Consider the following 119,145-nt stretch of genomic DNA (forward strand, 5'->3'; position numbering starts at 1 on the left):
GGGTTATTTGAAAGGTTATGCAAAAAATATCTGAATGGAAAAAAAAAAAGAAGAAGCACTTTTACACTAGAAATCATACGGACATAAGAGGCACTTCATGTTGCAGAGGCAGAATTAAATCTCTAACTGCTGTAATTAGCCACCCACCTTTAATAATTTTGTATAATTCCACCTATCTCACCATAGGGATCAATAGATAAATAAATAGATAATCCTCTATGAGATGATCAATGCTTGATCATATTCTTGCACACCTCAAATTTATTGTCTGGAAACACAGACACCAACCCCCTCCGTACCCACTCCTGAGCTCATTGCGCCACCAAGTGCACAAAGCAGGTAGTTACAACAAGTGAATAAACTTTAAAACAAACAAAAAACAAAAAAAAACTTAACAGTGCACCAATAATGATGTAGGTCTTCAGTTAAGTTAAGAAACGCCGATATTTGTTGAATTGCTACAATTAATGGAGGGTAACTGAGAGTTAGACAAAAGAGTGCGACTTAGTATTCAGGCGGTGGGCTACCTGGGTTACCTATTAAGTCCACACTCCGTTTCCGTGAGGGTGCGTCGGCAGCACCGCTACTGGGTTGGAACCACGCAGTTGTAGCCGTTAGTGCCTGCTCGCCGCGGATCGCCCAAAATCTGGAAATCGGGTATATGTCTAACGCATATTTTATTACTGTCGTAGTAAGCGTGATTCTTACTTTATGCTAGTTAATGACCTGGTGGTGATGGCCCTGCCAATTTTTTTTTTATATATATATATATACAGGAAATAGTTGTAAGTTGGTTGCATCAACTAAATTTATTTCAATGGTTTTATTGGGTTTTTTTTTTCTATTTATTTATTTATTTATTTTTACATCATTTAAACGTACGTCTTTATTCCCCCCCCCTGTTGATTTACATTCAATTTTCTACAGCCTGTAGTCGGTCGGTCTGCTGGAAATCCCTTTGAACTGCGCCAACCCCTGTAAACTTTTTGATCACTTATCGTGAGTTATCGTGAGCTAACGTTGTTTGCATACTGTTTGCATATATGTTTTGTTTTTGTTTTTTGTTTTTTCTCTTAAAACTCCTGTAACCAGTTTGCATACTAACAGGCACCCACGAGGCTCGCCGTGTACTGCTGTGGACTGGAGGGCTGGCTTTGCTGAGAAATAGAAACTTTGAGCTTTGCCAGTCACCGGCTTAGGCTTGTGCGTGTGAACCCAGCGCCCAGTTTCTGTCACGGAACCAAGGACGAGGTAAGAAACTGTCCGGTTATTAGCCCTAAACAGGACAAGTGATGTTGAGCTTGTAGTGAGCTTATACTACCGTTGTGTTCATTAGTTTTTTTTTGTTGGTTTTTTTTCATAGTAATTTACCAGATAATTGGACCGGTGAAAACAAAACTGAACAAACCAAAAAAAAAAAAAAAACAACAACCAACAACTCACAACTTAAAGAAGCTGAGCAAGCTGCTGTTTTTCCTACTTGTGTCCCGACACGGAACACGTATCATACTCTTAAGAATAAGTTATATGTGGAGGTTATATTAAAAGCTTTTCACCATAGGAATAAGTGTGAATAATAATTTTGTCTGACCTGCAAATTCACGTAATACAACATTTACTTTACGAACCAGAAGCCCCTTCAATTAATGCAAAAAGCTGATGACTTAGTGTGGGAAGAAACGAGATGGAAAATGCAAGATAAAGGAAACACCACTTTGTGAGGGTTTTACTTTAAAACGCTTTGAACTTGGCTCTAACCTTAGCTAACCTAGCTGAAGCTCTGCGTGGGTGATTGCGTGACTATGGTGTAATAAAATAACAAAAGCGAGAAACTCCACGGGGGCTTAAACTGCAGTTAGAAAAATATATATTTATAAAAATTATATATAAAATGCAGTGTTTGAACAGTTGTATTTGAAAGGTAACTCACCGCTGCACTTGACAGAGGAAGCCCAACATAACGGTTACTTTGGCTAAGGCTAACGTTTACTCGAAGATAGCTGTGCATAGTTTCCTGCGAAAATTCAAACACAATGAAAGGAGGAAACTGTGATTGAAGACACAAACTCAACGGGCATTTTTTGTTCAACTAAAAGGCATTTTAAGGTGTAGACTTAAATATACTAGATGGCCAAAAGTAAAGGACAGTGGGGGGCAATAAATCCCTCTATCCAGCTGAAGTTAATTTTATATCTTGGTATCAACTTAAATTGGGAAATAGAAAAGTCTTTTTCCAACTCAGTCGAGAAATTTGCTAATGGATGAAATATCCATACAAGAAAGTATGTCACTGACCAGTCCATCGAGTCAAATGCCAGACAGATCAAAATACCTCATCACTTTGGTGCAGCAATAATGTAAAAATTCAGTATTGCCATAAGATGGCACTGCTCAGAGATCTGCAGTATTACCCTCATTGGCCTTGTACACAGGAAGAAAATAACGGGATACTATGCAAAAGCTACGGCGGTAAAAACGGTAAGTAAAAACCTCATACAGTAGACAAATTTATTCTGCGGGGCTTTGCTCCCATTCGGCCACCAGACCATCAGTGAGGTTGGCGTCCCCCCGTCGCAGCTGAGGAGGTTCAGCCTGCCAGAGACAATGATGGTGCACTTCCACGCCGCTGTCATTGAGCCCATGCTCATCCTCCTTCCTCCATCACTGTTGGGTACGCTGCCGCCACTGCCATCCTAACCGGGACCTGTACGCCTCCGGGAATCCGAGGCGAGCAGGGAAGGTTGTGGCCGGCCCCTCTCAACCCAGACGCAAACTTTTTGAGGCACTCTGCTCTCCAGCAGGAGGCGGCAGGTCCATCAGGACCAAAACCTCCTGCCACAGGAACAGTTTTTTTCCTGAATGCAGGTGGCCTCATCAACAAGGCCAGAGCCCCCTACTGACACTGACTCTCAGGCCCCACCCCCCATAGACACTATGGGGCTTGAAGTTACTATATGGGCCACCGTTACATTAACATAAGGTCTACACCATCTGACTCAGTGCGTTACATTAACGCACATCTTTTAAAATAACACATTGTACATATTTTTGCAATTATAATACTTTCTCATACTTTATTGTAAAATTTTCTATTTTGTATTTATGCTCCCTGACTCGCAGCACTTGCATTATATTTCCTTACATTTCTACTTCCTATGTTCATTTTTATGCACCAAAACACCAAAGCAAATTCCACGTATGTGGAAACCCACTTGGTGATAGACCTGATTCTGATGTTAGGCAATAAAGCCTGGCTCACAGTCAACCTTTTCGAAATGGGTTGGTTGCCAAAATAAATGAATTGCAACACAAATTCTGACTACTGTTAATGTTCATGGGGAATGTGTGTAGGGGTGCTGCCAGTCCATCACTAGGATATCTTCAGTACTGGCACATTCACAACCACTCTGCTTTCAGTTTTTTTTCTTTAATATGACTGCTCAGAGAGAGGTAGTCATGAACATAGGTTAGGTCCTTGTCGTAACTTATATGAACCAGAAAACACCCTCAAATACATGTTATAGTAGCAACACTTTGACGGTATGGCTTCAAACCAGTCTGTGACCTTCTTCCTCCTGTGTATAGAGAAATGACCCACTGTCCCCCTTCCCAGTTTCTTCATTTCTGTCCTGTATCCTCCAGGCATGGCCGTCTACCAGCAGCCATCTCAAGTGGTGATGCAGAGCTCCAGGAGCCCTGGGACATGGAGCACTGGCCTCTGCGATTGCTGCTCTGATATGGGCACCTGTAAGTCTACCTAACTAACCCCACTTCCCTTGTAAAATCAGACCTGGATGGTTTTAACACGACGGGTTTACTGTCTCCACGTGGACAGTAAACCAGCCTGCTTATGTATGTGTGAAAGTGATGAGGCACCTCTTAAAATTCAGTTGAAAAACACGAATGTCAGTGTCACTCGATTGGCCGCAGTATTCTGGGAAATATCAGTAGCAAATTTCTGTGACTTTCAAGACAAGATTCATTACAATTGTCCTCCAAAAGGACCTCCAAGTGTAAGATGTGTCTCAACACTTAATAAAGTTAAAGGTAATACGGTATATTCTTTTTTTCTCTTCTCTTCTGCCCTGAAGGTTGCTGCGGTCTCTGGTGTTTCCCCTGCATGCAGTGTCAGACGGCCAATATCCACGGCTGGTGCTGCTGCATTCCAATCCTGGACGCCTGCTGCTGTGTGGTGTCCTGCTTACTCCGTTCCTCCGTTAGAGAGCGCTACGGCATCCCCGTAAGGCTGGATTGGGGAGGGAGGGGGTCATCCATGGGGGGGGGGGCTTGGAGTGTCAGCTAGGATTGGGTAAAAAAATCCTTTTTCCCATCAATAATTGTGCCTTTTTTTCAGTGAATATGTATATATTGCCACATGTTATCTTTAAGATGTGGTTATAAATGATGCAAGAGGGCTGCAAGATGTGTCAAAAGTCTACACTGCCGAAATCGAGTTATTACAAAAACGACAGACTACCTTGCTGTAAATCTCACAATTGCACCTACACAATGGATAGACTTAAAAAAGGAGTTTGAGCAGTTTGTGTTGTTCTTCTTGAGTTATGATTTCTGGTTACGAGAGGTGGAAGCTACGAAAGCCGACTTACCAGTATGCAGATTCAACTTTATATAGTTTTTGGCCTAACCGATACACCGTTTCTTGTTTCACAATATTTTAACTGGGATTGTTCACAATTTAAGCAGTTTTATTTAAAAAAAACACTGTTGCTTATTTGTGGAATAAGCAGAAGTTCAGGATCAGAGCATACATTTCGAGAAGTGCTTTGTGCGATATTGGCATTTATATTTCTGATGTAATTAAATCATGAAGAATTGAATCCCTTTAAAATTTGGACTATCTGAAATGACATCGAAATGGGAGATCAGTGTCATTATTCAGCCCCAGTGTCAGCAAAAAAAAAAAAATTCACTCACCTCTATCCACCATTTCTGCAATTAGAGGTGTCTGAGAGAATATTTTTTTTCTTTTATAATTTAGGTGAATTGACCGTTGACGTGTGAAGTGGGTTTGATTTCCGTGTTACTTCAGAAATCAAACTTGTGTTTTTATTCTTAGAAACATGAAAAGTGTTGAAATTTAATATCTGTAGTTCAGTCATAAAAAACAACTTTACCTACAAGTGAGGAAGTTCCTTTATAGGACATCCAGTAAAAGCTGCAGTTGCGGTTCCCTTTAGACCACTATTAAGTATAATTTTTAAACATTGGAGTGCAGCTGTGAGACTGTGGCGGAATCCTTCTCCTATTGTTCGGGGATTCAGAATTTTACTATTTTACGTAGAAAGGGTACCTGTAGGTGAGGTACCACAACCCTTACATATGGCGACGTGCCCTTTTAGAGATTTCAGGGGTAGACAGGCAAACACTTGAGATTTGAAACATCCTTACACAACAGACAGGCCTTGAAGATGTGTATATTTAACGCAATAGCTATCCTGTTTTGCAAGTGGTTTTCCTTCATATAGATGCCTGTTCTCAGTGACCTAGCGGTTTGCATCGTGTGGCTGTTAGTTGTACAATCTGGTACCGTGTCGAGGGATCATTCCATTGTCACTCCATTACAGCGGACATTGTTGTCTCAGTTTAGTTCACACAGCCAAATATCTTTCAATATCTTTTCCAGGTCTTCCCTGTACAACCTGTAAGTCCTGAGCAAGCATAAATTGCATATCTGCAACACAGTAAATGATAAAGGAGATGCAACATGTCCTCAGTTTTCTTCACCAAAACACTGCACAGTGGTGACTGTAAGGGCAGAGGCAAGAACATCCTGGACAAGTCGACAGTATTGTTTTGGTTCCACACGCCGAGGTTACTAGAATTCATACTGAGGGGTGGGGCGTGAATGCAGACTGCATGGTGCAGGACCCACATCCTGATCACATACATAAGACCCACAAGTACGTGTACATTTCAAGAAGTGGATGTGCTGTCGACATGTTTCAGGGCCTACAAATGTAGAAAAGTTCCCAGCAACCCCAGGTTCTTTGTAGTCAGACACTGGAAAAGATCTACAGCTGCTACAACTGCTTAATGAGAGCAACCAACACGATCAAGGACTCACCTCTGTTGCTTCAAATTGATTCTTCTGTTCAAATTAGGGTTAGGATTGTGGTAAATTGCGTAGATATATGAAGGTTAATTAAAATTTGGTTTTGTTTCTCAACCTAAAAAATAAAATGGAAATGGAAAAATTGAAATTTTCTAAAACTGCCATGCTGTGGTAGTTTTAACCACACCTTGCCAAACCCACACAGCTCTGTGGAAGAGGTCTCAGTCCTGGTCTGACTAAGCTATGAAGCACTCTGCAATGGCTAGTTTCAGCAGGCGTTGCTTTTATTGTATTCTCTTTAAGTTGGCCGAAAGATGAATGTAGTTTGGTTCAGCCATGGGGGTCACCAGAGCAGTGGACACATATGTGTAAAAGACAGTATATGATAAGGTGAACTCTCAGTGTGTCTATAGTTCCCCTAGGGTGAGGTGAACTTCCGCAGAGATGCAACAGTTCCTCAATTTTCTTTTCACCACTGTACAGTGGCTCACAATCACACGGGAGTATTTGGAGACTTTTAGGCAAATTAGAATCATTTTGAGAATGCCACAGTGGAGACATAAGTCATTAAGGATGTATCAATTGACGTGAGAAACATTAGTGAGTTTTGACGAGTTTTTAAAAAATTATTTCATACCAAGAGATAAACTTTTCCAAGGCTTCTGAGAAAAACCTGACAGGCTTTTAGTTACTATATGGGCTTAACGATTTAGAAATGTACTCAGGATCATCACCGTGTGATAGGTAACAACTAAAATTACCATTCCCTGAGGTTTGTTTGAAATCAGATCGGTGTCCTTCAAAAGATTTTCCATCTTGAACAGACACATTCAGTTTTATTATTGGGAGCAGTATTTGCAGAGTGTGATGTATTTTCATCGTATCACCGATTTAGTATGGGCCAATGTCATTTTTTTAGATGTAGGAGCTAAATTTAAAAAATCCGCATTTTACTTACTATAGGCTTGGTAAATATTTTTAGCAAATAAGCCTCTGAACCACACAGTTTTGAGACTGTATGTTTCTGCGCCATCATTCGTTTCACATACTGCTGGGTTCATCCCTTCTCCCTGTCTCTCTTCTTCCATATCTTCGTCCGGCAGGGCTCGTGCTGTGACGACTGCTGCAAGTTTTTTTGGTGTTACATGTGCGCCTGGTGCCAGATGAACCGAGAGCTGAAGATCAGGCGCAACCTGTCGGTCACCACCTCAGTGGTCACCACACAGGTCGTCCATGGATAGGATGAAACCAGCTTGGTTGTGGGTTCTAATGTTGAGATATTCTATGAAGCCATGTTATGCTCTTGTTTGGCCTTGCATTCACTCTGCCTATTAAAACAAGCTGTTTCAGGTAACAAGCTCGCTCCTATCGCAGTCTGCTTCCTCGCCTGCGAGGACAGTGACCAATAATATATGTCCAGCCTTATTAAACTGTGAAGTTTCTTTAAGGACACGAGAACACATCACAACATCTTTGCCACAACAAAATCCCATTATTCAGCACAACAGCTAAAGCCGCTCTTTTTTTACTCAGTCCTAATCGCAAACATTATCCCCCTTTATTTTTTTTCACCTTTCTCACTTCAGCTTTTATTCATGATGTTGAAAATGTTTTTGCTGTATGGAAATTAAAAAGTTCAACTGCAACTCTTTGTTCAGTGAATCATCAGTGTTTGCTGCATTCACACCGCTGGACAGATAAGAAAACTGTTTTGCAACTCTGTTTGCATACTGTTTTACATGTCCAACATGTTGACTCTATGACTGCACAAAATCACGATTAACAGGTTAACTCTCAGTGTTTGAGAGAATCTGACTCAGAAGAATTTTAATGATAATTTTTATCAACTGCAAAGAAAAAAAAATATTTGTCAACGATTGTGTATAGTATTTATACACTCACCAGCACTTTATTTGGAATACCATACTAATACTGGGTAGGGCCTCCTCTTGCCCTCAAAATGGCCTCACGTCTTCATGGGATGGATTCCACAAGATGTTGGAAACATTTCAAGACAGTTGTGCATGAAAATCCCAGGAGACCAGCGGTTTCAGAAATACTCAAACCAACCCCTCTGGCACCAAAAATCGTGGTTGTGTTCCCAATAAAATGCTCTGTGAGTGTACATTGCTGCTAATGAAGTGGGATGATTTGTAGGTGATTAAATGATTCAATTAATGAATTAATTTTGGCTCAAACATAGTAAAAAGGTAAATGCAGCGAGGGCAATGACAGAGTTAAAGAATAATGATTTGTTTAAAACTTTAAAACCCACGTGGAAAAAGACTGAAATCATTTTTTTAGATTCAAAATTGCTTTTATAAAGGTGTGGTGTAGTGGTGTCTAATTCAAATCAGTCATAGCATGAAACAAGAGCTGACAGAGAGGTTGACCTCCATCAACATCAGCCACAGCTTGGACAGAGATGCAAAAACGCAAACGATACAGGGCCTTACAGCAGTTGTGCTGTTAGCTCTATTCCTGCAGAGGGCAGTGTCGGACTAATAAATACAGTCCCTCAGTCCATTCTCTTGAATCGAATAATAAACTAGTGCCACTTTTTCCTGAGAAAATCATTGGTTAACTGGTTAATGTAACTGATACTGGATCAAATGTACTAAGCAGGCCTGCTACTAATTTGATTTCCACATATTTCTACTGTATAATATATACTATATAGTATATTATTCTATATAGTATATAGTATAATATACTATATACAATTTGAATAGCACTATCTGTTAATATTATTAAAGATTATTTACAAATTAATTCTGACAACAACATTTTGATAAGCTTTACCTCTTACATGTTTATCATTGGATATATGTACAATTTTAGAACTTTTAAACTGGTAATGGCTTGTAAATTATACAGGCTGATCATAATACAGCCTTGTATAGTCATGTAGCACCTAGTTAAAGTTGACACACTCATCATTTCTGTGATTGATAAAGGAACATTCATTAGTGGAGATTAGATTTAGTCCGCAGCCTGTGTGTTGAAACGAACACATTTAAAGGAAGTGAAGTGCAACTGAGTCTCAATTGGATTAAATGTGCCCGTTCTTGTAGGTTTTAGTGGGTTTCAGACAGGAAGCTGCGTTTCCCTCTTCTGCGCATCCTTAGCAGAAAGAGGAAGTTTTTCAGTCATCAGCTGTGTGTGTGCGCTCGCCTGCCGCAGGCTCCAGAGCTCAGCCTGCGCTGAGAGGGGAAGACCTCCGCGCTCTGATGGACGTCTACAGGGAGGCCATGCGTTATCTGGAGTCACAACGTGTGCCAGGTGAGGGACGGAGACATTGTGTTCTGTTACGTGAGGAGAAGGTTCATTTATACAGCATTTTATGTTGCCTTTGGGGAAAACACAACACATTAAAATCCAAGATTAGATAACCCTAAATAAAACAGAAAGTATCCAATCTGAAAAGTGTTGTCATTTGTAAAAATGCACTACATTTTTTTTTATTCTGTCATTTACACTATTTGAAGAGTAAAAGCCAGCTTAGTAGAAGAGCAGGTACCTTTTTTTATTTGCACCCACAACAATGTGTGCGCATTTCAAGGGGGAAACAAGACAACTTGTTTGGAACTTATTTTTTATCACTCCCGCATATCACCACATAGTATGTATTGTGTGTCATTTGTAGTGGAAGCAGAGACTGAAGTCTTGGAGGAGGATGTGTTCCAGGAGGAGGCCGTGTCCTGTTTTCTCTCCCCTTTCCAAGCAGAGAGCATAGACTTCCCCGAGACCCCTGTGAGTTCACATTTCATCCACATCAAACGTGTCCCGCATCGCTCGGTCGACTCTCTGTAGTTCCTCTTAATCTCCAGTGGCCAGTTCAGTCTTTCAGTGGTTTCGTTTTCATGATGCCAGTAGGAAAACTGAGAGGGATCTGAGGCCACATAGGGCATACATGTGGTCTCAGATGCAAGTAAAGATGCATCCATAACCTTTAGGTTCTGTAAAATAGCTATTGCAGGCCCTCCATTTATGCCTTATAGTTTATGCCACCTATTGGCTATTCATGTACCTATATTTTATTAAATTTTGAAGAATAACATAAAGTAAAAAAAAAAAAAAAGTAGAACTACATATGCCCCACTGTCTGAAAAAAGAAATAAATGTAACCCTTGTTTATCACTGACATTGGCTTTGCTTCCTTGCTGGGCTCCCATAGACCACTGCTGGATGTGTAAAAATGACAATAATAATAATAATTGCCTTAAGATATTGTTTTTCTTTTCTTCTGACCTTATTAAACTCCAATATATAGAAAAGCCTTGAAGTGGTAACCTTTCCCTTTGCCACAAACTGGGCTTGCATGTTTGATGAAGGTCAAAACATGCAATATAGCCAATTCATAAACAAACAGAAGCAATGTGTCATTTCCAGTTGCAGATGCAGTCTGAAAGTTGTCAGTTAAATATCATATTTATAATCTATGATAAATGAAAGTCATGAAGCATCAAGCTGATTCCTTTTTTTTTTGCGCTTTTAAAGAGGTTTATCTGATTAAAATTAATCTTTAACACATCTCGGACAGAGTTTATTGGCTCAAAAATGAAAACTTTTTAAAATATATTTAACCGTGTGAACCGTTCCACTTGTCTTTGATTTCTAAAATTTTGATTCACCCGAAAGTCTTACTGTCGCGATGACTTTGGCCATTTCTGATGTCAACCGTTGCACCACATGGAGTGTCACTGACTGAATGAAATGTGATGATACCGATCTGGAGTCTGACTTTAATGAGCCTCGACACTTTTGTCGTTTAACGTCTGATTCAGACGTTCCACAGCCCGGAGGAAATGTTGGAGAGGAAGCTTGTGGTTCTGAAAGGCATCCTGGAGAGTGAGGAGGTTTATCTCAGAGAGCTGGAGGCACTGCTGATGGTAATATTAACACAGACGCACACACGAAAAATAATTTCCAATTTCTCATTTTCTACACCACAAAATGAGCACAAACTCTATTCTTATCCCTCAGTTTCAAACTTTGCAGCTGAGGTGTTAAAATTTGTTATTCTCTCAGCATAAACATATTGCCAAAGCAGAAAAACCCTGTTGGTACAGTTATCATCCCTGCCTACAGGAGAATCACCAAGAAGCTCTTCAAAGTTTTTTTTTTTTTTTTTTTTTTTTTACTTTACATGAACACACAGGAGGTCACTTTAATGTTTTTGTGTGTTTTTACTGTATCTGAGTTGGAGCAGTAGTCATACAAGATTATGTGCTCACATTCATTGGTCAACTTACTCGTTTGACCACAAATGGATTGTTCTCTTTTAGAAATGATGTTCCCCTTTTTCTCTCAAAGGATTGAAATCACTCTCGTGTCTTCAGTTAATATGAAGCAACTGCATATTGAAGGCACAATGAATGAACATCATACAGCTAGCAGCTTGTTTGCTTAGTTTAACGTAACGACTGTAAACAAGGGGAAACAGCTTGCCTGGCTCAGTTCAAACCTAACTTAATCCAGGTACGGGTACCCTTTACAGCTCACTTATCAACACTTTATACTTCATTTGTTTAATTCGTACAAAAAAATATTAGTGTAAAAACGACCGTTCGCCATTTTATGTGGGATTATATGAGTCTTTGCTGGTTGCCTGGCAACTGGTCAAGGCCAAGAAACAGGCTGGTTTGTAGCTAACACAAACTAATGCTAACGCCCCAGAAAACCACAACCTGCTATTTTTTGTTTTACACTTTTTTCTTTTATGGATTAAAGAAAACAATATATATTACGTTAATTAATGATCCAGACTTGTCTCTAGTCCTTGTTACCTTTATCATTAGCATTTCAGTTGCTAGTTAAGCAGAACAGTGTTTTTTAGATTTAGGTTGACTTGTGATGAGAGTAGCAATAAACTCTAACAGCAGGAAGGGAAGTTTCTTGGCCAATTTCTTCTTTTTCCTGTACTATTAATAGCAATAGCAAACCCCTGTTTCCTCATTTCTAAATCATGATGTGACTGTTTCCACTTTAAAAAACATGGATGTGAGAAATTACTCAGAAAGATGACGTTTGCTGGGTTTCATTTGTGCTATTGTAGTATATCAGTGAGCCATTGTATGGTTGTTTTTCATGAAAACGTGCTGTATGGTTGTTTTTATTTAGGCGAGTGCAGCTTGGCAATGTAAACTATGCGCTCGATTCAGTATGTTCACACATTCTTCCGTTTCTCACCACGCCACAGCCTCTTTCTCTTTATTATTTTTTCTCTGTCTTCTGCACAGCAGCGTGTTCTTGTCACTTTCACTGTTGGCCTTCAACCTCTTTGCAGGTGCAGCTCAGTTGTTTTTTATTTTTGTCTCTAGCCCATGAAGGCTCTGTGGGCCTCAGCCGGGACCTCCCAGCCAGTTCTGTCCTGTCGACAGGTCCAGACTGTTTTCTACCAGGTGCCCGAGCTCAGAGACATGCACCAGAGCTTCTACTCTGGCCTGAAGGCCCGGCTGAGCGCTCACTGCCAGACAGATCGTAGCCCAGTTGAGGGAAGAGAGATGAGCCTCACAGAATGTGAGCTGATGGTGGGGGACTTGTTTCTAAAAATGGTGAGTTTTCTATCGTTTTACTGCTTGTATCCTGTGTCACTAAGAGAAAATCGGCTGCAGGAGGCAGGGTTTTTTTTATTTATTTATTTTTATAAAAGGCTGCGTTGACCCCCCTGTACCCTACCTGGTCAGTGTCGAATTGCAGACAGACACAGTTAGAAAGAAGTTGGCGAAAATAGTGGATCATTTAGTAGCTACAGAGCCATATAATTTCCTCAGGAGCTGGTGGAGACCAAATCAACACTAAAAGGAGAGTGAATGTTGGACTTCCACTCACCAGGTGGACACAAACACGACTTCAGATAAATGCTAGCATCGCTACCATGTTCACCACAACAACTTCAGTGGCTACAAAATCAATGAATGCTGCTTTAATATCCACTTCCCCCTTTTATATTCACTTAAGCAGCTTTAAGATTGGAAAAATCATTTCATTCCACACTCTCTGACAGTATCATATACAGTATATTCTGTATGAGCCTGTTCCAGCTCTTCATTGAAGCTTCAAGATGAAATGAAAATAAATACATCAAATTTTTCTTTCTCATTTTCCCTGCATTGCAAAGCTTCCCTCCTTTTTCTTTGTTACACTTTTATGAATAAAATCTTGTTTGTGTTTCATTTTATTTATACTTTATAGTTATGTTTTTTTGTTTTTAAATATTCATATCTCATACTCTACTGAATCGATTTTGTTTGTTTTGCACAACTGTTTTTGGTTTTGTGTAAAAAAGATTTCATAAGTGCACGTATATTGTTGCAGATTGTAGATTGGTTGCAGCGGGGGAGGCATAGGTGTGAGCACTGAAATTAAGGATGGCTACAAAGTGGAGCCATGCCAAAAAGCCAGCATGCAGAATGCAGTGCAGCCGTCGTTATGTTATTTGTTCCACCTGCTATGAGTGATCATTATGATCCCCCATGATCAGAGGGAATGACCATGCTGCTCCTTTAGGACACACCTGGTTTCTGGGCCGCGCCCTAATGTGAACCTATAAAACACCTATGCTTAGGTAGCGCTCTTGATAGTTCGCCTTCTGAATTAGCGTGGCAGTGTGTGTCAAAGCCATGCTCAGGCCGACACTGAGAGTTGGCCGATTAACACCTGTTAAACTCAGCAAGCACTAGAAAAAGAACTTGTCAGGGCGGTTAGATGGCAAAGGCGGTGCTGGAGGTGCCAAACAGCTAGGGGAAGTAAATAAATTAAGACTTGATGCAATGCAAAACAACTTTCATGCAAGATTGTGGCGAGAGAAGCACCCTCATTGTTGTCAATCTGAGCCCACAGTTAGTTTATGGTTTGAACAGGACTGTAGGCATGATTTTAAAAAAAATACGGACATCATGGGAACAAATTCCACTAAAGCAGCCTAATTCCACTAAGAAGTGCTTGATGAGGCACCAAAACAGTGTAATTTATTCTTCAGATTCATTTAACTTTTCAGGTTTCTCTTAACCAAGTTATATTTATTCTCCCATGATGGTATAAAAATGTTTAAAATAATTCACCACACAGGAACATAAATTTAGTGGAGAAATATTAAAACCCTTTATCTTTTTGCTCAAAAATAGTCAACATTTAAAGATATTTACTCTGAAGAATCAGAATCGGCGACCGCTTGTCTGTAACTGAAGAGTGTGTAAACTCATTAGTACAAGACAGTCCTCCAGATTAACACAAACACTGAGGACATGATCTCTTGTGTCTACAATGATTGTTATCAACCTGGGTCTGAACCATTGAGTTCTACTAACCTGGAGTGTTCATGGAGCCAGACACACTTTGTGGGTTGTTTTTGAAGCATGTAACTTATCCTTTTATATGAGGGTGAAGAAGTAGAGATAAGGGTTTATTGTATGAAAGCACTGAATTACATCCGTCCACAATGTGTCTTGTAATCCCGTACACCATCTCATGAAATTTGAATCTCACACTTCTATTCTGTAAAACCGATTTGGGAAAAACGTTGTGACAATACACAAACATATAAACACAAAGTTAAGAATGATCTCACTCGTGCTTGAAGACTTCCTGTTCTCACGGCATTGTTGCAGTACAACTCTTACGTTATGACTTGTGGCATACACAGTGTGGTCTATTATGTAACTTTGGCTATATCATGTCCATATTTTGATGATCAATGTTTTGATGAGTCTGAAAAGAGGTCTAAGCAGTACAATAAGTGAAAACACCTGGATTTTAAATTCATTTGCTTCATGCTTGCTCACTGTCACTTGCTGGGATGCTTTATACCTATAACGTCATCTATTATTTTGCAGGTGAACCAGATTGGCCTATACAGGGGTTTCATTGAAAACTATGAGGAAGCCGTTGAAGTCGTTCGCAAGTGCACACAGTCAGACCCTCGCTTCCGAACTCTGGCCGAGGTGCTAACAACTTTACTTCCAGAAAAACTGAATGAATACATGAGTACTCAAGTTCAAGTTGTATCAGGGTTGTCCTTAACCAGCCTCACGTTGCCTCCCTCTTTTTCAGAGCATGATGTCTAACAACGGTGCAGACAAAGCTCGTACCAAATACACATTTGAAGGTACAAACTACTAATTTATTGTTTTTATAGAATTTGACTTGTTGGCTGCTAGTGTCTGATTGTTGTCTGTCCCTTTACAGCTCTACTGTACAAGCCTTTGGACAGAGTGACCAAGACCACACTAGTGCTGCATGTGAGAAAACCCTGGATAATTAGTTTAATTAACTCTTCTTAGTTTCACAATTGATATTTCATTTCAAATCCTGAAACTGCAACTTCACTTTCATACTGCTACTATTATCCTCTGATGGTCATCTTTCTTTTGCATCTTGAATCAGCAGTTTGAGGAGTAAATGATTTATTGAATTATAATACAACTACTTCTCCTAGAGTAGGATCTTCTGCTATTTCTGACAAAGCAACCTTTCTGTGATCCTGTAGGACCTCCTGAAGACGACACCAATGGAGCATGGCGATTACATAGCCTTACAGGAGGCTCTGAGATTGTCTCGCAGCTTCCTGTCTGGTGTCAATGAGAGTTCACGGTGCAAACGAGAGGTCACGCTCAGCCATGGCATGGTGAGGCTTGTCTGTTCAATATCTGGCCAAGATGAACATGGAAACATGTTTAATTGCATGTTTACAGGTAGACTTTGCCTCACATACCCATTGTACAGTAAGTGAAGCATCAAAATGCAACCCAAAACATAATGTACCTGTGTGTGTGTGTGTGTGTGCGTGTGCGTGTGTGTGTGTGTGTGTGTGTGTGTGTGTGTGTGTGTGTGTGTGTGTGTGTGTGTGTGTGTGTGTTTGTGTGCGTGCGCGCATGCACGCGTGTGTGTATGTCTACCCCAGAGACGTCAGCTGATGCGTGATGGCTTTGTGGTGGATGTGAGTGATGGGGAGCGCAGCCTACGTCACATCTTCCTTTATACCGACCTCCTGCTGTGCACCAGATTCAAACATGCAACCAAGGGGTGGGTATAGCAACAGCGAACACCAGGCCTTGTGAGAAATGTGGTGGAAATGTGGTTTACATAAATCTAGTGGTAACAATACTGCATGTATGTATGTCACCTTTGTTCTCAGCTCGTTGACATAAAAAGGTGCCATAGCCCAGTGGTTCCCAACCAGGGTGCACTTCTGCACGAAAGGTAGTTAGCTAGCAAACAGGTTTAAACAGCTAAAAGTAGTGGATAATGGTTGAAATAGCTAAAAGCAGTAAAAGTAATCAAACAGTTCAACTAGTTAGCTAAAAGTAATGGATACCCTAAATCTTTAGCTAAATTGCCTAATGGATAAATAGTTAAAATACACAGCTAAAAGTAATTGAAAAAAGGTGAAAGCTAAAACCAGGCAAAACTTATTACTAAATAGCAAAATGAATGGATCAACAGTTGAAATAACTAGCTAAAAGTGGTGGATAAAAAGTTGGTTTAATAGCTTCTGCCACTTAGCGGCAGTAGTTTATACAGTACATAAACTTGACCTTAACGCTGACAGTTAAATTGTATGAAACCACTTTTGTAACAATATCCAGTTTTAAAATAACCAATGTTAAATGACATTTATTTTAAAATCAATTCAAATGAGCACATTTGTAACTTGACCATTGTTGGTGGATGACTAGAGTTCACTGTGACAGGGCTCTGGGGGTAAATCCGACAAAAGAAGGTGGGAACCACAGTCATAGTCAGTTATTTAATAATAACATCATGATAAAATAATACTTGAAGCACATTTAAAGGGCCTCATTAACAGAAGTTATGTTGCTATGGGATACATCTTTGATGAAATGTGTGTGTGTGTTTATGTGTATGTTTCTTCCAGGAAGCAGGATCAGTACAGGTTCTGCTGGTATCTGCCTCTCGCTGGCCTCAAACTATGCTGGGTGGCAGATCAGGAACGATCATCTGACGCACAGCTGCGCTTAGACGCCATAAGAACCAAGATGTACCTCCTCCGACAGCAGCTAGAGCAACAAGCAGTACGTTTATGTGAAAGATACAGAAGGAGGAGTGTGACCAATCCTTTTAAAAAACGAATGAAATATATAAAAATGTGTTTGTGTGTGAAGAAGGGATCCAGAGGCATGATCTTGGCAGCTCGCAGCAGGAAGAAACTAGAGCAAATGGAGCTGATGCTGCTCATACATTCCCCTGTATATAGACTGGAGCTGCACAGCCCCAGTGGCAAGGTACACACACAAACACACATCCTAACATTTTCAGTACTATTAATAATAGCTTCTAAAATATAAGAGCAATCTGTTGTGTCTCACTACAGAGTCACGCTCTCCTCCTCTCCTCCTTATATGAACTTGAAGAATGGAGAAGAGCCATTCATAAACTCACCAAAGATAGTAAGTTCATATTACGGTGAAGCCTTTGACCAATCTGAAGGCCATTAATAGAATTATCAGATATACTAGAATTGCTAGATTATTGAAAAAAAAGTCTACTATTTTTGTAGCTCTCCTCTTTTCAGTCAGATGTCTGTCATGAAGGCTGGTTAAAATAAACATAAGATTATAAATGTAACACAATTTTATTGCTTTCTGTCAATTTTTTTTTTTTAGTCTGTTTACCACGTTTTAAAGACAACTGAATTCGCTAAAATACAGTCACCTGTGTAGGAACATTTTGTGGGCTAGGGTTCAGCGCCACTGAGGTTTCAACACTACGCTGGTTTCCGAGTAGCGTATGATAGCTGAGTGGGATACAAGTAGAGTAGCTATGACTAAGTCAACAGTCTGCATGGGTGAGAAACTTGACATGTCTTACTGAAACAAAACACCTTTGAAGGTCATATTCTAACTTTAATTTCGGACAGTTTTTGAAGGACAGAGCCTTTTCTTGATCTGCCTGCTTCTGATACACATAGGATTTGGAGTTGAAAACATTAGTGGATTAATTGAGTAGTTGACTGGCAACCATTTTGATAATCGATGAGAGTAATTTTTCACGCAAAAATGTAAAATATTCTCAGGTTCAAGCTTCTCAGATGTGAGGATTTGCAGCTTTTCTTTGTCTGATGTGACGGCGTATATTTGGCTTTGGACTGTTTGAACAAAACAAGTGATTTGATGGCATCACCTGGAGCTTTAGGGTATTGTAGTGACTTACATAGGATTTGTCAGTGTAAAACCATTTTGTTGGTCTAATAGGTTTAAAAATTAATGTAAAATATTGAAAATGTGTTTGTGGATTATAGTTTCTGCAAATGAATATTAGCTAGGATTTGCCATGATGTTAAAAACTGCAAACTAAAGGTATAATTTCCTTTTTTTTCCTGTAAAGCGCAACTATAACAACAGCTCAAAACATATAATTTCATTCAAAACTGGAACAATGAAAGCTTAAGACTTTGAATTTTCAGGGTCTCAGACCCTCAGCAGTCAAGGTTTATCTCACCCAGCATTAATTAACAAGCCTCTTGACGAGAATTAAGCTGACTGGTGCCTATTCTTGCCACGTGTTGTTTGTCAGACATTGAAACTGTCCCTCCAGACCTGCTCACTCTCACCAGTGCATGTGTGAAACTGAGAATGACCCAGCAGCCACCACTACAAAGCACCAACGCTGGTAAAACCAACATTTCGCTTTATCTACCTCCTACGTCTTTTCCTCCTTACCACATAATCACATCCAGTATCTGAAATAAAATCCACTGTCTGTGAGGGCTTTTAACTTTTGATCTCTTCAGGCGGCCCAAAAAAACCTTTTCGACACTTTCTATTTCTTTCTCGTCTTACTAAGTTTCACATTAGTTCAGGACGATTAAATCCAGTGAGCTTCAGGGTATTTTTGTCTCTGTCTCTCACCAGTAGAGGACAAGGATTCATTGTGTGGGACTCTGAGTGTGGCGATTCACTCTGCCTGTGGCCTGCAGCAACCAACCTGTATGTTTTTAGTATTTAGTATTTTCAGATTGCGCTAAAAAAATTTAATTTAGAAAAATCAGTGATAGAAATATAAATTTGCCTCCAACTAGAGGGAAAAAATGGTTGGTAGGCTCTTGGGTGAGTAGGTCAGTGATAAGGTCATGTAATTTTTGGTGCTCTTTCTTTCAGCTGTTTATGTGTGTGTTGAAGTGGATGGCTATGAGTTTTATGATAAACAGGCCCAGACACACTCTTCAGTCCACAGCCTCAACCCACACTGGGACCAGGTGAGACTTTTAAACAAAATTTTTCATTGTACTTTGGTCTGAAAACCTAAACAGAACAAAGTTATATATATCATAACCTATTATATTTTAACCTAATATATCATATATTAGGTTAATATGGTGGCTGCCCGTCTTATGGTCCTGTAGATCTGATACAGTTTGACACAATTGTTAGATGATTTGTCAGGCAGTCCATGTCGCTGAATAACATCTCCATGTCTAGACAGCATCCGACATGATGTCTGGGCTCAGTTGAACATACAGGAGATTAAAAAGTCTGCAGCGTGCCCATGCTTTAAACATGATCAGTGGCAGTAAAAACTACTCTAAATCCCACTGGTAGCCAGGAAGGCTGAAAGGCTTACAATAAGGCATGAATTCTCTTGTCACAGCTTTGGGACACTGAAGTGTTCAGTGTCACTGTGCATGACCTCTTCTTTATTTCAAACAGGAGCTGTCTTTCCAGGTGGACAAGGCTCAGAACCTGAGGGTGCTCTGTGTGAGTCAGTCTGACAGACAGGATGATACAGTCCTGGGAAAAACGAATTTAAAGGTATGGATATACTTAAGAAATTAAGCTTAAGCTAAAATTTTCGTCCTGACTATGCGCTGAATCCTAGCTCTGCTTAGTGTTTTAGTTTCTTTAAGCTTGGTGTTTTGGTTTTATGGGCAACATCTTTTCTGTTTTGGATCATTCTCGCTCTTCCCATCAGCGCCATTTACAGGCGCTGATGGGGGGGGGGGGGGGGCTTTGATTTCTGGGCTGCCTGCTCAGCACCAGACAAAGTTAGTGACTAGCATTTTGTAGCTAAAAGTTTAAGATAATTCCTTCAGGAATTGGTAGAGACCAAAAACAGAGCTTAAAGGAGAATGAATGTTGAACTAGTGGAATAAATCAGGTTGCCCGAAACATCACTCCAAATAAATGCTAATATTATTTTGTATCTGCTGGATGTGTATATAAGCAATTGTTTCTGAAAGTGTTAGCCTTAACAGCTTTATAAGGTCATATGTCCATGTTGTGTTTTCAGCTTTTTCTGCGTGTGTGTAGTGTGTATGGCCTATATAAAAGCAGAGGGGTTTGGAAAAACAGCCCTAGACCATTTATCTCCCCTTGGTTCACATCTAAACTATTTATATTTAGATCCATGATACAAACCTCAACATTTGGCTTCTGTAAAAGCCCGCTTTTGTGTTGATTTGTACATATTTTGGTTCATCAGCTGGAATCTAAATCCCTCAATAAGCGATGGAGGAGAGAGACTCTACAGCTTGGCCAAGTGGAGCTGACTCTGTCCCTTAAGTACAGTCCCCACCCACTTGACCTGCCCAGCCCTGCAGCACAGCAACAGCGTGTCTTCTGTGTCCCAATTGAAACTGTGGCTCAGTAAGTTCCTGCCAGTCTTTTTAACACAATGTGAGTCTAAAATACTTGAAACTGAAAGATGCAGTTCAGTCTAGAGTTTTATTTGCCTTTGACAAGAATGAAGTCTTACATAAAATGAATCAACCCAATGTATTAAATATCTGAGGAGGGGTTTTTTTTCTTCATACTTTCAATTCTCTGTCAGACAGCAGGGAGTGCTGGTCCCCCATGTGGTGCGATGCTGCGTGGAGGAGGTGGAGAGGAGAGGCATGGGTGAGATAGGAATCTACAGGATTTCAGGAAACACCAGAGAAATCAACATGCTCAAGGCCGCGTTCAACAGCAGTAAGAAAACACAGCAAAACATCAGCTTTCTGTTGGCATGTGCTGTTATGTTTCAAGAGTGTAAATCAGACAGGCCAGTTGTTGTTTCAGACTCTCCAACTGCTTTAAACAGCAGGTGTTTGTCATAGAAATGCCAGACATCAGGGCCCAAACATGGGAGACTTTTATTTTCACTTCATGCTTGGATTCGTGACAGGAGGTGAGGCTTTGTCCGCAGGTCTCATAATGGGCTTCCAGTGAAATACACTGACAATCAGGCTTCCAGCGACAGTTCTCCCTCAGTTTCACATGATCATACCACTGCCCTTCTCTGTCAACGAAAATTTGAAAGTTTATAGAACACCACGAAGAGGCTTTGGACATTAGGTGCTAAAGGTCCAAAATTTTGCATTCAAATTCATGCTGAGGCGCCAACTGCATTGGTCCAGAGTAAAATATACCATGAAATTTCAAGTCCACTACACGATGAAATTTGTCACCTTTGGCAATCAGTTATGTCAAAGTTTAAAGTTTATTTATTTGTCCAGTACATTGGTTTATGAAAAAAATACCTGGAAAACTAACGACATTCCCATCAGCCTCAGCTGTGCTTTGTTTTTATTGCTCATAAGCAAATGTTACCATGGTAACATGGTAGCATTGACACTGTGAGCATGCTAGCACGCTGATGTTAGCGTTTAGCTCAAAGCGCCACTGTGCAACCTCACTGAGCCGCTAACGTGGCTGTGGGCTCTGAGTCTCATTGTTCAATGCTTCTGGTTGTTTTTTGGTGGTCCTGAGTAACCTCACTGACAAAGACCACAGTGACTTTGAAGTTTCTACCAACTCCAAAAACACAAGATCAAGATAGTTCAAAAAGCTCAACAGAGTCAGTTCTTATGAAGGACCGTTTATAGTTCCTTAAGGCACATTAGGCTTCACGTTGGATTTTTATGCATCCAAAACACATCACTGCTGTAAAACGACTCTGACTCACAGGCTGTCAGCTACATGTTCAGCAGTGTGACAGGGAAGGAAGCGTGTAACAAAAGAAGATATAGTAATACTGATCACGGTCATCATCGCTTGTCCCGTTCAGGTCTGCGTGAGGCGGTAACCAGGCTGAGGAGCGCAGAGGTGAATGCCGTCTCTGGCGTTCTCAAACTGTACATCAGAGAGCTGCCTGAACCCCTCCTACCCACAGAGCTGTTTCAGAGTTTGGCCAGGACGCTGGGTAAGAGGAACGCATCAACAACACACGGCAAACCATATTTGTCATGTGTTTTTGGCATCCTTTTAGTGAAGTTGGTGAAGTTTTCAAATGTTGTTTTCTTATGTTTAGAAGCCATTTGCTACCAGTTACGGTACTAAAAACACCCGGAGTTAAAAACAGTCATGGACAGATAACCCATCAAAGTTTACACACACACACACACACACACACACACACACACACACACACACACACACACACACACACACACACACACAGACACTTGTTTGACATAAAATTTAACAGTACAGACAGTAGGATATTGACCTGTACCAACTCTAAATGAACCTTAAAGGCCCCTAAGCAAAGTGAATTCATCTACATGTGAACTGTTTCCCCTTTTAGACATCCAGGACATTGACTCGCGGCTCGTCTCCATGCTGTCCCTGCTACAGTCCTGTCCTGACGCCAACCGCCACACCTTCCTCTATCTCCTGCGCCACCTCCAACGGTCTGAATCCGACAATGTGTCACCAAATAATCACTCCTGAATTGAATCATTGTTTCATCTTAAAATTATGGGGTAGATTTAGTTTTTGGTCAAATTCAACCAGATGTCAACAGTAAAAACAGTAGATTCTAGCACCAGTCCCCCTGAATTTGTGTGTCTTCATTGGGAGGTAAATTAGAGAGATGTTTGCCTACGTATCATTATGTTGCTGAGATGCTGTTATGTTGCTGCTGATAACTGGAGTCTGCAGTGTTGCTTCCAGTTTCTCGCACCTCACATTTCTTCCGATCCATTTTTCTCCAGAGTCTCTGAGAGGCAAGACATCAACAAGATGTCTCTGATGAACCTGGCCACGGTGTTTGGTCCGAGCCTTTTACGCCCCCCTGTGGCTGGACTGGGACACGACGGCCCTGCTTTGGATATCTCCCAGGAAGTGGTGTTGCAGGTGGGCGTGAAGCCGTGAAAAGTGCTGCTGAATACTGAGACAAAATTATTAATGTTTGGTCTTGCATAATTTTTTTGTTTTTGGCATAGATCAGGACAAACCAGATTTTAGAAAAAAACCAGGTCATATCCAGAGAATGTTGACTAGACACTGATTTTATTTTATCAGTTTGTATTTTATTTATTCACATAACTGTTCTGTGATTCTTATTTTCTAACATGAAGATTTAAAGGGTGTTTTTTGAAGTCTTCTCCACAAAGCCAGGAATAAAAGAATGGTGGGAAATACTGAATCCTTTTTTGTTGACCTAAAAGTAGTCCATTTAAAAAAAAAAAAAAAAAAAAATATATATATATATATATATATATATATATAAATGTGTGTGTGTGTGTGTGTGTGTGTATATATATATTATATATATTCAATATTCAATAATAAAGTCCCCCAGGTTGCTAAAACCCCCAAATTTCTATTAACCAGTTGGAGATGAATTAGATAGAGAAATAATATATTTTTTTGAAATGCCGATATTTATTTTCAAATATTTAGTAGGAAGAATTTTTTTAATCAAATTAAAAAATATGAATAAGTCTACCCTAAAATAAATCCACTAAAGAATTAGTTGAATATTAGAATTAAAAAGTAAATGTCTTAAAATGAATATATTAAGACATACTGACAAAACTTTATTTTTGATGCTATTATTATGAGATATATGGTTTTTTTTTAATAAATAAGGTATCTCAACTTAGCATGAAATCATTCATAAATTGTACACTATTTTGTATTGAAACCCACTTTACTTCACTGGAGTTTTGAATGAGAGGAGGTACTAGAAAAAGTGCGAGTGTCTATGTATCACAAGCCGGTACCTTCCAACTATGTATATTCAGCTGTAGTGTAGAGGTGAAGTGATACTTTTTTTTTTTTTTAATTTGTGTTCATGTCGTGTGTCTCTCTGTATGTTTGCGTCTCAGGTCCAGGTGGTCTTCTCCTACCTGCAGTGCAAGAATCTCCCTGAATACCAGATCTCTTTACCACATGACACAGAACCTGAAGATGAGACCACCCACATGTGAGACCACCGACAGTGTCACGGCTGACAGGAAATTTCAAAAAAAAAAAAAAAAATATGAGTAAGAACTGAAAAACAATAAAGGTATTTATTGATGGAAATATGGTCTGTGTTTTTGGATATTTTTTGTCACTTTTGGCAATTTCCAATTTTTTAAATAAATCTAGTACATTTTTATGCTACATTAATTTTCAGAGACCTGCAACCATTTCAGCTTTTAATCAGTGTTTAAATTATTAAAATCAAATTACGCCACAATAATAGGGCCATTTAGTAGCTACTATAGAGCTTTCAACCATCAGAGGGAGTTGCCCAGTTATCTTGGAATAGTAGATATTCAAATTTTGTTTTGTTTTTTTTGGACTCTTTTTGGACCTTTCAGTCATGTTGGCATAAAAGTTAAGGTTCATTATTGACCTGTAAACAGCCTTTGAGAATACAGACTTTCCACAGTGTACAGTGAATTATTATTTAAAATAACAGTTCATTTGAAGTGAATAAAACTAAAATCTAGAAACCAGTACATTTGATCAACAGAGTCTTTCTGTTTTATCTGTCTTGTTTTTAGATATATGTAATAATATATATAATGTGAAGCTGACATGCGGTTCAGGGAAAAATCCGGGACACACATGTTGTAATAAGGTCAGAGGTCACCTCCCCAAGCCTGAAATCCAATCAGTTACGGTTCAAATCCAACTAGACGGAGTTCACCACGAAGTGTACGCTCCATAAAAGTCATGCACACACATGCAGTATATCGGAAGCCAACACACACACACACACACACATACAGCCCATGTTCAACCCATCCACACCACAGATGGGAGTCTCTTTTCAACCACACCACCTGGGCAGGCCGGGCTAGTGTTACCTCCAACCTTTTACCCCAAAACCCCCCCTCAGTCTTTTGATCGCTAATCCTGGACCCCCAGTCCAGCTCTCCCAGTACTAGCAGACTGAGAAGTGTGTGTGGACGCATAACAACATCCAGAACAAGTCTCAAACTGGAAAGAAGTTGGGATCACCCTGTTGCCCTGTCGCGTCGTAAATCACCTGTCCCCCTCTGACACAGTGGCTGCCAAAATAAGGTTCCGCTTGACGACTACAAAGACAAAATGAGGTTCCCATTGCAGAGTACAAAGCTGAGGAAGGCCCGAGACGTCTTGTGACTAAAGACTGGACCAGACGACTGGTCGACACCTGGGGCTGGTGGGAAAATTTTTACAGTTGAAGTCAGATTCTGGACGTCTGACAGCACTCGTTCCATACGGTCACACTCAGACTTATCATTCTTACCGTCTCGTCAACAAAGATCATATAGTAACTTAATTTATACAGAAATTCTCTGCTACATATCGTGGCGTCACAGTGCAAATCCTTCAAGTTACGATGCTGCAGTTATGTGTCTACAAAACAAGGATTTCCTTCTACCTCTACTAAGCTTCCCAACATTTAAAAAAAAAAAGAACAATTATCAAATTTTTGATCAAACAATATTATTATTTGAGATCCATTTAATCTACAATTTAACAGAGTTTGTGATGATGAGAACACCAATATACAGTAATTGAAAATGTAGAATTTTTTTTTTTTTTAACTTAATACGGATGAATCCCACCTGGACTATGGAAGAAAGATCCACATGTACAATTGCATATGAATAATTAGGAATAATTAGGAATACTACCTGCACAAACCACACTGCTGAAATTATTTTAAACAATGCTGTATGTTATAGGTTTTTTTTTTTTTTTTTTAGTGCTGTCTTGCCACCTTTGAGCAGATAAAGAGTGACGTGACAGAAACATGGGCAAAAAGAGGGGTATGTGGAAAAGGTTAAATGTGAGGCGAGAGCCGTGCGGTGCTGTCACGCCCACTGAGCGTCAGAACAACTGATGGTGTCCGTGATTTTGCTCTTGAAAAAAGCATTACACTCCATCACCTTCAGCAATAATTCATAGGAAACCAAAAACAGCCTGTGCGCACATGCTCGTAGTACAGTATATTTGTGTTGTAGTTTTGTGTTTGTGTGTGTGTGTGTGTGTGTGTGTGTGTGTGTGTGTTTCAAGGCATTTCTGCCCGGAGCCGTTCCATGCTTGATTAGTCCTAATCGAGCTGGGAGTCAGGTTGCTGTGTCAGCGGCGTGTCTGTATGGAAGGCATGCAGGCTGCGGATCACAGGGATTGACCCACTGCCTCTCAGGTTAACAGAAGCCCCGTGTGTGTGTGTGTGTGTGTGTGTGTGTGTGTGTGTGTGCCCTGCGTGTCTGTCCTGAAAACAGTGTGGAAGTGAAACTTGCTGAACTTGGACTTCAGTTCTTGGGAGTGTGTGAAAAAGAGAGATGTACAAGCTAAAAGAGGAGAGGAAAGGGAAATTTGAAGTGTGTGTGCGCGCGCGTGTGTGAAAAGGAAATGCGAGGATAAAAATAAGAGTGCGTGTTTGTTTGCGAGAGGTCTAGTTGAACTTTGGCTCTGGCTGCAGAGCAGGAGGAGTCACCTCTCGTAAAACGTATCCTCAGCAGGTTGTAAACATAATACCACACACTCACACTCTCACACACACACACACACACACACACACACACACTGCTGCCTCCCAGGCCAGAGCAGAAGACGCTGATCCCCATTTTCCATATGCAACCAAAACGGCAGGGCCTGCCCTCGCCCGCAGCGCCTCGGTGAAGTGTGCGTTGTCAGTTAACCCGAACAAAGCCGCGGACAACGTGCTCCCCCTGCAGCAGAGAGAGCTGCGGGCTTAAGTTGTCTGTTAGTGTCTCTGTAAGTGTGTGTGTTTGGGGAGTTTTAGGATCAAACCCTCATGTCGACAGAGGCTGCACCGCGGAGACGACCACTGACAGGTGTTTCCTGCAGCAACGCAGCAGGTGCTTTGCGTTCACACACACATGCGCACACACACACACACACACACACACGCACACATTCTTACGTTACCAACACTGGACAAGTGTGATCCGCTATTTCTCATCATTTGGAAAAAACAAAAATGGAATGGAAAATTAGGTTTTTTAAATTATTTCATTTAAGTACTATTTCATAATATACTTTTTTTTTTTAAATTGTATTTTTTTCTAAAAATTGCTAAGAGTGGACTTGCGACCCTGGCCAATGTCTGCCTGTCAAAGAGGGGGCCACCATAAGCCTGCAATGGAACTGCGTGTGGTGAACACAAACTGCAAAGGGACATGAAGATTCACAAGGACGTCCTTTATGTTGCCGACACCGGCCAAATTATGTTGCTATGGATAATAGGAAATCCAATAATGTTCTTTTTTCACTCACCTCCACACCCCCACCAGGCCTTTCAACCACGTTACGTCCCTTTAGTCGCACAAATCAGTATGGCGTCTGACACCTTGTTTTGAGTTTCAAAAATTCATAATTTCATTGATTTAAAAAAAATAATTTAATCATTTGAACCTCATCATAAATGCTTTTAGAACTTCGCCTCTCAATTACTCTAATTCTCTTTATATAACAGGAGTCAGTCTTTCACTGGTTCGCCTACAGGCGATGCAGCGCCAAGACTCCTCACTGGTACTAAAAAAGGGACCATGCGTCCTCTGTACTGGTGTACTGGCCTACCTTCAGTGAAATGAACCGTTTAAAGATTAGTTTATTTGTCTTTAAAACACTGAATGAACAACTCCTCTGATCTCCTCAGAACATATTCTACATCCAGACCACTCACATCCTCCGATCAAATACTCAATTATCGGCCATATACAGCTGTGGTTGACACCTGTTGTTTGTTCACAATGTGACACTGCAGTCTGCACTTAAGCACAGCATGTTATCCATCTTTCTGTTCAGGAGAGAAAGAAATTGGAAAAACTTTTTTTCCCCCCTCAAAATGAAATGTCAAAACAAGATTAAGTTCGGGAAACCCGCTGAGCATTGGATATGACATTTTGAAAGAAGTCCTTTACATTTTGTGGAGTAAAAAAAGAAAAAAAGGCTTAGGGTTGAAAAGCAGAAATACAGGATCAGGATCAGGATCAGGTCAGGTTTATACAACCCCCTCCCCCCCCGTAAACCAGCAAATTGTTCTACACTTCAGTATAACCAAACTGAACTGAGCAAACCAGCTGCTGGCCGTAGCCTTTTAATTAATAGAGTGGTAGGATGATACTGATCAGCCACAACAATAAAACCAGTTACCGGTTTCAATGTCGGGGCTTATTGGTGTAGCTTTCTGCCATAAAACAAGTTAGTGTAATTCCAAAAATGTTGAAGTATTGCTAGAGTCTTCTCTTCTACTGTTTACCCCAATGCCAGAGTTTGACTTTATAAACAAATTTCTTCACCCCTTTCTGCCTCTTGGGCTTTTTCAGTTTCCCAGAACCAGCAGTTCTCACAGTTTCTCGTCCTCTGAGTTGGACTTGGCAGAGAGCCTTGGGGCGAGCCTGCTTTCTCTGCCTATAACCTATCAGACGTATCATGTAATCTCAGTGTTTTTCCCTCATAGCACAATTTCAAGCCCTTTATCTACTGAAGGTAGACCTCGCTCTGACAGGCTACGAGTTTTCTCTTCTCCTCGCGCTCTTTTTGGAGCGTCCCTCGAAGGTCATCTATTTCTTGGCGGAGGAACTTTTCCCGCCCAGAGTCCCCTTAGTTGCTGTTTGACACGCAGATCCTTTTCTAAATGAAGCTGCAAAGCAAAGATCATCCCTTTGCCTTACTATAGACTCCCTCTCTGCCTTCTCAGCCTTGCGCTCATCAGCGATATCACCGATGGTTGAACTACTCATTTTAAGACGCTCGACCTCTTGCACTTAAGCGTCTCTTTCCCTCTCCAAGGCCTTGATTTGACTGACAGTTGCTGACTGTTGGTTTCATATTCTCTCCCTCTCAGTGCGCCTCAGGACCTTTGGACTTTGGAGCAGTTTGGAGCGTTCATCTTTTCCTGTATGTTGCACTTTCCTGCCATTCTACCTCCTTTAGTTCTTCGCGGGGTCCGAAAACCGGGAGTCCACCATTTTATTTATCAGTTTCGAGCCGGGATTTGAAAACGTCTCGCTATCAGCAGCTAGCACCACGGTATCATAAACTGGTAGCCAGGTTTGACCCGGGGCCACAGAAGAATGCAGTAATTAGTCTTAAAACAAAACATTAGGCCAGTAAAATAATGTGAAAGATGCTATAATTACAATACTAATTATACACTGGGTTGTGAAAAACTGTAGGTCCCTCTTGCAGTCCTCAGATTGTATATAAAATTGAGATTTTGATTATCTTGTTTTCCCGACATCAGTGGATTTCCTGCTATATATACAGTCTGTTTTACCCCCCATTTTTGACATAAAACTTCTGTAGGAGAAAACAGGACATTTCGCTTTCATGTTGGTTGACGTCTATGATTTTTAATCAGTCAGTATGTGATACTTATGATGATATTTTTCCTGATCATTTTATTTTCTTTGTCAACCTTGCCTACAGGCATTTTTGGGGCCCTAAGAGGGTTGGAGAAAAAAAGGTAAAAATCACTTAAGAAAATGAATTACCCTGATAAAACAGAATCTTTTCAGTAGCGTTTTCTTCTTTCAACTTTGTTTCATAAAGTGAAAAACATGAAAGCCGCAAAAAAAACAAAAAAACAAGGACTGTATGATGGGCTATTGCATTAAGAAAAAATAAAACCGAACAAAGGGCTGTGTTATCGGGAGGCCCTGCGTGTTACTTGGCCCTGAGAAGCTGCTGGTTCCAGATCCTTGTGGACGGTTGGACCTCATTAGAGAATTAAAAACAAGCCGACACACACTACCCCCTTCTCATCACTGTACTGTATGTCGAATCGCACTGAGCGATCATCAGTCAGCAAGTCTATTTTTCTCCTTTTATTTTCAATCACAGGCTTCAGCGCAGCGGCACAGCCAATCGCTGACACGGCCGCGACCAAAACAACGTAGCTGCTCAACAAATAGGAGCGCTTCCACCTGTCTTAATACACCCCCGCCACCACCATTTCCCCTGGGCTATGACGCCATATCTCCCAAATGGAAACAGAAGCCATGACGACAGGTCGGACCGATGCTTTTTAGATCCATATCAAGGCTCATGACTGTCTATCTGAGGATTCCTGCATGGTTAGAAAATGAGGCTGAGGTTAGTTTGGTCTCTGTGTCAGCTGTCCAGCGAGGGAGCAGATTGTAGATAGTCTCCATTTCCCCAAATATTTGTGCAGAAGGATTGCAAGGTGCATGTGTGTGTGTGCAAAAGTGGCAAAAGGAGAAAAATTTCTATAAAAGAAAGATAGTTTGAGCTGTGGACATGATAATGATGCACAATTTCAGGCTCGGAGGATAAGTGAAGAAACACATGGAAAAATTTTCCAAATAAAAGGATTTTATGAATTCTACTCAAATATTAGTTTACAAATGGCCAGTGCAGTATTCAGAGTGTTTCCTAACTAAATGACAGGCTGCATTGTGATTCCTGTAACTATAAGTCAAATAACCCTAAATGAGTTTATTACAGTAAAATGTTTCTCTGGTTCTCTAAATGTTAAAGCTCTGTGTGTTGGTTGTCAGTTTAAAAGTGTTTTTATTTAGGAAATTTAATGAATGTTACTTTCTGTTTTCAATGATGACAAATAAGAAAACAAAGTCAAAGATATTGTATTGGCCTCATTTGTGGTAAAACCTTTAACAAAAAGTGGAAGAAAATTATTTATGATCACTCTCCCTGTTTTTATTTAAAAAAGGAAAAGTCACATTTCTGAATAGGCTTCGGTTACATTTGTGTGTAGTAAATATGAGGTAGAATATTTGCCCTTACGTGTATATTTTGCTATGTCACTTATGTCTTGTTGTGTGTGTTACATAGAGTCTTTTAAGAATAAATATGAATCAAACAATACTTTAAAACAAATCTTTGTGTGACAAAAATACCGCGTGGAGTTTCCGGCACTGTTTAGCCAGACTTTAATTTTCAAAAGTTTCTTTAGTAGAAAATATTAAAATCCTCATTGCTAATATTTCACATAGCGCCATTTTTTTTTTTTTTTTTTGGTGGGCCTTCAAGCCATTTAATCGTTTACCACCTGGTGCTGCCGCAGAACTCAGTGCACCATCATGAATATGCCCTCTACCCTCCAAAAATACGCAAAAGCCAACAGTGGCATGAGGAAACGTATGTGCTTCTTCACATTTTTAGATCAGCATTTGAACATCACGTCACAGGTGTGTATGTGTTTGTGTGTTGAGGGGTCACTTCTGTTCCTCCTGAAACCTTCAGGAAAAAATTAAAAAAAAAAGTCTGAGAAAGCACTTTCTCCTCTTTATAGTAGTTCTCTTTTTGCAAAATGTCCAGAAAGGTGGAGGATTAAAGGCAAAATCTCAGTCATCCTGTCTTTTTTATTTCTTTTATTTCTCCTTGTGGTTATTTTTCTTATTCAGGGCCTTGAGTGGAACACACCAGAGCAGGTGTAGTGGACGAGGGGGTCGCCCCAGTGGATTTAACCTTGCCCTCTAAGTAAGAGTGTGTGTGTGGCTCTATTAAAGTTTGAGTTTTGTCCGCTTTTACAGAGTGTGTGTTCACACTGTCAGTGTCTTTCTCAGTCAGCAGGTGAGGGGGGATGTACCCAGACTGGGATTTTGAGTGCGCACTGTGGTGGTTGTTGGGGGATTTCGGAGGGCAGCGGCCCCTCCTGTCCTGCCCCCGGAAGCCCCTGAGTTTGGGGCTCCAGTGTTCCCGCCACTGGAGGGCCAGAGTAGAGCGGTCCGCCACCAGGCGACTCTCCTCCGGGCCCCAGCCCCGCTCTCCTTCCTCTGCGCCAATCAGGAGGAAAGTCCGACCCACGTGGAGGGCGGGGCAGCCGCAGCTGAGGTCACGGTCGGGGACCCAGAGGGAGTGGGGGCCCTTGCGAACGCGGGAGGTGGACCCTGTGCGGAAGACGGTTTGGACTGAGATGGAGAACTGCCACCATGGACCTGAACGCTCCATCCCTCTCACCTGCACCTTCAGCACTGAGAAAAACAAATTTGCAAATGCACATTTTACATCGTGTTTTTGTATCATTATTAATACAACACACATCATTATTAAATCTAAACTATGATTTTTATGACAAGGTAAAATAAAATAAAAAAAACAAAAAAAACAAACATGTGACTAACCGTAGTCCTTGAGACAATAGGTCTCCAAGTTCATCCTTACTTTAACTTGAGACGGCTGGCAATATGAAACACACTCCTCCGCTAGGAGAGAGAGAGTGAAGAGAAAGGGAGGGAGGGAGAATGCATCAAATGAGAGAGTATCATTTCATAGCAAACATATCAGCACATGTCTTTTCCCCCTAATTACAATATGGCTGCTTCTATTTGTCATCACAGTATCCTGTGACTAACAGATGACCCCCGGAGTGCAGCAGGTGGGACATTCCTCAAGCTGCCACTAGGAGGGAGTGCTCAGCCACTGCACGGGGAGTTAGAGCAGCGGCTCCCAAAACAATTCTTTCAATTCAAGGTCCCCTCTGTTGAAAAATGTGGCCCACGGCGAGGCCTCGCCGAAGATTTTTGTTTTGATATATGATTCCATACAGGTGCCATAAATCTGCATGGGTGAAACGGAAACGCCTAGAGCGCGAAAAAACTCTATAACGGTAGAACAGAGAGTAATTTAAGATACGATGGAATTTAAAATGGAAAGATTATATCAGTCCGAGTTTTGCTTTCCCTCTCAAGCTGCGACCTATTGCATCACTAGAATAGTCTTTCAGCTTTCATTACAGCGGAAGCATTACTCGCTTTGACTGAAAGTAGCTCTGAATATTTTCATTTTTGAGTCTCACACATATAAGAATGTAGATTTTTACTTTAGCACCTTTCAAACTTGTAGTTACAAGGTGCTTTACAAACATATCCAAAGAGATAAACAGGCTTAAAAAAGGGCAAATAACTGCATAAGAGTGGATGGACCTAAATTTGCGTTAAAAGAAAAAATAAACAGCCAGAGTAATTATTATTATGACATGAACATGCTTAACATTAGGGGCAGGCGGTATGGATAAAATTGTCCATCAATATATATGTAATTTGTTACCATGACATCGTACATTTCCTAGAAATGTGCACATAAAATAATAGACCAGGAATTTCTGTTTCTGTTTAATCCAGTGAAGTACATGTAAATCCAATATTTCCATAACACAGTCCTGTCACTGTATAAGCACAATACAATAAGCAAATACAATTAGAGATATTAGGGTAAAAATCTCTGAGAAGAAACACATGCTCATGAGAACAGGTAGTTTCCAAGGCGACTATGAGGAAACAACCGAAGATCGCAGAAAACAATAATTACTAAATGTACTTCTTTAAAAAGGTTGAAATGAAAAGACAGTGTAATTCCTGCAGGTGAATCTACTCACCTATGCTGTATTGAGGTTGGTACACCGGGGTCGGAGCGACCTCTTGAATTCCTGCACACATACACACAGTTTCAGACAGGTGACGGGAACAGATACGGAGACAAGCGTCGGCCTTCTGTACCTAGACGGGCTGTCAGGTCGTTGCAGTTGCGTGTGTTGTGTGTTTTATGCTTGAATGCCTCTCAGTGCGTGAGGCATGTCTGTGCAGAAGGTAAGCAAGTGTCAAACTGAGCGTCTGTGTGGCCCTTGTATGGGCTAGAAACACACTCTCTGACGCTCACGTGAACCCACGTAGATACAAGCTTTACTTCTAGCAATTCAATAAGGTCAAAGCATCACTTCTTGTATGGTCTTGCCTCGAACCTTAAACAGAATCCAATAAAGTTCGCTTGACTGTGTGTGTGGGTGTGTGTGTGTGTGTGTGTGTGTGTGTGTGTGTGTGTGTGTGTGTGTGTGTGTGTGTGTGTGTGTGTCTGTGTGTGTGTCCCTGTTCGTGAACTCGTCGATGGTCTGTGCATACATTATCCAGGCCTCTTGTAAAAGTGCGTGTGTGACAGTGCGGCCATATATTACCGAGCTCACGCTCCGTCCCCCCGTTCATGTCCCGTCCTCTCTAACACAACTGGGCCAGTTGACACCCAACACCCTCACCCAGCTGACTGCCCCCCCCACTTTTAAAAGACAGGAAGTCGCTGTGTGTTTGTGGATGTACATACTGTATATGTGAGAGGTCATAAAGAGGCATTTCAGGGCACCTGTGTGAGCAGAACTGGGCATCGCTGCCTGATCAGCACTGATACCAAAACTTTACTTTTGATACCTTAATCTGACAGTGTTTTCATTTGACGAAATAGGCCAAAGATCTCAAAAATTGAATAGAAACATATGCAATTTTGCACAAACTTTGCCTAAAAATATTTGGCATAAAATGGGAAATATTATGATTTAAATCCAGAAATATCTGATCAAAGAATAAGCAAACAACACAGTGTGACTATAAATCAGAAATAAGACCATCCCCTAGATAATACTAAAAAAAAGAAATTGTTTATTTATGTTTAAAATGTGATTATTTAGATTCCACAGTTCATAGGAGTGTAATATAATGGTTTTGCAAAGTGTGTGTTTGTCCTTCTACTATTCATATTTATGTTGAAACTAATGTAATAAATTAATTTACGATCTAATCTATTTAAATATGTGATTTAAACACTGGCATGAATTCCGCCTCATTCATAAACTGAGATGACAGCTACTGAAATCTGGTAGGTTAACGTAAATGACGATAGCTTGAGCAGGAGTTCAGCGAGTTTTTTTGTCCATCGTGGTTGCATGTAGCTACTGCTTCATAGATTTATGTGGAAAAAGTAACCGAATTACCGAGATGTCGGTTCATTCGAACGAATACTTTTCATTTACAGGTAGCAGTAAGTAAATTAGTTTTGACCAAATATGCAGTTACTGTGCTTTGCCTTTGACACAAACTTGATTCTTTGAACCTCCTGAGCGGCTCAAGGTGTGGACAAAAACTTTCAGTGGGAGCTAACTTTAAGTTTAGCCCGGCTGCTGTGTGCCTTTTGGTCTGTCCTATGAGAGGAGGAGCCGTGGTGTTGGACGTGGAGGTGTTGGGAGGGGGGAAAGAGATGCTATACATAGCCTGAGATGGTCTGGCAGTAAAAACAAACAAGGTTTTCTTTCGCTCACTCCTTTCACTGGGAAAGTTATGAGCCTGGGCCCTGCGACGGGGGTGTTTTGAGCTGCACAACAGGTGTGAAGCCCGTCACCGCTGGCTCCCTATGTCACCCGATTGGGGCTTACACAGCGTTAGTGCGTGTGTAGTTGTCGGCACTTGTGCGATTAGCCGGGCGAGTGCACGTGGATTAGCGCTCATGGCTGAGGTTCGGTGCTGGTCAGGAGCAGAGATATGTGTGGCAAGAATCCACTTGATCTGACGCTCATCCCAGATCAGCTGGAGATGAGGTTTCCCTGTAGCGGTCAGCTCATGTTAACGCTGCTATGGAAACTGTCTCCAGGGATGATGAAAAGGGGACACGCTGGGAGATTGGGCCAAATTGCTCCAGACAGCAGCGGCCCCTTTTATATTGAGCTACTATGTGATAAAGGATTAGAGTTCTTGATAGGAGGTTTAATCCATTTATGCCACTAGCAAATGAAGTTGAAGGAGAAGGAGAAAAAAGAGGTCACTTTGTCATGACTGACAACAAACTATTAAAAGTCTGTGATATATTTGAGAAGGGCAGCATGCCTCAAATGCAGAGAGATATTTTTTGGATAAGTTAAGACTCATCATCCAAACTCAAACTGCTTGGATGAGGTTAGGCAAAGACTATGGTCATTGTTGAGAGAGACCAGCGTTAGGGACCTCCTCTCCAAATGTTTTTCTAAACTAAAACATTGTGCTACTTCTATCTTTGTTTCTCAGAAACAACCGCCATTATTCGCACACCCATAAGCTTGGCAAATGTAGGTCTTTCTTAAAGATTGAACAAATAACTAGTGCCAATGCCGAGTTTTCTCATAAACATTGTCTCCATACAAAGGTGTATAACTGACAGTTTGCCAGATTCTGACTGAACATCAATGCGGGGTGTAAACTTACGTATGCAGGGCCGTAGAGGGGACTTGCCCTGTTTGTATCCCGGGGCACAGCGATTGCACCTGAGGCCGGTCACCCCTTCTCGACACAGACACTGACCTGATGTCTGGTTGCACCAGCGACCTACTGCTCCCAAAGGGTGGCACTGACATGCTAGATAAGAAATCAAAAAGATTATACAAGTGTTACTTTTGTCGCATTTCTTTGTAGACTGGAGGTAAAAGTAGGCCACTTTGGGCAGTGAAACAAGCTGAAAATCCAACATTGACGTATAATCACCTTACAAAACTGACGTTGGCAAACGTGAACATGTTAGCAAACAGTTGTCTATTTCCACATCCAGTAAGGACAGAGCAACATTAGCATTTACTTTGAAGTTGTGACTCTGTCAATTTTACACCTGTTTGTCCAGTACTCAGCCTCTTTTTGACTCTTTTATGTTCTCCAAGATCTAGTTGCTAACTTGTCTGTCTGCCATTTGGTGCTGGGCAGGTAGTGTACAATGGGTTTATCAACTTTTTTTTTTTTGCTGAAAACAGCTGCCTGCTGGCAATGATGCCGGTGTGAGTGAAACAAAACAGTTCATTTGTGGGCCCTAAAACCAAAAAAATGAGCCGAAAGACATTAAAATGCTTGGTAGAGCTCAGGGGATCAGCAGATTCGGGTGATAATTCTCTCTGGGTTCGTCACTATGAGCACCTTTACCTCCCCTTACATATAGTCATTTGAGACACTGCTGTAAAAATAAAAATATTAATGCAGCTTCAAAGAAAGTCTTGCTGTTGGTTCAGACTCCAGTGAAGGTTTCCAGCACCCAATCATAGAAGGTTGCGGTTGTACAGGTTAACGTCCACGCGCCAATAGCTTTCATTTGTATGAATATGAAGTAGGCATGAAGCCGAGCAAGTTTATTTGGTTGAGTTTGTCCCGGCTTTGTGGAGGAGACCGCCCATTGGGTTGAGACGACATGGAGGCAAGCGAAAGATATTTTAAGCAAAAGTCAGATCCATCAACCAAAGAACCCAGGTTTAATCCTGCATGACAGCGAGCATTCTTCCTGGGGGAACGTCCTTGGGCAAGACACAAGACCTTTACTGGCACCAGGGAAGATATTCTTTAGCTGTCCTGATGGGTAAACAAAGACAAATCCCTCCATGAGAGTATTAAATGAATATCACATCACTGGTTTGGGTTACTGACAGCACTAATACATTAGCTTACTGAAAGACCCATCCTGTGTCTACATTCATTTCTCTTCAGTTTTTTCCCCTTCATATTGGCTGTTTTGATGCTGTATAATGATTACTGCCTGGATTCGCCGTGGTTTACACTGCAAATCTTTTTATTTACCACTACTATCAATGGATAAGACCCAGTGAGAGAAGGCAGATAGAGAAAGGAGCACACACACTTGAGCAGCTCTGTTCACACTCCAGTTATGTTTACACAAGTCCTTACAACCTGACATGGGAAAATGAGTGATTATATCACCACTGGCCTCTGAATGCTAACTCTGTGAAGTATGGCATCAATAAATTAAAGCTGAGAAGCAAGACTGTCTCTTGGTGGATATGAATTTGCAGGTTGCTATTGTTTCAAGCATAAAAAAATGATATCATATGGGGATGTTTTACTGTAGCTAATTTTTTCACCCCTGCATGTGTGTCAAGCTCAAAGAGACCCCATTAACTTTGGATATATTAGGCCCGTGGTCAGGCCTCCACATGAGCATGCCAGAGTGTCACAGTCACTTAGGACATGTGACCAGTCAAAGGTCAGGGGTCACGGCAGATGCCGACCGACGGTAACGATGGGGATACAGGTGGCCGCTCAGTGGGGTTTTTCTGTGTTTTTTTGTGTGTGTATCACTAACAGGAATAGCTGTTCACTCTCAGTGTAACCACCCCATAAACACTTCTGTGTGCTGGGACATAGACAGAATGGCCATGTAAACACACACAGAGACATGCATTCAGACTGTCAGACATAAACACTCTTTCACATCATGATTTGCTTTTCATCTTCCGGGAATGATCAGTTAGTTAAAGTTACATGTCATGCACCCATGCACAAGTACACAAACAAGAATTCACTTCACTTTTCCCCTTGACCCTGTCCCAAGCACGCATACAGTAAACACGCACACATCTAGTGACTGACGTTGGCAGGCCTTGCGGTGGTTCAGCGGCTTGCCGTGGTCGCGGGTATATCCATTCTGGCAATACTGGCAGTGGCGCCCAGCCGTGTGGTGGCGACACTTCTGACACACGCCTCCGCTGCGTCGGCCCGACTGCTGAAACACCTCCATGCTGAAGCGGCACTTGTTTGAATGGCCGTTACACTCGCAGGCTGGACAAAGGAAAGAAAAAGAAAAATCCAAAATACCAATGAATAAAAATCGGAAGACCTCACCTCCAAAATTTTGGATTACTTCATTTTAAACGTTCAAAATTTTAACACATTGAACAGGTTTTTCTGTGTCATGAATACTCATCCTTCATCCATAAAGTAACAAATGAAGTGAAAGATCAGTTATAGTTACATTCATGTCTCATTCAAATATATCAGCCAATATTAGCTTACCACAACTGGCATGGGTGTACATGGGTGCTGATAAATTACAAGATATTTGAGCATAGTTCCTCCATGACATAGCTTGTCCATCAAGGAGCACTGTCACATTAATATATAAACTGTAAAATGTCCTGCTCAGTATGTAACAGTTCTTTGGTTACAATTCGTTAATAACCAAATTTAAAGGACCTGGCCTCAAAAATCCATCAGTCAGGGTCTGGTGTTATTAACGTTAATGCTGAAAACGGTACGTCTACTTTAAACACTATTGGTTTACAGTTTGACAAAATTTAACTTGCTGGATTAAAAAAATCAGTGACTGTGTATACTGTAGCCTGTGGTCAGAATTAGGATTTTATCAATTAACCCTTTACTATATTTACCATACAATGGGTGTAGTATTTAGAAAAAGAAAAAAAAAAGAAAAACACATAAATAAAAATAAAGAATATACACACCGCACTCTAACATTTTTACTACCAACCTTGCATGTACGGTCTGCCCCCCATTTGTCTTTGGTTTTTCGTAGTTCATTGTTGTAGCGTGGCCTGTGCTGTGTTGTGTTGTATGTTTGTCGTTATTAATGAATATGGTAAATTTTACAAAAAGTGGGGGAATACTTCAGGAACTGACTGTTATGTTTTAACATATTTTCATGACTCACCGACACAGGGGTTTGGGTGTGTGGGTGTCGCTCGATGCCACGGTCTGTCAAAGTAGAAATCCTCACACATATCACAGTCTGGCCCTGCCGTGTGATGCTCACACACACATACTGCCCGGCCTGTGTCGTCACGGCGACACCTGGAGGCGTGTCCGTTGCATTTACACCTGCCTCCAACCTGCAGGTCCGAGAGGGCCAGGGGAGCTCGGACAGGAGAGGTGACGGAGGAGGGCGCAGCCACCTGCAGATTCCTGGCACTTTGTCTCATGTTGAGATTATTATTCCTCCTCTTCCTCAGTTCCCGTCCTTTGTTGCTCATGCCCCGCCCCTCCACTGTCCAACTACAGCTGCCATTGGGGCAAGGGAGCCAATGATTGTTATCCTTCTTATGGCCATGCCCTCTACCTTTTCCGCCTTTCTTTGAATAATGGAGCATGTCCGTACCAAAACTACCCCCCCCATCTTTGCTGGTCACGTTGTGTCCATCTTCCTCTTGACTGGACCCTTTATTATGGCCCTTCCTTCCTCTCTCTCCTTTGTTCCTCCCCCTTATCTCTGAGTTTTTTGTCTCCCTGTCAAAAAATGCCAGTGTATTATCTGTGTTTAACTTGTTGACCTGTTCTCCAGTGTGGCCCTTGTAGCCTGATCTCCACCTCAGAAGCCCAGTCCCTCTGTCATCTTCTCTACCATCCTGCTGTCGTGCTCCTTCCTTCTTACCTTTTACCTTGACGACTTTGGACACCTGATGGAAGATCACACGAATGTCTGTGGCCGTCACCCAGTCCTGGAGAGTGGGGCTGTGGTCAAAATCGGGAGAGGATGGTCGTCCATCCAGGGTAGAGAACGCCAGCACCATTCCGCCCCTCTGCTTTTGCAGGGGTCGGGGGTCTGAGCAGAGAGGCTCCGTCTCTTGATGCCTGGTCTGGGCCACTGTTTGGGAGGGCAGCCCAAAGTTTCCGAGGCAGTCACTGGAGTAGTGCTGCATCGGCCTCCAGGTGCGCCCGTAGTCCATTGACTTGAGGATGGAGATGGAGATGGGATCTGAAGGTTCCCCCTGGTGGCAGAACTGTAAACTTATGTAGGTGATCTCAAAGCGACGGCCCAGTGGTACGGTGAGGACCCATTCCCCGGTGTCAGTGCCTCTGTGAGAAATCCAGCAGGTGAGGTTATGAGGGTTGTGGAGGTCTGTCAAGGTGGTGATGTTGCTGTCATAATCAGGCACTGGTAGTGAGTGACTGGCATTGACCGGGACCCCATAGGCAGCGTTGATGAACTCCGACAGGCAGTGTCGCGGGCGGCCGTCTAGGTGGTAGCAGGGGTCATGAGGCGAAGTCCAGCTCAATGGGGTGTGGGAAAGGGAAGAGGAGACAAGGGATGGAGGGAGGAAAAGGAGGAGTAAAAGGAAAACAGGGAAGAGAGAGGTGGAGGGGGGAGGGGAAAAGGGTAGGAACATCATGTCATCGAGCCTGTGGAAGAAAGAAAGATGATTTTTAAGAGAAAACCATGGGAGCCAGATCATATGGGAAAAAAAAACAAACTGATTGATTTATACGACTTGCATTTAAAGCCAAAGAGGGAAATCTAAGATCAACCACCTGTGCCTTTATTGAAAACACACGATACCAGCTCACTGCATCCCTTCAACTGCATCTTATTGGCTTTCGGTAGATGCCAGTAAAGATCTCATCCTGTAAAAATGTAATCTCCGATCTTCACAGCAGTGTCAGCCACTCGTTTGAACCCATGACCTTGACAGCCTTCGAGAATATATTCGTCTTAAAACTCCCCTCAGCCCCAAAAAAGAGTGGATGAGAGGGGGTGAAGAAAGGCGCGCACCCAGCGGGTCTGTCTGAAAAGACAAAAAACATGCCCGACAGCTGGGGCTAAACCCTGAGCTGGACCACATCCATCACGTTTATGGCTCTCCTTTTCAAATCACTTTACCGTTGGTCAGTGCTGCAGGCGAGCGAGGGGGCTGAGCACTAGCGGTGTGAGTGTTATCGAACAGAAAAGAGGGTATGAGAAAATAGAAAGAAAAAAGGTCGAGGGAAGAAGAGGGCTTGGAGATTAGTGTTTGGGATGGTAAGAAATGATTTATAGATCGAAATGTGTGTTCAACTTGAGCCCCTACATGGCTACTTCCGTGGTAAAGACAAACAGGGACATGTGTATGTCCGCAGTGCGAACGAATTCCTTTCCGTGTCTTACGACTGGTGATGAGAGTAATTTATTCCTCTGTCAAGATTTGACACCCGCCAGCGCTAATTTCGAAACGACGAACACATGAATCTACTTTCTCTGGAACCACTGATTTGCCATTTTTAACAGCTCACACAAAGCCCAGAAACACATTCCCTACAAACAAATTCCCTTTTTTGACTTGTTTCTTACATAGAAAGTTCAAGACTTTCCACTTTTCCATTTTTTCGCATTCTTTTGTTTCTTTCCTTCTTAAGAGGATTTTCATTTTCTCAACTACTTTCCGTCCAAGCTTTCAAACAGCTTTCCCCCTGCTCTTCCATCTGCCTGTCCATCTATCACCTGCCCCCTTCATTCTGTTCTGGGAATATTCTTAACTGCTGTGAGATTGATGACGTCCTAACAAGCGTTTGACACTGACAGCAAAGTCAGCAGGGCTGCATAAACCAAACCCGTAGGAGAGGACGGGGCAGAGAGCCTCTCTGGCCTCGTCATCCCGCTCAATTAGCCAACGACCGAAATATGAGGCTTCCCTCAGGGACCACACAGCTCTTAGGGGCCTGCGAGGAGGCCATGGCACACCCTCTGCTGCCTCGGACAAACCGAAACAGAAGACGTGCCAAAAAGTGGATCAGCTAAACCTGGTTGAGGGTAAAAGGGAAGATTCAGGCACATCAGGCGACTCTGTTTTGTGAAGTTGCTCCAGGAAACGCTACGAGCAACGAACGCAGCGATGAGCGATCTGAATGTGACCCTGGTGCCTCGGAGCCACATTCCTGGTGTCCAGAATGCCTCGGCTGGTCATTCCTGACGTGTCGAGACATGCCCCATGGGAATCTAAATGCACTGATAAAAAGACGGACTAATAAATTGATCGGGTGATTAATTAGGTCTCTGGTTTCATTCGGTGTCGATGTCTTGACGAAGGGACGAGTGTCAAAGGAGATCATGGTTATGAAAAGTTATTAGAGGATTCAGGCAAGTAGTGGAGCGTTGAGAGTATACTAAAGAATTTAATCTGGATGGGGAATGACGAGTGAGCGTAGGCGGGGGGTGGTTCAGGGTTGGGACGGGTGAAACACACTAGGCTAGAAGAGAAAGGGGGCAGTTGTTTAACATTCCCATGACATGCACTTGCTCTTGTCTTTGTCACATTACATGACTAATTAAACATCGGCCCATTACAACCGCTTTGATAAATGGATGCTCATCCGAGAGAGGCCCCTGAGATTTTTAATGCGCCCCACTAGGCCAAATCCAGACTCTCTCTTCTTCCGAAACCAGATCATCTGTCTGGCACCTCGACTGTAACCCGCTGGATATGGTTTCAACGGTTTTTCTCCGCTGCTTTCCATAAATTCACACGGCCGGGGTGTCGGAGGGACATGTTGAAGATGAGCGGCGTTCGTTTGAGAGAAGAGAAGAAAATGCAGAAACTGCACATCAGGACTATTTTACACCACTTCTTTTGTTAATGTATATCGACTACAAATAGCACATATGCGAAAGAGGCCATCATCTCCTTTTTACTTCTCCTCAGGAAAAAAAAAAAAACCCTTAAAAAATACAAGTACGCCTCCATTTTGGAGACATTAACGTTCGGTGAAAAAGTTTTGAAATAACTTGGCAGCAGTCTCCGTCTTTTCAAAAAGCTTATACAGCCAAATAGTGGTATGATGAGATCAACAACATCTCCGGCGGGTGATCTTTAAAAGCAGCTATGCTTGGCTGGCAAGTGGCTGGAAAAATACTTGCTGACAACCTGGGGGCATGTTTACAGCATAGTCGAACAGAGGAGAGGCGAGGAGCCCGCCGCTCGTGTTCGTGCTCGAAGCCGCAGCAACAGGCTGCACTCCATATTCATTTCCCAATGTAAACCTCCTTCATTCATTCCTCATTTTGCTGACATGCAATTGAAGGGTCTGAAGTTGTAGGAGCGAAAATGTTAATGTCATCAGGAGAAAATCGGAGCTGTTTTATGATTTGGTAAAAAAAAAAAAAAAGAACCCATAAACTGTAGTGACAAGAATTTGTGCACTTTCCCTGGGAAGTTTTCATGTTCCTTCGTCTTATAACTCTGAATAGATTTAACGGTTTCTACGGTTTTTGACGCTGATAAACAGAAAAAAGCCAAAGAAAACAGATCTGTGTAAAGTATTTGCCCCCTTCGAGTCAGTATTTAGTACTGTATTTTTAAGAGTATAGTGGGGTTATTAGACGGCGGAGTGAATTTGTAGGGTAATAAGAGAGAAATAATGGTCTGTTTTAAAGATGAAGCAAAGGGACAAGATTTTCTCATATGTACATGTAGCTTTGTTGCCCTGTGGTCTCTGCGTGTTTTTTTGATGATTGCTTGGGGCTAGAAAGGGAATTCGGGGGAACTCGAGCGGGAAACGAGGACTTCGCGTTATGGAAAGGCAGCATAGAAACCTCTGGTTACTACCTGCTAACTCGCTTGGGCCTGTTCACACTTTTGAGCCGTGGGCCTGTCCGGGTGTGGAGCTGCTCTGGTGAGCAGATGAGCTGGATTTGGCCTGTCTCACACATTTTAACATTCCTCGTCATGGGCTGCAGCTCTGCCCAGCCACGAGCGGGGCAAGAAAGAGACAAATACTTTAAATCTGAATTGCCCGGCTACTTCGTGATGAGTTTCAAAAGACTAAATTGTGGTTTGCACAAATAAACACAGGGTTGCGCGGTTAATAAGAGAGTTTTATATCAGGCCAATAGTTGCTGGGAAGATTTCTCAGGGTTCTACATTGCAGCTCTGCTCCAAGACACAGATCCTTTAAATAAATATGATCAATTAAATAAGCCCCCTCTTACAGCCCACATGTTTGAAGCCTAACCAAGACACCTGTTGGCGCATGTTACTACACTGACACCTTTGTTAATTTGCAATTGTCCTCGGCCGGTCAGAAATACAACACTGGGCTCCGGGTGAGAAGAGAGAGGCTACGTATGCGGTCTGTATTCCCACACTGCATTCCTGCCTGCACGGTTGAAGCCCATGTGTGTGTTATTCCACACGGAGCAGATTCCATGAGCTCTGTTTTAGGTGTAATAATCTAATTTTAGTGGGGCAGCCCAGAAGGTGGAAGCAACAGACAGCACAAAATGGATTATCACTGCTTGTATCTTTAGCTAAACGCCTCCATCCTGTGCTGCATGTGCGGGGCCCCCCAGGGGCCAACTGCGCCTCCGAAGATACACGGAGGGTGCATCTGCCTCAGCATTGACCCTGTTCACTTACATTTTTGAATAAGAAAACACATGTCACCCACTTGATATTTAAGTTTCCTGTCAACCCCCCCCACCCCCCACCACCCTCCCCTTACAGCCTCATACAAGTTGGCAACAGGCTTTCTGTCCGGCTCCAGCTTCACATGTTGATATTGAAAAACAGATGGAAATGAAATCATTGTGATTCCACGTTGCAGTCACGCCAAAGACAACCCCAGGCATGATGGAAGTAAAAGTAAGGCCCCATGGTTGGAGCTGGGTGTCAATTAAATCCACAAGGTGTCACACAGCGGGTCGATAATGAAGAGCAGAAGGGGGAAACTAAACAAAAACACTCCGGGGCTGCGCCCTTTTATGAGCACGAAAACAAATAAAAAAAAAAAAAAGCTCCCATCAGCTCATTTATTATTGAAAACGATTATAAGAGTGTAAAAAGAAATACACAACAGCCTGTTTCAATTCACTTCTACAGCCGCTCCAGTCCATTAAAGGCCTCGACTGTAAAATTGCACTGACCAGAAATTCACGCCCCTCATGTATTCTAACTTATTAAAAGGAACAATCTGTCTGTGTGTGTGCGAAGAGAAAATACACGGTATGAAAATTTAGGAAAAACCAACAAACCACGGACGGATCAGCCTGAAACAGCCTGAAGTCACGGGCGGGTTGCGGGCCTGAGAAGAACGATCCGCTTGCCACGGTTCACCAAAGATCCATGTTTATCATGTTTAGTCTGATGACTTTGGCGGGAGCCAGCAGCGAAAGGGGGCCCGGGGCCTAATTACAGCGCGTCTGCGGAGCTAATTGCACTTGTTAAGCGGTACTGGTCTGCAGTCAATCATCTTTATCTGCCAGAAGGGAACAATAATATTTACAGTGCGCGGCTATCACAGTCTGATCAAATAACTTGACTCGGACTTTTAAAAATCCCGATAATCAGCCGCATGTGTGTTTTGCACTTAGAACAAATGATTCAAGCGAATTAAAAGCCCCCGATGTTGTCGTGTGATGTCCATATTTTACGTTTTGGTCGTCTGGTTTTTCATTTGATCCGCAACAGTAGGACATATACGATTCAAATCTGCTCACAATGATCACAATAAAGGTGGGTTTGTCCCGACGGCAACACGCAGTAACAGTCTGTGATCAGATGGTAATTGAAGTTAAAGAAATACAGTCTTCGTTTTCAGAGTAAAAATGTCAACTTTGGATTGACGTGAGTTGTAAGGAAAACACTTTATAAAACCTAAGGTCATCATTTATCTTTTTAATAAATAAGACTGTAGCAAACTTATCCTTTTGGCCTGTAGTCTAATAGGTAATAGGATATAATAGGTAACGATAAACTTCAATATCCGAAGTGTTTGTATCCAGGATTTTATAATAAAAATTATTATAATGAATAAAAAAATTAAAAGTCTGAAACACGCCTATAGGCTGAATGGTTCCGTTGAGCAGACAAACGGACAACAGACAAAAAGTCAGGATATTTCATCCGTTTGGTAAATTGCTACATTTTTTACACCAGAAAAAGGCAACGCAAGACAATGTTAAGGTTCATTTTGCAAATACATTTCTGTGACTTTCTGCTCCCGGTGACGGAGAGTACGAGGTCAGACCTGCCGTCCGTTCGCTGCCTCTCTTTACGCGCGACTTCAGCCCCGGAGCAAAAAAACTTCGCCCTCAAGTATCACCGAGTCCCCCCGCACATGGACGCACTGGCAGAGGATGAAATAAATCACGAGCGCTCACCATGTGCGTCCCAGTGATTCCCCTTCTCCTCGCGTCTTCTCCTGGTCAGTCACAGGAGCGCAGCAAAGTGTCCGGACATCCAGCTCCGGCTCGTCTGCGGAGGAGCAGAGCTGAGGACAACCCTGCCGAGAGGGGGCAACGCACCGGGTACGGGGGGGGGGGAGGGGGTCAACGGGATAAGCTGGGAGGTGTCTCTCCTTATAGTAACTGGACTGAGCCAAGAGCTCCCACCTCGAGAGGAGCCGCATCCCGCTCGGCCCACGGCGCGTCTTTGCCGAACAGGCTCCACATGGCAAATACATCCATCAAGCTCAGACGGGGACGTTGAGAAAGTGGGTTTTGCTGGGCCGATGTCCGGTTCTAAATGTTTTTACGGCGCTTTCTTTGGATAATCTACTGCCCCACTGCCCCACTTGCCTCACGTCGTCCTCACTTGTCCGTAAAACTACTGTTTTGTTCAATTGATCTTTTGTCTGTGAACAATATACAGCATGTGCCAGTGCATCTTTCCAATGGACATCACGTGACAGAATGTATTCCTCCAAAGTCAAATCAGATTTTGACTAAACAGAGAAAATGATAGAGTGATTTTTTTAATGTGAATCTGAAACACCTTCTACCACTGTATGTAGCCTAAGTATATTAAGCATTTGTACTCAAGAAATATACAAATTCAAGGCATTTGTCCTTTTTTGTGTGAGTGGGCTATTAAGTATGTTATGCTTTTTAAACAACACCGTCCCTTCACCACTGCCTTCTGGAGATATAGATTTGATTTTTTTTTTCACTCCAAGACAGTTTTCTGGCAGCTGTACTTGTCACTTTGCGGATTAAGATTTCACATACGACCCGCTTGTGAAATTGATGACTGCAGGGCCCATTTTTCTACTTTTGATACCTTTAAATGATCATCCTTATGCAGGCCTTATTCTTATTTATCCTTATAACGACGATAACTTTAAATGCACTCTACAAATTACACTGCTTTACTTTTACTTATAATGTTTTCAGTGCAGGGCTTTTATTTATAATAGAGTATTTTTTACATTGTTGTGAAGTAAAATGTAAAATAATATGATCTGAATGATGCACAGTTCCAGATTAAACTACCCAGCAAGATAAAATTACACACATTATTCATAACAATAATAATGTATCACTCTGAAAGGGACTGTTTTACATTATACATTTTGCGAAAACTCTTGTACTTGCTAGAGTATTTTTACGTGGTATTTCTGATTTTATTTAACACCCCTGAAAATTAAAAGTAATTCTCTACAACATTAGAGACAATCAAAGTCAAAGATTCCTATCAGACACGTTTGAAGGTACATAAAAATACTCTGCTTCTGCTTTGAATATTAATTTGTGTATGCTTTTTCCATTACCAAAAAAAATTCTCGACATTACATTTACCCCTTCTCCCTCGTTGAAAAGTCCAGAATTTATGAACACGTAAATAATTTTTCATTTTAAAAGTTAACTGCTGGACACAAGATGTCTCCTACACTGAAAACCCATTCGCGGTTTGTGTGTAATGGAGGCTTCAAGTTTCCACATGGCACTTGTGTAAGGGGCCTATTACTGGACCAGGACTGGCTTGCAAACTTGCAAACAAATCATGCTCACAGGCTCGAGCCATAAACTCATATTTAAAGTGAGCACAGACAAAACCTTCCTCCTTCAGATGAATTTAAAAACAGTCCTCCAGTGTCCAGCTCTGGACATACATCATTCTGCACAATGAAGGACAAACCAGGAAGGAGAAGTAACAAAGACCAAAACAGATTTTTGAGCGGATGGTGACTTTAAAGTTTGGAAACTGTCCTTAAATAGGATTGAATTAGATTTTAATTCTAAAAAAACAAAAAAAAAATCAGTTAATCTAATTAATGAGGATAGTGGTCTGGCATCACAAGAAAACAACACCGCAACTATTGTCAGATTTGGATTCAAGTGTTGCTCAATCCTAAATGGTGCAGGGGGAAAAAACTCCACTTTTCCCAGCGGAGCCCCGTTAAATTAACAACAGTGAGAAGAGCACAGACACACACGCACAAATACCAAAATCTCTCAATTCAAAAAGCCAAAGTTGTTCTAACTAGGGCAGAAAATTTTGTGTCCTTGCACGATCCATCTGCACATAATAAACTCATTGAGAAAATATGTTTTCAGGATGGATCTTAGCACTTCTTCCACCACTGGTAACACATAACAGTCACTTGTTGGTAAGATAGGTGTCGTACTTTATCTGAAAATATATCCTTTTAGTGTATTTGTTGTTATAAAAAAAAAAAATACTAAATCACTAAAATCTCCTTAAACAGGTTGATCTGCATCAGACACAAGTGGCTTTTTTTCAACTCTTTCCAAAAAAAAAAAAAAGAAATACTAGGATTTCAAGACTCAATTCAACATTTCATGCCTTGTTAGGGCATTTTTTTTTTTTTGACACTGGACAGATCCTCCACCTCAGGTTTATTACCACTGGCGGGCAAATTGAGGACACAGAGAGAAGCCAGTTGCAGTAGCCTTATCTTGTATCATCCAGGCAGAGATCTCACTCTCCAGTTTGCTCCAATTATCCCAATAGGAAAAATGGTTGAAGTTAATTGACTGGAGTGGATCGTTCTCAGATGTGAAGCAAAACTGATACAGATGGAAATATAAGAGAGAGGATCGAGGCAAAGGGTGGAGGGAGGGAGGGAGGGAGTGACGGAGGGAGAGAAGACGCTTGATTGGAGAGGAGGAAACTTTCCCAGAGAAAGCCATAAAACTGATTGATGACTTCCCCCGAGGAATGTTTCCCCAGGTGTGCTTTGTGTGTATGTGTGTGTAAGAGAGTGTGTGTGTGTGTGTGTGTGTTTCAAGTATTTACAGTGCACTTAAGAAATGCTATCCTTGGACGCAGGACAAGTGAAATAAAGTAAATTGAGGTGAAATAGCACGTTTATGCGTCAATATTGCACTTTGGCAGCATAAACACAAAGACACAAGAGATTACAGTGAGCCGATATGGAAGTGGGGGAAAACTGGCACCATTTAATGAATGATTTCAATAACACAAACGTTAATCGATAACAGAAATCCTCCCTAAAGTGATATAAGAAAATTATTAACTGCTTAATAAATCACGTCAGGTTGTCCTTGACAGGTGTGTTGCGCTGCCAACGTTTGAACCCTGCAGCAAAGAGTGTGCTGAGAGACTCAAATCATAATAAACAAAACACCACAGAGGTGCAATTATAAAAGTCAACATTAAGCCACCATGACAGAATAAGAGCAGATTTCACAATACATGGGCGTCTATTTGATGGATTAGCTGTGCTTAAACATTTAAAGTGCTACAATATGGCACCGTACTTTGGTTTAATGATCAGATTTGGGCATAAGGATGCAATATATACAAAGTATATTCATTTACATCTACAGTCTAGATTTATTTCTCATTTACAGGTGTTAAGTTACACCTCAATCTTCTCACAAAAATTTAAAAGCATCTTTTTGAACTACAGATGGATAATGTGCTATCTTGGAAAATGGTTGTAACACATTTCACTTCAATTCAATTTAATGTAATTTAATTTAATTTATTTAAGCGGGATTAACTCTGCAAAGGAAAGATTCATTGGAAAGGGAAAAAAAAATCAAAAAAGTAATAAAATCTTGCTAAATGTTGTTTTTATCTCAAGATAATACATAAAACAAAAGTTAACAGTCCATTAATCTGGAAGAATATTAATAATCTTACAAGGAGGGTCCCATTTTCATTCCATCTTCAGAGGAAAGTTTAAGAGCAAAGGGTCTACCTGAAGCATCCATGTTACGCCCTCTACTCTTCAGTCTATATATCAAGGATCTCCCACAACAGTGTAACCACATAGAATAGTAACTGTATGCCGATGACACTGCTCTATACACCTATGCAAAAACAGCTGAGCAAGCAGCTGTAAAGCCCATAACTGCTATGGAAAGGATCACACGTCTTGGTTTGAATATTAGTAACGCAAATTATATATTTTTCTCCAAGTCAATTATCAGCCCCCTAATTTTGACACTCTCATCAAGAGTGGAGAAGACGGATATTATTAAATTTAGATATACGGGTGTAATCCTGGGTCCAAATCCTAACAAAATTAACAATAACATGTCAACGTTATAAAAACAATAAAGTACTATTTAATTTACAACAAATCTGACATTGTCTCCCTGTGGATGCAGCCAGGATATTAATGCATGATGTGATCTTTCCCCATACGTCCTGTTGTGTTACAGGTTACAGGCAGACTGGAGGAACACGCATCAAACCACTCGAGTCCTTCTGCAAACAAATCTAGAAATTATGGATGAAAAGCTGATTCAGTGTCATTATTGCAGGATACTGGAGAAACAAACCTCTGAGCTTTTAGAATTTTATTTCGACCGTCCTCAGTTATGTGACTTTAGATACACTTGTTGTTCTGCCATTGGATGTATGTTTTAATTGTGATCACCCAAGAGACTGCAGATTTATGTTTAATATTGTACATGGCCCCTTACAAAAAATTTTAATAAATGAATAAACAAAGGTCCTGGAGGGAAGAACCTAACTTTGACCTGGAGGATCGCCTCTGGACACTATAAGATGGCATTAAAAACACACAAAATCGCATTTTTCATCTTCAAAAATCTACACAAAACATATTCTTGATGGTAACTGTGATGATTTGTTTTTTGTTTTAATGCAACAAGAAAGATGTCTTTTTTTTTTTTTTTTTAAATTCTTGAAAGAGCGGAGTGGATAATGATCCTGGTTGCCATGAATCCAAATGCATAGTTTTTGTTTTTCCACTTTTCCCTCATTTTGTCTCTGGCACAAGTGCTGACAGGTGCCGGATGGAGACGGGGAGCAGTCCTTTGTTGTGCACTGGAGAAAATCTCACCAATAGACTGCAAGTGAACCTGCTGCGTTCAAGGATCAATAGTCAAGAGAAAAGACCAAAGCCAAAAGTCCAGAGTTGTTTACCTTATGCTTATGATGATATCTTGTCCTTAAAGATGAACAGATGACAAATAGCTAGAAGTCCAGAAAATCATCCAGCAGATATTTATCATTGTTGGGGCTTAAGATGCAGACCAGGGATGTTTGTCACATGTAAATGCCTCTCTGCTGTATCTCTCCCCTCATTTTCTGTCACATCTTGCCAGTGTACTGTCTAATAAAGGCAAAAAGGTGCCCCCACAAATGACTTAGAAAACAAGCATTTGTCGTTATGTTATTATGGTTGAAACAGCTGTTTGGATAAATGCAGAACAGGTACTAAAGGTTACATCAGCCAAGAGCAACCACCTGTTTGTACATAACAAGAAAGCTTACTTTTCTCTCCATTGTCCACCTTTACAAAATAAGTAATACCACAAAAATCAAAGCAGTTCTTCCCATTTCATTTTTAATTTAGTCACCTGATTTTCAAAAATGTTCCAAGATCTTTTTTGTTTTACAGTTGAATGAGAAAAAAAAAAAATGGAGGGAACGCACCTTGTGCAATGAAAGGCAAACAAACCTGCTTTGTCCAACAAAATATTAAAAATAGGAGCTTCAATAAGGGAAGGAATATCACTCAGCATTAAACCCTCTCTGACCTGCCTATGTAATAGGATAAAGATGTTGTGTATGGTCTTGTAGTGGTGTCTGGTGGGAAATTTATCTTCAAAGGAAGTTGCAAAGCACAAATGAAAAAAAAAAAAACAAGGAAATGAATTAGGCTGCAGACTGGCCAGTGAGATTTCTTTCATCACCTGACACATGTGGCACAATACCGACCGACCATAGGAGCGCCCCAATAGTGGCACAATAATCAGGCAAAAATTGGATACGGATTGGATTTTAACGCCACTTGACAGCTGGTAAAACAAGACAAGAATACATTTTAAAATTCATTAACCATCAACCACAACTTGAGACAAAATGCTTAATAATTACGAATAAGTATTTTTAATTAGATTTCCAAAAATATATCTGAAAATAGGACTGTTGTTTATGGAGATACTTTTCATTGCATGTGGAAACTACCAACTCACTTTTAGTCACAGATTTAAACTGTGCAAATATTCCAGTATCCAGGGAGATGACATCTCACTGTTGGGTTAAATCAAATGTAGAAAGTGCACTGATATTTCAAATGCAGCTGTAGGCTTAGTCTGCAAATAAAACCCTTGAGCCTGCTTCCCCGTCCTCGTGCGCTTTGTAAGTAATTGTGTCACGACCCCCATTTTAGTCTGCAAATAAAAAAAGAGCAAATGAGACAACACTAAGTCTTGACTACACTCGCTGTTGCTTCAGCACCCTTTTCTTTAAATTAAACTCAATTCATTCAATATAAATCCGGTTTTCTGTTGATCCTATCACTTACAAACGGCTTCTTTTATGTATGAGGCAATGCCATTTTGTCTGTAGCTCTGTTTGCCCTCCTGTGGCTGGACTTGGCACTGCTACTGCTTCTTTCTCTTGAGCCCTGTGGCAGCCCTCACAGACATGGTCACAACCATCCACCTATAAATCTATTTGTCATGATATAATATAATATAATATAATATAATATAATATAATATAATATAATATAATATAATATAATATAATATAATATAATATAATATAATATAATATATACACATACGTATTACATTTCATGTGTTTTTTAGAATAACTCAAGCATTTGTTTTCATTAGAGGGCAGAAAGAAGAGGGATAAAACAGGAGTTGTGAGACTGATGAAACCAACCTCCCACTCATGAAAGAACAGGGCTTTTTCCCTGAGCCCTTTTTAGAAATGGGCTCTGCCTCCATGTGACACAAGAGCTACATGAGACAGTTATAGTTAGTTAATATCAAAGAGCGGATCAGGCTCTTTTTGGTGGCTATTAAATAATTGTAATTTATAGATCTGTGCTGACGGGGGAGGAGAAAAAGTTCGAGCTGAATCTGGAGGACTTTGTCCTGGACTCTCCTGGTGCAGGAAACGAGAGTTGGGGCCGTTGAGCCCGGAGTCTGTGAAACATCTGCAAAGAACACACATATCGTTATCAGATTTAACCTCTGCCCCCAGCATTTACTATATCAGTAATTTGGGTACATTATATAATAATGGGATACAGGAACTGGATGGATTTATGCTGGCGACGTGGGCCACCAAAATGTGATCAGAGGAAGTAGTTTTAGTTTGGAAAAATTAATTGGAGGAACTATTGTAGACATTAAAAGACACAGGGCTCAGAGGCCAGAGAGGCCACACAGCTGTCTACATACAGACGAAGAGGAGGATGACGACGATGGTGATGATGATCTACAGAGACTTTCTCTCTCTGCTCCAGTCACCTGAACAGAGAGAGCAAACAGAAACAAAACGTTTGTTTAGCATTTTTGAGGAGGGCAGTCACCACAGGTGTTAGATTGTATGCCATTTTAGAGCAGGTCGGAGACTGTTCAGTGTACCGGCCTGAAACCAACCCACTTGTCCTGAGCCTGACTGGGGCGTCGATCAGGGGGCTCCGGGTTGGCTTCAGGGCTCTGCTGCTCACTGTGAACCTCCTCAAATCTGGCCACTATAATCACTCTTAGTTAGCACTTCCATCAAAGCAGCTACAAAGCTTGAAATGTAGTGATTGATAAGTAGAAATTCAGCAAGTACCCAGTCTATTGCACATGAAGTAATTAAAGTGAAATATGTTTAAAAGAACAATTACTACTTTTTTAAAAACGTATTAGAGTATAATATTGTGTGTTTCCAATTGTTTTCCTCACAGTTTGATGTTCAAGGCACATAGGTCTTTGGAACAGGGATTTCTGTCTGTTTTTTTCCCCACATCACTTCTATTAAAAAATCACATAAAGAAGGGATCTCTTCAGGGCCAGTATAGACAGGAGGAGTGATAAGAGCAATCAAAAACTATTTCAATCTACAAACAGGGATGTGAGTATTGTTTTACGACTGGACCAGAAAAATGTGAATCGATTCTTTAAAGCAAAAACTAAAGGTGGCCTGGTTTTTAATGTCGTTCCTCCTCAACTCTAGAACTCCTCCTCAGAGAAGCCTCAGCAGTGTTCCCTCTTGATTTTACAACTTTAACTTTGTAGCTTTTACACTCATTTGTCTTTCTTTCATACAGTATATCGTGTACTCCCTTTTTATCTCCCACTAGCCGTGCACCTCTTTGTAATATTCACGCTGCACAGGAACGGCAGCTCCGTCCACTTGAAATTCGTTGGGAGGAGGAGATCACAGCAGCAGATTGTTCTAAAGCACATTGCTCTGGTTGAACTCAGGCAACTGTAAATTAAAAAAAAAAAAAAAAAAAAAGGAAAACCACTAGGTGGCAGCATTGAGCAACTATGATCCAGCTTTTCTTTGCAGTTACTATTCCAACAGTGTTTGGTTTGTTCCCCTGGTCCTGTGAGTTTTTGCTTCAAGCACAGCAAAGTCAGAGAAAGACAGGAAGAGATTTCTTTATCCTTAATTAATGACCTGTGACATCACTGTAACAATTGTGCTTTCTTATATTTTAGAGCATTTTTCTTTAACGAACTGCAGAAAAAACTAAACACGCAAAATTATTATTTAAAAAAAAAACGTATTTTATTTAACACGAAAAACTGTACATATTGCATTTAAAGGCAGCAAATTGGGGTATAAAATGTGATATGTACCATATAATGTTGGCATAAGTGGAGATGTAACAGCGTTCACACATGATATAACACTGAAAGTTTCAAACATTCATGATAAGGGCTTTAAACCTTAATCCAAATAGCTGAGTGTTTTAAAAAAGGTGTAGCAGTTTATAAAAGGCTGACACCATTTGATATAAAAATAACAGGGGAAATTTAGTGTTAAGCTGTCCAAGCATCATCTCACACTATTATAACTGTGTAAACCATAAAAGGATTTGGCACCAGGAATAGTGTCTCAGATCCGCCGCAGATCATCCATTAAAAAAAGTTAAAATAGTGTAAATATGTGCATTGGGATTTGCCTTCAAGAATACAGCTGAAAACATATCTCGATGTTAATTTCAATGTTGTGCATTTGAGGTCTGATGTTGTCGTCTGCATTTCCCTTTTTGAGGATGTTTTCCCCTCAAAGCTCCTCAGCGTCATGCGTCTTCCCCCCCTCCTCCGCCTTCGTGTTGCCATTCGCTCCCTCCTCTTCGGCGCTGTGGCTTGCCCCTCCCTTTCTCCCCGTGTCTGCTTTCCACTCCTCCTTTAGACATTCTGGACAGAGGGGGAGGAAAAACAATATGAGGTGGTTTGAGCAACATAATTTGATTTCTACAGAGGGTAGGGAGGGTTTGTTTATGTGCAAAAAGTACAGTATTTTGACATTGTTGGTGATTCCCACACGACACGCGCCTGTCTTCGCCTCTCGACGATGCACTTTTGTTTCCGATAACACCGGTGATGAATCTTGAGTTCGGGAATGTCTCCTTGACAAATCAGGGACAGACGGGTTTGTGCATCTCACCCGACATCAGAATCTAAGTTACTTAGACGGTTAATACATTGAGTGTTTGTAGTGACCGGAAAACAATCAAAGCAGCGTAGGATAGTTTGTGCAACGAGCCAGCACCACTTTCCCCGCGTCACCCACCTTGCTCTGATGTCTTGAGGACTTGGTTCTCACAGAGGAAGCTCTCCAGTCTCTGGTCCTGATGATGGAAGTACCAGTCCTCCACCACCTCCTCAAACTCCTCCAGCATTGTCTCACACTGCACAACGCACACCAAGACATTCGCTCGTATTAGGTGTTCCATTACTATATAAATAAATAATGCATAACTGGGGTTTGTTTCTGGTTTCCAATACACTTTTTTAACGGAAGATAAAATGCTTCCCTAGTGTTTTTCATGATTCTAGAAAAAACAACAAATGGAAATTAAGTTATATTGAGGTCTCTGAAATAAGGAAGTTGTGCACCAATTTCCCTTTTCTCTTCTACAAGTGCTGCACTTGACAACAGGACAGCAGGCAGACACGCGATACCTGTTTTTTCATGTCCGACACCTCCACAGAAGGCTCGTCCCACAGTTCATACGGCAGGCCCAGCTCCACTTTAACCCCTTTGTGGACCAGGTTCTTCAGAGTTGTCATGGTCTGACTGGCACCCTGTAGTCACACAAAATATCCAGCTGTCAGTTTGCTACACAAACTTGAAGTAAATGTTTGCAAATGGCGAAAACGCAAAAAAAACTTTCAGAGGGTAATTTTTAGTAGGTTTTTATTTTTTTTTTAATGCTACTTGATTAATTTTGGTTGTTAATAAATGATGAAACAAAAGTTCTTAGAAGTGGAACTCAGACTTTTATGAACTCACTTTAGGTCACTGGTATCTACTGGGTGTGAAAAAAAATATCACTCTCGAGCATCAAGTGCACTTTCCGTTCTACTCCAGCTAAAAGCAGAACCATGAGCACTCTAAGATTCAAGCAGATCAACGTCACCTTGGCGTATCGAAGGCTGCCGGGCCTCTCTGCGTGAACGCTGTACTGAAGGATGCGCTCACATATGTCGTCCAGCGCCTCAGTCAGGCGAGTTTCCCTGAAATCAGAACACAGGCTTAAAGGCTGGCCTCACACACACACACACACACACACACACACACACACACACACACACAGACACACAGAGACACAGAGACACAGACACACACACACACACAGAGACAGACAGACACAAGGCAAGAGTGTGATTTCCTTTTAAAGGTTAAATGTACACATTAAGCCTAGTTTACTGGTCTTGGGAACACAATCCTCATTAGTGAAGCTGGAGAAGTTTTGAAAAGTCTGAAAAACTAAACCCAGTCATGTGGGCTCATTTGTGAAGCAGCATTTACTGCATTTATCATTTCTTGGCTCCCGGGTGTCTGCTGTCCGCATCAAAGTGACATTCCCTCAGGCAGAGTAAACTTACGAGGTGTTGTATTTGATCTTTCTCCTTCTCTTGCCTGTGTCCAGCACTTCTCCAACCTCCAGCACTTCCTTGGAGCGGCCGGTTTTCTCCAGAGCATCCTGCAGCTCCACTGTCAGAAACTTACACACTAGCAGGGAAGAATACACATCCTTTAAAAGCTACGAAGAAAGCTAAAAATCTAGGTTTCCGCCAGGCGTCTCCGTGCCTGTCAAAGATTACAGGCAGAGAGAGGACACCATCGCGGCTAGCTAGTGTCACTTCGCTCGTCCTACCTTCGCATTTGTTCGGCAGCCTCTCGTCCTCGTCTGCGGTGACAAAGCCGCAGACACCAAACAAAGCCAGAACGAAAACATTCATCGCAACGGTTTGCTTTAAAAAAAAATCCACTGGCGAATCAAAAGCTTAACATCGCAGCAGCCACATAGGCATTTTTTTTTTTTTTGGACGGCGACGTGAAAAGTGCGCATGCGTCGTCGACGCCTGATGTTTCGATTTCAGGGAAGGCTGTCGATAGAAGAAAACGCGAACTCATTAGTCCTCCAAAAAACAAAAAACAAAAAGTACGTATGCCATTTATTCTCACATATTTCCGTTTTTTGCTTTCTGAAAGTCATCATACCAGTTCCCACTCTGTTCAGAATAGATCATTTTAAGCATTTGTTTTAATTTGAACATAATTCTGCTGATTTTAGTTGAACCAAAGGATTATTATTAGCATGTGCTGATATGTAGCAGATTTCTTTTTTACAATAAACTGCACAATATATACCCATTTATTCAATATAAGACTACGTATTTCACATATCTGATTTTAATGTCTTCATACTTTATAAGTATAATGAAAGTTTTGCTACACATTACTTAATATAGGGATGACCAAATAAGAATTAAAAGTATAATAAAGCATCACATGGAATTTTAGTTTTGTTTGCCAAATATTTGAAAATGAAATGATCTTATTATCCACACTAAAGTATATTTTCTATTACCCAGAGGTAAAAATAGAAATCTTCCCAATGAAGTTGCAGTACTTCAATAAAAAGAAAGGTATGCAAACGTAATCATCTTTATTCCATTACATTAACTTCTTTATTTAATCAACACAAATATCATGCCAATGAAATGAATTTTGGGGGATTTGTCTAACACTGTCGCATCACAGGACAATCCTCATATATCATCATTTACATATATGAAAATGGCCATTGTTGCCATATTTTGACACAGATTTTGAAGTACTCCATGTATTTTATATGGGATGGGACTCAAAAGATACTATGATGATACAAGGATGAGCAAGGGGGGATAAATAGGAATATAGTAAAAGCAGAGGCTATTTTTTAAGGTTTTAATGTTCACTTTGCTATTTGCTTTCATTCACATTTGGCTTTATTTTGTCCCTTGATGGGTTCCTCAAAAAAGCCCCAATGTGAAATGAACACAATCATTACTCTAATAATCACTTACTTTTAATCTTAGCGGTTGCAGCAATTTTGCTGAAACAGGCTTTGTAGTTCATCATTCATGTGCCGTTGCTTCACGCTGATCACATATATACGAATGGGGAATAATTAGCTTGATATTTTTGCAGTGGAGCAGTTTAAATAGACTTTGCTGGCCTCTTGGTTTCTCGTGTGTCAGGGGCAACACCCCGGGCAGCAACAGATACTCCAGGAGTCTTGAGGGGGGTCGGGGGATAGAGAGGGGAGGAGGGAAGAGGAGAAGAGACTGAAGAGATAAGGGGGAAAAAGAGAGGAGAGAGAGTCATAGGCAATGTTCAAAATGAGGAGAGATGGGGGGTTGGGGGGGTTGGGGGGGGACAGGAATGTGCACAGTCACCAACCAGAAGAGCAGAAGCAGCAGTAAGCAATATGCGCACACACTCCTAAAAAACACATTTGTTGATGTTCTCTAGCATCAGAACAGTTTGCACACAGGTGTCAGAGGATACGGTGTTCATCTTAGGCGTCTGGAACTCAAGAGTAACTGCAGTAAGTGTAGTATTTTACTGATGTGAGAGTTTCCATGGCTGTAATTGTGTGTTATGTCACTTGGCGTGGTGACTGTCTGTCTATTGTCTGCGTGGAGGGATATAAAGTTACACGGGCGCTCAGCTCCAGCAGCAGTATCACCCTGCCCTGTAATTCACGCCTGTATGCACATGGACACACACACACTCATGCATCAACACTAGAAGCTGTTACATATTCACACACACACACACACACACACACACACGATACACAGTCATAAGAGATGGTGTCAGAGAAATTGCAGCGCTCACATCAAGCTTCACTTTTGTCCTGCAGCATCACAGAGCTGCCAGAATATTGTTATTACTGTACTTTTTTATTGTAATTTATTCATTTACATCATTCAAATGTATTGTTTTTTTTTTAATTATTATTATGCAGGTCCATTGAGCACAAACTTTAAATGAGTACCTGGTGGAAATGATTCAAACACTCCTGACATATTCGGAGGATAGAAGAAGAAAGTGTCGCTCTGGAGTCAGTCGGCAGTCAGTCGGCTTTTAACAGCTGACTCAGAGCCATAGAAGAACGAGAGGGAAGAGCGGACACGTGCTGCCTGTTTTTCACAACAGAGCATGTATGGTTGCCTCTAAAAAATTAGGATTCCCTGGAGGATTTCCTAAACGACCAAAGGAGGACATGAACATGGATTTACTTCCGGGGCTCAAGGAATAGTCTCAACTCAGGCAAGCAAAGCAAGCGGATAAACCTGTAGTCTGACTTAAAGGTAAAATAGAAAGCAACTCATTCTCAGTTAATCTATAACCAATGATCTATCATGATCTGATTCACAAAATAATGACTGGTCTTCTATGAATTCTTTTGGCTCAAAATTATTGAATGATAATGTTATTAATGATTCAATCTTTTATCAAAAAATGTAAACGAAAGGGTTGTCCCACCCATCCCAGCCGAGGACCGGATGGCTCTAACGGCAGCTCTTTTAATACACACTCACACTACACATCCACTATATCTAGTGTCTAATGTTACCTGACGCTGTCAAATGAGTAATGCCTGCAGAGGCTGGAATAAAACTTTTATCAAATTATTATAAAGCCTATATTTTCACTTAAACTTGTTTTCATTTGTTTGATATCTTCAATGATGATTTAAGAACCAAACAAAGCTAATTTTTCATTTACAAAAAAACAAAACAAAAAAGCGTCTCTGATTGGATTTGTGAATGTAACTGCAATTTACTTTGTGGATAATCAGTTTGCAATAGTTAGCTTGCAGTTAAATACATTAACTAAAAAAGCTTCTTAGACCAGAATATTTAACGAGCCATTCCAAAAAATAAAAGATTCCTCTCTTCTTGCACAAACTATGAAGCTGGCTTTAATGATTTATGTCCGCTTTGATCAGATATTGCTGCTCTGTTTATTTATTTCTATTTCTTCAATTCAAGTTGAGTTCATGCACGACAGGAAGAGACACACTGAAACAGACACATCCAACAGCAAAAACAACGGAAATCATCCATTACAACAGTGTTAGCATGACCTACAAAGTGCAAAACCAATACGTGAGAAAAAGTTATAAAAAAAATATATAAAACGGGGACTGTGTTACAGTGCCGTGGTTCTGGTAACTGCAAATCAGCTGATTTAAAAGGGAAGTTTGAATCCATGCACGCGGACACTGCATCCTTACTGTGATGGGAGCAGCAGTCAGCCAAACTTGAACACACACAGGCGTCGGCGATGTTATGTGAGCCGCAATTGTCTGCTGAAACGGGGTCAGACTAAACCAACTAATTCAAAAATACCAATTAAAAGACATTTCTGTTGTTGTTAGGGAAGGTGTTTTCAAAATACTGGAAAAACAGCAACGTTAAATGACATGTTAATTCACGATCGACTAAACTGTGAGTTACGTTCTATCCTGCGTTAATACTGAGGCACAGGGGTTCACGATACATCTCATACGTCTCATCTAGACATGATCAGCAGTGGAAAGTTACTCAGTAGATGTACTCAAGTACTGTACTTGTACTTTACTTGAATATTTCCATTTTCTACTTGATACTTCTATTCACAACTACCCAGCAGCATATGAAGCAATAAAAAATAGCCCCACTTATACCAGCTGCAACATTAAAGTAATGTACCACAATTACAGTCCAATAATATAATGACATTATTCTGAAATGGGCCACTCTGCAAAATGAGTGCTTATTTTTACACTGTGATGTTGCTACTTTTACTTAAGTTAAAGATCTGGAAACTTCTTCCACCACAGGACATGACACTGTGATACTGTAAATCATGAAGTTGTTATGCATTGATTAATAATATATTGTAAATTTGTGTTTACTTTACATGTTTTCCTGCTGTTTGTGTCTCTGCATAAACGTGATACAAGAAAAACAAAACCTCCCTGATAATTGATAACACTGACCTGTGAGGTATCTGCAAACCCAAGAACCTGCAAGGTTTCATCTGTGTTAGTGCTCTGCACAGCAAGACCCCCCCCCCACACACACACACACACACACACACACACACACTGCATCCGGCATACTATCAATGACACAGAGTCACACTGCTTCACGCACACGCAGCTGACTTAGGGTCCCCGGCAGTTAATATCACTGATGACTAAAACGGTACCATTACCTTACTGCTGTCCTCACCCTATCCCTTCTCCCCAACACACACACACACACACACACACACACACACACACACACACACACACACACACACTGGCCCTGCAGGACTTCCTGTGTCCTCTGCTGCTGGAAAATACACAACCCAGATGGCCACCATACTCACACAAAAAAACCCCAAGTCAGTGTATATGATATCAGTCTACATAACATTTATAATGGCATCTAAATTTAGATGAATTTATTGTGAAAATTGAGCTTGAGACAAGATCGGTGAAGCAGATCTCCATTACCTCGTAGGTTTTGAGTGCAGGGGAATCGAATCTTGAACTCACAAGTGACCTTTTACCAAAACCAGAAAAATTCCAACAGGTACGTCACTAAAGATTTTCAAACTTCTGTGTTTAACATCAGCCACTATACCAATCTCTAAATATATATACATGACAAAGTCCATAAGTGATATGTGAGTTCTTCCAGCTCACTCTACACACCTACTGTAGCATATCTAAACAACTTGTGTCTTCTGATAAACTATGTAAACAAAGATAGTGTTTAAGTTTGATCATGGATGCTTAAATTGGCTATAAATTCTGCCATGGTGGTAAAAAAGGAAATGTAGATTGCTGTGTTAATGACATTTTTTAAAATATATTTTGCATGTTATTCCATTATTTCTCCTTTTTCACAGTGGAAGTCCCCTAAACAGGCTGTCAGTGTGCTCCCCTGCACTACCTCAGTGGAGCATGGCTTAGTAGCTCAAATGTCTCACATTTGACCCCTGCGGTTGTTTTTCTTTTTCCATAAATCTGTCACATATCTCCTCTTCCTGTCGCCTGTCCTCGGGCCTCCTCTGTCCAACTAGAATGCCTGAACGAGTGAGCAACTTCCAGGGTCAGAGCTTTCACAAGCTGAGGCGGGCCTGCCTGCGTCGAGGCGCGCTCTTCACGGATCCCCTGTTCCCCGCCACAGCCCAGTCCCTGTTTTACAAAAGGGAACCCCCGCCGGGACTGACCTGGAAGAGGCCGAGGGTGAGTGTGAGGTCGGGGTGGAAGCTCCTGGAGAAACAGGAGAATAGGGATAAAGGATGGGGGAGATGGGGGTAACAGCCCTTGGTAGAATTATCTTAGGTCCTAATCTGTTATTTACAGGAAAGTACAATAAATTACAGATTCTTGCCACATTTTCCTGCATCAAACCAGTTCAGACCTCTACAAAGTGTTATTTTACACATCTAAATTGAGTGTCTGGCTCAGCACGTTACTTTTCCATCAGATTGCGTTAACTTAAGCGCTTTCTATTATAGGAAAGGCGTCGGGCAGTGAAACCTTAGCACTCAGGGAGCAAGTGGAGTGTGCTGCCGATGGACCACTATATTGCAGTGGTGTGTCTGTTTGTGTATACAGTACAGTTGAGTTAAGGCAGGCAGCAGCCAGTTTAAATAGCCCAGGTGTTTTTAGCACAGTGTTGAGATGGGTGTAGCTGTGTATAAGTATAAGGTGTTTATTGTGGCTACATCAAACCGAGTGGCCTTTAATGGTAGTGTAATACACTAGAATAAATACAATGAAATGAGAGAGAGGTTAAAGTCAAGGTCAAAGTATTTATTGTCCGGTGCAGACAAATAAGATATATGTAAACAAAATTTTAATTATGAAGAAGATAATAGGTTTGTATTTTTGTAGAAATGCATGAGAAAGATCAAGAAAGGACTCAAAATGACAATTTTGGCCACAAGATATGGCAAAGGTTTTCCAAATGTCTTTTCTCAGACAGTCACTTCTATCTGAGATATACTCCAAATTTGTTTAAAATTAGAAACGCCAAATCAAATCCACAAAGCCCCCCCCCCCTGCAAAACCTGCAGCCAAATAAATCCACAGTGTTCACCAAGGTAAATTTAAGACTTCTGTAAAACCAAATAAAATGCAATTTAATACCCTTTTCACGGTCATACCGGTCAAAGTATGATGGAAAACCAATAGGGACAATAAGGCCTACATTTATGAATTAATTATATACATTTATGTCACATTTGCATCAGTAATCCCCAGCTGTACATAACAAGAATTCCTTTTAAATTAATCAATTAACATGAACGGGACACACATAAGTGGCAGAAAATTATAAAAAGTTATAATTAATGTTACTGCCTACAGCAGGTGGGAAAAATATTCAAAAATATTCAGTACCTTTGTAAATGAACTTTAAGACTTTTTAATACTTTATATGGCCTTTTTTTTTTTTTGAGAATTCTTAATGTAATGCTTTTTAAGGCTTTTCAAGACCTGTAAATACCCTGAATTCACAATTTAAGCCCATTGCACTTGATAAAGTCTGTCTTATTTTGTCTACAAATTCAGAAATGTCTGAGCAGTAGGATCACGGAGAACATTCAGTATGAGGGCCGGGCCTTCAGAATGTGAATCCACACCAGGGATTAATTTGCTGATTCAGGCCGGAAGAGAGAGGGTTAATGGCATTGTGTTCCTAATGTTCAACTCAGGTATTTTAAGCGTGTATCAACGGGGAGTTGGATGATAGCATGACATCTGTCGCCTCTCTCTCTGCTGACACACACAGAGGCAACAACATAAAACTCACTCTAACTTCCTGTTTGCTGTCATAACTGTCCAGTTCACAATCTAGGTTGCCTCATCTGCTCATCTGTACTTGTTGTGAACTTGACATCATCCTAGAGAAGGTTTAGATCTCGTCTAGAGTTACATTTAAAGAGGTTATGACCACCGAGTGTGTATCTTACTGTGAGGGGGTGTGTGTGTGTGTGTGTGTGTGTGTGTGTGTGTGTGTGTGCGTCCAGCAGCAGTTCTACGGTTACCTGACCCTGTCCAAACTGAGATCAACAGGTCCACACATACAGGATCTGTCTCCTCAGCAGTGCTTTGACACTCTGAACACTGTGAGGCTACTAACTGCTGCGCACATTAATCACACAGCTTATTCCCCATTACTGTGAGTGCATTTAAAGCTGCTACATAATCAATATTTCATGTTAACAGTGGATCAGGTGACTATGTGTAATGTGAAAGGGGTTGCTTGTGGCGATGAACCCACCGATGATAATCTGCGGTTCCCCTCAGCGCTACGTCACATTTTAGCGTCTCTCAGCTCATTGTTTTGGTTTTAGGGCCCAAAACGTTACTGTTTTGCTTCACCCTCGCTGCTCTCATCAGGGTTTGTAGACGCAGCGGGAAGCTGCTCTGGTAAGTTGACGTTGCACTACCTGCCCAGCACCAAACCACAGATAGACAAAGTCTGCGACTAGCGGGTGAACATATTGTAGCATTTAGTACCTAAAGAGCCACATACTGATCTCTCTGTGTTCTGAACCCAATCCAGGAAATATGTAAGGACCCTCGTCTTTTTGTTGACGGCATCAGCACTCGTGACCTGCACCAAGGCAGTCTGGGTAACTGCTGGATGGTGGCTGCCATTTCCTGCCTAGCATCTGAGCCGTCTCTGTGGAAGAAGGTTAGTTAATGGTGTTCCATCCTCCTTTCCCTCTTTGCCACGTGTTGCCCTTTCTTTATTACTTTCTTTCTTCCTTCGTTCCCTCTTCTGTTCCTACCTTCATGGTTTCACCTCATCTGCCACTCTCCTCCTGCCAGGTCATCCCTGACCACGTGGAACAGGAGTGGAACCCAAAACGTCCTGACTTATATGCGGGAATTTTCCATTTCCGGTTCTGGCGCTCCGGCCGTTGGATGGACGTGGTTGTGGATGACCGTCTGCCGGTCAGCGGGGATGGTGTGCTGCTCTTCTGCCGCTCAGCTACACCACGGGAGTTTTGGAGTGCCCTGTTGGAGAAGGCCTACGCCAAGTGAGTTGCAGTGTAAAATGATGATTGATATCTGATTGGACTGGAATCAAACATCTTTGGAGCGAGAGGAGAGAAGAGGGACACAGCCAGGAATCGATCACTTCATCAATCTATCGCACTCTTTGCTGCCTTCTAGGGTAAATGGCTGCTATGAGGCCCTGGAGGGAGGTAACACTGCAGAGGCCCTGATTGACTTCACTGGGGGAGTTTCGGAGCCCCTCAGTCTGGATCGTGAGGCCCTCAGCCTACACAGCGACCGCAGGAGGATCTTCTTCCAGACGTTAGCCAAGGCGCACGAAAGCAAAGCCCTCATCACCTGCTCCATACGGGTAGGGCCTTATATCCTGAGAATCTGTGAATCTTCAACATTTTAGAAACTGGAGAATGGGCTAAAATGAGTTCTGTATATCTGACATTTCTCAGCCGGTAGAGGGGGAGACAGTGGAGTCGGTGTTGGACTGTGGCTTGGTGCGCGGACACGCGTATGGGATCACAGCTGTGAGGAAGGTGAGGCTGGGGAAGAAGTTGTTGAAGACGGGCGGGATATCCAGGCTCTTCATGGTGCGCATGAGGAACCCATGGGGGACCACAGATTGGACGGGTGCCTGGAGTCAGAGGTGAGGGCACTTTGAACCCTTTTACTGACTTCATCTGCCACGTGTTTGACTGCTGAGTACATCATACGTTTTGCAGGAGCTCTGGGAATTAAGGCTCTGCTGACATTTAACAGTGTGAGACTGTTTTAAAACATTTTACAATGCCACTGCAACTTTTTTGTGACAATTTCTGACATTTTACAATAGTTTTGAAATTGTTTCACTAGAGAACATCTGCCATTTTCATTAAGAAACTCTGAGAAACTCTTGAAATGGCCAAAATGGACCAATAAAGGTTTTCTAGAGGTTGAAACACCGCTTGTATTTTTCATATGCCATTTCCATTGTGCTGGAACTTACAGCTTTTCATTTTTGTTCTGCTGCCTTTGGCTTTATTGGCCTTGCCTGCCCCCTGCAGGTCACAGCAGTGGCAACAGATGAGTCGTGCAGAGAGGGAGAAGATGGGCCTCGTTGTTCGAGACGTTGGGGAGTTCTGGTAAATTTGTTTTTATTATTTGAATTAAAAGGAAATAGGTAGTATTTACCTGGCCTCTGCTGTAATTTATATGCATATAACATGTTTATTTCTGATACAAAATTCGAGCTAAACCTATGCTGATTTCTTCTCACTCAGGATGGATTTCGAGGATTTCTGTCACTACTTCACAGATGTGGTGGTGTGCCGCCTGGTGGAGAGAGCTCTGTTGTGGCCGAGCTCCCACTGGAGAGAAGTGCGCCGCCACGGGGAGTGGGCTCCGGCTCCCACCACCCCTGGATCACCGCCATCCACCGTCCTCCACGGCAACTATGCACTGACCCTCGGCAAGAACAACGTCAAACCCGGAGGGACCAAGCAGCGAGGGAACCGAAAGGAGGCCCGTCTCGGGGAGAGTCAGCAGGAGAGACGGAAAAGGGGAAGGTGTGATCGAGATAAGGCTGTGAAAAAAGTGATGAGGGAAGATGATGATGGGGAGGGGAACAGAGGATGGGAGGCCCAGGTTGATAAGAGGAGTCGATGTGGAGGATGCATCAACCATAGAGAGACTTTCCTGCACAATCCACAGGTAAAACCAAAGTGGAAGTCTCTGAATGAGTGCAGGAACTTTGAGCATGAACTTATTTTTTTCTGTTTATATTATGTTACCATAGTTTATGTTTGAGGTCAGAGGCAAAGAGGAGGAGGTGATGATCTGTCTGCAGCAGGAGGACAGGAGGATACGGAGGAGAGACGGAGGAGGAGAAAACCTGCCTATCGGCTTTGAGGTGCTGAAGGTGAGCAGATCGTGGACCAAAACACGCACATGCTCAAAAGTCCAAGAATCATTTCCCTGTGTCGTCCCCAGGTAGAGGTGAACCGCTGCAGCCGGGTGCAGTGCGTGGTGGAGCAGGCGGCCAGCTCCGTCTACATGGACTCCCGCAGTGTAACATTGAGGGCAACCCTGGGTCCAGGCCGCTACGTCGTGCTGCCCACCACATTCCTGCCAGGCGCAACCGGACGCTTCTTACTACGACTCTTCTCCCATTCCCACGTCAGACTCAGGTGTGTGTAATGTGTGTGAAATGAACACACTGCGGATCCTTCCTTTCACTTTTGCAGTAACAGTACGTTTCTCGATTTATAACTCGCCGTGTTGGGCTTCAACCCTAACCCTTCTTCCATGTAGGGAATTGAGGGAGGATTTGCCGTCTCCTTCTGTGTTCCAGTGTTTTCTACCTCAACCTACAGTGGTAACCACAGTCCATCTCCGCAGGGCGTCGGGACTCAGCCCTCCCAAACAGAGAGGTTACTCAGCGCGACATCTCCCGCATCTTGACAGATATACAGACAGAACAGGGCAGAAAGGAAAAGAAAAACACACTCGGATCTGGAATCACACTTGATTCTTGTCTGTAGCTTCCTTACAAAACTAGATCATTTAATTTAATTATTCATAAACAAGAGCTAAACATCGCTTTTGTATTTTTGTCAGCCTCTGAATGATGTCAAATTTTTATATTTTGTTGGTAAAAAAGAAATAGAAAGCTCCCGTGCATGTTTGTGGTGGCAAACCTCCTTGTTCTCACAATCCGATATCTCTTTCATGATCCCAGCCCCAGATGTTTATGCCATAGTGCGATGTGAGAACGACACCGTCAGGACGCGGGTGTTCAAGGCGGAGGGAAACCCAGAGTTCAACCTCAGGACCATCTTCTACAGGAGATACCCCAGCGCCCACATCTCTATCGAGGTATTCACATTCCCCCTCAGACACACCGATGATGAGCACACGCCGTCAATCCTAATCTGTGTCCGATGTGCGCAGCTATGGAGCAGGGGTCCGCTGTGGGACTCGCTGCTTGGCGTGGCTCGACTCCAGACGGCGGAGTCTGAGAGGACTCGGAGCCACGTGCTTGATCTACGCGGCGGCCGATCCTGTTCAGGGCACCGCGGTTGCATCAGTGTTGAGACGTCCTCCAGCGTCTACCTCACAGACTTGTGACGGCATCGTCTGGTTGCCCAGATTACTGCATCAAGCCATGGCGACCGCTGTCCTCCCTGGTGGAAAACTTCAGGGACATAATTTATGTTGGACAGACCCATAAAAAAAATTGTCTTTTAACAAAGGTGCTGTAGTTGCATTGACAAACTTTGCATTTACAAGCGTACTGTGTATATCAAACCAAACTGAGCAAATATTGTCTGAGCACTCTGACAGTCAAGAATAAATGCAGTCTCTATTATTTAATAGATGTGTGCTCATGTGTACCTGCTGGTCAGATATACAGGTGGGCATCCTTCATGACTTCAGCAGTTTCACAGAAAAAGTGAAACTGCTGCCAAAATCAGTTTTCTTGTGTGTTATTATAGTATTTATTATTGTAGTCATCATTGTTTTCTTGCTCTTTTTGTGGTCGTACTTATTTTCGCCATTATTTCTGGTGTTGATAATATGTTTAAATGTAAATGTACAAAATCACATTTGCATTTTGATTAAAATAATTAACATTGTTTAAGTGTTTTTCATACCAACGTCACTAAATATCCCCATTTATTAATGTCACTTTGTTTGGCGTTTACATCAATTAAATAACTATAAAACTACATATTTAAAGACTTATTGAAGGAACACTTTCACTTTTGCCGTCAGCTTAGAGAGTTTTGTTGCAACGGGGTTTGCATTCATGCATGTGTTTCAGGAAGCAGTCGGAGCCTGCAAACCTGCTCTTTGGCGTGGGTGTTGATAGCGCCACGAAGGTTTAAATTTTAGGTGGAAGTTTGTTCTGCTCTCCTCCTTGGCAGCAGACCAGTTTAGGATATAGGACGGGGTGTTTTGAGATACTGTGTCGGCCGAACATTAAAATGACACTCCCAAAGTGAAAAGAAGAAAATAACAGAGCATGAACATGTTCCTGATCTCTTTTAAAAAATGTTATTTATTTGTTTATTTATTTATTTTTACTGGCAGTCGATGAGAAACACAGTAGGTAAATCACCCAATCCTTTCTACTTTCTCGCTGCACTGTGGCCAGAGCCAAGTCCACACACCCGTTTCAAAGCGAACTATACAAGCTTCGTATAGAAGATGAGGACTCGTTCAGCCGCTATCTGCTCTCATTTGACCGCATTTGTTTATCAGGAGGCTCAGCCTGCATGCTTGAGTGTGCTACTTTGGGAAGTGAAAGATCTCAAACTGCCATTACCTGTGTTTGAAGCATGGAACCTGCTTTGCTTTACGTTGCTCTAAGTCGAGGTTTTACTCGCCGAGTGTGTTTATACATCCGAAATGTTCGTATTATGGCACACTCTGGTAGAATTAATGCTGTGATACTTAATTTCATTCTGTCCATCTATTCTATCTGAATTTTATGCCATTTTTAATAGCCTTTACAGCCTAGATTCTCCTGTTAGACATTTGCTCCAGCCCTCTTTTTTTGTTTATCGGCAGTTCTTCATTTCTTTCCATTTCTCTCTCCATATTCCCAAGGAAGTCCAACAGGGACGCTGCCAGAAACTCCTCTGGCTCCCTGACAATCAGGGGCCTGTCTAGATTTACGAGGCACTACACATTGCATCTGAATGAACAGATGTGTCCAAATCCCATTCTAATACGCTGAAATGTAATGAATGACGAATGATCCCCCTGCATTCACTTGAATTAAAAATTCACAGGGCTGCGTATCTGGACTTGTGACCCCCGTAAAAGGAAGCATGAAGTGTGACACCTCCTCACAGGTTATGGCCTTTAGTGTGGATGTGAGTTTGAGCAGTTAAACCAAAATATTCTTTTTTTTATCCACAATATATTTATTTTTCATGCCATCCTCCTTAATCATCTTGGGACCTCTTGGAGGGTCCCAGTGTCACCGTGAGCTTCATCTTGAACGGGAAGTGAGTACATCTGCATTTTTTTTTTTTTTTAGCCCCAATGTGTAGCCGCGCCTTTACAATCAGCGGACCGCGTGACCGACATCCTCCGTGCGGATGCGCGCTCCCGGGGTGGGTGTGTGTGGGTGGTTGGTGGTTAGTGGCTTGGCATCCCGCTGGGCGCGGCTGTCAGCAGCTCACTCGGCAGCCGCGGGGAGACAGGGCACGTCGTCGGACTCAGGTGGAAGGTAAGCGTCGGAGGAGAGCAGGGGAAAGTGGGGTGAGATTTCCGCGGGCGAGCTCGCCACGACCGCCCGAAGAACCGGAGGCCTCTGGGCGGGTGTCCGCGTGGACGAGAGACCCGCTATCGGGCAGTGGAAGTTGACTTTCTGGAGGCGTGTTATCGGGACGCGGCGGCGCGGGAGCTTTGGCAAACTTTTTCTTTAAAAGAAAAAAAAAAAAAGAAGAAGGGCGAAGCCGCCGTTTGACGGTTTAATCTGTTTAGGTTTAGCATGTAACTCAGCTTTAACTAAAGTTGGACATAGTTGAGTGTGATTCACTTCACCTTTCCTATGTATTTACCCGTTGTATCCTTTTTTTTTACGCGTCGGAGACATAGAAAAGTGTGCAGTCTGGAATCTTGTGGGCTCGGTCAAAAGGGGGCTACGCCAGTCCGCGTTCCAGCCTCCCTCGGTGCCCCTGTCGGTTGTTGCGACACCGGTGCCCGGGCCCGTTTCTTGGGGCCGCCGTTCCTGTAAAGTCGGTCAGACTGGATCTCCGATGAATGCGGCCAGACCTCCTGGCAGCGGTTCGCAGGGTCGCTCGCGTCGGAGCAAAAAAAAAAAAAAAAAAAAGGACGGATTGCGTCTTGAGTGCACACTGGATTTAGTTAAACTCCACCACCGCCCTGTAATTATAATTCCTGACTCTCAGAAACAGGAAATGCTTGAAAAAGATAAGCCTACATTCAGTTTTTTGCCGGGAGGATCTGTGGCAAAAGTAACCGACCCGACCCACGATTTAATGACTCGAACGAGCAGCAACGTACTTGTATGTATCACTGCTGGTCCTTTAAAAAAAAAAAAAAAAACTCAACTCAATTCCACTTGTAATTTCCTCAAGTGCTTAAAGGGGAACTCCACAGATTTTTACGCATGACGTTCAGCCTGCACGCACAGCTGTATAACATCTGAAGTGGCTCTGCAGGGAGCCCCGGAGAGCCTTCATTACCAGCTGAAGCACAAAGGAGTGGGGCATTCAGAGGAATTGCGGGTCTAATGAGAGACCCAGTGGCATTGTGGGAGATGTAGGCGCCTTGTGTGTTTGGCGCTTGAACTGTACTGGGGGCTCAAAGTCAGGATGTCTGGGCCTCTGCCGCTTTGATTTGGACCATTCTTGTCAAATCTGTCTCTTGCCAGTTCCTTAACATTACGGAAGGGACGTACTGTAAGTCGCCGGACTGCCCCTTCAACACACCCATTATAAGGCGATCAAAATACCTGCGCGTGCGTTGCTGTTTTGTGACATGTATTTTTATTGAAGCACTGTCAAAGTCTTCTGTGAAAAGCTTCACTTTCGCATGAGGACAAACCCACCAACAGAACACGGCATGTCGGGTGTGGTGTAAGTGTGAAGAGTAAGACCCAGAATCTAGGTAAGGCGAAGATCTAGTCTAACTACTTTCGATTGCCCTGCTGAATATTGTCTTAATTAATCGATTAATCGTTTGGTCCATAAAATATCAGAAAATACTTTAAAATTCCACAATCACATTTTCCCGGAGCCAAAGGCGACGTGGGCAGATTGCTTCTTTTGTCCGGTGAACAGAAACCCAAAGATATTCAGTTTACTCTAATATGTGGAAAAAGGAAAGCATCAGATCCTGACGTTTGAGAAGAACATGTTTGGCAGTTTTGCTTGAAAAATGACTCAAATAGTCACTTGATTATCGAAGTAGTTGCTGATTCACTGTTGTCGATTTGAGTAATTCGATTTTTGTGTTTCGGCTGTTTTGAGCTCGTTTTGAAGAACGAGTAAGTGAAAGAAGGATGCAAGAAAAAAAACTCGGTTCCTATGTTTACATTCTTTAAAAGCTTTGTTTGCGCTTTGTTTTCGTCCTGCCTTCGGGCTCATTAAGATCACGTTGCAAAGATCACATTCTTTATCCTCCTCTGCAGTTTGAAGCCCTCCTTACTGCCATGATGTCAAGCAGTGGTCTTATTCGACACATCCGCAGCCCTCCTCAACCCCCAACACCGATTCTAGGTGAGATGTGGCGGCCGAGCAGACTTGTGTCTCAGGACCTAAACAGTCTTAAAATGTCCGTGCGTTCAATGAAACCCACTTTTCTTTCTCCTTTCAGGTTGCTCAAAGGTGTTTCTTTGCATCATGCCTGTTGCTCAGATTGCAATTGGTGAGAGAGTGATGCACATTCACAGACATTTTATTCTACTGGTGTTTGAATGAGTTTTCTTTGGCAGTGAAGCAGAGGGTTTCACTGAATTGTTATGACTGTTGAAATGCCAGAAAGTCTGCATTCTTCTGTACTTGCACATCGTGACAATGCAGGCTGACAGATCTCCTGTCGTCACACGTGTGTCAAACAGGGTCAGTGTATCTGCATGACTGTCCGCGGGAGCACTACATCCCCATCTATTTGATTGTGGTGGGAGTTTTTGGCCTGGTGCTGGCGGTGCTCTCCTGCCTGCCCTGCGCTCAGGAGCCCAAAGACGGCACCTCCAACCCGCTCAGTCCGGTCTGCACGGCCTGGAACTCATTGACGTCTTTCTTCCTCTTCTGCTGGTTCATCGCTGGTGAGTTTAAGTAGCGGAGGGCTGGCGTCGACAGACGGGAAACATGACAGAAGATTGGTTGGAATTGTGCTGTGCTGGTATATCTCAAACATAGATCTGGTCAAAAGGACAAATCACCACTCTGAATTTACACCAATGAGATTAATTACTAACACCTCACAGTATGATGCAATGTAGTTCAACAGCAACCCAACCTGCAACCTCCGACAGCTGAATCAACAGCTTTCTAAAACAGTTTAAAACAACAACTGAACATTATAACCTTAATGACGGGATGATTTATTGTATTAGTCTGCATTAATTTCAGTCTGGTGGAGCTAATAAACAGTATCTGGGTGTGATAAACCGCAGATAACCGTAACAACAAAACCGAGGCTTCGGCCATGTTAAGTTTCGCTGGTGAACCCGAATCTAGCCGTGAGTTACGCCTCCTGATTATTCTTTTGATAAGTGGCCTCGGTGAAAGTGTAATAGTGCACTACAAGGTATCCTAATAATGACTAATAATGAAAGCTACTCTTCTCCTCCATCTTGTCCATCGTTTCATCAACGTGGGCATTGTCTCTTACATACTACTCTCCCTCCTCGAGGTTCTCACTCTGTCCATTAAGGTGCTCCAGTTCAGCTGGACAATCAACACACTGGAGCTACACGTATGGGCCACCAGATTTCCACCTTATGTTCCCCTGACGATCCAGTACTAACACTCCCACACCTTTTTACAATTAGACAGCTGCAACACAAACTCCTTAGGTCGATATAGTCTGTTTGGACTCGACCTTACACATGGAAGATGACTAATAGTCTAGTCTCTGGGCTCAGGTAGGCCAGGGGTGGGAAACTGCAATGGCGGTGTGCCAAAACCTCTGTAGTCTTTCTTAATTGGGAAGATACACAGGTTCAGTGTTCTAGCCTTCCAGTCTGACCCACTAGCAGTATATTACTGTACATTATATTGTCTTAATTTGGCAGTAACTTCAGTCCAGTTGGACTTAAATTAGGTGAATTCAACCCCCATAGAAGCAAGAGGGAGATATGATCAAAAATTCTTAGTGCATTCCTTTCAAAGAAACCAGGAAGAGCTTCCGCCACACCTTTTTAATCAGTCACTGGCATAAAACAATACAAAGCACGTATCGCTCATTTGGTTTCTTTTTTTTTCTAGGTAATGTGTGGATCTACTCTATTTACGAGCCAAACTACAACAAGAACACAACAGATGTGGATCCTTACTGCAACAAGAAGCTCTACCTGTTTGCCTTCTGGACCACCACTTTGTTCTACATCCTCCTGGGTCTGTTCCTCATAGGCAGCTGCTGTGTTCTCCTCTGCTTCTACCTGTGTGGCAGAGCCGACCCCGACGACGACGTCTAGAGACTTCCTCGAACAAAGCGAGGGGACAGGACACATCTCACGGCGCCGCGCACATCATGTTTGGTGCCGAAGCTGTTAGTTCTTCTGTTGCACATGTACCCAGGTTCTACGCAAGTGGCTGTTGAATGAGTTGCACTTTTATTCTGTTGTAATTTAACCCTGAAATGTGCTGTAAAAGGAGTTTTCCCACTGCAGGGTGTAAGCTTGAACATATGGGAAGCAAATTAGAGGGAACTGTCTTTATTAAATACATAATTTGCAACACGTGGCTAACATGTCTCATTTTAACAGCTATGTTGTGTTGTAGTGGCACTTCTAGTTGCACAGCCTTCTTTTTGGCAGCCCCAATAGATGCATGCTGAACTCTAAGATGCTATAGATTTTAACACTGATTTATAAATAATGTCTTCTCACTGCTTAGCCTTTTTTTACCTCTAAGGATGTATTCTGCTTGCAGGAATTTTCTCTAACATCCTTTCCAAAAGATATATGAGATGTATTGTTTACATGTTGAGCCAGAAATTAGGCTCAAACTTTATACAGAGTACAGGATGAAATGATAAAACGTCTGTTTTGTGTGAATTAATTTGGCTTTGTAGTTATTATTATTTTGCTTTATTGCTTGTTTGATGATTTGTGTGAGGTAAGTACTCTATAAAACATGGTCAAGTTAGACTCTGATTTAACCAGTCGCACGCCTCATCCTCCCTGTCATGCGCTTCACTGGACAGTGATTTTTTACGTGTGTGTGTGTGTGTGTATATGTATATGTGTATATATGTATATATATATATATGTGTGTATATGTGTATATATATATATATATATGTGTGTGTGTATATATATATATATATATATATATATGTGTGTATATATATATATATATATATAATGATACCTAGTGCAGTGGTTTGTTTCCAGGGGTAAACATTTTTGATGGCCTTTTAGTCTCCACTACCATTTAATCACAACACGAAACGTACAAATCAAAGTGTAACAACTGAGTTTCATTGCTATAAAATATATAGATTATTTACCATGAATCTTTGAATTTATAATCAAATGGTGGTTGTATTTTGTCATCCAAAGAAATAAATTACATTTTTAAAAATGAGTGGAAATGAATTGAACGGAAACTGTTGATCACTAAAAGTAGTATATGGGGTTTATGAAAAAAGCTAAAACCGTGTCTCGTGTAAAATAATAAAGATAAAAGCTGAATTACTCGAGTTTAAAGTAAAACTCGACCTTTTATTACCAAACAATGTTGTCATAGAAAGGAAACAGAAAACAAACATCAAGAGGAAATATGCTGCACTAGTGAGCTGAAACCCACACATACACGATATGTAAACTTTTTTTTCAAACCACATGTGAGCAATGAACTTCCTCTAACCTACAGATGTGGTAATTCAGCATTATATAACAATTTGTTCTCCAAAACTCTTTACTTTCCCTTCTAGCCATCAGGGAGGGTGTACACTGAAGAGGTACTCAACTCTTCTCAACTTTGACTTTAAGGGATGTCAGCTAAAATATGTACTTTAGTGCTGCTAGTTCACCACTAAATTTTGAAGGAAGAGCACTTCTTGCAAAATGTCCTTCTGGTGCTTTTGAGCACACAGATTAGACTTTTGGTAAGGTTGTAGACAGCTTACCCTCTGTGGGTTAGATTTATCATTAGTGACAATGTTAGAGAGTGGCGGACTTGAACGCATCCCCAGACCTACACCTCTGACAGAAACAGTAGGTGAGAGACAGTGATGTGCAGAACTCACGCAGACTTGTTTAACAGCTACAGGTTTCAGTGAGTGCTGACTTTTAAATACATTGTCTTATCTTCCTGGGTGATTTTGTTGATCATACCCATTGTCCAGCCAGCAATAGGTAAGTGACCGGTGCACTTACTCTATTCAGATATTATATTTAGACTGTATTCAAGTTATCTGACTTCATCTTTTGCGGCAGCAACTTTTGAAATATCAGACAAACATAATTTTGGATTGGAATATTTGTCCTTGTGTCAAACAGGAGCAGTGTGTCTACATGACTAGCCAAGGCAGCCTCACATCTCCATCTACAGTATTTGATAGAAGCGGGAGTCATCTCCCTACTGCTGACTCTACATCCTGCCCTGCACCGGTGGCTTCAGGAACCCAGCATGGCCTGGAGCTGCCTCCAGGCCATGCCTCGCTGGTGAGCTAAAAGACTGGAGTGGTAGACTAACCAATGCACAACAAATGAAGAAAGTCCAACATTGTAAAGACACAGATATTTTTCTCAGGAGGTGGTGGAGAACAACCAAAACTAATGTGCAGAGTTGTCATTAACACTCAGATGCTTCTTCAAAAGAGCAGAGGCTTTTGTCGCTAAATCTGACTGTGTAACCATTTGCTATAAATGGTCAAATGGTCTTGACCTAGGCTTAAATGCTAATATTGCTTATTGTCTGCTGGATAGGTAAAGGCAACTGAAAGCCATAACAGTTTACAGCTTGTTCTGCTGCCCCGAAGTGGCAAAAAAAAAAAAATCAACGTTTGCAGGTTTAAGGGGAACTAATGATATTTAAGCTTTCTTTTCCCCAGACCTACTGGACAATGAATACATTGCAATACCATTTACAGGCCACTAGATGTCCCTTGTTGCAAAGGGATTTAAAGCTTTTTTCTTAGTAAGCAACAAGAGCTTGATGATGATGAAGCACAAAGACCCTTGCAGGAATGAATAAAGTTGGATGAAGGATGGTTGAACTAGCAACAACAAACTTACACAGCAGATCACAATAGGGTGGTTAGTGGATTTAATGACCGTAAACATAAGAAAATTCATCAGTTTTTTTATGTGTTTCTGATGTATATTTTACTTAGAGCGGATCATGTGATATTTTTTTCATAACAAAATAATAGATGGTAGATATTAAAATCACCCCAAGCACCAGCATCACAAGGTTTATTGATGTGCATCTTTTAACACAGAAATATTATAATTTACATACAAAATACAAAATATAATACTTAATACTGTTTGATTATTCTTTTAAAATGTAAGTAATTTGAAACATTAATGTATAAAAAAATGTGTTAAGATATTACAAATAATATTTTCAGTCTTTATGCAAAGTTAGATTTTATTCGATAGATTTTCAGGGCTGTTAATGTGATTGGTGGATTAGGCTGTGATGTCAGCATGATTTGCGAGAGAGGGTGGCCAGTGCTTTGGCGTGGATAGGTTTATAAAGGAGAGTGAAGCTGGAGGGGCTGAGATGACCGTTGCCTGTTGTGTCGACTTTTCCCATCAACACGTAGTTCAGGCCTGGGAAAGAGACGGAGCGAGAAAAATTATGTCACAATATGTCAAATACCATATTCAGTTTGTAATCAGACACCTTGTTTTATTAGTTTATTACTTACGTGACTGCCTTTAATGAATGGGATATATTGGTTAAATAAAGAATCACATCGTCTGCATACACTGAGAGCTGCGCTTCTGTCCTTGTATTTTGTACTCAGTTAGTTCAATAGCCCAATAAAAGGTTAAAGAAAAATGATATTGATATATGCTAATATTGAATGTGATAGAATGTCATCTATTTGAATTCTTACCTTTGGTGCACTGTATATAATTTGTAAACAGCTTCTTTTTCATTGAATTAGAATGTTTGACATACCTTAAATATAAAAGGCAAAGAGATCCTTGCAGAGTTTTTTTTCTGTGTCTAACATTAATTTGAGTGTTTGTTGTTTTGTGATAAAACTCAGAGCAAGACAAGTACTGTGAAGTGAGTGTTGCCTTGTACCTTTGGTTAGCCCTGGGCATCTCTTGCAGGTGGAAGTCAGCGTGACCAACATGGCGGGTCCTGATTTGGTGATTTTGAGGCTTCCTGTCTTATAGGCCTTGATCACGGTCACCTTGACTGTTGCTGAGCCCCTTGGACCAGGGGTCACAGATGTGACCTTACCCGAAATCACTGAAAGAGAGACCAAAACGTAGGATAGAGTTGAAATTGCTAAGAAAAAAGGGGGATAAATGCGGTCACTGAGAAAAAAAAAGATATGATATTTAGGTGTCTGTATTACTTTTGGAAATTATAAAGGAATTGGGTTTAGACCTCACTGATCTTCTCTGACTATTTCCACAGACTGAGATCAAGTCAAAACAGAAGCATGTTTTACAGACATAAAATGAGAACAAAGTGGTGAAGTAATTGACATTTTGGAAAGGTATAAATGTGAAAATATATGTAGAAGAAGTTTTGTGAAGACCAGAGGGCAGCTGATGTTGTGGCTCACCAAAGTCATGAGGGCAGAAGCTGGACTGGAGAGTTCCTGTCCTCTTACATGCTTGTGTACACAGTGGGTTCAGCGGTAAAGCTGCAGGAAACACACCCGGCAACAAACACACAAGCAAATAATAAGCACATAAACCTGCATCCCACTACAGGTGTAAACAAATATATACAGAGGCAAGGAGCAGATTATACATTTTAAAATCAATGAATTCCACTCACGTTTCTTGCTCAAGACAGGCTTCTTCGTCACTGTCTTGTTTAGTCCTGATTTAGGTGTAGCTTTAGGTTTGACTGTTGGTTTAACTCCACTCTTAAGGGCTGGCTTTACTGGTTTGACAGCAGGTTTTAAGGTGGGCTTGGTCTTCAGTGTAGGCTTACGTGTGGGTTTAGCCTTGATGCTTGGTTTGGGCATTGGCTTGATAATCTTAGTTTTGGGTGTAGGTTTAGCTTTTGGTTTAGGTGCAGGCTTTTTCACAGGTACCTTAGGTGTGGGTTTAGCTGGTTTGGGTTTAGCCAAGGGCTTGACTGCAGGCTTGGCGGTAGGTTTGCGTGGTGGCGGTTTCTTTGCCAGTGGTTTTTTGGTGGGCTTAGGCTGGAGACCAGGTCTAGGTTTGGGGGTTGGTTTGGTGGGTTTCCTCGGTTTGTTCGGCTTCACGGCTGTTTTTTGTGGTATGGAGGTTGTCTGAGGGCTGTAGATGAAGTCTCCCCCGGCGGTGGGTGTTCGGGACCCACGGGGCACGCTGGAGTAGTGGGCCATGAAGCCATCTGAGGTCACGCTGAGGTCAGAGACGAACTGGACAAGGAGCTCATTCCCATTGGTCACTATAGTTCTATGTAAAGAATAAGAAAAGTAGAGAGTGAATAAAGGGAAGGACAGAAGGGAAAATTGCAAAAGGGACTTGAGAAAGCAGAGAAACGTTGGCAGAGCTCAGCTGTGAGCATTGTCTTTGAAAAGCAACTTTTAGCCCACGTTTTGTGTTGTTAAATATCCATTCTGGCATTTCTCACCCTGGTGGCCTGTCTCCGCAGAACTTTCCAATTCTTCTTGAGTTGTCCTTCTCTCCTCCATTAAACAATGCCACATAGTCGTAGCGACAGTACGTGTCAGGCTCCAAATCCAGCTTCTCAAACTTTACTTCGATCACCTGGAAAAGAGGTGGCAACATAAACTATGAATCTATGACACGGAGTGAAGGAGGTGAGCTGTTAAATACAACAAATTTTCATGAAACCAGTACAGTACAGACATAGGTGGAGGTGGTGGAGGAGGAGAAGGGCCTGACTTCTGAAATACAGAAGGGCATTTACTCCCTCTCTTGCCCTTGCTTCGCTCTCTCTTTCCTTACGTTCAATCTCTTGGCACACATGAACCTGCCCGCAGCCTTTCAATGAGGTCTTTCATTTGAACTTCGTCACAAGGCCGCTGTCATACTCTCACACACACACACACACACACACACACACACACACACACACACACACACACACACACACACACACACACACACACACACACAGACCACATCAGGGGCCTAAGGTAGAACATTTCCTTGTGATGGGCCCCATTCACTACTATTTTAATTCCTCTTTCTCATCTGGCACCAACACGCCTTATTAGACACACCGAGCTGAACAGTTGCAAAGTTGGACTGAAATTTGAATTCTTTTTTAACTTTTTGTGCAAGGGAAATAACAACTATAATGATACTGCAACTATTGTTACTTAGCCTAGCCGATAACCGATTCTCATTGGATATTCTTTTTTTTTAAATTGATCTTGAGTCATTAGCAGCTCCTGTACACCCAGTGTTGCGTTTCATCCCAAATTACACAAAGAAGGGGGGGTCTTGCTCGCGTCTGTTGTCTCTGTTTCATGGATCCAGTTGTGATGACAGCAGACGAACAGCAACAAGTAGCGTGTAACCTCAGCACTATCTAGTCGTTGCCACATGATTTTAATCACAACACAAATACTGCCCAAATCACAGCTAGCAACATCGAGTCCAACATGGAGAACTTCTGATGCGTTGCTCTCTCTGAGTTTAAAAGGGAAGTGTTTTTAGCCACAAGACTGCCATGAAATACAAAGTGCAATATGATTGGCGTACATTGCTCGGCTCTACGGAAATGTGCCAGGAGCAGCTGATGCCTGCTGGGTAATTGGAGTTGGGCCAGTTGGGCGTCTTGACAGAGCCCTGCGATTTGGTCAGCCGTCCTCCACAGAACTGAATCTCTGTTGGGTGGGGGGAGAGAGGATAGTGTCAAAAGGAGAAAACAAAATGCTCATACACTAGACTTTAACCTCCTTCAAATAAGGGAGGGAAGACTTTTGTCCTTTCAAGTTTTTCTAAGGAGATTCTGAGTAGCTTTTATAAACCTGACAGACTGTAGTGATTTTTTTTTATCCCAGAGAGGATTGTGCAAGCCTTTCTGAGCATAAACAAACCACCAAAGTTTTGGTTATTTTCACCAGACAATAAAAAAAATGTAAAAACAGCAGTGGAAACAACACATTGCTGCAATTCACAACTACAAAAAAGAAAAAAAGTGTGTAGCTGAGGCTTCAGTGGTTCTCTATGGTCTCTGTGTGTCTTTCTTTCTTTGTGGAATCACATGTCACCACCTTCCACATGTGGCTTTCCTGCGGCGAAGGAAGCCAGAAAGCCTCTCCCTCCGGTGGCGTCGTCCGACACCATGTCTAACATCATGGTGTTGGAGGTGGAGATGATGGCGCCGGGCCTGAACGTCCCGCAGAAGCGGCCCAGCTTCTGCATCAAGCGGGAGTGACCGTTGTAGACATCCAGGTAGTCATAGCGACAGGTGGGATCAGCCTCCATGTCGAAGAGGCGGAAAGACAGCATGACCACATGACCCTCTGGGACCTGAAGGAGGTTAGAGGTGATGTTTTTCGAAGAAAGTACTAAAAAAAGAAGGTGTAGGAGTAAATGTGATGAACTTTGCATGCACTTGTGGGACGTGTTTTAAAAGAAATCTGGAGCATTTTCAGTTTTCTTTTTTTTGTGAGTAGTTTAAGACTCACACGACCACAGATTATTCAGTGATTTATCATTCAATATTAATATTACCTATCCTTAAATCTCTGTTTACAACAAGCCCCTGCACCCACAAGGTGCAACTGATCAACAGTCAATAAAAAAACTCAAAGGTTTTCCTCAGTGTAAAGTTTCGGATTTTTGCAAAGGTGGTTTTCAGGGGTTACAGACTCCCTAAGCTCATAAACCTTCAGAACTTCATTTTAAATTTTAGTGAATATCTCAACGTTATGACAACAATATGTCAGACTGATTTTGGGAGGAAATATCTATACAAGGATGCACAAAACATCTAGTTTTTCTATTTGGTGTAATGGTAGAGCTATAAAATGCATGAAATAGAATACATGGGCTTGAGTCTCTTTTCACCAGGTCCTGTTTCCTAACATTAACTTTTTGCTTTCATTAATTTTGAGACCAATACTTGAATTAATTTGTTAATTTATCAGCCAGGTTATAAGAATAACCGTTACAAGCTTGTTTAAGGTGTTGTTCAAAGTTACGATCTTGCGAAAAAGGTTCAAAAAGATCGATGCTTTTTTTTCTGCTTGTTATGTTGGGGCAGGCCTTCTGCCTAATTAGTGAAAGTGAAAACAGGTGTGCATCATGTGACGGGGCGCCGGCAAGTTGTGGTAGAAAGGGGTAAAAACTGTGCTGCAGTACGTGACCGTCTCTTAAAGTTGGTGCATTCATGTGCATGTGTACATGTAAGAAATGAAATGCGATTTTCAGCAGTAACAGGAATCGCCTAAAAGTAATGTATTGTTTGTTGCACTGCGCACTTTGAAAGATCTGTATTGGTGTAGCTCACCCTGTGGTTACCTGAGCAAATGGTATGTTCCAGTTAGATGTGCCGAGACTATAAAAGGCCAGAAACCGGGGTATAGTTGTGGGAGAGAAGGTGGAGGGGTTGATGTGTGGCAAGAGACTGATAGTGATGGTTTTTTAAGTATCCCCATCCAAGTTATTTTTGTTGGCCTTCCTGAGGGTCATGTTTGCATTTGTTTCATTCATGTTTTTGTTAACAAATGCTGTTTTAGCATGGACACCTGCCTACAGATCTTTTTTTTTTTTTTTTTTTCTTCAACACACCCTTTTAAAGTTTTCCTTTTTTTTTTCAAGCTTTCCAAATGAGGTGGCAGCACTACAGTCATAGCAATATAATATTGTATAACAAGCTGATACATAATTTAATAATATATATATGTGATACCATCACACAATGTGGAATAAGAATATTTTCCAAGCTTGGAGCTACTTAAAAAGAAAAAGGGGAAACCTGTGTGTTAATTGAAGTAAAAGAGACCTGAGCACCACCTAAACTGACTTTCAAGTCTCTGTTTACTTACTGAGTGTTCAACGCTTTTAATTAATAGAAGAATCCCTAAGAATTCAAATGAAACTGAATCCATCCCGCAAAAGTCCCAAAAACACTTTATCACTGTAGGTATGAATGGAAATAGTGCACCTTTTTAAAGCAGCACTATGTAACTTCCAGAAGAGAGAGTTACATTTATTCCTGTAGAAATAAAACACTTAACTCACCGGCAATAAAATGCAGTTTTTCTTCATTTGCTGTTGTGACCAGGAGCTAATGGTGGCTAACATTAGCAAAGAGTTGATACGATCGTTGCTGTGTAACTTAGTTTGTGCTTGTGTTACCAACATGATCGAGTCAGTCAATGAGTTGTGATTTGAGATTTCTGACAGTAGTGAATCATCCCCATTTTGTGTCATCGCTGAAAGCTCTCGATTCACACGACGGCAATTTTTGCATCAATGGAATGCAACACATTACATTGTGGGATTTTTGGCAGAAAGTGCATGCCGTGAACGCCGCATTCTTCCGTTCCATTGTTTGGAATATTTTGAGATGCAGTGAGTATAGTGAATAAATTACACACTTAGAATTCAGACACAAAAATAAAATGGTGCAGGATAATTATAGTGCACCATATAGTATATAGGGAGTGATCCTGGATACAGCCTTCCTCTCTCAAAAGATCCTGCATACCCACAATGGGAATTACATGAGGTCAACGGGCTCCACATGCTAATAAGAATGATAAAAGTGTAATTTGTCCGCTCTGCCAGGTGCAACAAAGCTAACGGGGGAGTCAGGGACATGTCAATCAAGCGCTGTCTGTTCACGCCTACACAGTGCTGAGAAGAGGTCTAACTGGCCAAAATTATTACCTGTGTGGGTTTATAATAGTTATTCAATGTCTTTTTAGTAATTTTCCACTCATATTGTGAATGAACTGGATTTTGTTTTTGATGCATACTCTAATAGAAATGATTCTCAAGAGCTCCCCGAATTTAAACCACCACAATTAATTCAATGATTACACGATTCACACAACAAACCAAAGTCTGTACCAAACTGGAGACGTGATGATACAGCAGCCGCTCGGCATCACGTCCAGCTTGGGCTCAACGAAAGGATGCAGCGATTTTTAAAAAAAATGACTCACAGTGATGTACCAGGTGCATTTACTGTTGGGTTTGTAGTGACTGGGGAAGCCTTCGCTGGCCACGATGCCCGAGTCTGTGACCAGGTGGCCTCCACAGTGGAAGGTAGGCCTGAAAGAGAGGGGGGTGAAACTGCAGTTCAGCTTTTAACTTGACACGCTGCACTTGAAGAAAATGCAGCTTGCCTATGCAGCTATACTGAAGAGTATTGAGGCAAAACCCTGCGCATACACACACACACACGTTTACATACACGCTTAAAGCCACAGTGGCACAGTCTGTCTCTGTTCTCCAAGTTCGAGGGAGGTTCCCAGTGAGCTCTCCTGGTTTGTGTTTTTTTTCTTTTTTTTTTTTTTCTTTCATAAAACTCAAATCAAGCCAGGAAGACTGTCAACATACTGTGCAGTATATGTGCTGTGAGCTTTCTCCCCACACTGACTGCACCACAATAAAGTTGTCAGTAGATGTAACACATACTTTAGCAAACAGGCACTTTTCAAATGCTGCACAACAGCCTGCTCACACATGGAGTTTGGTGACACACACCCGCTCCTTCACGCTCAGATAAACACAGATCAAAGTGGGGCCAACCTCGGCTTTTAATTTCGCAAAACTCGGCAGCCTCAGAATCGTTTAATTTGGATGTTGGCTGCCCTGGCATCTGGTCAATGATATTTCCTCTTTAAAATCTGTAGCTGCATTTTATCATCAAACTTGAATCTGTTTTTTTGAAGGTGTGAAAATAATCATCATTTACATTGTGCGGATTGTGTTCCTGTGATCAACCCATTATAGCCCCTCAGGCATGCGTTGCGTCTTTACTGCGGTAGCCTACCGTAAGGCCACATTTAGGACAAAAAAAATCCCAGTGGTGGAGTCCCTCCCCTTCTTGACCCTCTGGATCTGAACAGCCCACAGGCATTTGTTTGTCTCATGTTCAATTAACACCCTGTGTGTGTGTGTGTGTGTGTGTGTGTGTGTGTGTGTGTGTGTGTGTGTGTGTGTGTGTGTGTGTGTGTGTGTGTGTGTGTGTGGACGTCGCCCTTTCAGTGCACACACCATGTTTAGTAAGCATCTCAAATAACGAACTTGAAACATGGAAGTGGAGCTCAAAACTGAATTTATTGCCAGTTTTGCCCCCCAAAAAAAAAAACACATGAAGACAAGCTACTGAACATTTGCCCACTTAAGTCATTACATCAATTACAGTATGCTGTCATTTGTGTCCGCCTGCCTGTCTGTGTCTTTTACAGGATTCCGACCACATCTTAACACTGCAACCTTTTATTTCTACTGCACTCTGCGTAATAATACTGCAACCAGGAGAGGGGAAAAAAACACAGTAGTTGATCTAGACAGATGTGGCAAAAAAATGCCGTGCCACATGTGCACATGGAGGATGCACAAGAGGGACATTGACGCCCATACCCGTTATATCAAAAATCGCTTACACACACACACAGAGCTTACCTGGTGAAGTTGGTCTGACTCTGAGCCTCCGTCCATCCCAGAGTCAAAATGACAAGAAGGCACACAGTCCACACCCTGTCCTCCATCCTGCTGTCCTCCCCAGATTTTAAGAAAGAAGGGAGAGGAGGAGGAGAAGAAGAGGCAGGGAGGTTAGGAGGAGGAAAGGCAAAGCAGAGGCGTGGAGAAATGTAAGGTTTGGAAAGGAGGAGGGAGGGAGGGAGCGAGGGAGTGGAGGGAGGTGGATGTGATGGGTTGAGAAGGCGGTGTGTTGTGGAGGGAAGGAGAAGAAAGGAAAAGGTGGATGAATGTGATATTGAGGGGACAGAGGGTGGTTTGACAGAAGTGAAGAGGGAAAACATTAATTACACTGTACACAGACTTGGGGCCAAACATATACAGTATATATATAAAGCTCAGAGTACAGAGTGCTTATTATGTGTCAGCTCTGTGTTGTTGTTTAACAGGTAGAGTAATGGAATGTATGGAAAGTGTGTGTGTGTGTGTGTGTGTGTGTGTGTGTGTGTGTGTGTGTGTAATGCCACGCTAGCTGCAAGGCGTCCATGTCCGGCAGTGTTGGCTGGCTTGTCCACCAATATGGTCCAGACAGAAATATCTCAACAAAAACAGGATGGACTGACATGAAATTTAGTAGTAGTGCCCAGAGGATGGATCGCGCTTCGCCCAGGGCCACCAGCAGGTCAAAGTTTTCGCTTCTCTTGTGAAATTATCCAACATCTACCAGATGGAGTGGCACAACACTCAACACTCAGACATTCACGGTTCCCAGAGGATAAGTCCTAAGTTAATTTTAGAGGCAGTGCAGTTGGACACAAAGCCAGTGACAGTTCAGCCGGGGCGGTGCGAATCGACACAAAGACGTGTCCGCGCAAGTTGAAGATGTTTCAGCTTAGGAAAAAAAAATTGTGTGTACCCCGGGGCTTTATGATCTGCCTCAGAAACGGACTCTCTGAGCTCAGTCAGAGGCTGAGAGCTGAACAACGCCAGGCAACAGGCAAGGAATTTCCTAGATACATGTTCTCGTCAGGACGTGATCACTTGGTTGACCTTCTTGGTTGAATTTTCCCCCAGTGCCATCATCTAAGTCAGATTCGATCAAAGCAGAGAGGCACCAAACCCTCATATACCATGTTTGATTGATTTGATTTTGCAACTAATTTTAAATAAATTAACATCTAAAATTATGAAGGCAATGTCAGTATTTTTTTTTACTTTAAATGAGAATAAATGGCTGCTTTTGATGAAATTAAGATGGTGTTAATGATTTGTCAAATTATTCCTGAATTCATAACAGTTTGGCAATATTGTGTTAGTGTATTACGTCCTGTATACTTTGGGGTTTTTTTCCCCTCTCTCTCATCTGTCAAGATTTAGAGGTTTAGTTGCTTGTGCTAACATGCTGGTGTTATGTTGTTCATTCCCAACTTGAAACATGTAAATATTGGAGCTGTTATTAATTTAAAAGAAAAGTTGTCCATTGCTTTGGTTCATGACTAAATAACTGCAAAACTAAAGAAGAGTATGACCTCACGGCGCTGCTAGCATGGCACACTACTTATCTGGGCACGCGAGCAGAATTTCGTCTGCTGGAGAGCAAGGGAAGGTTAATTATGAAGATTAAATTCCTTTCCACATAATTCTTGGCAGTAGGAATGAAGTGGTTGGTAAAGGATGTCAGTTTTTAAATGCAGGAAAGAATGAAAAATACAGTAACCAAAATAGAAGTCAGACAGCGCTCTTTTTAAAGTAAATATGGCTGCATGGATACAGCAAAATATACTTTTTTGGCACGGAAGGATCCATCGCTACTGTAAAATTTGAATGCAAATAATGTAAACGCTTTCAAGCTGGTTCATTGACATCAGCTCTCTCACAAAATGACCCAAATTTTTTACAATCATTGTCGTCATTATAATCTTTATGTTTAGACTAACACAGAGCGGCAAAGTTGACTTCTTCGCATCAGGGCATGCCTTTGTCTTTTTTAAGCTGCGGTGACCACTCTGGGTAAAAACCGCAGCTGAATGGAAGGAGACTGTGGTTCGGTGAGAAAAGCAGCTGCCCTGAACCGCTCTCTTCACTCTGGACACTTCTGAGTATCCAGGCCAACTGTTGCAAAAAATAGACTGCAAGGAGATGTTATCACAAAACTAACTGTGCTGGGAGGAAAAAAATAAATAAATCATAAAATCACATTTAAAGGCCTTTCAAGTCAATTTTATTGTCTTTTTTTTGTACAAAGAATTTCACAAAAATTTTAAGAAACTGTCGCAGACACCACTGACGCCATTAAGCATAGGATATCACATGACCAGAACATTGCCACAGAGAGGAGGACAACGAGAGAAAGGGACAGAGAGGAAAACAGAAGATAGTAAACACTGTCCGAACTCTAGACTTTTTAAAGAGTTAACATCCACCTCTTTTCAAAATCCACCTACCACCATGAGCGTGCACTGGCGAAACAAAAAGCTCTCCCTCTGCTGATGGAATACTGTCTGTGATGTTTGTGAGAGAATCCATTTCTGAGAGGCAGCGTTCATTTCTCACTGTGGAGCGACCACAACAAATGCACAAACTAATGCCCAGCCGAAGAGAAACCTTAAAGTCCGGGTTAGTCTCCTGGCGATTGCCACGCTGCCCCATGATTTAACTGTACATCGCACTAGATTGTAGTCACCGTCTCGGTTTCAGAGACTGTGATCTCATTGTTTTTTTTCTCTGCCTCTAAATTTATTACAGACAGGATCTTCAATCTTGGATTTTCACGTAAACTTTTTTACAGTACAGACACTATTTTGGGCAATTATCCTCTCTCTCTATTTGCAGTCGATGAAAGTATAAAAATATACACAATGTTTACAAAATAACCTGGTTCTCACTGTACATTTTCTCTAGTGGGTGAAAGTCAGTGTCTTTAATTAGGGCAAAGATTTTACATTTTTAAAAAAACAAAACAAAACATATATTCAGGATCTAAATGGGAATGGGATCCTGGAAAACCTGGGAAACATTCAGCAAGAAGATAAGTCACAGGTAAACTCCCTTCTTTCCTTGTGGGCCGAACCCTGAACAGGAGAGATGAAAACGTCAAGGAGGACACTGCGGTGAAGCACATCCATCTTTCTGTAAAGGTGTCTTTTTGTAACACATTCACCTTAGTCCGCTCTGATTATTTTACAACTTAAATAAATATACTAAGAACTACGAGAACAGCCGAGAGGAAAAAAAAAAAAAAAGAAGTCTTAAATCACTTCACTCTTTAAAACAGAGTTTGTGTGTGTCCTGTGGTTTCCAAGGCATTTAATATGCAGTCATACAACATGCCTCTTGTGCTGTCATCAAAGTCAGACTCAATGAAGATTTAACTTGGACACGTCTCCTGCCTGATCTATTAGACAACAGACGGCAGTTGCCTGGATCGATATGCACCTTAACGTCCCAGCAGAGCCCGTTTTAACACCTTGCATCCTGTGTAATGATGTTGGGGGCACAAAGTCCTGGAAGGTGCACATTTTCTGCATATCCGCGTAGAAAGGTCATGATAGTGTTCTTTATCTTTGGCCACCTACTTAGTGAGTCATGTCAGACTCAGGCTGCTGAGCCTCCGCCTTTTCCTCCACAGCTTCTGAGGTCGCATTCTGCTCCTCTGCCGTCATGTCTTGGCTGCTGTCTTGTGTTTTGGTTCCTTTCTCTTCTACCTCTTCTTCATCCTGTGGGTGAGCTTCATCCATGGCTGTTTCGGAGAGATTTTTCTTGCCCTCGCCGGCGCCCTCCTCCTGTGCCTTCAGCACACTGCACAACTCCATCTCATGGATCTCCACATCGAACGGGGTGGCCGGGGGCACGGCGGGGGGAGACTTGCAGCCTGTACAGCCCTGAAACCGGAGAGAAACATGACTTCCTGTCGGTGTTTCTACGCTTAGTTGATGGATTATTTTTGCCTGAACCTTTCATGGCTTGGGGTTGAGCTGCAGTGTACTCACAGAGATGTTGACGGCTCGCGGCAGGCGTCCTGTGCGGACCCAGGGGTGAACCTGGCTCAGCTCCCTCTTCTGCTCCTCTGTGAAGCGTGGCTGATGCTTCTGCATGCTCCTCAAGGCCTCACGGTCCTCTCGCAGCACTGTCTCCATGTCCCTGTTACACAGCCATAGGAAAATATGGTCCCTGTAAACCTGCTGTCTTTATTGACACTCAGCTTGTTAGTCACACGCCTCATGGATGGCAGATAGTGGTATTTTCAAAACTCTGGTGCTAATTTTAGAAATGTATTCCAGTCTTTAGTACCAGTATGCAGCAACACTTGTCAAGTTTAGTCAAGAGGTAAAACCTACTGTACGTCTTAAGAAATTAACGGTAACATTTTCCTTCATGATAAATGAATAGATGGAGGTTTCTGAGACGGTCTGGTCTCATTTTGTCCGGTATAGTACCTGATAGGCAGCTGATAGGTCATCATGACCTTGTCGTCCGTGTTGGCCATCAGTAGCCAGATGGGGTCCTGGAGGACACACTTGATGAACTGCTCCTCACCACCGTCCCCCCCGGCGCTGCTGCTGCCCCCTGCTGGCTGTTTGCGGGAGTGGTCGTTCTCAGATGAGTCGATGCTGCCGAAGTACTTGCTGGTGTGGCTGCCCTGACTGCTGCCTGCATGGACAAGGAGGTTAAAGTTCAGAATTAGCTGTGATTGACGTTGAGCAGTCTAAGATCCAAACCACTGATTTTGCAAACAGTATTTAGCAGTCTGAACCAGAGAGCTGACACTGGTTGAAAAATACTGTATTTCCTTTTAATACACAAACATTAATTGGAACGAATTAAAGCTATAAACTATTTTTTTAAAAACCTACATCTCTGGGTAGAAACTATACTTGATCTTTTTGAAAAATGACCCAGAACTCTTTGAATATGGAAATCCTTAGCCTAAGAAAAAAATCACTTAACACTAGAGTCTGCGTGTGAGAATAAAAATTGTATGGGGTTGTGACTGAAATTCTTAAACTGGAAAAGTTAATCTACTCACTGGTGCCACTGGTGCCAGAGGAACTGCAGCCGTTGGAGCCAGAGCCTGAACCTGAGGACCTTGTCCCAGAGAACCCTGAACCAGAGGCAGCTGAGCCAGTGCCTGAGCGGGAGTCCTCCTGCAGCAACAGGTCCAGCAGGTCACTGGAGGTGGACATCGCATCGTGGTTGGACTCATTAGTTTCACCCTATTAGGTAAACAGGGGCACAAAAAAAAGCTGTAGATTTTCTAAATGGTTCCCAGAAAATTAATGAACATTTTCTAATCACATTGTAATGGTGAAGATACTACATGCTATCTTGACCATCTGTGTACTCACATTCTCATTCTCCTTGGAGGTGTCATCAGAGCTCCTCTGATTGGTTGAGCTCGGTCCCCCGGCTGCACCGCCCTGCGCAGAAGGCGTGGCCTGCTGCGATGCTGCCAGGGCCGTGGCAACCTCTAACCGGTTGCTTGGTGATTCCTCCAGCTGCAACAAGTTGAGGGGGGAGGAGCATCGGGACTGGAAGAGGGGGGACTCTGCACCTTCGCGGTCAGCAGGCGTCTGAGTGTAGGACTGTGGGGTGCTGCTACGAGATGCAGCGCAGGTGCCGGGAATGGGCATGGGGTTGGAGATGACACTGGGGACAGCGGCTGGGGTAGTGCCGGGATACGTGAAGTTAGGATTGTAGAAGTGTCCGGGGATGGCTCCCGGCTGAGAGATGGGTGCTCCCATCTGGGGGAACATGTAGTTGGGCAGAACGAGGGCCATCATGGGAGGAACCATCTGGGCAGGGGGGAAACGTGACGGGTCTGGGATGGGTAAGGGCTGTGTGAGCGGTGGGTAAACAGGGTAGATCGGAAGCATACCAGGAGCGAAAGGGGCGGAGGGAATGCTGGCCTGGGAGCCTACAGAAGGCCAGGAGGAGGAGTTTGTTGGGGGTCCAAGGGGGATGTTGTGGGGCAGGGGGGCTGTGGTGGTTCTGGGGTCTTGGCGGCTCCCGCTCAGACCCAGAGAGCTTTGCTGGTCAGATGACTCCTGGTGCTTGAGTCTCTTTCCTCCACGACCACGTCTGTGACCGGTGCTGCCTCCTGCAGCAGGGTAGTCCCGGGAACAGCGCACTCCTGGGAAAGAGAAGGAGATATCTAATGAAGCAAAATGTTTACGGTTGTTTTGCTTCTTTCGCAACAAACGATTCATTACAATTCGGAGAACACGAGTGGCTTGATTGTATTATTTTACAGATCCATCATAGAATTAGTCATGACCTTCCCAGTTTTTCATGGGTATGGGAATTTGAATGCACTAAACACTTTTGTCAACATGGAAAGTAAAGTCATTGCAGAGCAGTAGCCTTCTTTATCAGACACCACACTGCTTTTAAGGAGTATGAAATCCTCCCCTCTGATCAAAGATGCATGTTTCAAAAATTGGGTGCAACAGGTTCAAGTTTTCATTTATCCCATGCGCAAAAATCATTCTTCCCTGGACAGCGCAGCTTATCTTATTCTTTATACTTTTCTTACTGTTGCCATTTTTTCTTTAGTCACAAATCTTTTTAACATGTATTGTGTTGCAAGTTCAGTTCCAGCACTTAATGTCTAAAACTGTCTGTTTTTTTTTTGTGTGTTTTTCCTGTGTTTGTTTTATGCTGACTTGCAGAAAGTTGGACAATAAATTACCTAAACTGCAGAGAAAACTATTTCCCTGATCAACTATTATGAATAGGATTAATTCACTGAATCAATTAAATAACTAGCTAGCTATCTGAATCTTTTTAGTTCACAGTGGTCTTAAAACAGAATCTATCTATCAGAAATGGTCTTGATTTAACTGTCTGTTGATCAGATGATGTTGATTTAAATGTTGCAGCCCTAATAATAAACATGACGTTTTTTATATATCAACTGGTGCAAATTATTTTAGCAACTGAAGCTTTACAACCCATAATCAAAAACAAGAAACTGACCAAGATTAAAGCAGACTGACTTCACATTTAAAATGACGAGCCGCCCCATGAAAACCTGTGTGTTTATAAAGTCTGAATCCTGCTTGCACCATGTTGTGTGTATACAGTTCAGAAAGTGTGTGTGTGTGTGTGTGTGTGTGTGTGTGTGTGTGTGTGTTAGACTATTGGGTGCAGTGCGCCCCTACCTCGTGACAGAGGGTTGGCAGCTGGGGTGTGGCATCGCACAGTCGAAGATGCCGTCTGATCGAACACGCGCAGCTTGCTGAGGTCCTTGAAACGGTCAAGGAACGCCTGCTCCTCCTGCTGGGTGTGGGCGGATAGCACCTCCTTTGTCAGACCCAGCCGGCCTCCCCCGCCCCCTCCGACACTTCCATTTCTCCGGCTGTCCCTCTCTGGTGGAGGGGGAGGAGGAAGAGGGGTGATTGCTGTGTTGGCGGGCGGTATCGGGCCGCTGGCGGGAGGAGTTGGTGTGGTAGAAGGAGGACCCAGCGTAGGAGTTGTAGGAGCCTCCTCCATCACGATGTCTGTGATAATGGAGAAGCAGCATGGTGTGGCGTTTAGAAAAATGAATACTACTAGAAGAGCATTAAAGTGAGACTGTGCAACTTTTGGAGGAAGAAATAACACATTATTCCTTTTACAAATGAAAAGTTAAATTCATAAACAATAAAATCACTTTGTCTCAATTCAACACAATCATCAGTTTTGTGGCTACAGCCTGACTTGGTCTGGCATGACCAGCGGCCAGTGGTGGCTAATGTGAGCAAACTTGGGATACTGACATTAGTAGATAAAAAGTACTGTATTAGTTTGCTGACTCTAAAAACTCTTGTGTACCTGCTACTGCTCTTATACTTTATTTTAGCATTAAACATTAATCAGCGAAAGTCACATACTCTCGCTTAGAAAAGAAAAAATTGAACTGTAGAGGACTTGTTTGGGTACAGCCGAGAACGGACTGCAAAAGAGATGACAGCCAGAAACATTCAAGAAAAAATTTCCAGAATAAACTCTGATTAGAAAAAAAAAGGTAATCAGTTTATTTGCAGTCTGCAGTTTTATCATGTGGTTCGTGGTTTCTGCAAGACAATTCTAAAGACTTTTGAAGTAATAAAAGCACCTTTGGTCAGTCTCATTGCAAAATAAGCAATGATGGTAAAACAAGAAAAAAGTATCAGAGTATGTTGCTGGTTAACATTAATATTTTAAGGCTGTCATAAACTCGAACCTTCTAACCATATCGAAGGCCTTTAAATTCATTTTAAAACATGAAAGCATCTCATACAAACCTGCTGAATAACACACTACAAGGTATAGAGTGAGTGTTGATGATGCCCACCTGACTCGGGAGGCTTCTTGTCTCCCACATGCACGATGGTGCTGCTGAAGCTACACTGGGACGTGACTGAGGCTACACTTTCTGCCTTTGTGGCCATGGTCAGAGGGGGCAGAGGAGGTGGTTCACTTACGAGGCTAACTGAACCACCTGCAGAAACAAAAACACCGACAAAATTAGTTGATGTATACTGACCCGACACAGGACAAAACCTGCCTGTCATTAAGTGAACAAGCTTCTGAGTTCCACAGACAGAAATTCAGTCAAATTTAAAATAATAAAAGAGAAATTATGTATTTTTTACAAAACAATAAACGTGATCAGAATAGAGCTTCAACAAGGCTTGTAGAAATGTAATCGTAGTTATAGAGCAACAGCAAAATTAAGAAAAAGTCCCTGCTTGTACAATATATTAGAGACTAGCTCTTTCATATACAATATTGTTAGAGGTTTTTCTCCACCCATATGAACTGCAATACCGTTACCTACATAATTAGCAGCACAACAACCCATACTGGTTCAAGGTCATTATCAAAAAAAAAAGCACCTTTGCTGTTGCCGCTGGCCTCCTGCTGTTTGTCGTCATCAGACGTAGAGGAGGCAGTGTAGGAGGAGGAGCCGCACTTCCTTTTAACTGTGTTGGGAATGTTGCAGCTCTCCAAGTACCTGCGTAGAAACAAAATATTGTTGGATGAGTCGAGTGATCAACAAAAAAAAACGAAAAGATAGTGTATGGCTCCGGGCTTGCACACACACCTTATGATGCTGTCCAGACAGTTGATCTGCTGGTAGGAGTAGCCGGTCGGGGGCTCCTTCTGTACAAGCGGTGCAGGGACCAAAGCTCTGGGTGGTTTTGTCATGTCCGCTATGAGTCCTCTGATTGGGTCACTGCTGACGGCTCTGACGCATGTTGTGCCTGGATGAAGAATAGAGAGGAACAGGAAGTCAAAACTTGAGCTGAGCAGTTCTCATACTGCTCAGTGAAGTGACATTACACATGGAGGACTCAACTTTCTTTAGCCAGAGAGGAAAATTACAATTTTTTGTTCTGAATTGATAACTTGGAACAGCATCTGCCAACAACAATAAGCCCACATTTCTCTTTTTGTTAGTCTATAATATACATTTACAATTCCTTCTTTATACTTAATTCCCGCTAACAGGCAAGTGTGTTTCCATCCACTTGTTTTTATGTGCATTTTCGATTTGTGCATAAAACAAAAAAAACAAACAAAGTTTAAAACCTGGAAAGTCAAAATATCGTTAAAGGTTTTCTGCTTGGCTGGAGTGGAAATATAAAAACAAATAAAATGCTGCGATTAAAAATAAAATGCTTCAGTGCGGTGGAGCGGAAAACAGGCAGCAAATAAACGTCACTTAAGCTGAAGAGACGAAAAATGGCAGCAGACGATGCGATGAGCAGACTGTCCCTTGAATTAATACACCAAACAAATGCCATATTTCCATATTATTTTCTACATTGTCTTCTAACGTTTGAGCTGTGATTGTTGCTCTATAAATTACCTTATCCAGCTGCACTCTCTTTTTCAGAAAAGCACCACCTACTGTTTATCTTGATAAACCAACTTCTAATATTCACATAGCGGTAGGGGGCGGAAACTGGCGTTTTATCGCACCAATTTTGTAGAAAATCGGTTTCAATTTGTTACATTTGGATGTAAACTTGACTAACTCTAAATTCAGCTATAAATTCACAAAAGTGTTTTTTTTTTTAAACAACCATGAATTCCTCTTTGATTTGTAACAGATACTGAATGATATAACCAAACAACTTCGGTCAACTGTCTTTTTCATTTTACCTGTGCTGGTGTTTTTTCTGGGTGGTTGCCGGTTACGGGACTCGATGAAAACCTGCTGTCCATTGGTCTTGACCGTGTGAACGTCTTTGCAGATCTGCTGGAACGTCATCTGGAAAAAGCCCAGCATCAGACTCAGTTAACTAGACACGGTATGAATCTTCTGCTTCATTGCCTTTTCCTCATGTTGAATCAGCAGGACATTTGACAGCAAGCAAGCTGCAGTAAAAAAATTTGATCTAACACAACAAAGGAAAATGTTACATTTTGGAACTGTATGAATTTAAAAGGAGATGACTCATTGCGTAGTGTCTTGTTGACAAAGCACAATTATTACACAAGTGTTTGTGTAAGTGTGTCCCTTAAGTTTTCATCTCCACCTGAGAGAAATTATTAAGAAGATAACAGCTTTGATTTGCTTCTCTGGTCTACACATATAATAGAAGCTATTGGAATCAAAACCAAAACACTGAAGTCCAGAAATCACAGTTCATGCTTTTTTTCCTCTGCTGTATTAAATTATATATTTGTTTCTGTTATATGTTGTTGCTCACACTCACAGGTTTGTGTAAAGCGACAGCAGCAGCAGCAGCCACATCCATGGCGGGGCCGTTGCTGTCGCTGGACGAGGCGGCACTGAGGTGCTGTTGGTGTGAACGGTGGGAGCCCCGCGAGCCACTGGACCCAAGCGAGCTGTACCCCTGGGAGCCACCGCTGTGCACTGGCTGCACCAGGACCCGATGGATCTGTTCACTCAGCTGAACGATGTCAGGCGTGGTGACCCGGCTCTCGCAGCCTTGCGGCGTAGTGAACACGTCTTCATTCAGAGGGCTCCTTTAGACAAATAGAGAGGAAAAAAAGACAGACATTACATTTATATACATGTTTTTCCTTTCATCAATTAAAAACCACTTCCTATTACTTTTTTTAAAAATTCAATAACTTCTAGGAAATGCTCTGGCCGCATTTGTTTTCGAGCAAGTGAAATAATAAACCTACGTTCTGACTTTGTGGCGCCCTACGATGAAGGCCACCTTCCGGCTCCAGGGGTTGACAAAGGAAGACCAGCTGGTGTCGATGGTCAGATACTCCCCGCTGCGGGCACACATCCTCAGGGGTGAATAGTCGAATGGCTGCCCTGCAAACTGAAAGACTGAAGAGAGACAACAGAGCAGACATTGTATGAGAAAGCTCAGATGGAATAAAGAAATTTGTATGGAAGTTATTCAAGATTTTTTATATTAAAATACTATAATTCCCTTTTAGGCCACAGTGACCTATAGCACTGAATCCATCTTTCTTAAAACTGGAAGATATGTAGTTGTCAATAGTATAACAAGATGTAAATACAGGCCTCACAGAGACTCCTTTTCCAGTCCATGATGTATGTGAACAGTAGTTACAGTGTGTTCAGACAGTTCAGTACTAAACAGACTCACTCTTCTCATGAATGGCCACCATCATGGGCCTGTCCTCGGGGTGGATGTAGAGCAGGATGGGGGTTCCCACCAAGTCCTGAGGCAGGTAGCCCAACAGTGGCACTGCCCTGCAAAACATAGTATATTTACATTGAGTTTACTGAATTAGAGCAATCTGAAGATAGTTTTTGCATATCAGATACTTGAATTGTAATGTAAATGAATCTGAACCCAACCACAGCAACACTCTTTTTTCATCTCTTTTTTTAAAAGACTACTCAAACAGGTTTACATTACTCCAAACACATTTTGCAACACAAAGACATACTTTCCCACGTACTGCTTTTATACCTGAATTTCAATAAATTCAAATACTTGCAGCAAAATAAAAATTCCAGATAAAAACACCCAAAGTGCTCAATGTAGTTGTATGTACAACTTAGCCAGCATGATGAATCTACTTGTCAATGGCTCGTGCCTAAAATGCTGATGTATTTTCACATCATGATGTATAAAACGTGCTTTATACTTTCCATGCTTTACTCTACATCCTTTATACTTATTGTTTATGTTGGCAGGGTTTATGAACATCAACAAAGCAAAACAAAGCTGCGATTGTTCTGACCGTCCCTAATCTGATACTATTCATCAATATCATCATAATTTTATCTTTGAAAACACTATGGCCAGAAGTTAACACAGCAGCAAAAGCATCACATCAGAAATTGGGCAACTGACCTCTCATCAACCTCCTGGAAGAGGCAGCTGGGAGTGTGACTGGTTGTGAAGATCCTCTTGTCTGGAGGGATTCGAGGAGCTGGAAGGCACAGAGGACACACATACAACGGATGAAAATCATTCTTTGAGTCAGAATCAGAACAAACAGTCATTCTGTATATAGAGGACTATAATGGACATCCAATCATTTGGTGTCTATTATATGTATATTCAGGGTAATGTGGTATTCCAACTCAAATCAGAGAGACAGAGTCTGTCTCCTGTCTCTTTCATTTCCCTCAAAAAAACACACACACACAGCTCATTTCAAGTACATTACAGTTTCAAGTGTATGGTTGAGTTATTTCAAATAACGCAATGAGTGATGATGAATGAAGTTCGTAATCAGGTGGAGAGCTGCCTTATTGAAACAAGTGGCGTCTTTCTACAACAGTGGCTACATTTACATGCAAGACGGATCTGATCTTGATACTAAAAGCTGTAAATCAGATTTTTAGTCTAAACATATAAAAGCTGGAGAGAATAACCCAGCTAAGTTGATAATCAAATGGTATTTGTGATGCCTGGGTTACTCTAACATAACATTATCAATGCTGCACAGCCACAATAAAAACAGGGTGAGAAGCACTGCTCAGTATTAGCACTCATATCATTATTTCTTTATCCTGTACTAATAACTGACTACTGCTCCGTTTAAGACAAGATTCAACTTAATGGCTAAAGGGATATTCCACTGCATAACTTTAGACTATGCAACAACAATCATTTATAAAATAAATAAAATCTTGGTCGCATCTGTGAGTATCCTGCGTTAATTCATGTCGTTTTTTGATTGGTTGGTTGCAGACGTTGGCCATGGCAGCAGTTACACTGTGAGAATTTGGTGCTAGATTTCTGATACTGTCTGAACTTTCCGCCACCAAACTGCTAAAACTGGTGGATGTGTCTCTCAGCGCGATCTAGGACCACTGTTTTGGTTTGAAAACCAAAGATTTTAACGCATTTCTCTCACAAATGATAACTTTTGTCCTACACAGCCCAAAATTGTACAGTATAAAGGCCCTGAAAACAGTTAGATCTTAAGCAAAGCAAGAAATAGGTGATAGCCAGGAAACATGTAGGAAACATGGCAGACAGAAGGGTCTCTGTCTTTCTCACAAGACAATACGGTATAGTATCAAATACCTTCATATCCAGAGTGGACCCTCTCTGCGATGAGCAGGCAGCAGGGCTGTGGCTCAGCAGCATCTGAGTCTCTAAGAGTGAGCTGGTATGGCGTGAGGCGGAACGGGTAGTAGCGCATCTCGCCGCCCTGCATCCGGTTGGCGCTGATCCGACAAAACATGGACTTCTCCTGAGTGCAATCAACTGGAGGAGAGGCTGGAAGGAAAGAGTTTGATAAAGAGTCAGTCAGTACAGTATTTTCCTGATTAGATTAGTAGAGTTTAGTCCCAGAAAAATCAACATAAGACATTGAGAGCATGTTTCCTAAATTTGTCATCAAACTGGCTATAGATTGCATGCCTTTGAGATTTCACTACCAATGAAAAACTTTCCTCAATATGACCCCACACCAAACCTCCCTTTTTTCAAACCCTTTCCCAATATTCCCTTTGTCTCAACTCACCAGACCCGATGCAGGAGGCCCAGGGAGGCAGGCGGCAGGGTGCTGTGCCGCTGTAGAAAGTGCTGACATCCTGTGGGGCCAAAAGGTCCGAAAACATAGTCCCCTGAAGACACTCGGGCTTACACCGCAGCAGGGACGAGCCTTGGGGTGATACGTAGACAACCTTCCCTGACAGGAATGACACAGCTATGGAAAACGTGTCCTGGGAAAAAAAACAGAGAAATTTTGGGAGACATCCTTTGACTTCTCCAACAATCTGTCGATAAGCTCTTTCTTTGGGAGGTTGTATTTGGCAGCTTAGTAGTATCTTAGTACTACTTAGGGGCGGCTGTGCAGGTCGTCCACTAACCGGAAGGTTGGTGGTTTGATCCCCAACTCCTCCAGCCCACATGTCGTCCGATGTATAATCGCTGTGTGAGTGTGTGTATGTATAGGAAAGCACTGTACAAATGCCTGTGCAAAGTAGTACATTAGCCAAGCTCGAGTTCCCTAAGAAAATAAGGTTTTTAAAAGCTAATAATAATAATACCCATAAATCTCAAATCTTAATGGCATTCAAGGCCATCTGACTAAACCACCCTTCCTTTTCATGCAGTTACATTTCATACCTAGGGCTAGAAAAAGTAATGAAAAGATAATGTCCATGGCTCACTAACTGCATTAATAAGATACTTGTATGAATAAGCAAGGAACTCTGTAAACTTACTGTGTTTTTGAGGGTGTATTCCGAAGTGATATTGTCAAGCTCCTCAATTGTAAAGGTAGACAAGTCAAGACTGCAGCCCTGACATTCCTCCACACTCCACTGGTGGTAGTACTCCTTGTTGGCTGCAAAAGTTAAAAAAATCTCTGTCAGGGTGTGGACACAGGTAAAAAAATGATATAGTGCAGTGTACATTATGCACATGGGAAAATAAAAAAACAACGTGTTAAAGTGCATTCAAGAAAAGGGCAGGGGCTTAAACTTCATCACTAAACAGAAAAAAGGTAAATGGTCACATATGCGTGGGCACTGTCTAGGGCAGAAAAAAAAAGGTGTTGACAAAAATAGAACCTCACCTCTGACTTGTCTGACGCACTGAAGTGCATATTTGAGTGCATTTAGGGTGCTGGAGTGACCCTTGGCCTTGCGCTCAGCTGGCAGGCGGAGCTTGAGCTCCTTGATGGCCTTCATTAGCTCTTTCTGGGTCTGCACCCTTGCTGACTGGTCGCTGCTACAACCAGAGGTGGAAGGAGGGTCGTGTTCCGAGCTGGTCGACAGCAGGCTGTAGGCCAAGGAGCCGCTTGGGGGTGAGAGGCTCTGGGAGTTGGAGCTGGTAAAAGGGGGAATGACCATTTTTATTGGGTATGTCTACATTGCTGCTGTACTGGCACATATACTGTTACCATGTGCAGCAGTACGTGCAAGCCTGATCAGAATAAGACATAAACCTAGTTTATGTGTGAGTTCTTTGTCCATTGTGTATGTGTCTATAATTGTAAACAATATTATTACATCAGAGGAATTATATACAGCTGAACTCAAAGCAATCCTGTGCATTTCCTGAGCACAAATGAGCATCAAAAATAAAGAGCACAGTTAATAATGGCTACACTCACAATATGTGATAGCAAGTGGTTTCTGCAAAACTTTTTGATACAGTGTAATACACTTTCATACAGCTTCTGTTGTTTGAAAACTACATTTGAAATCGAAGGCTCTGAAAACCAGCTTCGTTGGGGTCCTACACAAAATACAGTAATGTCCTGAGAAAGTTAGAAAAGTTTTGATTATTTCACGTGAGAGATTTCTAAACTGTTTATTTGTTTGTGTTTTTCTCACTGGTTTGAAGTGTGTAGTGTCATGGATCATTAGCAAAATCTGATTACAGATGTGGGATTGTTTGTTTATGCTGTCAGGCCACTGAAGACATAACCTTAGACTTTGGGAAATTGCGAGGGCCTTTAAAAAATATATATATTTTCTGACATTGTATTGACCAAACGATTACAGGATCAATTCAGAAAATAATTGGCAGATTAATTGATAAGAAAATAATCCTTAGTTGCATCCCTAATTATTATTTTATTATTATTATTATTATTATTATTATTATTATTATTATTATTATTATTATTATTATTATAAGACTTGGATTGAGATCAGGTACAATAAAAGTTGATCAGGTCGACCCTAAAACCAAACATGTTTGCCAGTTTCTAACATTTGTCCATAAAATTTGTTCCTTCTGAGCACCATACATTCTGACTGTGAAACAATCATACCAGAGCAAGACAGCTCATCTACCTGTAATGTACATAATCAAAGTGGTAGGCTATAAAATTTGCCTAGTGTTACCTACTGTAGCCTAACACCACTTGATGTGCATGTCATGCTGAAGACTGCTTGAGAGAGAAAATGAATTATAAAAATGTCATTCAGATTTCATTCATTCATTTAAATTTAAATTCAAATTCTTCTTCTCTTACCTCTTGTTGCTCTCTGTGGTTTCCAGCATCATGGCAGAGTCCTTGCCGTTCGACGAGCTGTGGGAGCTGTGTGTGGACTGGCGCCCACGTGAACTGTTCTCCCTCTCCATCCCGCCCTCGCTTTCCCTCTCCCCAGAGTCGTTCCCGCTGGAAAGACCATCCATATCATCTGAGTTGGGACCCCTTTGGTCTACGGACAAACCCCCAGATCCTGACCCACCGCTGGGAGACGAGCCCCCTCCGGTTCTACTTCCCTGCTCCTGAGTGGTGACATTGGCACTGGGCTGACCACCGCTGGTTTTCAGGGAGTTTAACCCTTCTGGCCCTGCCTCCTGGTCATTGTCTTTCGCGTTGGCCCTTGCCACTCGCCCCCGAGTGCTGCTGCTGGCCGTTGATTTCGAGTTGTCATAACTCATACTAGGGTAGGATGAGGCTGGTACAGCTTTATCAAGGGGTCAGGCGAGGTGAAAAACAGGAACAAGTTATATTTAAGTGGGACTACTATGTATCCACAGGTGAATCATGGTTGTTGGCTGTTTTTATTTAAAAGAACTAAGGAGAGAAATTCATGGTATCTCCTGCTAAAAATCTGCAAAATGAAAGAGTTTGGGCTGTGAGCCCTTCTTTGGGGGTTTTCAAAATGTGTAAATGGCAGCAAAAACTTCCAAATGACCAAAAAGCAAAGGCTGCCTCTTCAAAAAGACAACAAAGTATCTTTTAATTATCTTGAGGAAAAGTGTCACTTATAGTCGTGCAGACAAGAGATGAATTTCTGGTTATCAAACAGCCTTGGCCTAAGTGCTCCAACAGATGGAGCGAGAGATTGTGAGAGAGAGAGCGTGAGAAAAACAGCTCTCGGTGAGAGCAAAAAATATTATCTTCACTCTGTATCTGGTCTTCTCGCCTCTGGAGATGTGTTGTTCTGGGCGCTAAAGGCCACCTGAGATGACAGAAAAATAGAGAAACAGAAAGAGAATGAATAATATTAGCTGCAGGATTACAAAATGCTTGTCATGGTCTTGCCAGTATTGCCAAAGGACTATGGCTATGAAAAGACAAAGAAAGAAATGCTTATCATCAGTTTATCATGTTGGCCTTCAAGGAAGATTCAAATATGGCCATGAGATGTTTTCCCTGTCTCGTGGTGCAGCCTGCATGTCTGTCAGAATGTAAGAGTGTGTGGCTGTTTATTGACCAGCTGTTAACCTTTTACCCAGATTATCAAGAAAAAATGATCACCTCATCTTGAGCACAGAATGACAATAATCTCCTACTCCTATTTGCATGCAACAAGTGCGTATGCATGCATCTGAATATAGAACCGGTAATCATATACTAATTCCTAAATTACAAGGGACATTAGTTAGTCGTCATAGCTTAGTCCCCTTTTACCCACAGGAAAGTCAAAACAAACAGAATACCAGGAGGAGGGAACAAAGCTTAACATCAGAGGCGGCTATAAATTAGGGTTTGTTTCTGAATAGTATCTTTAAGTATATATATGGCCACCACCTACGCAAGTAAAAGTTTAGTGCTATTTATTCCTTGAGTAAGGGAGCCACCCTGTAATCCTTTAAGCCCTCCAGACGCAACCAGAAGACAACACAGACCAATCCTCAGTCGTCAATCCTTTCAATTTAATACACCAAGCTGCCCAACAACCGCCTTTACCTGCCCCCTACAGGTGTGCAGTGCTGCTTTTGGTGCAGAACTTGTTCAGGACAGCTTTAAGTATGTTCCTGCACCGACGGCTCAGACCTACATCAGCTTTCTGTCCTGACGCAACAACCCAATATGGCTGAGTGGGCAGGTTCAGAGCAGCTACCACCAGCTGGAGATTTCTCGTTAGTCCTGACAAGACGATCATAGGTGTGGACAGCTAATGACAAATGTAACTCATTTCACAGAAACAAACGTAACAACTTGGAATGGAAAGTGGTGATCGAATGCAGGTATTTGAGTTCAACAAATTCATGTGGTGATGCGTCAATGCAACTAAGCTGCCTCCTTGCCAGCCATGAAATGCTAATCAGCATTATGTTCTGTCAGATGGATGATACACACATGCACATGGCAAACTGTGTGTATGGTCGAACTGGGCGGGGGAAAGAGCAATTATGATATGGAAATATGCAAGCAGGGCGAGTGGACGTCGAGGCAGACTGGCATCCATGCATACTTCCAAGGGTGATGGCAAAGATAAACGTTGGTGGTGGTGGGGGTGGTGGTAAATTGCACTCAGGCTACTAGAATACTTGGATGTGCCATCTTGGCCCACCACCCCACTTGCTAATCCAACTGTAGCGGGCCATTTGCTTGGAGGGTGCACCCCCAAATTCAATTCATTTTCTGTAATGCTGCTGTGGCCAATCACAGTGTGTATTAAGTGACAAGAGGGCTAAAACATAGACACAGCAGTCATACTCACAGTCCCTCCTACAGGCAATTTAGAGTTTCCAGTTCACCTAACCTGCATGTCTTTGGACTGTGGGAGGAAACCGGAGCACCAGGCAGAAACCCACACAGACACAGAGCAAACATGTGAACTCCATGCAGCAAGACCCGAACCGGCCAGCGCAGGTTTCAACCAATGACTGTGAGGTAACAACACAAAACCACTATGCTGCCCACCGGCTTGAATTATTCACAGGAAATGCACTCAGTAAGACCAATCTCTGATTATGTAAGACAGTGTCTATCTTAGTGTAGAAAAGAATATCAGACATGGCTTGTTGACTGTAAGATGGCCAATGCTAGAAGTGCCTCAGTAGCCAAATGGTTACAGGCATGACACATAAACCCAACATCCATTTGAGTCTGGCCTCGGACCCTTATTGCATGTCATAACCCCCCTCTCTCGCCCTTGTTTCCTATCTTCCTCTTCACTTTCAAAACTATCTAATAAAGAGATAACATGGCTAAAAAATAATTTCTAAAATACCTCAATACAGCATACATACAAAAATACAATACAGCATAATTCTGAATCACTAGGCAGTGATTTGCATGGATCCTAATTAACACATGGTGTATGTTTTGCACTGCGTGACATGTACAAAACATGTTTTATGAGAAACGCATGTTGGGAGAGTCAGGGTGACACAGAGGCAAAACACTCTCCCACCACTAAAGGGACCCGGTCTCCGAAACATCCACTGCTTGGTTGGGGGGGGGGGTCTCTTAAATCGGGCTGAGGTACATTTAAATAAACAAATATTTCCTCTGTCTCCCAATAAGTTAAACTGATGCCTGTAAATCTGACAAATTCTACGTTGCATTTCTTGTTTTGGTGTGATCTCCTGGCCAGCTCTGGCGAACGTGCAGGTCAAAGTTCAGTTTACTTCAACTCTGCCATGCCAACTGGCATGACTGCTCCGTAGATACACAGATATGCTGTACCTGGAAATGCAGAGGTCTTTATTCTACTGGTGTGCCATCACCTTATTTTGCACACTATTAGACTTCTAGACTACAAACAGCAGGATCATTCTTATACGCTGTTTTTTTTTTTTTTTTTTTAAGGAAAATATCACATAATACCTAATTCTGTTTAAAATAATTGTAAATTGAATATTTTTGGGTTTTAGACCATTGGTCAGACCAAAAAAAACCAAAAAAAACCTTATTTTGCGTTAGAGAAGGCACATGATAGTCTTCGCACCATCTCCAGGAGAACCATGGATGTTGGCGGCAACAAGCACCACGGTATGCATGCAGAATGGGAGAACTGTCCGATGTCAACATTGCATTCCTTTTAAGGTCATAACCCTTTGCATTGGGGCTAAATAAAACATGTCTTTACCTAGCAACAAATTTAAATCAACAAAAGCATCACTGTAGCTGTAAACACGATGCAGGAGACATCAGTGAATTTAGCGAAGTCATACCAGTGAAACAGCACTTTACTTGACTTTGGCTGGGCTCTGCTCCAACAGTTGGCCACAAATCTACTCACTATGATGGTAATGAGAAATAAGTGGTCATCTGATACGAATACTGTACATAGAGAAGGAGGTGACTTATTCAGTACAGCGACTGCAATCACAGCGTCCAATTCAATGTGAATTCAAATGACCATTGTAGCAGAGCATATGAATAACATGACTGACAACAAAGGGCTAGGTCAATTATGAAAATTTTTTTAAAAAAGTGGCAATATGTCTCCCACTTCTCTAACGACCCGTGAAAATGCTTTCTATTTGAGCTGGCAAAGCTCATAACACACTGTTGTTTTCAGAACGATCAAGTGCTTCTAGGGGAGAAATTTAATGCTAATTTTTACAAGCTTTAAAAAATTTTAAGTCTACCCTTGTTAATATAAATAAACCTTCTCTACTGACAAGAGACCAAAGAAAACCAGCTACTTCAGGTTAATGACATGTGCAGAATGAGCCTGGAAGTTGCAGTTACAGCTACAAAGATTAGTCAATTGACTGATTAGTTGATCAACAGATTTTTGTTTGTTAGTCCTTTTTAATGTTAGAATGCACACAATTGACTGGTTGCACCTCCTCAGATGTGAATAGTTGTCAGTATTCTTAGTGTCCTGTGACGTTAAACTAAATATTGGGGTTTTGGACTGCCGGACAGACAAATTGAGCAAATACATGACATCACCTTGGGTTCTGAAAAAGTTGTGATGGTCAGATATCACTAATTTCTGACATTCTGTAGGCTAAATGATTAACTGATCAAACAGAAACTAGTCAGCAGTTTAATCAATAATGAAAATCATTATTGCAGCCCTAGTTACAGCCGATGTAACTGAATGTGTGAGCCTTTGTGCGTGTTGTACTGTAAATAGTATATGCAGTATGGGAGGACATGCCACAAATATATAACTTGTCTATATAAAAGTTATAACACAAACTGGGCACAAAATAACCTGAATGTGAATTACCAGCAACTGCCAGCTAGTTGCCAGGCTATACGAACACATTATCACAATAAAGACAAATCAAGAGTCACCTGAAACCTACATCAGACACTTCCCTACTGCAATGTACAGATGGAGACTGCTGGAAGGTGTGGCGTGACTGCGTGCGTAAACATGTGTGAACTTCTCTGCCTGCCTGAGAGAAACGGCTCCGTTCCGATATCTTCATCAAGCACAATCAAAAGCGTCGTTTTCCGCCTTGAGCATCCGTAGCACGAATGCACATTGCTCCACATGTCATTGTCCGGTGCGTACAGGGCTCACAGCGCAGGTCTGACCTGCTCTGCTTTCCTGTGTACATTCGGCACGTGTCCGCGGCGGTGTTTTCCGCAAGGCTCGGCGGCTGCTGATTGGTCGGCTCGCTGGGCCAATGAGACGGCGCGCCCCGCAGAGGCTGGGCTGCCTGCGACAGGGGTCCGGCCCACAAGCGGTCTGCCAGACACTGATCTCAGCTCCGCCTCGAGATTTGTCTCTTGAATATGCAAGGCGACGGGCAGACGCGCGAGCTGATTCACGATCAGCGACTATGAAAGACCGAGGACTGTACACTATGTACATTTATGAGACAAAGACACGCGCAGGAAACAGCCTAACTCTTCACACCGTGGCCACATGACTCATTAAAGTAGAAGGAATTACAGTACAAAATATTAAGTTATGACCTTGTTAGAACGAAACATTCACATACAGTACAAAATATATCTATCAATGCTGGATTTTCTTTACCTTTGTTGTACTTTCTTTAGAAATATATTATGCCAACAACACCTTTTTAAACGATTTATAGAACTGAAACTGAAAACAATAGAATTTAAGCCTCACCTAATGTAATTTCATGTAATTACTCTAAAAATTAAGTTCTTTGGCCTCTCTGTGGGAAAGGATTGTTGGATGCCTTAGAGAAAAAGAAAAGGAAAAAAAAAAAAAACCCAAAACACTAAGTACAACACAATCTCTCCCATGGTTGAAAGTCCAGTTCCCACTGAGGTCAAGCAGACCTGGTACCTCAGATAAAAGCTTCCACTAACTGCCAAATTTGCTGATTAAAAACCTTGCAGATGGCTAAACTTGGTTAACTCAAAAATCAAGTGAAGTAAAGACTGGCTGTAACACGGAAACACATGCAGGTTTCAGTGAACATCCGAGCTGCAGCACTTTCCACATAATCCAACTTGTTGAAACCTACGTTACAGTAACCCAGTTGGAGGATTATGAATGCTTGATAAAGTGGTTCAGAAGCAGTGGAGCAAAGGGAAAGGTCAAATTATATTCTGAGTTAAAAACTGCTCAGAGAGTATGCTGAGTCCCGTCCAATTATGTATACTGCCCGGATTTGGCTGAGTATTTTTAAGGAAATACTCAGCCAATATTTCAAACTTATTTTCATATTGGCATTAGTCCACAACATTTGCCAGCTTTCTCTATGTCACTATATTGAACTGTTTTAACTGGGTAAGCGCCTTATTCGGTCATCCACTGAGGTACTGGTTTTGGCTGAAACTGCCCAGCCATGAAAAAAAGATTGAGATGTTTAAGATGTTAAGATCAAGATGTGTCATAATGGTATATGCAGGGCCCATTATGTTGTCAGGCAAGTGAGAACTATCCATCACTGATCTGTAGCGGCTTATCCTAAACAGAAAAAATTACGCTAAAGTGGTTATAGTTATAATGGACCTTGTGCAACTAGAACAGACTAGACATTCATAAAATTAGTAGCAAATGTTTCTTTAATAATCTTATTATGCTTCACCGGCGGGCAAAACTAAAACTTAAATCTAAGCATTTTCTGATATGGCAGTTCTGTAGCAATTACTTTAGTCAAAATTAACAAGCACATATGATTTTCTAAGATAATTGGTGATAAATCAAACTAAGGTTTATCCTGATAGATTTAGATATTCTAGCTATCCCTTTTGGCACTCTACATTTACTGAAACAAGAAGAAAACTTTCATAACATTTTAAAACATACTTAAACTGATGAAGAAGATATCAAGCTACAGAATGTGGTGTTGGTCATAAAGTTGTGCTGTTAAGTGTTTTTGTGATGCCATCCTTACATCAAATTTGTACATTCTTATCAAATTATCTTTTCACTCTCTGTCAAAAAAATCAATGAATTATGACCTAATGACTGACCCTAAATCTCTTTATCTCTCTGTAAGCTTTTTGTTTTTTCACCATTTTAAGGCAATTTAGTTCAGTTTAGCAAGCATAACGTCATCCTTAACAAGCCTAATTTAAAACGCTGCGGCTTTTTGTGGCAAGTAAAAGGTACAAATAATGTTACTGTAGCCAAAACAGGGGGAACATTGTGTTTCTGTTCTGCTGCTTCACCCTTCCAAGTACAAACTAGGCACAGCTGGTGAATCACTCAGTCTCACTTTTAAGTATCACTGAGAGGGAAACTGCAGACTGTTTACTTGCCTCATGTGTTGAGTCAGTTCCCCACATACATGTCATCAAATAGTCTGAATGTGGATCACACAACCTCAGCCACTGCCTTCCATCTCACCCCTTCTGTCACCCACAAAAAATGAGTGCTGCTAGTGTCAGAACTGTCAAGTTTGATTTGCTTATGCATAAGTTGGAAGAGCCATCTTTACAGTGCCTACTCACAGTTCTCACTGTGACCTAAACTGCTGCACACTGGCTAAAGGAAGGATACTTTGAGCTTTTTTTTTTTAATTTTCTGTTTACAACTTGGTCAACACTAGCCTGTGTAAAACCTTTGGATATTTATGTGCAGCTGCTTAGCACACTCAGGCACTCAACAGGGTGCGGCATCTGCAAGAACCTGCAGGGTTGGATCTGTGAAGATCCATGTGCACCTGTCAAGCTTCAATGTTCTGTTACTGATGCCCCGAGATGCCATGCCTGTGCGGAAAATTTACTGTAAAGCAGAAAATATGGCATACCACGAAGAGCGTCTATAGTGCTTGACGAACTCTGCAGAGATGCTCTCTATGCATCCTCAAAAATGCTATATGTTGAACATCACAGAGGGTGACGGTGCAAATGCCAGCTTGTCACTCCATGGTTTCCACCCGCTAGGTGCAGAAAATCATTCAAAATGGTCAACTGAAAATGCATCTAAGTAGGCTGATTTATAACTGCATGTTCGAAGCAGGTTAGTAGGGTTGTGGGATATTTTTTTTGTATTGTGAGGTCCAGTCTATTATGAGAGGACAACCTGTGTAGGCAATCTGCAGGTTTTCCAGAAAAATACAGCAGCGCAAAGCATTGGCATAAGTGGATTGTGTAAAAGGTGTCGATCAAAGGACATCATTTGATTAGCTAGAAGCATGCTTTCTGCACAAATAAAGTACCGCTGCACCTTGCCAACCCATAACACAACTGTGTATCACAAGGAGAAAATCATATGAGAGTCGAAGTTTATCCACAGAAAAAAGGATATAATGATGCTGCTCTCAGAAAAACCTGCCTGCAACAAGTACATTATGTGCACTTTAGGAACATAGGAGCCTCTAATAGATCGAAACTAACTACTTTTTATATGAGTTTACAGTTTAAAATAGCTTAATTAAAAAAAAAAGGGTTAAAAATTTCTCTGCTGCTTAAATAGCTCAGTCAAAGTTGTGAATAATAAATCTTTGAACAAATAATTCAAAATAAATGCTAGACATTAGAGGTGGGGTGACCATGGATCAAACTACTAATAATAGTGTAAAAACCCTTTATTGGTCTTTGGAATATTGAAAAGATGAATGCATTATCTGATTCATGTGGTTGAGCAGGCAATCGATGCCTGTTGTGGCAGATCATAAAATCAAGGGTTGCAAAAAAGGCAACACACACACACACACACACACACACACACACACACACACACACACACACACACACACTGGATCACATTAGCACTGATAGTAAATTAATGGTTCACTTGATGGTCAGTCACAACAATTTGTTAATCAGAACAAGTTCCCCATCATCGATGGAATCACAACGTAAATACAGCACAGTATGAACCTATCACAGTGGGGCATTTTGGAGCCCCGATAAAACATTGTGCAACGTCCACATGCATGTCCACCCCACAGAAACTAAGACTGACAGGGTCAAATAGTTCTAGAAAAACAGGTCTTGATATTCGAATGAATGGCAATATCTTTTGGGTCTCTTATTAGTTAGTGCTGTTGGCTTCTTACCCTTTATGGACAAATTAATGCATTCATACTGTGCTGGTGTCCGTTTACACATAAAGGGTTAAAGGAAAGCACAAGTTTCACCTGTAAATTATAAGAATTTTGAATGCCTTTTATAGCTGATAAGTTATTTATTATGGCTATAATGTGAGACAGTTAACTAACTGGTTATCAGCAGTTTTTACACTGGTGCACAAATGGCTCAAAGTGACAGCTAACATGCTAGCTACAAAGCAACAGCCAAAGACACGACTACAACAAAAATCGGACCATCTTACCTTAGATATGCTTTCAAAACCGCAACAGCAACTTTGATATTCCGCGGCGAGGCACTCAAAAATCTAAACGAAACGGCATAAATCCTGACGGCATCGACTGTCGTTGTTTAGCTGTCTGTATTTGCTCCCCAGACATTTTGTTCGGCCCCCCCCAACAGTAGTTTACACGCAGGAACACACGTGCCGGTGCATGGTCTGGCAAGTGACACCGAATCAGCCGCCGTGATTGGACAGGGTGAGGCTGTGACTCCGCCCGCGCCCGCCCCGACGTGTTCTGATTGGCTGAGGGGGGCGGGGATAGCCGCACGGGGCTCGGTGGTCACGTTGCAGAGTGACTGTTCCTGTCCTGAGTACATTTTCAAACATACTGGAACATAGGAGGGCGTAGCCCCGTGCCCACACCGCTGCAGCCCACTCGGGCTCGACCGTAAAACGGGTTGTAGCCACGCAATGGCATTTGCTACGGAGGAGGTCGTTATATTTCCCATTAACAGTTTGCGCAGAGAGTCAGTGTTTACACTTTCAGCAGTGTTATAAATAGAGGTATCGTGCTCATTAATATCAACCCTGGTGACTAATGGCAACTGGTAGTTGTTGTTTTTTTTTTTTAGTTCAATCAAAGTTAAATCTTGACCTTGAATGGTAATAGTCTGACACAAAAGTTTGAGGTACTGTTTTTAATTATTATGTTGCCCTTTTTTTGGGGGGGGGGGGGCAAAAATAGTTTTGTTTCTTCTTTATTTTATTTCCATTTTTTATTTTTTTTATTTTGGCCACTCCCTCTTTTCATCCACTGAAAGTTTTGGCTACAAGAGCCTATTTCCGATACTTTCAAACTGCAGGAGAATTTTGTTCCTGATGTGATTGGCAACCGGCTGTGGCCTACATTCATTTCGAGCAACCGGGTGCATATTGCCCAGAAGACCACAAATCTCCCCTATCCCGTCGACTGTATTCCCTTGCCAAAGCACAGGACCGCACAGGGCTGTTTGTGCTGCGCGTTTGTCTCGCATTTACGGCTGCGGCCAGGCCCCCGCATGCACATTTCAACGTGCTCCGAGCACGGTGACGTCATTTGTTCTCCTTGCCCTCTGAAGGCACGCGGCCGACTGGGTGGTTGTCGAGTGGCTGTAAACACAGCAGATGTAGGGCACATGCCAGTGTGTAAATAACCATCGCAGTAATAATGCGCTCCAGATTTAAACAGGAGCAAATTTGTTACAACTGCAGGGAATGTGAACAAAATAATGTATAAAATCTGATACAAAACATTGCTATCAGTGGTGTTAATATTTCAGCATGAGCTTTTCTTCTGTTAGAGTGGTTGAGATTATTTGTCACTAAATATTTGGTCATATTTAAAATACAGTGAACAAATAGAGCACATTTATTATTACACTTATCAACCACACAGACGTTGAGTTTAAAATGTATCAAATCCAAGTGCAAGTGATTGATTATATGCATAATGGGAAATTTAGATTTTCCTGCATGCACTAGGTGCAATGTGATGATGATGGTGATGATGGTGATGATGATGATGATGACTATTATTCTTCTTCTTATTATTATTATTAGTAGTAGTATTACAAATAATCAATAACTGGTCCTTCTCTGCCGCTCTGCCTTGAGCACCCAGTTATAAATATTCTAGACAAGCCCCTGTCTGAATGGTCCACTTTCTTCATCGCGCGGTAGTTTACTTGGGCTCTCCGCTATTTAGTGGTTGATAGGTTGCACTTGGCTTGTCGGAGCTTGTTTGCTGGAGATGGGAGTGGAGCCCTGACTCTCAACCACCATGCTAGAAATGCAGAGCAATGACCTAAAAGCTGCATGGATTTGCAGAATTGTGTGCTACTTACCGGTAGGTCTGGCACAAATTCAGCATTAATATAATATTAATGTAAAATATAATATCAAACCTCCATTAATAAATATTCTTTTTATATACACATAGAATCAAATGACCTTGAAGAGAAGGAGAAGTGCAAAACAAAAAAAGACCCCAACAGTTTCTTCCTTTTGTGTATTTTTACATCATGTTTGGTTGCTTTAAAAAACATTGCTCTACACTGCAGCCACTTTAAATTGTGTTTCAGTTATACCGGCTTGCTACTAATTTGGATTAACAGCACTTCATTGGTTGGGCTGGGCACAGCCATCTGGCCAAAAGTCAAGTGTGCACGAGTGGCACCAGATAGTGGAAGGTGCTTGTGTCTATTTCTTGCTGGAGACATGCAGACCTGTTTGCTGCACTGTCACGTTTACCACTTTGTAAGTAAGTTTAAAAAAAAAATAGGCAGGGTAGTTCAGTTCAGGTGACTAAGAGGCAAATATACACGCTACATGCAACTTGCAGTAACAGCTGCGTGTCATGTTTCTTGGAAAACCCTATCTGTGTACAAATGCACTTGGCATTTGAATGCTTTGAAGAAAAGATGACATGCAAATATTCCAGAGAAATTTAAAATACAACATGGCACCATTACATTTTTAATGTTAATATGCTTGTTTTTAATGTAACACACATGAGTGCAGGTGAACATTTAATGACAGAAATCAAAACGATACATAAAGAAACACATTTTCAAAGTTTTCAAACAGAAAATCAAATAACAAACACATGTCTTTCAAAGAATTGGAAAACTACATAGTTGATATGCAGTTAATTTGTTTGACAGCAAATCAGATAAATTACATACTGTTAGTGGAAAAAATTGAGTTTGAGGTCAGAAGGGGGCAGCATTGCATAAGATTGACTTCATGGGAGGGAAACACTGGTATGCATAGCTGAACCATTTTACAGTAATCAAGTGTGTAATCACAACTAACACTGCAATTTGAGCAATTACTTTGCAGAAACCTATTAATTCTCTAGGAAATCATACACAGTACTTGAGAAGATGTACTTTGTTTCTTTCCACCACTGAGTGCAAGCTTGTGTATAGTTGTCTTTAAAGACTCACACCTGCTGGTGTAATATACAGAGGTGGGGGGGCCTCAAGTCAGCTGACTTGAGGGAATGACAGGTGTGGTAGCAGAGGTAAACTGTTCTGCTGTATATCAAAGTCTGCTAAAGTTGGTGCCCTCATGACTGTATCGCAGTTATTAGTGGCGGGTCCTTGCTGCTTTTTCATACTGCCTCCTGTGCTGCTGCTCTGTCCTGCACTCATGAGTATGATGTAGACTCAGGGGTTAGGGGTTAGGGGTTTGTGGAGGAGGGTTAGGGGTTAGGGGTTAGGGGTTTGTGGAGGAGGGTTAGGGGTTAGGGGATAGGGGTGTGTGGAGGAGGGTGAGGGGTTAGGGGATAGGGGTGTGTGTAGGAGGGTTAGGGGTTAGGGGATAAGGGTGTGTGGAAGAAGGTTAGGGGGTTAGGGGATAGGGGTTTGTAGAAGGGGGTCAGAGGTTAAGGGTTATCTTGTGGAAATGGTTTTGTGTTGTGAGACCAATTAAACGCCGTACGTGAGCCTCATCTAACAATGAAAATACAAACGACACATGTTAGCACAGGGTTAGAGTGTTTGAATAGTGCTCTATTGCTTATTTGCTTTTTTTCTGCTCTAGGGGACACTTGCCAAAAACATGACCGTGGCGTGTCTATCTGCGTCTTGTTTAAGAAACCAACACATGAAATACAATCTGTCGGACATGTATGGAGCTTTCTTCTCACCTGCTTCTCATAGAACAGCAGGTAGGCTGTTCTCTTCTGCTGTTGACAGACCGAGGTGCCTGTTGTCTCACTGACGTGCTTGTCGTTGTATGACAGCCAGCGGTCTGTCAAGTCACCAGATTTCTCTCGGTAGGCACCGTCACAGACGTAATGGCCTGCGAGGAGAGGACACACTTGTTAATGGTACTATCTGAAGAGGGAGTGGATTCTTAAAACCCAGAGACTTGACTCATTTTCAACATGTGTGGCTGCCAAACACAACCAAGTACTCACCAGATTGAGCCGTGGAGCCCAAATGGCTGATGATGCTCACTAGAGAGTAGCGAGTCGTTGGCTAGTAAAGAGCACAGTTACCAACGTTTAGCTACACACACAGATACACCTCATTTAACAACAGTTTTCACACGTTTGACAGGCTGATTTCTGTGTCAAAGTAAAGAGGTGTGTATGTATAACAAGAAAAAGTGTGCCATTTCTTTGCTAAACATCATCTTTACCTGTTCGGTGCAGCTGGACTGAAGACCCAACACCAGGTTCCTTGAGAGAACCACGGGGCTATGCACCTTTTGTAGGTTGAAGGATCGGTCGAATTTGAATCTTTTGAGCTGGAGGATCAACACACTGTGGTCAGCAAAAGGACGAAGAGGAGACGGAGGGAAGAGGGTTAGATCACAAACTGAAAGAGGAAGACACCTGACTCCAGTGTGGTCTGGTTTTAGGCCATTTATGATGGAAGTGGTTTTACTCACTTGGGCAGGGTCAAGAATGAAGACTGCTGTGTTGACGCCTCAGCCCCACACTGACACCGATAATCCAACTGGACCTCCTGCGGCAGGGAACAGGAGGAAGAAGCAGGTTTTAGTTTAAATCGTTTCATGGGTGACACACACAACCATTCTTTTACTTAAGTGTCTAATTGGTGGAGTGTGAGGATGGAGTGTGTTGGGGTTGAAATCAAACTAAACTCAGAGTAAGTATATGACAATTACTTTCAGGTACTCTTGCAGAGCGTCGATCACTGAGCCTTTAGGCACCATGTCCAGGGACAGGTTGATGTAGTCCTCCTCTTTCATGGATTGGATGCCACATCTGCAGAATAAAGGGACAATTCAAATGAAAACACAGTCACAGAATCAATGACAACACACATATAAATGATCAACATGGGGAATCTCTACTGCCTACGAAAAAAAAAAAATCTGACTGCGTATTCATACCCTTTGCAGGTCCTGGTACTCAACATCTGGAAGGCGATGTGAGCATTTACAGGGCAGGTGTAAATGATGCCCATGTCGCCCGCTGCCGCATGCAGATCGAACGTCAGAGACCTCAGCATGTCCAGCACACAGCCGAGGAACTCATGAGCATCCTGTGCAGGAACAAAGAGAAAAGAAAGTGGCAGAGGTGGAAATTAAAAAGAAAAAAAGTGAAACTAGTTGAATAAATATCGGTGCGTTACTGTGCTGTGTCTTGTAACTAAACAGTGTACTAACTTTCTGCTTATTGTCCTTAAACTCTGAGTTAAACTCAGAGACAGTCTTTTTGAAGGCAGTCAGGACATGTATCTTCTCTGCCTTGTTGTTGGACAAGCGGCAGATTTCAATCTCCTCAAACCTTCTGAAAACAGCAAAAGCAAAGAGAAAAGTATGTTTTTTTCAGGCGTTTACTTCATTTTGAACTGTATTGTTAGTGCACAAAACCAAAGAGCATCTGTGTGAGTGTGTGTGAGGTGCTGTACCTCATGACTTCAGATGATGGATGAGACCTCCACACCTTGTCCTGGTTGTGGAACTCCTGAATGAACGGAGTCAGTGTGAAGAGGCTTTGCAAAGTGGAGCTGATATAGCAAGTCTGCGCCAGGTTGGGGATCCTTAAACACAACAAGATAGAGGTTTAAAGTCAGACTCGAGCTTTTTTTCTTCACCATATGCATAATTTCAGATCTATGTGAGAGATGAAGATTTACTCCAAACCTGACCTGAATATAAAAACAATAGCATTCAGTGTATGTATTTGAGTCTCTTTGCCGGTGCTTACCCGAGGCAGTCCAGTTCCTCTCTGGACAAGGTTTTCTTGCGGGAAGACCTATTGCGTTTTTTAAAGTGTCCCAATATGTCTTTCCATGGGCTGATGTCGTTGGATTTGACCTGTACTCTCTCACCATGACCGGTTCGGGTGGAATGTTTTTTTACAGGACCTTTAATCTCAACAGCGACGTTGGTGTTCAGCTCTGAGACTACAGTCTCAGGAGTGGATGAAGCCTCCTCCTGGACACCAGCTTCACCATCCTCTGTGTTCTCGATGTTTTTGAAACTGCTGATAAAGGGGAAACAGATATGATTATTCTACTATATGAGCCAGGCACAGAAAATGAAGCCAAGGAGGGTAAACAACATAAAACGACGACAATATAATGTGTTCAATCAACTAAAATAGAAATAAACAGTAAAATCTCAGTAAAATCTCAATACAGTAAAATAATCCACAGACTTTTACAAGTGAAATGTTCACACTTAAAAAGTGAGTGTGTATCTATGTTGCCTAACAAACTGAATAAAACACCATACATGATACAGCAGTAAAAGAGTATTTAAGCGATACAGTTACAAGACATTGTTTTACCTCTTCTGTGGGCTGGAGCAATGCTTGTCTCCAACTTCCACACCATCTCGACATTTTTTCTGTTTAAAATATACAAAACCATACGTGAATACATATGACGAATACATAATCAGCTGCTTCACAGAGAAATAGCAACAACAACAGAAAAAATCTAGAAGAAATTCAGTGCCAATCATCAAAGTCAACTTAACAGTTCAGACAAAAGAAAATCAGGTGCGTACCTCCTTTCTTCTGCAAGGGCAGCAAAACATCCTTGCAGGGGTTGTTATGTAGATTATTGAAGTAAAATTTGAGTAGTTTGTTAACTTTAACTAAGCACTTCTGTATTTCATCTCAAATATAATGATGGTCAGCTTGCACCACTGTGAACCTACAGAATTTACAGTGTTCTAGACTATGATATCATAGAGAATCCTGTCATAAATCCAAATAAATTAGAATGAAAGAATTTTATCATTCCAAAGGAAAAAAAAAAAAAATCCATTCAACCAACAGCTAAGATAAAATATGATATTTAGGGAAATTATAATAACTCCACAAATGTCGTGCCAACGGTAGATTTACTTGG

At 41.9% G+C, this 119,145-nt stretch overlaps 8 protein-coding genes across 20 annotated transcripts; 4 read left to right on the top strand and 4 right to left on the bottom strand.

The window, feature by feature from the left end:
* The first annotated feature begins 425 nt into the window (after window positions 1-425).
* ponzr1 (plac8 onzin related protein 1) lies at window positions 426-7,708 on the top strand. 3 transcript variants are annotated; one of them, XM_040140285.1, is made up of 6 exons: window positions 426-657; window positions 928-999; window positions 1,108-1,251; window positions 3,643-3,747; window positions 4,092-4,240; window positions 7,177-7,708. In XM_040140285.1, the coding sequence occupies exons 4-6, from the start codon at window positions 3,645-3,647 to the stop codon at window positions 7,312-7,314; spliced, it is 390 nt and encodes a 129-aa protein (XP_039996219.1). In that variant the 5' UTR covers window positions 426-657; window positions 928-999; window positions 1,108-1,251; window positions 3,643-3,644; the 3' UTR covers window positions 7,315-7,708. The 3 variants fall into 3 exon arrangements, with proteins under 3 accessions (XP_039996219.1, XP_039996220.1, XP_039996218.1); XM_040140286.1 differs by lacking the exon at window positions 928-999 and having other exon boundaries at window positions 1,093-1,251; XM_040140284.1 differs by lacking the exon at window positions 928-999.
* A 1,550-nt stretch (window positions 7,709-9,258) lies between these two features.
* Window positions 9,259-24,423, top strand: si:dkey-33c9.6 (active breakpoint cluster region-related protein). 6 transcript variants are annotated; one of them, XM_040140309.1, is made up of 22 exons: window positions 9,259-9,355; window positions 9,720-9,826; window positions 10,861-10,965; window positions 12,397-12,630; window positions 14,911-15,018; window positions 15,128-15,182; window positions 15,263-15,315; window positions 15,564-15,701; window positions 15,978-16,099; window positions 16,953-17,109; window positions 17,200-17,319; window positions 17,409-17,484; window positions 18,611-18,706; window positions 18,949-19,023; window positions 19,195-19,292; window positions 19,744-19,845; window positions 20,516-20,679; window positions 20,864-21,003; window positions 22,082-22,216; window positions 22,601-22,706; window positions 23,010-23,151; window positions 24,129-24,423. In XM_040140309.1, the coding sequence occupies exons 1-22, from the start codon at window positions 9,304-9,306 to the stop codon at window positions 24,228-24,230; spliced, it is 2,487 nt and encodes an 828-aa protein (XP_039996243.1). In that variant the 5' UTR covers window positions 9,259-9,303; the 3' UTR covers window positions 24,231-24,423. The 6 variants fall into 6 exon arrangements, with proteins under 6 accessions (XP_039996243.1, XP_039996246.1, XP_039996245.1 ...); XM_040140312.1 differs by having other exon boundaries at window positions 19,759-19,845; XM_040140311.1 differs by having other exon boundaries at window positions 18,952-19,023.
* Window positions 24,424-31,635: 7,212 nt separating this feature from the next.
* ntn5 (netrin 5) lies at window positions 31,636-40,927 on the bottom strand. Its single transcript, XM_040141557.1, has 6 exons — window positions 39,472-40,927; window positions 38,394-38,582; window positions 36,237-36,386; window positions 33,617-33,667; window positions 32,364-32,444; window positions 31,636-32,213 (listed from the first exon to the last, which is right to left on the bottom strand). The coding sequence occupies exons 1-6, from the start codon at window positions 40,925-40,927 to the stop codon at window positions 31,636-31,638; spliced, it is 2,505 nt and encodes an 834-aa protein (XP_039997491.1).
* A 14,336-nt stretch (window positions 40,928-55,263) lies between these two features.
* Window positions 55,264-58,079, bottom strand: cnpy4 (canopy FGF signaling regulator 4). The gene is made up of 6 exons (XM_040141642.1): window positions 57,879-58,079; window positions 57,607-57,733; window positions 57,138-57,234; window positions 56,680-56,802; window positions 56,288-56,405; window positions 55,264-55,911 (listed from the first exon to the last, which is right to left on the bottom strand). The coding sequence occupies exons 1-6, from the start codon at window positions 57,961-57,963 to the stop codon at window positions 55,778-55,780; spliced, it is 684 nt and encodes a 227-aa protein (XP_039997576.1). The 5' UTR covers window positions 57,964-58,079; the 3' UTR covers window positions 55,264-55,777.
* A 41-nt stretch (window positions 58,080-58,120) lies between these two features.
* LOC120797777 (calpain-5-like) lies at window positions 58,121-69,501 on the top strand. Its single transcript, XM_040141641.1, has 16 exons — window positions 58,121-58,166; window positions 58,600-58,653; window positions 60,021-60,366; window positions 62,554-62,625; window positions 63,119-63,284; window positions 65,614-65,745; window positions 65,883-66,094; window positions 66,231-66,423; window positions 66,518-66,711; window positions 67,109-67,186; window positions 67,325-67,754; window positions 67,840-67,962; window positions 68,034-68,230; window positions 68,355-68,473; window positions 68,782-68,918; window positions 68,994-69,501. Exons 5-16 carry the CDS (start codon window positions 63,120-63,122, stop codon window positions 69,168-69,170), a joined length of 2,157 nt encoding a protein of 718 aa, XP_039997575.1. The 5' UTR covers window positions 58,121-58,166; window positions 58,600-58,653; window positions 60,021-60,366; window positions 62,554-62,625; window position 63,119; the 3' UTR covers window positions 69,171-69,501.
* A 1,660-nt stretch (window positions 69,502-71,161) lies between these two features.
* Window positions 71,162-75,808, top strand: LOC120797046 (transmembrane protein 272-like). Of its 2 annotated transcripts, none has more exons than XM_040140291.1 (5): window positions 71,162-71,283; window positions 73,213-73,300; window positions 73,398-73,448; window positions 73,642-73,848; window positions 75,014-75,808. In XM_040140291.1, the coding sequence occupies exons 2-5, from the start codon at window positions 73,234-73,236 to the stop codon at window positions 75,220-75,222; spliced, it is 534 nt and encodes a 177-aa protein (XP_039996225.1). In that variant the 5' UTR covers window positions 71,162-71,283; window positions 73,213-73,233; the 3' UTR covers window positions 75,223-75,808. The 2 variants fall into 2 exon arrangements, with proteins under 2 accessions (XP_039996225.1, XP_039996224.1); XM_040140290.1 differs by lacking the exon at window positions 71,162-71,283 and adding an exon at window positions 71,886-72,085.
* Window positions 75,809-78,307: 2,499 nt separating this feature from the next.
* On the bottom strand, window positions 78,308-86,591 carry pcolceb (procollagen C-endopeptidase enhancer b). 3 transcript variants are annotated; one of them, XM_040141098.1, is made up of 9 exons: window positions 86,506-86,591; window positions 85,038-85,146; window positions 82,134-82,392; window positions 81,619-81,743; window positions 80,519-80,655; window positions 79,730-80,340; window positions 79,512-79,592; window positions 79,019-79,189; window positions 78,308-78,534 (listed from the first exon to the last, which is right to left on the bottom strand). In XM_040141098.1, exons 1-9 carry the CDS (start codon window positions 86,589-86,591, stop codon window positions 78,404-78,406), a joined length of 1,710 nt encoding a protein of 569 aa, XP_039997032.1. In that variant the 3' UTR covers window positions 78,308-78,403. The 3 variants fall into 3 exon arrangements, with proteins under 3 accessions (XP_039997032.1, XP_039997031.1, XP_039997033.1); XM_040141097.1 differs by lacking the exons at window positions 85,038-85,146; window positions 86,506-86,591 and adding an exon at window positions 82,911-83,106; XM_040141099.1 differs by lacking the exons at window positions 85,038-85,146; window positions 86,506-86,591 and adding an exon at window positions 82,597-83,106.
* A 2,134-nt stretch (window positions 86,592-88,725) lies between these two features.
* Window positions 88,726-112,449, bottom strand: per1b (period circadian clock 1b). Of its 3 annotated transcripts, none has more exons than XM_040140338.1 (20): window positions 112,286-112,449; window positions 102,901-103,840; window positions 101,491-101,744; window positions 101,138-101,259; window positions 100,432-100,633; window positions 99,990-100,184; window positions 98,805-98,883; window positions 98,088-98,194; window positions 97,648-97,801; window positions 97,209-97,482; window positions 96,652-96,760; window positions 95,588-95,747; window positions 95,379-95,497; window positions 94,835-94,981; window positions 93,681-94,019; window positions 91,866-92,650; window positions 91,547-91,733; window positions 90,957-91,170; window positions 90,510-90,660; window positions 88,726-90,401 (listed from the first exon to the last, which is right to left on the bottom strand). In XM_040140338.1, exons 2-20 carry the CDS (start codon window positions 103,314-103,316, stop codon window positions 90,096-90,098), a joined length of 4,320 nt encoding a protein of 1,439 aa, XP_039996272.1. In that variant the 5' UTR covers window positions 103,317-103,840; window positions 112,286-112,449; the 3' UTR covers window positions 88,726-90,095. The 3 variants fall into 3 exon arrangements, with proteins under 3 accessions (XP_039996272.1, XP_039996273.1, XP_039996274.1); XM_040140339.1 differs by lacking the exon at window positions 112,286-112,449 and adding an exon at window positions 107,880-108,112; XM_040140340.1 differs by lacking the exon at window positions 94,835-94,981.
* Window positions 112,450-119,145: the final 6,696 nt, after the last annotated feature.

The sequence above is a fragment of the Xiphias gladius genome, chromosome 12, assembly GCF_016859285.1.
Source record: "Xiphias gladius isolate SHS-SW01 ecotype Sanya breed wild chromosome 12, ASM1685928v1, whole genome shotgun sequence".
NCBI lineage: Eukaryota > Metazoa > Chordata > Actinopteri > Istiophoriformes > Xiphiidae > Xiphias > Xiphias gladius.

Bases quoted from the DNA above. Each gene is read 5' to 3' on its own strand.
- LOC120797777 (XM_040141641.1), top strand. From the start codon at position 63,120: ATGCCTGAACGAGTGAGCAACTTCCAGGGTCAGAGCTTTCACAAGCTG. The intron at 68,231-68,354 runs GTGTGTGTAATG...TCTTCCATGTAG, and splicing joins CATTCCCACGTCAGACTCAG to GGAATTGAGGGAGGATTTGC. The intron at 68,919-68,993 runs GTATTCACATTC...CGATGTGCGCAG, and splicing joins GCGCCCACATCTCTATCGAG to CTATGGAGCAGGGGTCCGCT.
- pcolceb (XM_040141098.1), bottom strand. From the start codon at position 86,591: ATGGAGGACAGGGTGTGGACTGTGTGCCTTCTTGTCATTTTGACTCTG. The intron at 81,744-82,133 runs GTGGTGACATGT...CCCACCCAACAG, and splicing joins AGGAAAGCCACATGTGGAAG to AGATTCAGTTCTGTGGAGGA. The intron at 80,341-80,518 runs GTGAGAAATGCC...TTCTTTACATAG, and splicing joins TGCGGAGACAGGCCACCAGG to AACTATAGTGACCAATGGGA.
- ntn5 (XM_040141557.1), bottom strand. From the start codon at position 40,927: ATGATGTTCCTACCCTTTTCCCCTCCCCCCTCCACCTCTCTCTTCCCT. The intron at 36,387-38,393 runs GTCAGTCACTAG...TTTCTTATCTAG, and splicing joins CCACCGCAAGGCCTGCCAAC to CATGTCAGTGCCACCCTTTG. The intron at 32,445-33,616 runs GTGAGTAGATTC...TCTCTCTCCTAG, and splicing joins CCAACCTCAATACAGCATAG to CGGAGGAGTGTGTTTCATAT.
- cnpy4 (XM_040141642.1), bottom strand. From the start codon at position 57,963: ATGAATGTTTTCGTTCTGGCTTTGTTTGGTGTCTGCGGCTTTGTCACC. The intron at 56,803-57,137 runs GTGACGTTGATC...GTGTGACTACAG, and splicing joins GCAGCCTTCGATACGCCAAG to GGTGCCAGTCAGACCATGAC. The intron at 56,406-56,679 runs GTATCGCGTGTC...TGCGTTGTGCAG, and splicing joins TGTCGGACATGAAAAAACAG to TGTGAGACAATGCTGGAGGA.
- LOC120797046 (XM_040140290.1), top strand. From the start codon at position 71,978: ATGCTTGAAAAAGATAAGCCTACATTCAGTTTTTTGCCGGGAGGATCT. The intron at 72,086-73,212 runs GTATGTATCACT...CCTCCTCTGCAG, and splicing joins GAACGAGCAGCAACGTACTT to TTTGAAGCCCTCCTTACTGC. The intron at 73,849-75,013 runs GTGAGTTTAAGT...TTTTTTTTCTAG, and splicing joins CTTCTGCTGGTTCATCGCTG to GTAATGTGTGGATCTACTCT.
- per1b (XM_040140338.1), bottom strand. From the start codon at position 103,316: ATGAGTTATGACAACTCGAAATCAACGGCCAGCAGCAGCACTCGGGGG. The intron at 100,634-101,137 runs GTAAGTTTACAG...TTTTTTTCCCAG, and splicing joins AATACACCCTCAAAAACACA to GACACGTTTTCCATAGCTGT. The intron at 94,020-94,834 runs GTGGGCATCATC...CCATTATCACAG, and splicing joins CAAGAAGCCTCCCGAGTCAG to ACATCGTGATGGAGGAGGCT.
- ponzr1 (XM_040140285.1), top strand. From the start codon at position 3,645: ATGGCCGTCTACCAGCAGCCATCTCAAGTGGTGATGCAGAGCTCCAGG. The intron at 3,748-4,091 runs GTAAGTCTACCT...TCTGCCCTGAAG, and splicing joins CTGCTCTGATATGGGCACCT to GTTGCTGCGGTCTCTGGTGT. The intron at 4,241-7,176 runs GTAAGGCTGGAT...TTCGTCCGGCAG, and splicing joins GAGAGCGCTACGGCATCCCC to GGCTCGTGCTGTGACGACTG.
- si:dkey-33c9.6 (XM_040140309.1), top strand. From the start codon at position 9,304: ATGGACGTCTACAGGGAGGCCATGCGTTATCTGGAGTCACAACGTGTG. The intron at 19,024-19,194 runs GTATGTTTTTAG...TCTTTCTTTCAG, and splicing joins TGGCCTGCAGCAACCAACCT to CTGTTTATGTGTGTGTTGAA. The intron at 19,293-19,743 runs GTGAGACTTTTA...TATTTCAAACAG, and splicing joins TCAACCCACACTGGGACCAG to GAGCTGTCTTTCCAGGTGGA.